Genomic DNA, 123005 nt, shown 5'->3' on the forward strand with positions numbered 1-123005 from the left:
AATCGTTTCCTGGAATGGGAAACAACTTCTCTACAAGCTGCTTAAGAACGAGTGCGCGTCCAGAAAAGACAAAATAATTGGCCCAGATTCGAGTGAGAGAGCAATTTACAATTGTACATCATCCTCAAACATCGACAACAATCTTCTCTATCTTATATCAGGTCAGCAAGTTTATTCTAGAGTTCTCTAGTAAACACATTCCATTAGATTTAGAGGAGTTTTTCACACTTTACACTGAAGAGTTGTTTCTAGCGTGTCAACAAGGACTTATCACTCTGCGTTCGACAGACTTTTAACCTCTCGCCCGTACTTACTTATTCCGCCACTCACTCGTGCTTGATCAACATGACCGCCTGATGAGAACCGTAGATTGGAGGAGTGAAAAATCGAACAAACAAACTTCTTTACTACGTGATAATGCAACTGTAAGCCTCGGCCCTTACATTCTCTCAGCTCACTAGCGATGCAGGTTTGCGAAAGGAATCGACATAAATAGGCTCCATAGCTTTACCGACATCCAACAAACACCTTCCCACCTTCCCACCAGAGCACCAGAGAATCTCGTCGTCAGCGGCGAGTCCACTTCTGCCCTTTCATGGCAATGGGTGGCTGCGTTAATCGTGTCAATTTCTGCGCAATGTGCCCAATCGACCCTCATTGCCTCTCCTTCCCGGTCGCACACCGCTTTGCAAAGGAAAGGGAGGTAAATTGCTAAAAAGGGGTGAAGAAAAATAAACACCCAACGCACCGACGGCGTCTTTCGCACCGGAACAGAAACATGCTGGTCAGCCTGACAGTGCAGACCGATGGTGGAGTGTGGTCTATGCTCGATTCGCTTCCTTCGCAAGCACTCGCCGAGGATTGCGTCTATTATTATCGAGTTTGCGAATTGCCGCCGCCTTTCGTACGTCGTTGGTGATTGAGTGCTTGGACTCACTTCTCTCTTGAAAGCAGCATTATCACGCACCCGTTTATCTCATTGGTGTTGATTATCCTGAATGTGTAATTCGATTTGTTGGTGTAAATATTAGGATTTTCCTTCTTTTGTCATTAGGGCGAGACGTGTAACGTCAGCTTGTGACGTGAACAAATGAGTTGGAGAGTTATCTTTCGAATGAATGTTTTAAACATTCCCAATCGTACGTAACCAGCAGAAAACAATCTGTTGAAGACTTGCAGTTCTTTTCATTACCAACATTAAAGTATGATTTAATTATCACTTCCAACCACAAACCAATAAATAATTAACCTGCGATCCTAAATTCTGCTAAAACTTTCAACGCAAAAACCCTCTTTTGTATTTCTCTACCCAAACATCTGGAATAGTTCAGAGCATGAGGAAACATCAATTATCTTAGAATCCGGAAAGAACTAAGTTTAAAAGCTCATCCACTAGCTGTGTTCGCTGAAACACGGCACGCTTTGTGGTGAACTCGCTCGACCGCCAACCGGTGGTCGGATGCTTAAAAGTCGATAATTAGCAGAATAACATAATTATAAATTCAGATTATTGTCGTAAAGAGCGGAAAGAACCCGCCTCGCCCGGGTCGGTCTGGGAGCCTTCAGAAGCCGCCAAACGGTATACGACGATCATAAAACAGTCCGGGACATAATTCGTTCGAGCACCCGCGGGTTGTCGAAAGCTCTGCTCGAAGGTGCTGGTTGATGTAAGGCTGCCATGGTTCGCCAAGAACAAAACAAAAACTCGGGGAAAATAACAGCAATAAGTAAAACAAAAGAACCCGAGAGACAAGCGGGGAATGTGTGCCAACAAATAAGAAACAAAATGTGCAGGAAGCCACGGGAGCCCGAAGGATGGGGATTCATGAGTGACTCGCGCATCACCGGCATGCCTTTTTGGCGAAGAAAATGGGAGGGAGGAAAATGAACCGAAAATTATGGTTAATTGATTCCGTTCTCCGACGCCACTGGATTCGTGGCCCGTGTCTTCACCTTCGGTTGGTAGCAGGGTTTGAAACTGGGGAGGACAGCATTCGCCTCGTGATGGGATGGATTGGAAGAAAGTGTTAGCTTCTGCACGGTCGCCGCGGAGGAAAATAAATAGAGCTGATTCATTCTGCGGGACTCCAACGGGATGCAGTGGGAATGAGCACATCAGCGAAACACACACACACAAGACAAAGCGGGGAGAAAACTCATCCCCGAAAAGTACGTGATGAAAAGACCATCAAACAATTGGTGCCAGGTTAGGAAGGTTACATACCAAGTGATTAGCGAGCAGCAAACTGCTACCAAACTGTTTGATTTGCTTCTTTCGTTCGTTTTAGGCTTAGGAAATAGGTCACCCGTTTAGGTAAGTGTGCCATTACAAAATAACATCGAACATTCACTTGCTGTGGTCTGTTTTTGGGGCCGTAAAACAAACTCTAATCACGAATCGATTCACTTTTTTCGGCACACGAGAAGATTCGAATCCAAGCGAACTGGTGCACCATTCGTCAGATCGATCCAATTTCCGCTCGAACGGCTCGTCGATTCGCTAAGGTTCCCGAAAGAGAGATACGTGCATCCGGCCCCCAAAACTACCGCCATTGTTCAATCTTGAGTCACTGCAAGGTGTAAGAAGGGTACCTTCGGTAGTTTCTTTTTCTTCGATCGCATGGTTCCCTTTATTACGAGTTACAAATAAAATAAAAAAGTCCGAGGTTCGTCGCTTGCTTTTTCATATGAGACTGATTGAAGTCTTTTGTTAGTGCGACGAAAGTGAAGTGACGCCGGGCGAATGCCAAATGCAAAAAACCGTACTCACACACCTTCGTGTCATGGTGCAGCGTGCACTTTGTTGCTGTTGGTCTTTTTATCCCCTTCCTCAAGCCTCTCCCATCGTGCCGCCTCTTGTTTAAAGTTATCCAACAGAAAATGACCGATCAAGGCTAGTGACATTCACGTTGCGCAAACGGTCATAATTCGCGACCTGCGTGAACGCCAAAATCAGAGCATGTCTGCGTTTTACGCACTGTGGATTCTACATTCAGAGATCGATTTCAGAAAGAAACGCATTTTTAAAAATATTGGGATATTTTTCGTTGGTTTAAGAATAATGTTTCTTCTCTCAGATCTTCAGCAGCTTACAAATTCGCCAATTTTAACTGCCATTTATAAGAAATTCGAAGCTAAATGTGGTACACAAATCAATCAATCGTCTCAAGGACTCAACAAACCCACGCCACGCCGATCGGAAATGAAATTAAAACAGATTCGCAGCTCAAAGTGGCGTCACCTTCCCATCCGTCCATCGTTCGATTCGAGATTTAAGTTTCATCGTCCATTTCGTCCATCGCAAGTTGGCGCTCGATGGCAGTCATAAATTGTTTCGAATTGTCGCTCGAATCAAAGAATTTACAAGCGAACATTAAAACGCGAAACGTATTGGTTCGTGTTCTTTGCGGTGGTCGCAGTAAAGTTCGGTTTTAAGTTCAAATAATTAAACGTGTGCTTTCTGTGTCGGGTTTCTGCTCGCTCAAGTGGTTTTATAAACATATTCTTGAATGTATTTCATATCCTTCTTTTAATTTTACAAGAAAACGCCGTACAACACATGAATGTTCAATTTATGAAGTAAGTTATTCAATCTCAAAGCCATTTGAGAAATATTAGTTTCTGGCTATCTTGTGTGTGCATTAATCATTAGTTCGACTTCACTCGTAATAATTTCACCAACAGCTGATGCGATATCTTCGATAGCACCATCATCGCCCCTTGCTAAAGCTGTCAGTAAGTTTCTGTTTTTTCCCATGCATTTTGGATTCCCGCCCTCGGCAGGTGGCTCATTATCAACCCACAAACGTTTCAATCGTTTCAAAAAAACAATCGTTTCAAACGATTCAGCACGAGGGAAGCTTGTTTTTAGGATTTCCCCCATGTTCGTTGGCTTTCCTTCTCTCACTCTTTCCTTTTTATACATCTTCCCCATGGTTCCTCTTATCTCATTTCCTCTTTCGTAGTTTTCTCTCCTGCTCGTTGCAGACTTCAGACATATCAACTGAACACGCGACAAACACACGCGCGGTTGCCGATAAAAAGTAAAAACTCCGCGTTGTCGCGATGACAGTTTCCTTTTCACTCCTTATCGGCCGTTTGCCTGCTCGGGAAATGACATTGGCAGCGGACGCGCCAACAGTCTCTACAGAAGCGGTGGCACCTCAAGCACGAAACGAGCAGTGGAACGTTCGATGGAAGCGAATGTTTTGCTTGTGGGAAAATGTTTCCCATCGTAGTCGAACAGTGGAAGAAAATGAAGTAGGTGTTCGTTTAATAAAATAATCTTCATTTCACCGCTGTCTGGCGTATCGAAGAGACGGCGCCGTCGAGGTAATATTAAACGGCAAGCTTTTCTCATCCGGCTTGACTTGGAAGCATGGGGAAATCGATCCAACTCCCAACTCTCCCTGGGGACCCTCGTTAGTTCTATCCCGGCCGGAAAACGCAATCGTCAATCTGATCCGGCGAAATGTCTTCCACGCCAGAAATTGTTACTTGTGTGATGATTAGCTGCCGAACCGGTTCCGAAGCAAACAGAGTTCCAAAGTCGTTACCATGCGATTCCCAATGACTCCATTTCCTCGACATTGTGGTCAATGAAATCGAAAACTTCTGTGGCGAGGTGATCCACGCGGATAGGAGTGTGTTTTTCCTATTTTCCTCCGGATATGCAGGGTTTCCCTTCCATTTTGTTGAGAGATGTATTTCCGCACGACGAGTTGTGTGTTCCGCACGACTCCGTCCATCTAGAACCGGTTCGACCGGAGATTCCATCGTCGACCATCCATCTTCGGCACGATCGGTGGATCGGTTTTCGATTTCACACAGAAAAGGCTAGAATTTCGAACGATTCCAGCTTCCCTCGGATCTAGCGTGGAGGTCGATCGCGTGAAGATCTCTCAAGGCTTCGCTACTGGATGCCGGTGTAACAGACATCTTCGATTGAATCGTTGCAATCTGTTACGCGCCCTCCCCTCCTGGAACATATCGTCTCCTTTATCACTACCATCAGCCGAGGTTTCATCGCTACAAATTATCGAAGCCCCAAAACCGGTAGTCGGTAATAAGAAACCTTTCGAGATGGAAAAATCCCTCTGGAAACCCCGTCCCAAACGCCCGACAGCTGACCGAGCAACCGGCATCGAAATCAATTACCCATTACCAATGGCAATTATTTCCGGTCGAGACGCAAGCTTCATTCATAGATGAAACATCGACCAACCCTCCAACATTCACTCTCCACTGGATTCGCCTTCGCTCATTTCATAAGGATCAGAATAAGAAGAATGGGCACTCAGAGGCTTTGACCGAGGGAAGATTTTAATCGATTTTGGTAGTTTGAAAGCGAACAAGAACGCTTCATCTAGGACTGAAGATGCTGGCAAACTTATTCTTTCGTTGAACATAAGTATTTCGGTAGCGAATGATCATTCAAATCTGTTCATCTCGAAATCATCAGTTCAGAAGGAAATGTGTTACTTCTTCTTCGTGTGTTCGAAAAGTAATTGATGCATCATTGGTTCAGCAGAAGAATGTTATTTAAGTGAAGGCAATGAAGTATAACTTATTTATAACACTTTGAGATAATTGCATTCTTCTAAGAATAGGATCCCGTTTTTCCTGAACTAGTGACTAGTACTATTGTTTGGTCTGATTTTCAGGTTTATGTTTATTGACAGATGAAATCATGTTCTTTATTTATCAGAGCAGAAAACACAGCTTCTCAATCCCAAACATTTCAAAGCCGTTATAGGATAAGTACAACCGGTGCAAAAATAAATTATTCACCCTATCCAATTCTGTGCAATTTCAATCAATTGCTGTGGCACAATGAATGTGTCGGAGCAAGAAACAGTACTTTCAAAAACCATTTACTTAACTGCTTAATAGAGGGACAAAAATTCTTCTTTCAATCACATCAAACTGTTTCAAAATAAAATGCAATTACTTTTCGCTCCGTCATATAAGACACAGCGTGGTTTTCTTTTTGATTTTCGCGACGAAATTATTGCGAATCACTTTTCAACGTAACACTGCAACACCTTCACACTTGAACGAGCCATGCAATTAACGTCAACCGCAACACAATCGTGACCCTGGCTCGAGCGAAAATTGTATCCTTTTCAAGCTTCTTCCGAGACGTAAGACACGCAGCCCAATGATTATTGCGTGGTCCGTTTCGTCAGCCCATTTCCACGTGCATGCTGGTATTGTCTCGTTGCAAAACATAAAAACAAGACAACGCGCAAAATGGCGCTAAACATTTATTGGATTATAATTTAAGGTTAAAATACTGCCCGCACAACCAGAACTTCAGGGTTCCTTTGCCAAGGCTGTGTTATACCTAAAGCATTCGATCCATCCAGAACCTTTCTGTTAGTATGGAGATGATGAGGGACGGCAAAACTATGCAGAAAGTCAAACCCCATCGAAGGCTCTTGAATTTCTGAGGATCAGAAAATGGTTCTGAAAGGTAATAATCATATTTTATCTATCTTCTTAAGGCAAGCCCTTTTCCTCGAGTGCGCAAGAGAGCTAAAGAATAGCATGAAACATTTCTGGTATTGAGTTGCTTTGCCGACGTCAGGCAGGACGAAGAGTACTCTTCCAGCGTCTCGCCAGGAATGCTCCATTATTGTATTATCAGAACTATTTTAAGTATTCACTTTGGTAAGGCTTTAATGGTTTTATCGCGCTGTCCGTGGAATGCTGATGCAAAATTACGAAAACGTGCTTCAAATGGTTCCTTTTGCTTCCCTTTCTCACCCTCTCTGTTTTCTTCTGTTGCATTAATGTCCCAGAAAGTGGAGGCAGAACGCTGGCAAGGGCGGAACCGCCTCAAAGGGAAGGATTTTATCAAACACCATTACAAGCAACATCGTCTTATAAAACCTTTTGAATAGAGAGGAAAAACAACGTACGGAACACCGTGGATTGATTGGCAAATCGCTAAGGGCTGAACATAAGAGAAAGGGTACATCCCGCTTTTCTTCGGCTCGGAGAATTCTTCGCGCTCGCGATCTAACTTTTCTGCCACATTCCACAGTGGACGGAAATCCCTCGGGCTTTCAACCGGACGGCTGGTCAATCATCCGGCAATCACTTGTCGGAATTCAATCGTTGGCAAAAAGCGAAACGACTTTGTGGCGGGCGGAAAAATGGCTGAAAAATGCCTACGAGGGTGAAACCAATAATAATATTGCTACGATCGAGCCGCGCCGTGCACGATGGTATTTTCGAGATATACCACCACCACCACCACCACCACCATCAGGGCCTGCATCAGGTTCGGACCCTTCGAAGAAGAATGGGCCGAAGATTATAGGCTTTCGTTTCAGCTTTGGCGAGGGTAAGTTTCGAAAAATGCGTTCCTGCCGGCGCATAAACGTTCGCGATACGATTGGCACTCAAGGCCAAGATCAAAATCGGCTCGATCGATTACGAAAAGGCTGCATGATTCCTTTTGCGAGAAAAGCGTGACTCGTTCAACATGGAATATTCCGCACTTCTCTTTTCGTCCCAATAGAGGCAAGCCGGTAAATGATAGTTTGGATCAAATTGATTAACGTGCGACCTAGGAAATGAGAGTTACATGTTGGATAAATTACACTCTAGATATCGAAACCAGATCGGGAACGACAATGTAGCTCGAGTGTTGCTACAAATTATCCCCCCGAGACTATGAAAGTTCTGAAGGAATGAAACAATGCATAAATATATGCTGGTAGGAGTATGATCTTGTTTTTGAAGTGTTAAAATGAATCACTCCATTAAAAAAATGGAGCTAGACCATACATTGTACAAGTGTACTACATTTTTCACTTTAGAATGCAGAACTCCATGAAACAAAGTGTCCCATTACGCTAATACGCGATATCTTATTCCAGTCATTTACCAAACCAGAACATATCGCATCCGAACGCGCACGCCATTTCTCTGCGAAGCTTCTCGGCATCGAAAAGAAACCGGAAAAATATTACCTATTTACAGCAAAACGCATCGACGAATCATTTGCATCACTTACCTTCATTAGCGTGATTTATCCCTTCTGCATCGTACAAAAACCGGCCGCCATCGCGTGATTTGGAAAGGAGCGTATATTTTCACTTACACCAGGATGCAATTACTTAATACACTCGGGTGTCTATTTTTCACCACCCTAATGAACGACAGACACCGGTACAAAACGGCACACTTCCTTCATCCGAGCTTCGACGCGGTCGTACTTTGCTCAGTTGTAATTGAAGCGCAAAACACTACACATGGAAGAAAAAACGAAATGGAAATATATAAACAAGATGCACGCGGGCAACATAACCTAAACAGCAACAACAGTAACAAAACAACTCATCGCAACCGGACGCACACGCACCAAAGAGCACATTTTTCACACTAATAGCATCATTAGTTAGGCGACGAAAACGCAACGAAACGCCACACTCACGAGGCGGGCATTTGTTTTTCCCGACCGCATCCTGGCGATCATAAACCGTAACCTCGTGTTTTGAAGCTCATGCTTATTTATATTCTTGTGAGTAGTATGACGGAAAACCCTCTCTCGGGTTGAGTGTAGGGAGGGTTTGGTGGGTTGTTTATGAGGAACTTTTTCAATTCCCTTAGGATATTGTTCTAGTTTTTATTACAGCCGTGGAAACATTACTGGAAATTTGTGTTGTTTCATAGGACAGCGATCTTTCATCGCCTCTTCATCCATACAGACATTGCAACATCGTGTTTATGTTTCGTTGTTTATTTTTAATTATTATAAACCGTTTATTCAACAAGGTTGTATCACTTTTTAAGAAATAAATAACCTATTTTGTCTTCTATGCATCAGCTTTTGACCCAAAGGAACCGCCCTTCTTTCCAAGGTAACGGTTTTTATCACTACATACATCACTTAAAATTACTAACAACGGCTGTATAATCATGACTGGCGGAAACTGTGACTCAATAAAACTTGTGACAAAATGTAAAGTATACAAAAAATCATAAAACGATTTAGATTATATCAACATTAACGATTCTGTTTAACGAAAGCCTGGTTCTCTATAAGTGTGGACAGTTCCGGACCACCTTAGATAAGGTGTGAAGTATTAATTACAGATTTATCTTCAAAACCAACAACGAGATGATCCAAATAAAACCTAGTGAAGCCAAACACATCTCACGAAGAAATTTATAGGCTGCATGCACGAATAAATCGGGTGTCGGAGCTGGATCCTTTCCGACAACTGCAGTTCCCCTCACTTTACTCGCCCGAAATTTCTTCATAATTCGTTGAAGAAGAGTTCCGAGAACCTCGGGGTGATATTTATAGTCACACGAAACGGACCGAAATCGGCCGTCCAAATCTAGAAAGAGATCGTGTTTGCCCTTCTCGGCGATACGCCTGGACCCGTAAAAGACGACAATGGCAGGAGCCATCGAAACAAGAAAGCCCCAAGCTATCAACTGTTTTGATGTATTGTCCCCGAAACGACGACAACCCGCGACTCATTCGTCAAGCTACATTCGTCCGTTCCACAAACTTCTGCTGGGTGGAAAACCGGCTTCCGAAAACGAAAAGCAATCGGAGTAACTGAACTGATCCGATCTTAGGAGAGCTAGTTCTTAAACCGTTTATCTGTGTGTATGCAGCTTCTGACCTTTGAAAAAAGGAGAAGGACGAAGGAGCAAAGAAGGTTGCACTGGAGCGTGTGCAGACCTCTGGCACATGTCACGCGTGGAACTGATTGATTATTCCCGGAATTCTTCATCCGACCTGAAGGCGGAGCCGAGTAACCCGAAACCGCGCCGACGGTTGAGAATTCTGAGAATGTGTCGCACGAGCCCTGTTTGGTGATACCCGTTTCCAAAACCACCGGACTTTGCTCAAAAACTTTTGCATCCACCTGTTGCGTTCAATATCAACAAACATGAATGCATTCTCACGACGCAACCATCGTCTACGAAGACTTCATTAGCTTTAGGTGAACAGTTTCGTCCTTTTTCGTTCAACTAATCCAGCTGTTAATCAACCATAACGAAGTTCCAGTGGGAAGAAAGTGAAACTGACCGGTTCCGTTTAATCCATTCGATGATGATTTGAATTTGGAGCAGGTATCAAAACCAGGTCTCCTAGTACCGGCTCTTCAGACCTGTCGAAAAGTTGTCCACAGAGACTTCAGTATAAAACAGAACGATCGTATGATGAATTCAGTTCGCGGTCCTTCCTCCGAATCGATCGAAGTTTCGACCCACGATCGTAACGATCCCTGTGTCTCGAATCAACATAAATCCGCTTAGCAGGCCTCTCTTTCCCGCCTCACCGTCACCCAGCCGTAACGAATTCATCGATTGACAGCCGGGTTCGTCTCCTACCGCCTCCCATTCATGGATCGATGATGGCTGGCTCGCAAACGCGTTTCGCGTACGTCAATGCGTTTACTGTCAGCTCTTATTAAATCTTATGACAGAACCGATGATAGAGGCAGCATTTTCCCGCGACCAAACGAACCGATGCGCGATAATAAAGCGTGACGAAGTATTCGTCGGCGGGTTCGAGCGTTACGGCGTTATCGACGAACCTTTGGGGCCTCGCTTGATTGCAAACCGGGTTCGCGGTGGGAAAGTCTTCCGTTCCGGGCATGATTAAGTTGTACCTCCAGGGATAATGTATATCGGGGAGCTCTTCATAGACAGTGGATGCCTTCATTTTCGATGAGAACATGGTAAGCAAGTGAAACAATTCGTTTGAGACTGCTTTCAAGTAACATAAACGTCTATTAAGAAACATATTCTTCTTCATTTTTCATCGATGTACGTAAAGTTATTTGTTTTTAAATGTCTCAAAACCTATCACCCTTATAGTACGCCCAATCTTATTTAAAATGCCCATTATTTATTCTAACATTCTCTATCAAATTCTTTGATGAAATTTATTGATATTGTTTTCAGTAAAATAAACAATATCATTTCTAATCATGACATTATTACCCACTTTCCAACTGCCATTCATAGAACATAATCACCACAGAGCCAACAGGAGTTCCCTGGAGAACTTTCGGTGATTTAAAGGACCTCGGACAACGGACCAAACTCTTCGGCAGTCATCACATCAAGTCGGATCCTTTGAAAACGCGGCTAATGTTTTCTCCACTGTGAGCCAAAACGAAACGTTTGCTCAATAAGCTGAAACAATTTATCGGGCGAGACTACGAAACTATGGATGGGTTTCTCATTTATGGCATCAACACAACATCGGGATGGTCTGAGAACGGTCAACATCTCGACCAATTAGTTTCCATCACACGACGGGTGGCGCAGGCTAGGACCGCTAGAACCAATCGCTTCTCGGTTCGGATAGCAGATAGGCATTCGAAATTGACCAACGGCCTCCTATGAAATGACATTTGGGCCGCGTATGGCGTCTCCGTGCTCAATCAGAAATGCCACACATTTTCTCTAGCATTCGTTAGACGGTAGGATGGAAATTCTTGAGACATCTTCACTGCCTCACCGGGTGCCAATTATGGCTATTTAGAAACCCGAACCCATCCTTTCGCGGCAAACGGAACCACGCGCTCGATTTAATCCCCATTTTCCGCTACTCATTTCAGCAAAAACCTATACGAAAGACTTGGTGCGCCAAAAGGCAAGCGACGAACCCGGTGAACGCGCAATCTTTGGGCGCGACGAGGCAAAAACGACTTGGTAAACCACTTCTGCAAGGCACCGGCTGCAAAGTGGTTTTTGCACTCGCCTTATCAAACTGCTCCGTCCCTCCGCACCACCGGTATCGCCATTAGAAATGACAGATTTGGTGCGTGATAGAATGAGCCCGCAAGGTGATTGATTATCGATCAATTTGCAGCCCGAGTTCCCACACTGCATTGGGGCGGTTTCTTGTTGCACTCTTTCAACGTTCCATCGCAAAAAGAGAATGATCGCACCATAATGAGTCCGAGCCGAGACTTTATGCTCCTGAGTCGAAGGGTGACCACTTTTTATCATCACTCAATTACCATTCAGATTAAATTATAATCATTTTTCAACACTTTATTGCTCCAAATCCTCCGATCGTTGCCTTCCCCAGGCTAATTGATTGTGAACTGTGTGCCGATCTCCTTTATTTTTCTTGCAGTCTCTTACATTGTGGCCCTTGGGGCTAACGTTCCGTTCCGTCTCCATCAACGATCCTCGCCACTGTAAAGGGATTTATGTCTCCGGGAATTTTTCTCCTGCGTGAGCAACCGGCAAGCAACTCAATTCCATTATGATTTATGTCCAACGCAGTTTCGCTTCACATCGATCGCCAAGGCGTCCTACCAATTTGGCGTAAGTCGGTCGGAAGCAGGAATGTGTGCAGCCAGAGCAAGAAATGGGCGATATGCGTTCAACATCGCTTGCGAAGCGACAGAGAGAGAGTTGAACGGAAAGCCTCCAAGTTCCGATGCGTTCGTTGTACGCCACAAGGGACGGAGGTGCGTTACAAATCGTCTGCCCGATCCTCTCAGACTCGTGGGATCCCGTCCCAGTGGGGTTGACTGGGAGAGATCAAACTATGCTTCGAATATCTGCACAAAAGTCTCCTCCTCCTTCCGACGGTCGTTCCCTTTGCGCGCAATGTTTGCAACTAACCACTTTGTAATTATTGATGCCCTAATGAATTAATAGATCATCAGTGGTGACCGAGGAGAAGAAACAAGAAGAACTGGAAGGAACGAAAGCAATCCTCCCCTTTCCTGTCCAGAAAACTGACTACTGCAATTAGCCTACTCTGTCCACATCCGCAAACGATGCAAGTGTGTGTATTTCTGCGATGGCGTGGCTTACGAGATAAGATTTATTGGAACGATCGAAAGGAGAAATCCATTACGCTAATCGGATCGGATGATTAGCGCAAGAAGCACGAATCTTACAGAGGAGGAAGCTTCGTTTGTCGTGGCAATTAATCTTCGAATCGTTTCAATTACATTATTGCATCATTTGTGTCATTATGTTGCCACAAGGTTGTTTTACACAAAGTCATGTTTATACAATTTAAACCATTTATTTATCTTGAGATCCACGTTCATCATTTAAGTGGAATAAAAATTCTCAATTGCTAGTTTAGTTTGTTTTAATTAATAACTAATAAACCTGTGAAAAGGTTTGGCTTATTTGTTGCTTGAATTGAATTTTTATTACATAAAACAACGATCATTTAAACTAAGTCAATGTATTTCAATTAACAATTCATTCGAGAATGCTTCTCCATTTTTCCAAGTACATTATAAAAGAAAAATATGTCGATGGCCCCTTAAGCCGTTTTTATAACACATCCCACGCAAACTCACAACCACATGTGTAATTTGCACCCAACTTCCATCTCTAGCGACGGAATTCCAACACGAAATAGCCACCACCGTAGCCTGCGGAATGCTGCTACGATACCGCTTATGCTCGCCTCACTTATGATTTATGTATGCCGGAGCGCGTTCACTTTCAGGTCAGGCTATCACGCGGTGGGAAATTTCGTTTGCCCCGAAGACACATCTTAGCGCATCTTGTTTGGCGTTTTCGGGGGAGGATAGCGGAAAATGTATGTGCCGTGCCGTATGGGGGCGTCTGATGGACCACGACTCCTTATGCAAGCAAACGGGATAGGAGGGTGGAAAGTAATTTCATTTATTATTTTCTCATCATAAATTAAGCACGGTGTGCGGATGCGACCTGGAGGCGTTTTGTGATCGATCATGCACCAGCAGCCTCGGGTTCGCCGTGTTGTTTTTCCTTCCCTTTCCCATGAGGAGAAGAGAAACAAAACCGGTGGATAAAGATAAGGCTCACACAAGTTGTGTGGAGATTTGCAACACAATAGAGAGAACGGGCAAGGCGAATAAAGCGGTTGTTCCCTCGAGTGTCCACGAGTCGTGTGGTCAACAGTCGTTTCCCTGATGTTGGTCCTATGTTGACCCCTATGGAGGATATATCTTGTTTGGGGGAGCCTTTAATTTTTCCTCCGTTCGTAAAGTTTGTGAAGGTGGAGGATTTTTATTTTATTTTATACCAATTGCGATTCTTTCCGGAGATATAAATGTGGAAAACGTAGGACCCAAGATCACCTTTTACATTTTTCTCAACAATTATGGGAAATGGACTAAGAGTAAATCCATAAATCACCATTCGCATCATGGTCCGGAATTGCATGCACGTGGTTAGCAAGGCATGGACGGTTATGATGGTATTGGAGGGCCTCGCGAAAGGATGCCAAAAGGCCGAGGAAGGTTTATGCTGCTCGCATCTTGATGTATGCTTCTTGTCTTTCCACGGGATCGTGAGCTGGGTTTTCAGGTCGGCTCAGTTATGTCTTATTTCTTCCCTGGCTACGTTTTGTATTCATCCGCATGGCACGAAATTTGAATTAAACGATCGACGTAAACACGAAACATTTCGGCTGCAGTATTTTGCGTGTTTCACATGAATTCCATTTTCTTGTGCCACACATTTCTACTCATACTCTCAACATTTAGGTTGGTAACAATTTCTGTATCGAAAATCGTGGTGTGTTCAGTTTTACTTCCAAACCCACGAGTTTAGCGACGTAAATTCGTAACTCTCTTTTAATTGGGATCAGTTTAAAGCACTGTTTGTCGTTGGAGCTTCATCATCATGTTGTGTGTTGAACACGAAGTTTGTTTATTATTTGATGGTTCACTCACTCAATTTGTGTCCAAAACAGGTAGAATCATGTATCCGCCAAAAGTACACTTTTTCTTTTAACAACTCTTGGCGTTCAACCTCTTTGTAAGAACGAAATTGATTCTACTTTGATTGGATTTGGTGTTACACTTTTCTCGTTTTTCTTTGGCTCTTCCTCACGACGCAATAATGCACTTGATAACCGGGGGCCCGGAGGGCGAGACGTAGCGAAACGTGATATTAAAATTTCATTTAGTATTTAACGGCATCACGATGCACTTCAACTTTATCCATAAATTTCGCCATTCTGCAATTATGTACTCTTCCGAACGGACACGTGCACTCTTTTTGCTTGCATCTTATTTTATCCACTCTGCCATCATGCGCTCATGCACTGCATCAGGTGATTTTGGTGCTTTATTTTGTATCCTTTTTAGGCACAATATATTTCAATGTAGAAATAACTCGAACTTATTTCGAACAGCATAAAACACAGCTGACTTACTAAGTTATCACTGTTTTTCTGAAATTATTTCTTCAGCCTTTATAAATAACTTTAACACTTCTCTCATATGACACGAGCTATTCCTGTTTAAACCCAACGTAAATTTTACGTAGCATCGAAGCGGAAAATCGAATAACATGCTTCTGATACAAGCTCAGCAACGATTCGAGTCGGACGACCATCTGCTACTACCAACAACTCGTGCCGGTCGCGGAACCGAGAGTTTTCCCAAACGAAGCACCTCTACATCTCTCGAGATCTTCCGCTCTATGCTCTCGCACTATATTTTTAAGTTTTGTTTCGTGTCTCACCTATGTTGATCTCACAACTCTCCATTCTCACGCAGAGAGTGAAGAATAATGAGCATAAACATAGAATCGAAAGAGAATAACACAGCATCCAAACAGCTGTTTGTAGGGAGCATAAACATGTCAGTTCTGTGGGTTAGACCAACACATTAATTTTATTTAAAAATCATTTTCATGTCCGCTTGTAAAATAAACTTGTGAAATGAATTAATAATAAAAGTTGAATTTGTAATTCACTATGCTACCGATTCCTTCAACTTTTTCTTGATTGATCATACAACGAATACCGCAGGTTTACGATTGCCTTTTGAGCCAACTAATATTCTTCTTAAGATATAAGCAATGTCATGATGATATCTACATTTTCCAATCACCGGTAGTAGCTCAACTGTCAGTCCACTGACAAACCGGTACTCTTGGGACTCATTTTCCATCGATCCAAAACCGGATGCCATGATCGGTAGAACTGTGGCCGATCAGAAAAGGTAAAAATTATGTAACCACTTTGTCGGAATGCTTGCGAAACAAATTATCAATCGTGTATGTGTCACGTGAAACGCATCATGACGACTACGGAAGCGCGCTGGATGATTCTTATCCTGATGAAATAACGGATATGAATAAGCGTAGGCTGATGTAGCATCCGTTTGATGTTCCGTTGGCAGGAAGTGCTTCAAAAACCTAATAAGATGGCATGATGACACTTAGGATTTACGATAAAGAAAAGCCATTCGTAGGCCTATATTTCTTAAGCATTTTAAACTAAACTAGCTGATCGTGGATTGTTTTACTTTTTTTTACAGTTTAGGACTTTTTAAACATTGTTCTATTCAAATTCCTTTATTTGCCACGTGAGGTAGCAGGTTAAAAATTTAAGCCACCAAATTCCGGCGTTGAACATCTCAAATCCCAGTGAAAAAAAAAACACACAGAACTCCTTTACTGTTCGTTAGTCGTCCAACGTCCTAAGATTAAGTGCTACTAAAACTGAATGGTAGCTTAAGGAACGAAAAAGACCTGAAGTTCCGAGTGAAGACGAATTATTTCGAAAGAAATGAATTAGGCTTGATAAAAACATGACAGCTCCGTTGATAAGTTTCCAAATAAGTTGCAAAGGCGGAAAGTGTACAAAATCCGAAGGAAGCGAGTTTGTTTGTGATATAAACGAATAAGAAATAAACAAATCGAATAAGAAATTGATAAACCCCACTCATACATGCTCATTTATATACGTGCCAAGGCCAAGTAGCATGACGGGCAAAAACATCAAAACAATCGAGTCCGGTTTTGTGCAAAGACACAAATGTTTCACCGGTGCGATTAAAACATTTTTTACAGTGCCTCTTAATCATTTCTCTTCAAAGCCTCTCCAACACAACCACGTTCGAAGCGCAGTATCATCGGGTATAATTTATTACCGAATTACGCACCTTATTATTGGTATAACGTATGCCGGGATGCATAAATGAGGTCTTCGAGACGCGAAACGTAAAGCCGTAATCCTCGAAATAAACCGGCCAGATTGTAAAGCTGTGAGCAAAAATGTTTGTCTTTCTGCACTTCAGCCTTGTCAAGGATGATTTAGAGTGATGCCGAACTATTTGGATTTCTGTTCGTGATCTTATCCGGAGAAGTTGCGATTCGATCCGACCGCTGTTGGTTGTGGAATAATCACACCGAAAAGGCTTCTATAAGGATTCTACTGAGCTTTAGCAATACGTCATCACATTTTATATTGCCCAATTGGTTTTTCCATTTTAAAATTTTTTTTTTTATAAAAATCTTGACATACTTTTCACATAATTTATCTTTCGTTTCGCACTTGCTCCATCATGAGAAATACCTTTATTGTCTAGAGACCTACTCCTACAGGTGATCGAACCGAGCTTAACTAATCGCATTAGTTCCATTCGTGCTCCCCGGAACATGTCGGATTCTATAGAACACAGATCGTGACCTGAGGACTTTCCGAAAGCCTTAACACGAGGCAGAAAGCGGAACAAGCGTGATCGTGAGCGCGTTGGCGATACTGAAGGAATTCTTGATTCTAGCCGAAACTCCAAAATTGTATTATCCGAGCATCAATGCTGAAATTTATGCACCTGTTTTTTTGGTCTTTTGAATGAGTTTTTCTTTTATTCCTTGTTTCTTACGTCTGAAAGATGACGGACTGCTTCAGGTAGGTACCGTACACCACACCGGCATGGAAGAAATCCCTAAGGAAAACAAACTGTCCACCGTCCACCCGAGACAAGGTGGCAAAGAAATAGCTCGTACTAACCACAAAACGGTTGCAGCATTTCACGGTTGATTTTTTCGACAACTCCCGACAACCGAACCGCTGATGGCTCCTAAATGATTGTTGGTTTTGTGCCGGATTTCAGGGGCGGCGGCTGCGTTCGGCTAGATTGAAAATAGAATTCACAATGGAAAACATAATTATGCCTCATTTTCCTAACGTACCTCCACCATCAACCAACTCTATGCGTCAGAGGAAGGCAGTGAAGGAAAAATGAAATTGTGGTTTCGAATGAAAAGTGCAAATCACTTACGGTAATAACAGCGCTCATTCTTTAGCCTGCACATGAGCCGGTTTGAGTTTCAGAACGGTAGTCGAAGCTTCTGACGATGGGTCCGAGGATGAGATTATCGGTTTTGATGCGTGTCAGACTTAACGCCCCACGAAACTGCGTTTTTCTTTTTGTTCAAAGATCCCGGAAGGTGTCAGTAGAGCAGTTGTTTGTTTGCCTCATGTGTACACTGAGAAATTTAAAACATAGGTTTTTGTACATAATAAATATACAGCATGAGTTTCATTTCTAGAGTATTTTTTACCTAAACAGTTCTAGAGCAATATAAAATTTCGTTGAATTGAGTTAAACTAATCCGATTTCTCGGACAGGAGCCTTTCTTAATAATAAATTCTGAAGAACAAACAACTTGTGAAGCACAATTTGTGTAGCTATTTTTAGTCAAATAATCTAATAATTAAATGTCTAAAAGTAAGTTTCCTTTAATGTGTATGTTAATAACTGAAAAACTCCATTACTTACTTCACGCTCACTTCAACCAACTTCACCTCCAGGAAGTCTCCTTTCCCTGGTGGATCAATCTGGATTTCTTCTTCCTCCAACCGACAGTCGCTTCAATAAAAGTGTTGATGGATGAGGTGATAACTGATCGCCCTAGCTCAATGCGCATCCACCTTCTTCTGCTTCCCTAACGAGTGTTTATTTCTTTATCAACTCCCCATGAACCTATAAACTCTTCACCACTCCGCTTCACGGCTCCACGGGGTTGCGCCATCTTCCTACCGTTACGTAGGCAACTCCCAGCGCACTAGAAGTGGTCGAACGAAAAAGGAAATTTAGATTCGCTGTGGAACAAATCGGAACCTGAGTGGATGCGCGAGAAACGCATTTCTGAACCGTGACACATATTTTTTTCAAATTTGCTTCACACACATCTAAAGCATGATCGTGAAACAGGTGTTAACATGATCTTCGCCTCGTTGTAACCCCTAATGTCTTACTACTTCCGGATCGGTGTGTGGTGAACATAAAGAATAAACATGCTTGGGAAGACAAGGCCTGCAGCTGGATGCAGTAACGACACGTTTAAAAAACGTACATCATACACACAGTCACATCCAATCGCCTCGAGGCGCTCGACCACGAAGTGCCACAGCAGAGCCATGTGTGAATATTTATTCCATGTAGATCGAACGACGATAATCGTAAACGTTGCATCCCGATGCCTCCTATGTGCTCCCTCTCCGACGGAACGCGAGATTCATTCATTCTTTCCTGAAGACACACGGAGGGACCGTTTTTGCATCGCGTTCAACGTATGTTTGCGAAGAAACGAACGACACCCGTGCCTTGGGTCATATGCAAAAAACTGCATATTCATTTCTTTCGCTTCACTTCTTTCGGATGTCATTTATGGCGATTGAAAATGCCTTACAACATCAACTGGTATCTGTTTCGAAGCATTTATTGAGCATTTGAGAATTGAGCACTTATAAAGATCAACAAAAAGTATGTTTCGAACAATTTAAAAATCTTTCAAATTAAAACAAATATTTATCGATACAGGTTTATAAAATGTGTGTTACTTTTAGATACTTTTCAATTCAAAATACTAACCTGCTGGTCCAAAAGGCAAAAACTATATGAAGAACTCATTATGCAAACTAAAACTAGAATGAATGAATATATGAATGAAATCCACACCAACATTCTCACCACTTTGCCTTATCCCTTGCTCTTCATCTAAATAACGTGTTTCAATGCTTTTAGTAAGGAAAAAACACCAATAGATGACATTTAGACAGAATCAAATGAAGAGGAGGAGTACACCGCAGTAATGTAAATGTTTGTCGCGGCATGGGAAATCGTGAAAGGTATTAACATACAAGGGCACCCCATTCGATCGGATTCGTACAGCAGTACGAGAATAGGAAGCTGACTACGGTAAGAAAAACAAATGCCAAATGACATTCAGTTCGCCTCGCAAAAGCGCGTGGCTTCGGTCGGATGAGTTGTTTCTATGGAAATAGAATTGTTTGCCAGTTGTCAACGCATGCCCTTTACTCGATGGGAACCATGAGGTTTTTATATCGCCATCATGGGTGGAAAGTTCTTCTCCAATCTACATCTAGTTATTGTTGAACAAATTGATTTAATGGTCGAATCTCTCCCGGACAGGCAGAAAAGGAAAAAGGCTACCATGATTATCGAACCGTTGCCCGCTTCGTGACATTAATGGCGTCCGATAAGCAAATAAGTAACATTTAACTGCCAATGATTTACTCGAAGCGTCAGTAAATCGTATGATCCTCAGTCTAGATAAGTTTTTACCAACGCACGCAACGATTTAATGTACAAAACTAAAAGTTATTTTCACTGATAAACCCATTGTTTTCAATCTACATCAATCTATGATTTTTAACCACTCTTCTCCGCCTAATAAAAACGTATGGATTTTCAAATAAAAAGACTTTCCGTTAATAATTCGAAAAAACAAATACATACAAATCCGCTAGGTGGCGCTTTCGATTGTGCGTAATAGCAGTGGTTCTCAAACTATTTTGGTTAAACTACATGATTTCTTCCTTAATGTGAACGTACTGATAAAAAGATTTCAAAACAAGGGAAACGACCAAAATGTTTACTATTATTCACTGTTTGGGGTGCAGTTGGTGGAGGAAATATGCATCAAACACGGTCATTTTCACCTTCATTATTCGCTTCTGTTAATGGAATCTATTCATATCTGCAGAAAAATCTCATAGTCAGGAACTTTAAACTAAAAAATCGTGGAGGATGCACAAAACTAAAATATGTTGCAGCCTGACAGTGAGTGACGAAACTAATGCTACCCCAGTATTTATTTTGTTGAAAATAATTATTCTTACTTATTACGATAACAAATACATATTTTTTGTACTCATTTATCAATTTGAACAATCTTTTGATCAATTCAATTGACACATGTTTGATCAGGAAAAAACAAGAAAACAGGTAAATTAAACGTGTTAAATATATGTTGCTTAGCTAATAGTCGATTTTTACGAATAGTATAAAACGAACAAACAACAATTTTTTAACGTTTTTTTTCAAATTTTGCTTATTAAATAAGTCTAATAAGTGGGTTTTGTTCGCTAGTTGGCGAATGAGGAAAAAATGAGAGCATGAAAAACACACACAAATTTACTAAACAAAAGATGCGGCAGGAGAACGATACAACATTTTGAAATCCCTCAGATGACAAGGTGTCAATGTTCTAAAAGTAAGTTGGTAATTAAGCACACTTGATTTAATTTCCGCCTTGAACGATTGTTGTAGAAGCAATAACACAATTTGCTGCAAATATTGCTTCATTAACAACATTAGTAAACATCAAACCGTTAAATTATCTTCGTAAGCCCCTTCACAGCTCCACGTCAGCGATGTACAAATCTTCGTCGGGATAGTATGGATCCGGTTTCTGTTTTCTAAAGAAGGCTCATTCGGGATCGAGCAAGTCGTGAGGAAAATCTGTTTACCATCCCGAAACATCCGTACCACTCTCTCGCTCGCGCTCCGCCCGTCGCAATGAACTCGTTATCATTTTCCACTTCTGTACACTTGCTCCCCCGGCGTTTGTCTTCCTCGCGTTTCCCCTGCTTCTTCATCAAATCGTTATGCTAGGACGCGCACTACATGCTCGAAAACAAATCAATTCCTGTTCTACTGTTCCGGTTTCGGTTGCTCCACTCGAGCGTCTGCACTTGCACCTAGTGTTTGTGTGTGCTGGCGTCCTTTCGCTTGCGATGTGAGTGAACACAAGCCTTACGATGGCTCCATTTCACATCCCTGATGTTGATGAGCTGATGATGTTGGTGGTCTCCATCGATCGTGTATTGGCGGACGGCATACCGACTGCCACAGTCACACGCCAGTCGTCAGCCAGACGACTACCAACACAACGACAGGGGAAGCAGTTTTCCATCGTTCGCATGGAAAATGATCCGACATCCGATTGTTATCGGTAAATGTGTGAATGCGCGCGCATTCCCCTGACAGATGTTGGGATGGGAAGGTGATTTCAGAGTTTGTAAGTATTGGAAATATTTCCGTTGGTGGTGGAAATACACGGGTGGAAATTTATATCAGTTCAATCTGGTGGTGAAATAAATAACCATTAAAATTGAGTTTAAAACTTTGTCTCGCATTTTTCTCAATCAGCAAATAATTCTCCATGTAACAAATAAATACATCGGGCATTTTCTTCATTTCACAAATGAAAATAAACAAACACCTCCGCTTCGCCCGAGACTCTCTGAAACAGTGACAACCAACCGTTAGGTAAAAATCTTGCTGGTGATGGAAAACCAGCCCCCCCGAGAGTGTGGTCAAGTGTTGGTGCCTGGATTCTTACGGAGCATTATTAGTAGTGGTGTCGCACGCATGTCTCCCGAACACGAGCGCAACCATTCGTCGCCGCTACCGAAGTGCAAAATTTTCCTTCCCAAAATCCGAACGACAGCACTCAGTTGAGGTGCGCTTTTCTTCGAAGCAACACACCCCGGTGTCCGGTCCGGTGCTGGAAAAACCTTGTGTGCGCGAACGTGAAAATCTTCCCTTACCTTTCTGCGGCCGCCTCCGCCGGCACAGCCCCTCCGAGCTCCCACCCTCCCATTCTTTTGCCCACATACCGGTTTTGCACAGGTGTGCGCATCCCTGGCCAGAACGAGTCGGAAGGTACGTGAAGTGAAGTGAGGGCTAGTTGGGAGTGAAAAACATAACACGAAACACGAGCGCGAGGCGAGAAAAAAAAGAAATAATCAAATTGGAAAAAAGTCATCGTCCGTGAATGTGATTTTCCACCAAAACCAGTGAGACAGTGACCGTGCAGTTCACGTTTGTGTGCCTGTTAGCGAGTTTGTGTGCACGTTGGAAGGGGATTCTAAAGGCAGAGCACTTATGCTTCTATGTTTCCTATTGAACGGGAGTGTTTATTGGCGATATTGTGTTTGATTCTGTACTAGTGTGCATTTTACGATTTTTCTGCAACCATTTCCACCTTCCGGACAGCTGAAAGTGGGGGGATTTTCATGGCTTTTTTATATCTTCCTTCACGTCCGACCCATTTTCCACCACCACCGGAAAGGAATCGCCACAAAGAATGGGCACTCCTTTGCTCCTATTGTCATGAATAAAACAAGCTCTTCCGACATAACAATCATTTATGGGCACATTCGCATTGTTTTGTGTGTTGGTTCCTTCTACCGGATGTTCAATTGTCTGCTTATGTGCATTGTAAGCGATTTTCCTTTGAGATGGTTTTTGTTCCCTGTTCCTTTTTCAAAGTAAACTCATAACCATTATCCTCAAGAAGGTTTTATGTCATCCCAAAATTGAGAATCAGATGACTTATGGATCATACAATCGCAAAGGAAAAAATTTACGTTGTGTTCACCATCAAAGAAATCCAGGAAACCCCACAAAATATTATTTGCAACTTTTTGAAATCGTTTTAAAAAAAAAGTTCAACATACTTTATGCTCCTAGTAAAATAATGAACAATATTAAACAAACAGTTTAAAAGCTCACAACAGGAGAAAGAAAAGAGCAGCAAAGCTTCTCAAATTGCTGAAATATGATGAAATATGTGAACGGAACATGTGCACAAACTCTTGCTCGTCGAGCAGGGGATAAGTTGCGTCCATAATTGACCATCTCTTGCCTGCTTCCTCTCCTCAATCTCAAACCTCTGTTTGATAAACAACCCACCATCCTTAAGACCACAAACTTCATCCGAACTTTGCCGCTGCGAGACTTTCTTTTCCTACGTTTTCCCTACCGTTTACTCTCCCCACCATCAGCACAAGACTGGCTCCCTTCCCGGGGCGGTGGAGAAAAGCGAGTTGGAAAAACCTTTTAACCGAGCGCCCACGGGCGATCGGAACATTTTCCCACCACAAAGCCAAAGCAGGCGACGGATGCAACTCGCGCGCGCGACGCGGTTTCAACGAAACGCTGCGAAAAGCGACATCTGATGAAGAGGATTTTCCATCCGAGCCCGTTTTCCGTGTCGGTTGGTGTAGGTGCGCTCGATTGGACGTTCCGCTGCGCCTGTATTGGAGCTGAAAGGAAGCGCGCGTGTGTGTGTGTTTTTTACTGAAGTGCTTAAATCAAAATCAATCTAGCGAAAAGTTTCTACTCCACGCCGGAAGGCATCGGTCGACCCCTTTTTCGGAAAGAAAACGATGACGACGACGTCGGCTTTGTGACGGTGTTAATTTTCCCCACCGGGACATTCGGGATAACAAACGCTCCAGGTAAAACCCATTGGCAGGGGGAAAATTTTCACAGGTGTAGCGTGATAAACGAAACATCCTCAGTTCAAAATGTTCGCTGAGTTTTGGTTTCGTCCTTTTTCAGCAAGTGTTAAACTGTTTAGAAGAAAGTTTTAGATTAATACAAGTAAATCATGTGGACCGGCTTTTGGATTAAATCATATAACATCCCTCGACATTGGGTGTGCAAATGAAAGGTAGGTTAAATTGATAGCCATTTCTTTTATTCATCTTACAATCAATTTCAAACGAAATTAATTCTGCAAGCATAAATTGTCTCCGGAAGGGCATCATTTATTTTGTCACAAACCATTACATCCCTCCAGTTGATGATGAAAAAGCATGAAAAAATGGAAAACATGCTTCCCGCAACCTTCCTTACTACCCAAGCTCATCATTTATGGCATATCGTCAACATTATCAACAAACTTTGATGAACTGCTATCGTGCGACCCGTAAAAGGCGACAGCAATCAAAGCACGCATTGTCAACGTCATTGGCTACCGGAGAAGATGATCTTTTTTGTCGCTTGCTGTGTTGGTCCTCGCTGACGCACGGCGCTGATTTTATGGTACACTAGGCGTGATTTTGGGTCTCATTGAAAGAGGGAAAAAAAGAACAACTTTGTCCCACAAGATCGATGCTTCTTTTATTTCTTGTTCGTACTACTTTTGCCGTTCGTCTTGGGGAATTTGACCTCTTTGAGAGGGAAGGAAAACTCCCGGCCACCAACAGCATATATCATATGCGGCCGCCAAGTGTTCCGTATAGGGGAAAAAGAAGAGGGTATAAGAGACTAGCAGAGAGACGAGAAAAAAAGCTTTTACCATCCATTAGAGTCGAGGTTTTCGTGGAACCCACATTCGTTAATGGCATCTCGTCTGATACTGCATCGGTGGCGGCGTTCGTTCGATGGTTTGGGAAATACATTTTTCTTTCTCACCTCGTTACACTCCAAAAGAGGACCGGAGCCGGATGCTGCCCCCGCCGCAGGGAAGCTGCTGACGCAGAATTCGATTGGCACAAGAGGCTCGGGCGATGAAAAGTGTTCTGTGACATGGCAGAAGCTTCGAGAAGCTTATCAACAATTTAACACCGAACCTAATGGGCTCGTGATTGAGTAAGTCCCCCGTAACACCCATTAGAGACAACCAGCCATCGTGCAACAAATTGAACATGTGTTTTTCCCGCGCACCAACTTGAGCAGATCGTTCGTTTTCCTCGCGAGCGCGCTCTCAGTTTAGTTCCGGAAGGTGTTTCCGACAAGATAAATTTAGATGCTATTCGTACAAGGAAAGGAAGCTGTAAACAAGAAAGTTGTGAAATATTTTATCAACTTGGTAATCGATTGGTGTCGTCAATTGTGTCTCGTGTCTTCTAATGTTATCTTTCGAATTGATTGTACTGTTTGTAGAGGATTCTGGATTCTAAAGTTTCAAAAAGTGTTGAGCATAATGCTACAAGAAAATGGAAACAACCCAATGCTCATTTTAAATAAAGAACAAACCAATTTTTACAGCAATTACGGAGAAAGTATCTGATCCAATAGCAAATCTTGTGATTTCTCTTTTTACATTCTCCCCCCAAACGTTTATCCGATACTGTATTAATCGAATGTCCCTACCTACGTTCGCTTCGTTCAGCTAATCCACTTCGATTCGTGTGCGTAATTGGGTCGGTATTATCGAGCTCTGCTGCTATAGTTTTGGATTTTCTTTTCCATCACCGAACGGATAAGGCTCGCTTGGCCGAAAACGTCAACTCCTTTTTCGCCTATCGCCGAAAACAAACGCGCTGCGGCCATCAGAACCGCCTAGCGGCCACCCATGAGGGCCTACCGACATTCGATTAGGAGTGTAAAAATAATCGATAGTCAATGTCCCTCGTGGTGCGGAAAGCGGGAGAGATCGGATTAATGAACAATAATCCACTTATTGCGCCGAGTGCGGATGGCAAGTGCACGCCCTGCTGCTCGGCCATTTCGTGCGCCAAAAGCAACGAACCTGGACCTGGCGGGACGTAAAGGAGCAAGTAACAGGGGGCAATGGACACGCTCACCCACACATAAATGAAGTGCCACAATAGTGAAAGGAGGGAGGAGCGAAAAGGCTTACAAGAGGAGGCTGGTCGAGTTACGAGGAATCAATATCTCGCAGGCTGCGCCTTTCCATCGGAAGCGATCTCGAGGTGCTGCTCTTACGAACAGTGGTCGGCAAACCCCAACGAGTTTGTGGTTGTCAAGTAACATGATTTAAAGAAACATTCCTGACATGAATGTTAAACATTTTTTTAAAAATACTGACAATGTTGGAGAGGTAATTTTTCTAACAAAATGCTGCTTCATGATTTTTTGTTTATAAACAAATATAATGAAGAGTCTAAGCAATAAACAAAGACAATAGATCTTGAACATTGACAATAAACATTATTTACAATATCAATGTAAAAATGAGACTTTAAGTAAAGTCGGAAAAAAGAAAGTGATGATGGAATCAGTTGAACTCTGTAGCTCAACAACGTTATCGTAAACATTCAACAAATAAATAATGCACACAAAATCCAAATAACACAACATTAACAAAGAATGAATGAAAGTGGCTAAGCTGTACTACTAAATCGGGTTACCGGACGCTGCATAGCACACGTACAAAGCCGTTGTCTTAGCGACCACCCCGTCGAGCGACAGAAATTAAAGTGTAGGCAGCACTCAAAGCCTCACGATCTCCTTTGGCACGTCCTTTGCACCTACGTTAACACTCGCCCACGGCCCACGACATCTTACACATACACACAGGCACACTCCATCTGCCCTACGAAGGGCCTTAGCTAATCATTCGATTCGATTCTCCGGTCGCACGTAAGACGGAGCCGTCTCCTGTCGTCGAGTGCTCAAGAGGATGCCGCTGTTCGGAAAATGGGATCCGCTTCCGATGGCGCATTCCCGCGTTTCGGCCATCTTCGACCGGTTGTCGTTGGCGTTGTTTTCGAGCCAAGTCACCACGGGAGACTAGCAATCACGGATTTAGGTATCGTCGTTCGAGGACACTCGTTCATATTTTGTTCCGGAGTGCACTTGATGGGGAATATTTTTCCTTCGTCTTTACATTGCTTTCCAAGGAATAGTCTGGCTTAGGGGTGCCTTACGGAGAGCAGCAAATTGAAAGCACTGTTTAGCGTCGGAAGGAAAGCATTTCACAACCATCCGAAATTAAATATATTGTTTTACAAAGCAAAACTTATATTTACAACAACTGTCATTTGTTTTGGTTATGTCCGTTTGATTATTAAACAGCAATTTTCTAGCATCTAAATACAAATAAGTTGGTTTATGACCAAAAAACATGAGCACAATGGGGAAATTCAAGAGCGTCAAAGTATACAAAAGCCATAACTTAGGATAACACTTCCCTCTGTAATACGTTCAATAGTAGGTTGCAAACTTAAATTAATCCTTTCTCTAAACTTCGACATTCGACCCTCCTCACCAAAGACCAACGTAAGCTGACAATTGATGAGCGAACTGCAAACGGACAAATTGAATGCCGTCCATTAGTGTAATCATTTCGTGAGCAAAAACGACAACGACACAATGGTTCCGACACATTAAAATAAACGCATTAGCATTATTTTTCCACGAAGACGGTACAATTAAATTTTAACGGTTCGCTGCGTCTCAGCCATCTTTACGCAACAAAGTGCGATGCCATACCATTTGGATCGATTCCATTTGGAAGTTTTCATTCGAGCTTCGTTAGGTGATTGGCAAATGATCGTTCAACTGTTTCTGTCCTTTCAAATCGATTATGCATGGTTCGAAATGGGAATGTTTCATCTAAAGTTGTTTATTGATGTTTGTTTTTAAAATCTTTCAATTATTGCAGCTAAGAAAAGTGCTTCCAATCCGAATGTTTAACGTTAAGTTCATTTAAAGTCTTCGAATAATCAACACACATAAAGTCGATTGCTCCCTTTTGGGGATTGTTCTCCCCCGATGCACTTCCGACGTGCTCTCGAAAGGGTATTCTCTAAATTAGAGCCCATTTGCGGGTACGCGTCGCGAAGCAGAGGGATGAAAGTACGTGTCCCGTAAAATCCCGCCGGCGCGACCGTTCGGCCGACGAAACTTACCGCAAACGCAATAATGCGATAAATTGCCACCGACAGATGTTCGTTGGCGCCGGCGCTTGTGCGTAGCATAAAATTATGCTCGACTGCTTGACGATGCACGTGACGGCGTGCGGCGATGGGAAAATGTTCGACATTTCCTCCTCCCCCCTGCTCAAAACAGACGAACCAAAGTCTTAACCACCCCCACCCCTTCAAACGGCGACCGAGAAAACTGTTATGACTTTATTTTATGACCATTCTTTCGCCACCCTCACCCGCCTTTGGGGTGCTCGCGAATGTTTGCCGATTAAGCAGCAGCCGAATCGATGGAAAATGGTACGCCCGTACGAAGCCCCATCCCCCTTTTCCATCGGATGGGAGGAGATGAGGCAACCGTGCGCGTTAAGTAGAAAAGTTTCGTGTTCTCGTTAACCGGCCCGAAGTGGATCGGTGACTTCCGTTTTAACGGTTGCCAGGCCTTGTTAGCTAGTTTGGCGTAAGCAGTAAGTGGCAGAGCACCAATGTTTGGCTGTTTGGCAAGGCTTGGTTTCCGAAGAGCTCATTCCAAATTTATGTATCTTTCTCGATTCGTTTTGGCTCTAATATCACCTTCTTCGGAAAATATTCGCCCATGAAACGCCGGAGTAAATTAAACGAAAAACTTCCGTATAACAAAGTAAAATATATTACTTCCAGGGAACAAAGCGAGAAATAATTCAATATTCTCTCGCTTTCGACGACGTGCGAATTACATCGACTCATTCATTACGGGAATGTTAAACGCCCGGAAAAGATTTGGTTTTTTCAACTGCAACCTAGGTAATCCACCGATTCTAGTTCACTTTTAATATAAAAGAGAAAATACATTAGGGAAAAACGGATGTGACAAAAGCTATCAGTTTTGTTTTAGAACTGAGAAAGATAGCATTCGCCTTTATTGTACTTCGTCAGCGATTCTTTTCCATGCAGTCCTAAACGTAATGAATGTTATTGCTCGTTACATTTGATGTGCCGTTTTTCATCGGCGACCCCAAGGGAATACGCCTTTTCCGAACTTTTTGTCGTAAGAAAATCTACCAAAAACTTTTTCCATTTCTTCCAACCGACTCCGACTTGCATTTCCTGTTCGTTTTCCACGCCCGACGGCGACAGGTTCAGGTAGTCATTAATTTGCCAAAATTCATTGCCCATAATTAGCTACCGCTTCGCGTTGTAATTATTCCTCCCGCTCTCCCTACTTGAAGGCACTCAGTGCAGTGCCCGAGTGTCCGTACCGATAACATTCCCAACACATCGGCCACATTTCCTGCGGAAGCGGAAGCGAAGGGCAAGCGTGACCTAGAAATGGAGTCGGGCCAAAGCCAGCTCAGGCGAATGGGCGTGATAATGAGCGCTTCGGGCAGCCGGACCGGTGTAGGACGAAAAACTGATTCCCACTTTCAGATAATTCCTCAATTTATTGCGACAACTTTACTGCCTCTACGGAAATCTACCTTCTGGCCAGAAGGTGAAAGGCGGCGTGCAAAAAAAAGGTAAAACTTAACAGAAAGGACACACTCAGCAGGAACCTCGAAAGCTCTAGCATGGAAATACCGTGATACGACCACCGTTTGCATGCAGACCAGAGGAGGCCATGGAACGGCCGTAAAATAGAACCACCAGGCGCCTCCATTTGCATAAATTCGGCATGAAACCCGATCCGGGAAGGTGCCAAAGCATCCCTTATGCTAGGAATTGGGTGGAAAATAAAATCAACTGCACCGTAACTTCTCCCTGCATCCCCTTTCGCCCTTCCCACAGGGTTGTCATTTATTTAGGCAGATAGTTTATCGCATAATGTTTCCCATCGTCCATTTATTTCTATCGTCCGACCAGAAACGTCCCATCCGGTGAGATTCGTAATGTTGGGCTGCGTTTTCCATGGCATCGTATATTTTTCCACGGTTCCATCGGTTCGCAACCCACCTCTCAACATCGGCCACAAAGCCACGCCACGTGTTCCCTTTCGATTACTTTATGTTATGTCTTTTTTTTTGTTTTGCACGAGTCCTTTCATGACAGGATTTTCTCTGATTGTTGCTTCGGAAAAGCCGACGGCAGACACCAGCTGAGATCGTGCTGGGGCGTGTTGGGTAGAAGATTCATGGGGATACACCACACGCACACGCCACGTTGTTGTGTGCGTTTATGTATTCGTGCGGCATAGCAGAGACATGTCGCTCGACGGATGGAAAATCACGCTTCCAGTGGTGTATCGATCTGGTTTTGTTCGAATCGGAAAATATGAAACCAAGCGAGCTACACGGCTGACTCAGCAGAACCCACGCGACGGGAACAACGGGGATGAGAAGGCCAAAGATGCGCGTGTAAGAGAATTGATTTGGTTTTTCGCGAACTGTCGACGTGACGTGGTGATGGTGTACAATGGAAATTTTCCTGTCACGAGGGATATCATCCAGGCGCCTTCCACCCGCTGACGGGTTTCCTCACGATCCTGCGTGTTTTATTTCCCTCTTCATTATACGCTTCCCAATGCGACGTTTGGAACCTAATTCTCGGTAACCTTTCTTTTTTTTACTGGGAACTTGTTATCGACACACGAGGCGTTTGACTTTTTATAACTGTTTATCATCGGTCTTTTCCCAAGAACGAAGAAAAACAAACCTTGCGTTCGTTGTTGAGCCGCAGACGAAAAAAAAAAGCAAAGGTCGGAAACATTACCCTCCCAGACTTATGGCCTAGCAACTGAAAACTGTTGCTCGAACCAAACGCAACCAGAAGCAACAGATGCGTTCTTCGATTCGGAGGGTTATTGGTGTTTTTTTCGCAATTTGTGTATCGAAAGCTTCCGGAAAATGTCAGGAAACATATTCCGATCTCACCGAGAATACCTTCCCCGCCATTCGCCCTTCAAGGACTATTCATATCCATCGGCTGGATTCCGCTGCACGATCCCTATTTATAGCAACGATTTGCTCTGTTGCATCGATCCCAAAGTCGACCACTTTACTATCCAGGCCGAGGAAAAGTCCCTGTACGCACTCACATACACACACACTCACTCATACACATAAAGGACAGGTTTGACGTTGACAGAGATAGTACAGAGCAAAGTGAACATGATGGAAAAGTAATTTGCACCGCTCGAGTGGAAAGCCGACAAGGTAGAGAGAAAAAGAAAGAAAAATAGAATAATGGTTCAGAAAAGGATAGGAAAATCTAGAGCGAAAGAGATATAAATAGAAAGAGAGAGAAATAGAGATAAATATAAATAGAGAGAGAGAGGGAGAGGGAGAAAGGAGAGTGAGAGAGAGAGTGAGTAGCACCGAGGTTACTGAAAACAAAAATAGTTCAAAGCAATGGGCTGAAAATCGATTGGAAATTATGGCCCCATGGGAGTCCGGCGTGCGTGCGTTTGAACCCTGTCCGATCCTCGGAGATCGGCTGGGGATTATGTTTTCCGTTTTTCAATCCCCTGCCCATGTTCCGCATCCTAATCCTTGCAATAAATTTTCATGAACGACCGAGGCACTTGCGTGTCTCCGGAACCGGAGAATAGAAAGGAAAAAAAATCCAGGAACTACATGTTATGTGCCGGCTTTTACTTTAATCTTTCACATCATTTGACACTAATTGTATCGGCAGGTTTAGGGCTGTGCCTCGAAAACGTTCCATTCTGTTGTGCGTATATGTATATGCGCCCTTTTGAACAGACCATTATTCACAAAGTTTTGTTCCACTTTTCTTTAAAATTAATCGACTGTTACACCAACTAAGATGTGTTTTTCTTCTTTTGCGTTATCTTTATTTTTAGACTATTTATGCATTGTTCTGGAGTTGTACTTTGACCTTCTCCAACAAAACTTCATTTGAAACACTTTCTTGAAACACCGGTCACCGGTTTTTTTATTAAACACTATAGAGATCTTTCATGTTTTTGTTGTTCGTATTAGTAAAACTGACTTTAAAACGTGCTTAAACTTAATGTGTGAACTGTTTCAGAAGTTTCGGTTTAGTGTTGGTCGAGTTTTTAGTGTACACAAAACTACATACAAAAAAAGCAAAAATATATAATAGATTAGCTTTACTCCTTGCCACAACATGCATCCAACTTTGCATCATTTAAGTATTATTTATTTTAACTTGATACATAAAAAAATATGTCCTTCCTATTAAAAAGCCATTAGTTTTAGTTACGCATGGCATATGTGCAGCCCATTAACATGCTCCTATTCGTGTGTTCGTTTCGGTATCACAACCCCAGCCAACCTTTCCCTTCGTAAAACAAGCAAAAGACCTTCCAAAATTGCAAATGATTTGATCACCGTTGGCCCTCAACGCACGAATGGCTAATTAATCTCAACGACCTGTTTTCACCACCCGTGTACGTCCCTGCGTTTTGCGTTCCATTGAATACTTCCCTGTTCGGTTCCTGTGTAAAAACTAACGTCACTTCAACCCGGCTCGACTAATTCCCATTGATAGTTTATTGCCTCCTTCATGGGGAAAAGGGCATCCTTATTACTAATAAACGATCGAACGAGGAGCATGTGACGTTGTGTCTGCTTGTTCCTAAACTGCTGGAATAGTTGCCCGGAGGCAATTATCGGACCGCAAAAGAGCTCGTCCAACATTCAAAATCAGCCTTTTGTCGTAAGGGAACATGGCCGACAGTATGCTAAGGCAAGCTATGAAATGTCTCGTCTGGTTTGGAAGGCAACGACAAAAGGCTTTCGTTTCTGGGACGATCAAAAACCCCATCCAATCGGCCCTTGGAGCCGAGGGAGGTCGTCCGTAAAACATCGGAGTTTCATGTTGGACCTTGCCGTTTATCGACTCATGATTTCAATGTGTCCCAAAGGGCTTAGTTGTGTACCGATTTTGTTTTTTCTTCTTTGGACACTATTTGTCATTTCTATCCTTCCATGGGTTCACACAAACGGAACGGATGATCCGCTTTAATTTTTAATTAGTAAATTTCATCCAATCTCCTTAGAAGACTGTTCCCACAAACAAATGACCATTTCAATCAATTGAACTGTTGAACCCTTTGCTCCATGAACACTATCGGACGAAATATCTAACACACAAACATAATCACCATCAGGCAGTTTTGCTTCCGCCAGAGGAAGGCCCAGATTTGGAATCCTTCTCACAGTGCTACGAAACCGTATCATCCGGGCTAAGCTCCAAAGGCATCGGGATAATTGACTTTGCTCCAGCATTATCGAATCAACCTGATAGAACGGACAGATTTTCTAGCCCGCACAAGTACAAAAAACCCCGGTAGGGCAAAGAGTACATGCCAAGGGAAAAAGGGAAAAGAGTGCAAGTTGGTACGGTATGACCACAAACGACACAACGACACTTCACTTTCCACCGCTTTGCGTCTGTGGCTGATCGAAGGGCAACAGGCAGCATCTTGAGATTGGCAGTTATCAAGATTCACGTCACTATCATTTACCCTCCCACGCAAGCTTTCTCTCAGCTTTGGTCGTCCCGACGTTGGCCGGTATTTTTGTTCGACCGACAAAAGCCAAAAAACAACCACCCCAAATCAACTTCAAACGCCGGGAGGGACGAAAACACTCTCGAACCTCGTCCCACGGGCGGTTCTGGTGTCGATGCTCGCGTAATAACAAAATCGACTCCGGGATATCGGGTCATACGTGTCGTCAACAAAGTAAGAGGATCGGGCACGACGAACAAAAACACATCAGGATTATCATCAGAGCGCTCACGCCGACTGATGGGTTCTCTATCAGGCATTTCTTTTTTCTTATTTGTGCTTCCATGTTTTACCGAATTCCTATTAGTTGTTGCTTTGTTCACAGCCATCTTTGACTTGCTCTGTCGTGCATTCGTGAAGAGGTCGGAAACGATACGATAGGAAAAATGGAAGTGGGAAATTCACGTACGCGAATTGCAGAATCATGCGGTGCGGTTCGGTTTCATTTTGCGTCCTACCGAAATGGAAACCTGAGGAAGGAAACTAGGGAGCACGGGATGAAGGAGCGACATCATCATGCATACGAAAAACGATGTCAATGTCCTCGCATGCGTCTTGAACATCGATGCTTTTATTATTCAAGAACGGTCGCGTGAAAAAGTGGAGAAAGTTCGGCAGACAGCCGTTATCGTGTCGGTTTTGGAACCATCATCACTGGCATCATCATCATCTTCGAGGAGGATGGTGCAATCCGAACGGGTAGAATTAGTGCTAACCTAGTGGGAGATATGGGGAGCCCCGAATCTGGGCCACTGTAGGTGCAATGAAATGATATGAAAATGTTTCACTTTATCGTTACGATAACGTTTGTAATCAGATGATGGTGGAGCAGTGTTGGAGCAGATGGGATGATTTCGGAAGTTTGGTTGCCTTTCACGTTAAAAAGGTATAAAAATGAACGTTTGCATATTTTTCAATCGCCATTGAATCTGTCATTTTATTTATTTAAATCAGGAGGAGAGTTAGTTGTTAGAACAGTTCGTAGTAAATAAAATCGTAGTGTAATGTGTAGCCACGCCATTCATGGAAAACATCCCAAATTTTCATAGATCGATTCTCTAAACTCTCTTGTACTGCCAATTATAATAAAACAACATAGAAACTGCTAATTTCTTGTCAAAACGAAGATTTTTCCACACATTATTTCTACACTTGTTATAGCTCAAACTATCGTTGAAAAATTTTAAATCATTTCAGGAAATATTTTTTTCCTGTTTTGACTATCAAATCTTATTACAGAACCGTGATTTACTTGGAATGACACGCAAATATACATACCATTTTACTTCAATTTGCACTACATAAGCCACACTTTCCCTTATGACATACCCAACGGTTTGCCTGTAATCTATGCCTGTGCCAATATGATGACGATTTGGATTCGACCGTTTTACGAATCTTAGTTTTTCTAATTTTGTTGCTTGGAAGTAAAGATATTTTAATTCCTTCAAAAATAGCGAGCAGCAAACGTTTTTGGCATACAAAATGTATAATCTGAGATATTTGAATCAAGTTTTCTGTTTTTATTTCGTTTCAGCTCAAATCTCTACACAAGTTTCACGAAAAGTGTGCATTGATTTACGCTAGAAAGTGTGTTTTCAATCACTGATGTCCGGAAAATAGTAAAGTGACGTGAGTGAAGCGAAACGTAAGAATAATATCGGACTCGCTTGCAGCAACATCCGGTTGCATCGTCAACGTCGGAACGAACCAGGAGAGTGACTTCAAAACTTGTTCACAACGCGTTGGTTTGATCGTTTGAAGGTTAATAAAACACACACGTTTGTCGACTCAAGCACGCGCTCGAGAGTCCAAGAAAAGAATCCCACAAAGTGGAAACACCCAGCGATCGTCCGGGGTGGCATTCATACAGTCGGCTCCAAAAAAACACCCCTTCAAAGTGACCATCGGACGAAAATAAATCAAATTCCGGTAACGATGCCGATGCCGCTGGACAGTGGACGCCTGGTGGTCGGCATGGTCGGTTCAACAAGTGGCTCGACCTTATCGTCGGATCGAGCGTGAAGAGGGTAAGTGGTTTTTTCCTCCCCCACAGTTCTCCCTCTTTCGAAGACTGTGTTTCACTTTAACGTTTCTTTCCCCGTTCCCCGTTCGCTCGGAAACCACACCGGGGGTGACGAGTGTTTGCTTTTTGCTGCATCTAATAAGCTTCAACGATTTTATTTATTGACCAACGGGACGCGATTTCCGGTGTAAAGATGTTCCAACCGGTTTTCGCTTGTTTTTGTTTTCTTTGCGCTGAGTGCACGGAAGTGAAAGAAACATCACACAGCTGACTTTGCTTATGATGCACATAAATAAAATACAGACGCAAGCAAACCTTTTAGTGGCTATGAGGAGACAAGCAATTTTTACTGTTGATATTTGTAATTTGAGGCAAAACCAAAATATTAAAAATCAAAGGTTCTCTTACGAAATGACATTCTTCTTAAACAATGCCTGAAAAAGAAGTGTTGCACAGAAAAATTGTACAATATGCTGATTGTAAGAATGTATGTACTTATTATATATAACTAATGCGCGTTAAAGGATTTGAAATACAATTTGTTATACTTCTATTGTGGTTTTAGATACATTTCAAACAAATCCTGCGAAACAATCAATCAAAGACGCGGAATTTTATGCTATGAAATTATGCAATTGCATATTAAAGGGAAATATAATTTATGGAGAGATGATCAGAGGAATCGTAACATCTTACTCAGAAATTCCACAACCCTCCGTTGGCCACCAAAAGGATGGATGGAAATATACCAACAATCTCTCATCCCTTCTGCCCATGGACCCCTGGGACCGCAGAGTGTCCGCGCATCAATTCGTAACGATTGCGATCGTTAAAAGTGTTCGCCTCACTAAACCAAAGCCAAACACCTAAACGTAGAGAGGGAGAGAGAGGGTGAGGGAAATGGAAAAACTGGAATCCTTTTACATCGCGTCCCATCAAAGGCCGAGCGATTTCGTTCGTTTAATTTTCTTTCTCCTCCGATACACCACGTCTGAAGTCCACTATCTTCTCTTCCATGGTGGTTCTTCTTCACTTGTTGGCAATGGTGCTCCCGCGGTGATGTTTATTTTGGCAATCGCTCAAATGAGATGCAACACGCGCTCGCGTTCAAGACGCCAACAACGACGCCGCCGACGACGACCCCATCCAGCCAACGCGCGGTGATCGGGTTGCTCGGGTTGCACGGGAAATTGCTTTTAATGAATCATAACGAAAGGTTTACGGTTCACGCCCGACGGGCTTACGATTTGTTTGCGCGAGTGTTTGGCGTAAACAGGGCGGAATTATTTTTATTACACGTCGCGATTGGCTCGCGTTCCGATGTTCGGTGCGGGACAATGAGAAAATGGTACCACGATTTCGTCAATCCTTTTCCATTCCTGTTGCGTGCTGCTTTGATTGCCCACTCCGATCTTATTTTCATATTCCCATTAACGCTTTCGATAATGTTAATGCAGGGCCGTAAACGCGCGCCAGTGGTATTGGTTTATGTTCGACCAAGTTTTCCGCGTCCAGCCGGTGACGGGCAGGAAAATCTAGGTCACGCTTGAGGGCGTTTATTCAGGCGACGCTTGGCAAAGTACTTGAAGCCGAGCACGTAAATTACGTTTATCTTAAAACCTACGAGCTCATCGTGGAGTACACTTGCTCAAATAGTAAAATAAATAAACGAATCATAAGCCAAACAAAACTGCACACCAGAACGTCGGGTTCGGTGGAACTTTGCTCGTGTTTTGATTTATCTAAAAAGTTGTCCATCCATGCTTGCGGGGCGTTGGTGTGAGTGGATACGCCCCGGTAAATCATCGGCACCAGTCGAAAGCTCCGCACGTAGGAGTGAAACCCATTGGAAACTCTTTTCAAGTAGTGGGATTTTCTCGGAATTAGCGAATAAAATACGCTTTACTGCCACCCGCCAGTACCGGGACAGCATGGGTGTGTGATAATGAAAGAGATCATTTTTCATACCCACCCCATTTCACAGTTGTTTTCCTTCCCAGGGGGTGGACTGGAGCAGCGGGCAGAAACCTACGAGGATACTTTTTCTAGTTTGTTCACCGTCCGGAAAAACTGATGACGCTCGCATATTCGTGTTCGTCCCGAACGGACGGATCGAGTGGAAACTGGGTGTGTGTGTATGTGTTGCCTTGTTACAAAAGGACGAAGATCCCTCTCTCCCAAACACCCATCAATCCCCGTAACACCGGGTCGTACCAAGCAAATACGCAAACAACCGTAAAAGCCGCAGATAATGTTGGAAAACAATACGAAATGGGTTGCGTCGGTTGCGTTGGTACGAGAAGTAAAAACAGTAAGTCCCACACAAGCCTCAGCCTCGAAATCATCAGTTCCCACACACCCCTCCCTCCACTCCCATTGCGCTAAAGGTCAGAATACTTTTGAACATAACAACGCGTGGCAGAAATGGCAAAACAAGGGCGCATACGCACATTCGGTTGGTTCGTTATGGAAATAAATTTCTTCCATAAAAAGAATGATAATGATGATGACGGTTTGAGGGCTTTCTGGCGGAAAACTTGACTGGAAGCAATCGAAAGCGGGGCAAGTCGTTGCGTCAAGCGAGTTTTCACCAGCACCAGTGATATGAAATATGGGAGTTTGAGGGGCTATGCATCAACATTAAATCCGATGCCAACAATTAACTGGTAACAGATTTACCATATTTTGTGCATTACGGGCAGATTTGTATTTTATGTCTGTTTATGGACCAACTGGAAGACTCCAACAAAATGCCGTAGAAACATAAATTTAAACATGTTTGCATTCGCTCATTTTTGACTCACAGCTAAATTAATCTTGTCTTCAAAATTCGTTAGTTTAAATTAATCCTTGAAACCAGGACAATCCAGATGTGACCTTATGGGAAACGATTTTATTTTCCAGGAAGCGAAAAGACGGTTAAACACATTCGAAGCAAGTTTGCTTCATCTCTATTTCAGAGCAGTTTTGAGGAAAATGATAATGAAAGCATGCCAATCGCTTCACATCCGTTTTACTACCCCCAAACACTTCCGTAGCGCGGAATTTCCGGCCACTCTGGCGCACATTTCCACCACTATCATCCAAAGAAAACCGGGACAGTCTTATGAATATGAATGAAGTCGCCGCGATCCGCACGTTCGCGAATTCATCCCATTGAAGAAGCGGACGGTTCCGTTCGAACGGGGAAGAGATTTGCCTGCATTCATCGGGTCCATCCATCCGGGGATGAATTACAATGCGACGAACGGCGAACTGGATTTTTCAACGCCACACTCCCAACGGAACGCCGAACTAGGACACGGCCAGTGACAGGAGAACCGCTTCCCACATTCGATCAACGTGTTTCTCATGGTGGAGTTCTCGAGTCTTCGTCGGAATTTTCGCAAGAAACTGTGGATCATGGTAGAGTTTGAGTTTGAATTTTAAAAACTATGTAAATGGGGCTCTTGCAGCGTTTGTGGAGCACGCCCTGAAAAGGTGGTGGAGGACCGTGAGAGAAGCAAGCTGCTCGTATTGTTCGATGTGTTCAACGAATTCGTTAACATTTCAGTGGATGTGCATAAATTTCTGCCAGACTAGCGCACTTGCCAATTTATATATCTTTCGCCGACACGATCGTTTAAATGCATGGCGATGACACATACACACACACACCCCATGCGTTAGAAGTGCGAGTAAATGAATTTATTAAACTCCTCCCAACGACTTCGATCGGAAGCTTGATATTGATGCTTTCTTTTCCTTCGTTTTGTTCGAATTTTATCCTCTCAGCGTCGGTACTGAAGATATCGGTAAGGAAAAGAAACAGCGAAACCCAAATTCACTTTTTTCATTTAATGCTACCCCGTGGCTCCATTTTGTCACGTACACGAGCCAGCGATTCCGATGCGAACGGAAATTTCCCCAAAATCCATCGCTTCAATCGCATTATGTCTCTTCGGTTATGGTTAATTTAAATAGAGCCCCATAAATTACACCTCCCGGGTTTTGCCATCGATGGAGCTTACCGGATCAAAGACAATTACTACCACGCCCCGACATTCCCCCGTCTCCTCCCCTGCAACCGTTTCGCTTTGATTTCGTGAAAAGTAATAAGATCGGTTCAAGGACATAGCTTTTGCCAGTCGTGAAATTTGTGTTTTGTTTTGTCTATTTATGTTTTCATGTTCTTGAAGCTTTTTTAAACGGTTGGTCAACGTATTATTAACAACCGCTGAGCAAAACAAATTGGCAGATAAAAACGTTGACCGTTGACCGTTTGCTGGCCAGTGCGTTTCGGGGGTTTCTTGGCTGGAGTATCGCCCTCAAGATGGGTAAATATTTTGTAACCTACCTGTCAGAGTGTACGCTCTTCGCTTGAATGGCTGCCTAATCCCGTCACCGGGACACGGGAGAACAATTTATCAAATATTTGCCCAAGGTACCAACGGTGCAGCCGTCCATGACTTCGGGTTTTCCATGGAGAAACAGGATGTGTTTCTTCAAGGACGACGTGCCCGACTGTTGCTTACCACTCTGTGGAATATGAAATGTAAGTCTTCACGATGTGACGGCGAAGCCAACCGTCATATCTGCTGACACCAGGGTGAGGGTTGAGATTAAAAGTTGTAATTACTGAACCATAGTCTCATCACTTTGGAGATGAAGGGTAAGTTGTCGCACAACGGTTGTCCCGGGGACGCATGTACTTTTTGAACCTCTCGCCTTTATTGCTTCTGCCAACAAAGTGGCACAGAAGAGCTCCTAGACACTCCGGGCTCGTTTAATGTTTGTTCCAAAGGTGAACGAGGTGCATGTGTTTTGCATCGTCCGGAGCTTTATATACATGTTTTATTACATGTTTAGTCTACCATTCTCTACCACTCTTGCCAGTTTGTTTCCGTATTCTGTACGAGTTGCAAGAAAATTTGAACAAGAAGTCTGTTTTATAATCAAATATCCCTATCGTTTAACATTTTCACGTTTAAATTTAAAATAACTGAAAAGTAGATAGAATCTGTAAGAAAAACTTATCATTTCTTCTTTTTAAATTTCAAATGAAAGCTTCGAAATCATTATTAGAATGGGAAGTCAAAAGGCTCATAAATATATATTTTGAATTTCTGAACAAAAAACAATTACATAATGAAAATAAAATCACCAATCACCACTAAGATTATAAAAATTAAACAACACGAAAGAAGCAAAATATAACAATCAGTTCACCCTGTGGTATTGCTCAAATCTTACTCGGTGCGTAATAAATCAATGAAATGATTAAATTTAATCTTTTCATATCCCTCGTGCTTCATCGTTCACCAAGCGGCATATAATCCGGTATGCCCTTAGGATTCACTTGCCTCTATCCAAAACAACCCCGCTCGGAAACACTGATTTATTACAACCCGTTGTCTTATTTGATTGTGTTTTATTTCCCTCGACAACGACCACCGGCAGAAACCATTCCACAGTATTTTTTCCTATTTCCCTCCGGGACGCGTAGCCTCACGCCGACGACATATCACCATTATTTGTGACAAGCAACAAAAGCAGCGAGCTCGCAAAACCACCAAAAGCATGACCGAAAACTCGTATCGTAGATAAAATTATTGAATTTCTTGCGGCTCGCTAGCGCTAGAGCTTTCGGATTGGATTTTCAATTTATTCATCACTTCATCCGTCCCAAAAAAGGGAAACGGTTGTCTCTCTTTCTCTTCGTTCGCCGGGGGTTCCTTCGTGCGCATGCTGTCCTTGACGCGTGATGCGTGCGATTTCCCGTGACGGATTGCTGCCTCATCCGATGATGGAGGAAGAAAACCTCATCCTTGCGAATGGCACCGGTGGAAATGGTCGATTGTTCTAGGTGCTTTCCATTTTCCCGTACGACGGCGCGGCGCTGAGCGTGGGTGATTGATTTTGTTTGTTCAAGATTTTTCATCACCTTTTTTTCCAAGCCTCAGCATAAATCGCTTGCAGCTTTCTTGTGCGACAAGATCAATCCTTTGCCAGAAGAAAAGATTCCTTCCGAGAGGCCACGAGGTGATAGGTGCGAACTGAAAAGAGTTTGTGTCTGTGTGTGTGTGTGTTTGTGGATGGAAGGGAATGGGTATAAAAATGAGATTTCATGTGCTTGCATAAAATGTTTCACCATAGCACATCGCAGCAAAGGCGATCCTCTTCACGTCCTCGAAACGAACGTCACACTCACACCAGAGCGTGATGCTCGAGTGACGAAAAATTGTGCACGCCAGCACTTTTCTGTCACCTTATGCTTAGGTTTTGTGTTTCTCCCTTCAAAGCTCCTTCCATTCCTCTTTCCATCGTGAAAATGAGGTAGAAGTCAAAGGAATCGACCCGCCGCGTATGACTGAACGTACACGTTTCGTGTGCGTTTATTTGTCTAAACTTTTCCAATTGCCGCGGGGTCGTTTTCCCACCACGCACCACGCATCGTATTGAATGTTTGATCGTGTTCAACCTAGGAACTCATATCGTTGCGTTTCCGTGGAGGTTTTATGTTACCGTTGACGGCACGAGTCTAATCTAAATCGAGGACTTAAGAAGAAGAATAATGCTCCTTTCAACACAATTTTCCTCATGACGTTCAATCCAGAATGAGGTGCAGGGGGGCAAAAAAACTTAAAACCATCATAAACGATTCGTTACGGCTCATGGACTCCAGTTTGCTTTTTTTTCGGCCAAGAGCGCTCGTTCTACGAAAGACACAACGCTTCTCGGTTTGGACCCTCGGAAGTCCCTTCACTTTATCTTTGTGGAATGTGAAATTGTTCGGGGAAACTTTGGAAAGCCCAACTAGGAATAAAAAATAAATCAACACACACACAGACACGACCAGGCAGCGGGAAAGTTCGGTCGGTTTGATAAATCCCCGTACACGGCTTGCGCAGAAGCCTCCCACCAGGTAGCGGGCATTCTGATGGAAATGATATTGCATGCCATATTTCGTTGCAAATTATGCTGTTTTCAGCGGTTTGGAACGTTCGTTTGCGGCTGCCACCATGTTTTCCTACGTGAGAGCCGACACGACAACAGGCCAAAAAAGTTCCACTCCAAAGAAGTGGAAACTGGATCTACTTTTATCGAGTTTTTATACCAGTCTCACTCCAGTTTGATTCGTCCGTGGTCGTAGCCTTTCTTGAGAAACTTTTTTTTTTAAATTTTTTGTTATCCGTGTGGGTTGGTTGTGAAACATTTGTGCACCTGAGGAGCAGCAGCAGCTCCAAAGAAAGGCACATCGTCATGGTAACACACGCAAATCCGGCTGCTGCGTTATCGGCCGTCTATTGGCGGCTTTGAAAGGATTTTATCCTTCATTGGGCATCCGCAACCTTTGGAAACCACACGCACCTGTCATGGATCCAGGTGAATCGATTCCAAGGATCACATCGTTGCGGATCAGCGCCAGATCCCAGATGTGGATTTCCGAGGGATTCTTGTGTGCCTTTGGACCTTGCGCCCACGTGAGAACGACGTATATAGATTGAGTAGTCATGTTCAGCAAAAATTGTTAGAAGCAACATTTTTCTGATTCACTTCTAACAGCTCAATGACATTTTGCACAAAGAGGATAATGAATAAAACTGCATTACAAATGCATCATGAACATCAGCAAATAAAAGAATTACTTGCTCAAAACTTTCTCGAAGCTTTTTAATATTTCCTAGTGAAGTTGATTTTCACTTCATAATAAGCACTTATTTAAGGAAAAAAGATCAGATCCCGAAACACAACAGCAAAATTAACAAAAAAACACAACCTCCATCCGTAAATCAAACAAAGCGCAAAAGATGGATGGATCGTGATGCCGAGCCAAAAAGTATTACCACCAAATGAAAAGCCGATTGTAATCGGCTCAGGATTTCAGAATTGATTCGCTCCGGACGTCGCTGGTGCTTCTGTGGCTACGATTAAAATCCATTCCGAGAAAGGAAACAATGGCGCAGTGTGTATGTGTGTCAACATAGTCTGGGACAATGAGAGAAAAAAGGGAACCTCACGATACCAATCTTATCGTGGCCTGACAGCCGTGGCCAAGGCCCGATCCGGACGTCGGCCGGGCGAATCCGATTGATGAGATAAATTGCGGGAATTGTCATTCCAGCTGGATTACATTTTTCCCGTCGGTCGTACGTTCGCGCAATGATTGATCCGAAGGTCGACAAAAAGGCGATCATAAGAGAGGGTGCAGACTCGAGGAGGGGGGAATGAAGATGGTGCATCCGCCCAATAAATGTCCTCAAATGAAAATCTATTTTCCCCGTCTCGTTTTCTCTCTTCTCGCTTTTTTGTCCCCTTATTTTTATTTCGTCCGTTCGTCCACGCTGGCAAGTGGAAAAGCCACTTCGGGGGTTGGGGCGAAATCGAGAGAACAATCCATCACTTTGGGAAGGATAAGCAATTTTATCCACCCGATTTGACACAACCGCACGGAAAAATCGAAACTTTTCAAATTAGAAAGCCACGCTCCTAGCCAACCAAAAACGGAAACCCATAAAGCAAATGGGTTTGTTTCTTTTTCCATCCGTTTCGGAACCTTTTTCCTCGATTCTGAAAATATTTCGTCTAATAGAAAACCTCCAACCTCGCCGCGGTTATTGTTTGGATGTTCGTCCAGATGTGGAAAGTCGAGATAGTGTACGCTTGTTGGAAAAAACAGCTAAAAACAAAGCTGTCCTCCACCGGAGCGTCTCGTGCCGAAAAGTAAAACAAAGAACATTCCACAAAACAGATCAACGTGATAATAGTCATTCGGGCTTTAGGTCCTTCGTTTCGGCATCTCTTATATGGCCCATAATATCTGTCACCGTCGGCCTGGTCAGCATTGTGGCAAAGGATTTTTGGAATCCGTTTGCAGCTAACCAACCGAACTCCACCTCACATTCCTTTACCCTACCGCCCAGAAACTTTATCGATAGTGTCCCGAGATCCGACGAATCTCCCTTGCTCGAAGTAGAAGCCCCTCGAGAAAGATGGAGAGAGCGAGAAAAAGGGAGTCCAACAAACGCACGTAGCAAAAAGCGCCACTAATTAAAGTGATAAAATTTTGAGCACTTTCCAACGGACCCCTTCCCCCCGAAACCCTTCGAGTTCGTGCTGGCCCGAGTGGTTACGTTTATGATGCGCACGCCAGCAGATGATTACGATAGTAGAATAATTAACACAAAGCGTTTTATAGTTCTCCAAACCCGCCAGAGGGCTTAGGGATCGACGGTATGGCATATGCCTGTATGGGCAAATTGTTTCGCATTCTGATCTATCGAGGAGGAAGCGATAGTGCGAGGCGGGTTCGTTAATTTTCCTACCCAATCGGGTGGGTGGAAATTAAGTTTACATTGTTGTGTTATGTCAGCAGGCTAAGTGATGCTGAAAGGGCATAATTTGTGTCAATATAGAGCATTTTTCTCCATCGTTACAGGACGTACGAATGGACGGAGGGTGTTTGTAGAAATTCAATTTCAAAAACTCTTTGAGTAATTGTTCGTGCATTATAAAATAAGTAATCAATTTCATTGTATTGTATAATGGAGTACCGCGGCTCTCAATTTAGATTCAAATTAATGACATAGAAATTCTAGATTAAATATTTAATTAACACGTCAAACAATTCCCAGTTCCACAACGCTTGACGACAGACGCGTTTGCATCAATCCCTTCGCGTTAGGGCTGCGTGTTTATACCCACTGTTTCTTTAGCTTGCGAATATGCTTACTTGAAGTTTGTTTACATGCCATTTGTTGTTTGTTTACATCCAATATGATGTGACGGGTGTCAGGAGACAGCATTGACCTTACACCAAAATGATGTGACGGCAAAGTACTAAGAAACTCTGGCTTTAGAAACAATAAGCGTAAGAATGCTGCACAAAACAAAATTGCAGAATAGTAATAGAGTTAGCTACATGACCATTTTTGTATCGCTTCACTGTAAACCACCGGGCGCCCCCATAATAACCGGTTTGGATTTCCGTCCCACCCAAAACCGGGCTTCTTTTGCTAACCATTGCCCGTGGAGTGCGTTTTCGAGTGCTTGCAACGCTCGTAACCACCGCAGCGTGGAGCTGAAATCATATTATAAAAGCAATTAAAACATTCAAATACTTGAGATATTTCGCAAGAGCCACTTCAAAACTTTTGCTCTTAATTAGCGCGGCTTGGTTGCCAGGGGCAACGTGTGCCCCGAGTGCACCGGGAGAAAACCCAAGTGGTTGGGCGGACGAGCACGCCGACGAGATTCGGTACGCCAAACAAGCGAGGTGGACACGGAAAGTCGCATCAGAGTCGCATGGAAACTGTTGGCCACCGACGGCAACCAGCACTCGGGTTGTGAAACCACTTGACGGCTTTAGAATACTGCAAGGTGACGGGAAGAACACCGATTTCACATAACACAGCATGTCGAAGAAACTCCACCCCAGGCGCATTCGTAACGGTGCACCCTTGCTTTTCCATCGCATAGGGGGAGGAAAATTGCACAGCTCGGGAATGAAGAGCCTTTTCAAGGTTGAGACTCGGGCTCCGTTGCCCAACGGCTAGTTACCTTTAAGTTGAGTTACCCTCAAGAGAAGAGAAACAGTAAAGAAATATGTAAAAAACTATCACGCACATTTTCACGTAGCATTAGAAAGAAAGAGAAGGAGGAATAAAAACATGCTAAACATTTTTTCGACGCCATCGACAGCGTCTTTGGTGGTACGGAACGTGTGAAAACGATTTGCTGCCTGAAGCAAGTGACTGTGAGTTATTTCCATGTGATATAATCACTGCTGCTAAAAAAGAAAAAACGTACTTCAACATCGCGAAATAACGAATAAAACACGATCAAAAATATCCAAACAAAATTAAACAGTAATCCAGTAAAATTAAACAGTAAACCACTCGTTACATTAATCTTTCGCGCTACTGCTATCAAACCGAATTTTCTACTGCTTGAAAATAGCATCCTTATCATCCAGAAATAATTGTTTGCAAGTACTTCAGAGCGCTTCGCTTCATAATAAACTGCAAATTAAACCTTCGCGCACAACACTAACATAAATCTTAATGGAACACTTCATTTGTAGGCGGGAATGAAACTCATTCCAACCCGCACACCATAATCCCATCTTTACGTGAAGGGGAGGAGAAACGGAGGGAAAGAGAAACGGGAAAAAAGCTCACCCGCTCAAGCCGTAGAGAAAATCAATTTTCATCTGTTCGTTCCGCTTTGGTCTGGTTGATTCGGTTGTTTTTTGTTTTCGTTTTCTACTTTCGCTGGAAAAATCCGAGTTTACGGAAAAACTAATTACGGAAATGGTTCATATTGAACGCGCACGCTTTTCGATTGCCGAGTGTTTCGCGGAAAAGGGACCGGAAAGAAAATGAAGTTTTGCAAAGTTCGCCCATTCCATCGGGTTCTGGGAACGCTCCGGTTTGTTTCTTCCACTCCCTTGAGGACGATTTCCGAGGCACATTTCCACCAGGGAGTTCTATTTAAACCGGGCCAATGGTCGGCCCCTCAACCCCCGGCGATCGGTGTCAGACATGATTCATCTCATTTCAAGTTTTCCAACTAACTCGATTAAGGTCGGGAAAATGTTAACCTCACGCTCCTCCGTTCCACACTTACACGCAAAAGTGTTTGGCCCCAAATCCGAACTCCCAATTGCGGAAAGGCAAAGAGTTTCCCTTCAGAGGCGACCATTTTTTCTTACCGACTGACCCCATTTTAACTCCCCTCGTGCGCTTTCGTTTTCCTATCACCCTTCACGAGATCCTTTGGTCATCCGTTTAAAGCGTGTCACTCGGGCAGTATGGAAGCCGCCAAACGTCCCGTCCTCGCCTGCCACAACGCACTCCCCCCCCGGGGTGGAAAATTGGCTTACATGAAACCCACAAGTTTTCGCTAGCTTCCGGAACGCCCGAGGATTCACTCCCACGGAGCCGATGAAAAAGGATACTCTTCCCTGCCCGGGAAAGCGGTGAGGTTACCCCACCATTTCCGGTAGATAGAATGCAAACACAAACCCTACCTACCCTCGGGGGGTTTTGTTTGACGGGTGCCATTGGTGCCGGTCAACGAAAAACCCCGCCTTCCGGGCAGACGGTTGAAGTGAAACACGAGAAGAGAAAAGTCGGTCGCTAAGAAATCGGTCAACCGGGAAAGTTTTGACCGCTCTAAGGCGGTGCGGTCGGCAGAAGGGAGGCGTCTGCTTACTTAGAGGCCTCCCGCGTAGCAGCAAAAGGTCCTTGCACCGGCTCGAATAAGGGATGACAAATGACAAGCCTGTCAACATGATGCATGATTAGGATGTATTTACTTCTCGAACGGTTCGTTACGAACTGCCCTGAAGAGCTGCAAGGCCCTTCGTGCGTGTGTGTGGGAGCGGAAGAATGTCGGATCGGAATGACCGGTCGAGATGGATGGATGCGAACCGCATTTTCAGCATAGTTGCTAGTGAACCCCTCTTCACGCTGCGCAGGAAAGCAGGAATGTTGAACTTTCCTCCACCCCCACCGAGGCAGTTCAATGTGTTCCCATGTGGTGCAAGGATCTTCAACTGCTGAGAGCCAGGCCTCGGGGTTTAACAAGTTAATCGATCCCGGGGCGTTGTCGTTTGATCAAGCTATTAAGCTAGCGTTCGATTATTTGATGAAGAAAAATTTACTCCAACTTTCGAGACGCCGTTTAATAACCACCCGGTCGCCTTAATCGTTTCGTCGGGCCGCTTGGCAATCTTCCAAATCCATCGGGGAGCGCTTAGTAATTCTTCCCCGGCCCCATATCGATGGCTGAGCGGACTGGGGCGCACTACCTTTCACACTGGTTTCACATTTCAACACCGAACGCCATTTAGCTAATCGCTCGCTCCCACGCAGCTCCGTTCTACGCTGTGAAATAATTAATGATGCGTTCGAACGACTGGGGACGACGTTCCGTTTTCACGCAAGTAATTACCCTTTCGGACCAGTTTAACGGATTTCCTCCCACACTCCCTGCCCTCCAAACCCGGCTCATTTACCGACCAATCAGGCAAAGAGACCAACCGGTAAGTCAATGGTTTCAACCGGGGGCTCCGATTTGGATATAAATCTTGCACGAGTTCCGCTGGGTCGTCTTTGCGAGCCCGGAGAAAAACACACCGTAGCACGCGGCAGAGTCATTAAGTTCGACTCGGAAACGCTTCGAAAGCCGATTGTGTGCGGGGCACAAAACGTCTCCCTCCAGATGGTGGCTTTAGGCTGGGGGTTGTACGGGTTTCCCTAAATCCGGTGTGCGATTTCGATTGAACTTTATCACCGTGCCATTCGAACGTGTACTTCGTACCGTACCGTACCGTTGCCTTGCTGACTTCGACCGCATCGAAGTGCGATTGGATCCGGTACGCAAACAGCTTTTCGGATTGCCAAAAAACCACCGAAGTCATTCATTTACAGCACAACTTCTCTTTCAGTGGCCAGCAGGTGGCGTTGGGAACGCCAGTCGTACGCAAAATTGTGTCACCTATCAAACGGTCACGGCCCGGTTCGGTCACGCAATCACGGTGCGAAACGATAAAACGCCTACCGTAATGAAGTACACGATCGTTAACGGAATCAATTCTTACTTCCAAGTTCGTGTTTCGACCGTAAGGAAACCTAACAGCAGGTGTTTGATTACTTGCTTACAACTCTACAGTAGTTTTAAACGTTTGACAAGAATATCAACAAGCGCATTTAATTTGGAACTGAGTTGTTTTTTCATCTAAATGTTTCAATTACGACGTTGGTTAAGAATAATATCCAATCATAAACTTTTGTTCATTTTGGATATCCAATAAATCTTCAATAGTCGATGCAAGCATCCAAATGGTCTTTAAAATTATTCTAAAAAATATCATTTGATTTACAACTCAAATTATATTTTGTTTTGGAAAGGCATATTAGCTGATAACTAATTTACTCCTTGGATGGTATTTAACGATACTCGGTTAAAGAGAAAAGTTTTGGCTGCACACTTGAATCGAATCGAATTTCGACTGTTTCTAAAGGCTATTTTGACCTAGATCTGTACTAATTTAATTATTCTACGTGTTTAAGGGACGTTACTTTTTTCTTGTCTTTGTATTTATGGAATTTAAAATCTATTTGAACTTACTCTACGTTGTTGTTAATTCTTTCAGTTGATATTTTAACCATTAATATGTATGTTAATTTTCTTCGTTTTCTTGTTAGAAAAACCTCAACAGTAATATTATTTTTCCCCGTTTACCACTTATTTTGTATTTTAAAAACTAATCGTTCTAAGTTTAAAAAACTATCTTGTTCATTTAATGTATCAAACTAACATTTTCCGTTTTCCGTTTTACATAAAAATACCTTGCTTTTTTAATCTACACTTTCTTTAAGGGCCCATGATATTTACGACCTACAGTATGCCAATTTATTTTATCTACTGCTAAGAAGAACCTGACAGTTGTTATGAATACCGCTCAGCAGTGGGGTTTATAAATTACCTTTCGCCTTATCGCTTCCGTGACAGCTCGCATAACTCACCGACCAATCTAACCCGATCGGGCCCGTACTTTCTTCCAGATGCTCATCGAAGCTGTCTATCGTCATATCCAGCTCAAGAAACACCGGTGATGGGTCATCGTCATTGTCATCATCATCATCGTCATCGGCACCACCGACACCCGGCTAGTGTTCAGCTCTCGCCCACGGAAGGGCCAACGTCGTCGTCTAAGTCGGTCTTTCAGCTTCCACCATGCTTCGCAATCCGCCCCAAACGCACCCCCCTCACCTGGTTGGCCCTCCTCACGCTAACCCTCCTGACCCGGACGGGCTTCAGTCTTGAGCAGCAATCGCTGTCGAACCCGCAAGAACCGGCCCAGGCTGACCAGCAAGTGGCCACCGTACCCACCGTAGCACCCACCCTTCCCCCCTGCGAGCAGCGCGCCCTCGAGGAGATCCCGCCGGATCCGTACTACGACTTTGCGGACATTACGATCGGGGCGGCCAAATCGTTCGCGGATTTTCTCGCGAGCCGTAAGATTGATGGAGCGACGCGCGACGAACGGAAGTTCGCGCTGGCGCGAGAGAAGGCGAACGAGCTGGCAAGCAGCGTGCTGAAGCAGGACGATGGGCTTCTGCTGGCCGTCGGTATCGCCTCCCCCCGGCTTCCGCTCGCCGTCGTGCAGTTCCGGGACCAGATCGACGCCTCGCACGTCAACCTGTCCGAGAGCAAGAGCTTCCTGTCGACGTACTGGCGCGAGCTGGGAGCCGCCTGGAACCAGAGCAACGGGGCCCAGTTCTGGGGCGCACCCTTCCGGGACTGCGGCCCGCTCTACGGACGCTGGCTTTGGCCGTTCAGCGTGACGGTCGAGTCCCAGGGCTACAAGTGAGTATTTTCTCCCCGTGTTTTTCCCAATTTCATTTCCAAAGGTGACACAAATTCACACCGAATTATAAATCATTTTGAAATTGGTTCCAATTACGTTGGGATTATTTGACAACTTGGAAGTCTTCTCTACTTTTTCTCCAACTCTAGTAGCATTCCAACGCTTCCAGCAAAGATTTATAACGTTCCATACTATGACTGTTATTTCACCGGCGTAAATAAAACGAAAAAGTTCACCCTTCAGCACCGAAACAGAATACCCTTTCGAGGACGATTCCTACAGCCTTGACTGCTATCAAGCCATTCGTTGGGATAATTATGACAGCCTGAATTTCCGTAGAACCTCTTCAACTTCATCCCGTCCCGACTGTCAGATGGAAAAAGGACCACAGCTGGCAGCGTTCGGATCTCACCGAAGCGTGGAAGTAATTTTGCGGGACACGAGGCACATTAATTAGGCCTGTTCGCTTTTGATGGGTCCAGTTGGCCCAAAGTTGCGCACTTTCCGTTTTTCGAGGAAGCTATCGAACCGCATCACGCTGACAAACACCCTCTAGCCAGTGATGCCCAGCTGGTGTTATAGGAAGACTTGTCTTTTTTATTGGTAAAACATGTCGCTGTAAGAATGGAATGAATAAAGTAATTTTTTTAAATAAAATTCAGTTAGTACACAAATACCTCAAACAAGCCCGCTTTACATTGAGTCCACCTACATTACAGTAAAATACTTTCCAAAACATCACTTAACAACCACTTTTCTTCTGTCTTGGTAGGTTCTTTTCGGCTAGGTAGACCGTTTTTCCCGAAAGTCACCGGGAATATCTGCACCTTCCCTAGCAAAACCGTTATGTAACGCTGCAGGGAACGAATTATCTCACAAAGGATACCGACGGCATTGCGCCACACGTTGACTTCCGTTGTGTCCCCAGTTGATCACTTCTTTGCCCTCTTTATTATCTTCTCTTGCCATCCTCAGACTGCACTCTATTTGCTGTCCCGCGCCGACTCGCTGGCCCCTGCAGGCCTCCAAAGTGGTCCCGGGGAGTTAATTAACATTATCATCGCACCCCTCTCAAGACAAAAGGCTCCGGCCCGCCTGGAGCGAAAACACCGGCAAAACGGGCAACAATTTCCAGGAAGGAAAAAAAACACAACCCTCCCAAGAAACAACTGCAACAGGGTCATGGCATTCCCAGAAACCACCCGGAGTGGAAAACGTGGATGCGAAGGATACGGAAAAAAACATGATTCGCTTCGCCTCGCGAACGCCGCGTGACCATTGACCTTCCGGGTGTGGGGTCTTCCCCGGTGCTTCCCGTGCCCCGAAAAACAACGCATTGTCGGGCAGCATTGGGTTGAATCCTTTTGGCCATCTTATTCGTTGATTAAATTAAACCAGGACTTGCCTGTGCTCCTTTCTGCTCTTCTGCATAATGTAAAAGTATTCCGCTTGGTCCTTGCCTTTGACCAGTTCCTGGAAGGATATTCGTCCGTCGGAGTCTGAAAGAAGTAAACCAACATTGTTTTGCCTAATTGTAGCGGCTTCAAAGAGCAATCCGGTAACGACGAAAGCAACCGGATAGGCGGCCGTTTGTCACGAGCAGTTAGACGGGCCGGGAAGATATTTACATTTCCTTTTTTTACTCACATTTTACGGACCGTACGCTGAGCAACGTTGGCGCACTTGGCTAGTCTGGCTTCTCTTAAGAAGATTGAAATCGTGTACTTTCCCTAATGGACCGCCAGTCGGCTCGAGCCGTTTGATGTTCCCCAATCCCCAGCGGAGACTGGAGTGATTTCACCTTTTTCTTTATTTTACTGTTTGGTCCATTGCTTCCTTTCATCATAACGATCGTACCGTCCCCACATTCATCTTCGTTCGTGTAATATTAAATGTTTAATTATGATCCTGTCTCGGGGAGCCCCGTCCAGTGAGGTCTCAAGTGTTCGCCGGAGCGCATAAAAATGTGCGTTATCGTGCCAACGCCCGCTGCGTTTCAAGCGTCGGTCAACCCTAGGTGCTTGGCTGGGGCAATCGTTTTTGGTCAGCCATTCAAACACGAAGAAGTCGCTTTCTTATCACTTCACCTTGGACACGGAAAAACATTGAGGGAAAAAAACCTTTCAAGATGAAGATAAATATTTATCTGCCACAACCTTACCTACAAACAACTCCCTACCGGAAAGCAAAGGGGTTTCTGCGGTTAGTTCAGTTCAGTTAGGGATACCGTTTCATTTATTATTTCCGTTTCATCCCTCTTGCAGCTCTTGGCGGGCGACTTTCATGTTCGTTTACGCCCGAAAGCTCCTCTTCGCCTCCGGGGTGTTGGTGGCGCATGGTTTGCTTTAGTTTTTCATTTACTCCCGCCCTTTGGGGTAAGAGGAATCGGTTTCAAGATTTACTTTGCACAAGTGTTCCTGAAACGCCACTAGGCTGGAAGGTATACAAAGTTTATGGCATGGCCGGGAAGTGCACTGGGAAGGGGAAAAAGATTTAGAGAAATACTGCTCCCGATTAAAGAAAATTAAGGAAAAGAGCTATCGAAATGGAGACGCCTGGTACTTTATGAAAAAGGGGTAAATTGTACCAGGAATTTTTCGTTACAATTATTATTCCACCTCAAACCCTTCATTGTTACTTTATATTTTTTCTCTCTTCAACATAACAGAATCGTAGCATCGGTGTTCATTGCGGCGGACGTGGACCAGTGTAACGATGCGCTCGAAGCGATCTTCGGTCGGCGACACGTGTGCGATCGCGAGTCCACCTTCTGTCTGCTGGCCGAGCTGGACGTCTCGAAGCCCCGGGGGAAGTACACGTGCGTCTGCCGGCCCGGCTACTACATTCCCAACGAATCGATACAGGGTTTCTCGTCCGAGAAGAATAACGATGGCAACGTGGGAAACTTTAGGTAAGATGTGGCCCAGTGTGGCCTCCCTATTGAAAGGTGGTGGAAAAACTTATTTGCTTCGCTGTTTTCCCAGCTGCATTCCGTGTCCGAGTGCGTGTGAGTGTGACTCGGCTGGTAGCTGCAGCAGCCCGGACGAGGATTTCAGCACCGAAACGCTGATGAAGGCCACGATCGGTGCTATCCTAGGAGCTTGCATGCTTTGTTGTTTAGTGTTAGCGTTAATTGTGTTCCGTCAGCGGAAGTGCAAGGTGAGTAATTTGCTAAATGAATAAGGAAGAAAACTGGAATAAACTTGTTTGTTTCGTGCCATTTCTCTTCTACTCCTCACCGCAGACCATTGCCACCGGGATGTGGACCATTTTAGAAACAATTTTATTCGGCATTTTACTACTATATTTAGCGGTGAGTAATTTACCACTTTTACCTAAATACTATTCTATATAAAAGAGCTTTGCAAAATACCCTTGACGAGGGGATAAATGGCAGGAAAATTAAAAGAACCTAAAAGCAGAGGCAAAATTTTAAATTGTCATCAATATTTCCAACCCTCGTTTTCGCTCATCTTTAACCGCTTTGAAGAAATTAATTTAAGAGCGTCACCCCCCCCCCCCCCCCTCCCCCTCCTCATCTTGCGCCATAATTTTTGTCGCTAACTCCCGAGAGGCGTCCCAATCTGTTATGCGCAAGATTTAACAAGGCACAAAAAGGATTAAATAGGCCACGGTAAAGTGAAACATCATCAAAAATGCAGGCTCTTGAGCTTGCTTGTTGTTTGTTGTTATGGAGACGAACGGGAAAGGGCGATCTACCGACGCCGGAGACGAAGCATAGAATGGAACAACAAAAAAAGATATCCAAAGCTCTCGATAGTCCTCGACAAACTGGCCCGTTTGGGTTGAGCGAGCGTGTTCTGCTCCATCGGATGGGTTTATAAAAATAGAGAACCAGCACCGTCACCCGACTGGAGGAAACTTTCTGCAGAGCCTTTAAAAAAAATCCACCCAACCTATCCTGCCTTCTCCATTGCTTTCTCACTGGTTTTTGTGTTCAAATTGAGTGAGTGGAAGCAGATGAAAATTAACCCCAAAAAAGCGACCCTCGTCATCGACGGTGCCATCCGTGTTTGGCCCGTAATGGTCTGGACAGAATACTTGCTGCTCCACTTTGCCTGCTCACTCTGGTCACGTGATCAACGACAACTTGCTCACCGACTGCATGGCGGCACCTTTATTGTTCCACAACAATTTTAATCAAAAGTTTCCGCTTATCATTAAAGTTGCAGAGCCAGTATGCCGCGTACCACCAAGCGTGTCACTGGAGTTGTATATTCTACATTACCTTTTTGTTTCGAATTTCATTCCGATAGTTTGTTTCCGGACCAACGGTTTTTTCGTCATGTTCGGTTCAACAACGTTCGGAGACGAAGTGTTAAAAAATGGTACATAGTTTCCCCTTCCCCGCAGCCCACCGTCGCGGGCAGCATTATTTATCCCCACGCCCAGTTCAACAGATTCGGATGAATTTCTGATGAGAAACTTCAGTGCAAGAGACAAATTTCCGTATTCATACCCGATACAGCATGTGGACGATATAAACAAATTAAAACTTTTCCCGTATGTGTGTGTAAAGCTAATTAGTATTCCGAGGGAAAACTTCCAAATGCTCGCATATTGCGTGAAGTGAATTTCATTGAATCAATATTAGCAGAGCGTTGAGGTAATGTTGAACCTTTTAAATTCTACCCAGCAGGTCCCTTTAAACATTGTTTGGAGCGGAAGTGGAATTATCATTGATTTGCAACAACACCAACACTGGGTTTCGATGTTAATTCCAGCGCATTCAACACTCGCTGTTTGATTAATTTACATGACTGCGTTTGTCAATAACAGTTGTGTACGTGTTGTTCGGTGGACCATGGACCATCAAAACCAATCGGCTTCAAAGGCCTGCTTCCTTCCACTGTCTACATAGGAAAATAAGTACATCCCGTTTGCGAACAGAACCAATGCGTCTGAACGAAAAAATATGCCAGTTGCCACGTCGTGCTAACGGGCACACGTGCAAATAGTCGACCTTAATTGAATGGTACAATTTATGGATCCCATGCTAATATTGACAATTTCAATCGATTTGTGCTTCCTTGCTGGCCCGTTCTATTCATCCCACCCCCCCTGACGGTCCCAGGTGAAATCGAATGAAAATGATGCCCGTTGGGCCGGTCTCGGTTCTGAGTTCGCTTCGAGGGACGTAGCGTATGCAAATCGTGCGAGAAATCGAAGACCACGGACTGCAGTTCTGCGAGTGAGAGCGAGGAAGGTTAAGGGTGATGAAAATGAATTTATGGCAGGATGATTAACATATTGGTCCGATAAACCGCAGCTAATCAGTGGGTTGGAAATCTCGCGGACACGTTGTCAATCGGCCAGATAAACTTGACAGGCAGCCCGATACTGGACCGAACGTGAGTCGGTGTTTGAAGATGCTAATCTGTGCTTTTCTTGACGATTAATCATTCCATCGTGTTGCGTACACACTCAAACACACAGTTCCCTCAACATGGATGAACACATCAAAACATTTTAACACTTCATCGACGATGCGAAAGCACTTAAGCAGTAAGGACGGAAAAGAATCCTCGCATGTGCTGTTGAAGACAATTATTAAGTGAGACGCACATTAGGTTGATTGAAATTTATTTTTATCTTGGTGGAATGAAATTGTGTATCTTAATTCGATGAAATTCCGCAATCAACTTAATGAAGTTTCAATGTTAGTTATAAAAAGAACCATAAAATAGACGCGTTTTGAACTGGAAACTGCCAGCGCACAATTTTAATTTATATCTAATTTCATACAAACGCAAATGCGAAATGCGAAATGAGACTCACAATAAAATAATCGTCGTGCTGGTACGCGTCCCCTCCATCATCATAATCAAATGATAGATAGGTCGCTATCAAATCGCACCGCCTTGCGCCGTCCATATGGTTCGCGTTTTGACAAATTACTGCACCACAACGAGCCAAAGGCATACGACAAAGCGATCGTTTCATGGAAGAAGAAAAAAACATGAAACTCCGTTTAATGGCGGCGGCACATGCCCAGTGCGGACGAACTGGGCTTTTTGGGAACGTGGCTGTGGGATCGCTGAGGGAACATCAATTTCATCTTCTCTTTGCCGTATCCTGCACGAAACGAGCCGATCAAACCGACACTTTTCTATCTACGAATGGATCGGTGTGTCGGGATTGTCTCATCATAAATCGACTGCCGAAATCGACAACCCGTCCCTCATCGGGAAAGAAATCCAACGTCAAATAGAGGATATTTTCCCTCCTGACACAAACTCCCAGGAACCCCGTTTACCGAAACCATACCGATGGCAAATTTTGCTTGGATCCACACGAGCCACACTTTTCTAGTGGTTTTCGTTCAAACAGACTCAAAACGAAAAACACACCCGAACGACGAAGGCCGCCCGGCGCTAGTTGAGTCTGGCGGAATTTTTGAAGAGTCATCCGCTTTTATGCCACACACAGAAAACTAGGCCTCATCCACTCATCCTCAAAGATGTATCCTCGAAATTTGGGGAAAAAAAGAACTAGCTTGTTAGCTGTAGGCTATAGCCAAACATTAGCGAAAACCCACCCGTGATGACTGAGAACGAATGAAACGGTGGAGGAAGAAGAAGGGAGAGGGGGGGGTGACAAAAATGATGGAGCCAAAAATAGAAAGAATAGCACCGGAAACATCATTTGAGCTGTATGTCAATAAATTTTAGTCAGCTATATCATGCCCGCACCGTAGATTTACTTTTATCGGGCAGCGGAAAACACACTCCCTCCAAAAGAGAGAAAGAGAGGAAAAAAGTATGAGCAAACCAAATGTTGACTTTGCTAGATTCCTTTTTTTTTAGCTGTCTGGTATTTTTCCCCGGTTCCCAACCCAAGTGGAGAGTTTTATTTTGTTCTTGTTATTTTACTTTGTTGCTATATCCGGTGAAGATGGAAGACTTTTCCACCACGCCTCCAATCAATAATGGGTTCCAGAGGGTCATTTAGACATTATCTACGTGCCGATGGGTTTTAATTTACAGCGATTTTTATTTTGTGTCTGGCTCCCTTTTTTCACTTCGTTGCGCTGATAAGCTATGATTTGAGCTTTTTCAATGTTGCTTTCGAAGTGTTGTTGTGCAGAGGTGCAAGAACACTTTAAGTTTGATAATGTGAAATTAAACATCTGATTACAGTCTTTTTTCATATTTCGTTTTAAAGTATTTCAAGTATTTCAAAAACCTTTTCCCTTCATATGTAGTAATCTTTAAGAACTCTTCATTAACGAGAATCATAACTTTCTAGTTGGGTCAAGCCACAAAAGGAAGGTCCCAACTCAGCAGATTTCTTTCCCGTACAAAACACAACCTGCCAACCTTTCCCGGCAGCCGACATTATCAACACAAGAAGGCGGCTTCCTAACGAATGGTGCAAAGTCACAGCGACCCAGCGAGACTCTAACCGCAAAAACCGATTAAATTTACGATTGATTTTTCACCCCTAAGCCCGTCTCCCCCACCCACTCACACCGTCTCTGACAAAAGCGGGCTCGGGGCAATGGCACCCCGGAAAAGGAGAGCAAATACCGGCAAGGAAACGTGGTGCGACGCGGCGCGATAATGATGTCACTGACGGAAAGCATAACGATGCGCTGACAGTGACGGTGCGGGGTGACAGAGAGGGAGGGTGGTTGGGTTCTTTTCGGTTGGAATGGACAGTTTTCCCGCCCGCCGGCGTAAAGGGAAAACGGGGAAAAAACCTCAACAGCGGACCATAACGACGTAGGCACGCGTCAACGATTCGAAATGCAAAAACCTGTCGTATACCGGCACCGCGAAACCACCCTTCGTCAGCCGTCACCACACGCTCGACATCCCCCCCCCCCCCCCTCACCCCTCCCCATGCCAGTCGTCTAATTCCATTTCATTTTATTGCTTCCCATTGGGGATGATTTATGGCGCGGTACACGGCCTGCGCCGCCGACTTTGACACAGTTATGCATTTCCGTATCGCCAACGCGGTTCCGTTCGCTTCAACTTCATGCCTCGACGTACGCCACCCGTTCTCCCGCTCCCCATACCTTTCGGTTCCGCCGGCGTCGCAGCGGTTGAAAAGGAAATTCTTTCTGCCACCCCGAGACCCCGAGACTGGCCGGCGTCGAAGCGGTGAGAGGCGGTTTCAGCCCGTGAAAGCGGAGTCCGTGTGCTGTTTTTATTTCCGTTCCGTTCCGAACCTTCCGCTGGATGGAGAGAGGCGGTGCGGAGGACTTTTTTGCGTTTATGAACTACCCACGAGCATCATTATGGCGATGGCAAATGGAAGTGTAATCAAAAAGAAAAAGAAAAACACTCACGAAAGTCCAGTCGGACTGAAACCGAGCCTTTTTCCACCCCACTGTGTGTAACGTTTTACGGAAAATAAATGCAAAAGTGTATTGTGGGCTCTTATTGCAAATGTAAATCATGCTTCAATGTGGATTGCTTTTTTGTAAGCTTCCTGGCAAACTTAAAGGGTTACAAATTGTGAACAGTTTGGAGTGAAAAGTGATTCAACATTGGCTGCAGTCTATTTCAACTTACTTTATTTCTACCTTTTGTGTTTGAAACTGATTTATTCAGCTTTCCTTACCATCTGTTCTATTGCTGTTCCACTTGAGCTTGTACGCCGTGCCAAGTGGATCCGACTTGGGCATTGACTTTTCTATACTTCAAAACGATCCTTGTACTTCAAAACGATGCGAACGATACACAAGTCAATTAGACGTCAGCGGATGTCCCACGATTGTCGTCTTTGTAATTTTCCCATTTTTTTCTCCAACAGGTTGCACTACACTTCCTGCAGGCGTCGACCGTGCGGTGCCTGCTGGAACCGTGGTGCCGCGAGCTGGGCTTCATCATCTGCTACGGTGCGATCGTGCTCAAGCTGTACCGGCACCTGGTGGAGTTCCGCACCAGAAAAGCTCATCGATGGGTTGTGAGAGATCTGGATCTGCTGCGCTACCTGTGCGCGATGATCGTCGCGGTGCTGTGCTACCTGGCCGCCTTCACCGCCACCAGTCTCGACTTTCTGCAGTACAGCGAGCTGGTGTGGCAGATGGACCAGCCGCAGTCGCTGGTGCCCGGCGAGCAGGTCGCGTCCAACATGTGCCGCCCGCTGCGCTGGGACTACGTCACCGAGGCCGGCGAGCTGCTCATACTCGGCTTCGGCCTGCAGCTCGCCATCGCCAGCCGCAACGCCAACACGCAGTTCCGGGTGAGTAACAAACGGAAATATTCTTTAATTCATTTAACACAGGCTCAGGCAAACGCTAAAGAACAGCTTCACAGAGTAACACTAACAAAGACTCAAAAACAATGCAAAAAATGAAGATAGTTGTGCAGAAAAAATCTGTAATATCGAATTACAAACATGGTGAATATTATATTCGGATACTCTTGTTCGTGCTAGTGTCAATGAAATATATAAAAATAAGGAAAATAAATCTTGTAAATGTTACAGAGTCAAAAAAACACCGACACACATTACATCATATAGTGATAGATATTTCTTACGGACCAAACCCTACGCAAAGAACAATCTTACGTAGAAATACGTAATGTTCAATAGAAATAAAGTGATGTTATTGCGGCATGCTGGTCAAGAATTCCCATTTTTCATACCACGGACTGTTTATTCAGGACCTAATTTACATCGCACAAAATGATCTGATTTGAGCTGCGTCCAGGAATCGATAAAGAAGTAAAAAAGGACACAGAATTTTATAAAACGGAAGTTTTAGAAAAATGTGTTCTCCAAAACAGATAACCCTGTAAGACGGTGCACTGGCACACACTACGTGCATTGTTTAAAGGCTGGACTAGAACGTGAAAATATGACAGGATTCCAAACGAACAGCCGAAAAACGCATGCAAGTGCTCTTGATTTGAATCCATATATTCTTTTCAGACTAAAACATTATACAATGGCAAATCTAGATCATTTCATGTTGTCCAGAAATTATAGGAGAGTATATCAGTGGAACCAGTATGTTGCACTGATAACAGTAACAGTAAAAGTAAAAGTGGGAATGATACCAAAACATTAACTGTAGTTATTCTGCAGAAGATACACCGACAAACTCGTTATATAGTTTTTTCATTAGTCTTATGCAATTAGAGTTCGGACCTATGGTTCACGTTGTATTTGGTAAATTTAATACACATTTTGTTATATTAACCTCTCAGAATGAAACTACTACAGTACTGAATTTGTTTCTATTCACTCTCCTTAATTGCTCGCCTTTCTCTCCCGTGTATCATTTTATCACCCCGATAGGAGCGGCAGTTCCTGGTAGCCTCGATACTGATCGAGTTTCTCGTCTCGTCCACCTTCTACATACTGCGCTTCTGGTATCTGGAGGAGTTCAATCCGTCTACACTGTTTTTGGCCCTGTTCGTGCGCTCGCAGCTGACCAACACCGTGACGCTGGGGCTGATCTTCCTGCCCAAGCTCTGGTACCAGCACAAGCAGGTAAATTCCGAAACGGGTCCCGCCTTCCCCGTCCCTCCCTTCCAACGCCGATATCCTCTCCACGAGTTCCCATCCCGCGTCCAAAGTATTTGGTCCGAGCAAACGAAATTTAAAGTCACCCCCAGCTCGATGCGCTAGTTTACGCGCTAGATGTAAAACATTGGCTACCCCAAAATAGTAAACAGGTGATCACACCAACTCTTTCCCTGCCGAATCCCGTTTTTGTCAAACCCGTTTTCCCGTTCCAAAACCATCATGGACCCTCCCATCGAGGGACATCGAGACGCTAGAACTCTTTAGCCTCAAATTGAACAGCATAGGAAAAACGTTGCTCCATAACGGGAGGTCCGCTTTGCAAAGCAACCAAAAGACCCCTTTTTTCGATATGGCAACATGTAAAACGAAAAACATCGTACCACCAGAGCAATATGTTCGCCATTCTGCCCAACCCTTTAACGTTTCATCAGCGCAGAGGACAGAAAATTGGCCCAAAATATCCTCCCATCCTCGGCATTACTACCACCACCATCACAACCACCACCACCAACACCATTTATGATTACAATCAACACACAGTAGCAATAATCAAAAAGTCAAGGGAACCAATCTGCGCAAGCACGCTCCGTAACTTTTTTGTTTTTTTTTTTATCGTTCTTTTCGTTCAACAAAATGTTGTATAAATTTCTGTAAAAATGTGCTACTTAACCAATGTGTCCATGTGTGCTTAGAGTGTCATGAAATTGTATGAGTTATGTGTACGTTTTCCATCGCACACATCGAAATGCATAGATCGCCGCGTCCCCCCTTTTTTTGTTTGTTTGTTTAGTGCCTTCTGTACATCCGTATGCCTCATCCAAAGCGTCACACACAAACGAAACACACATTTTATAAGCCATTTCATACTCACCTTCAACCCAACTGCCCATTCCCCATCACGATCCATCGGTCCTAGAATCCTTTCTGTCTGCCTTTTCCTTTTCAATTCATACGAAAACAGCGTCGCGCGTAGACACACGGCGTAAATATTTTCTTCAAATACGAGGCCACCAAGCAAATTCACCATTAAATGAGCATTTTAGCTAATCATTTTCCTTTCATCGCTCCTTGAGTTAGTCTGACGTTTTCCTTCTCCACTTTCACCTTCATTATGCTTCTGTCTACGGTACGATTAATTTACTCACATTGACATTGCATCGTCCCCGAGAGGGAGCTTCGGTTGCTAGGCCACCACCATCTTAGCTAATTATTTTAGCATTACGCTAGCAAATCGTCAGCATAATAAAACTACGTCAACACCATCCCACCGCTCTGTCAACCAAGCGTGCCCCCGTCCCGTGCGGGTGAGTGATAAAAATAATCACCATCTGAATGGTTCAGACATTTTCACTCAGCTTCTCGGGGCGGGACGCGGAGCAATGGAAAAGGAAATCATCTTTTACAGCTTAAGAAGTGAGCTAACGCGGGTCTCGCAGTGTTAATTCCCACATTTCCGTTGCCCTGGCGTACGATTTGTCACTAGGTTTTTCTTTTCCACTTCCGTGAAGATAATTCACTGCTTTTTTCGAACTTAGCTAGAGCTTACTTCGCCATCATTAAAAGCCTCCTTTGTTTTATCTGTTTTTCATCCGCCTAGAGAAGTGTGTCATGTTTTGCTCTCGGGTGCAATACAGTAACACAAATGTAAACCTTTTTCGTCGCGTTGAAATACCGTTTTTTCCTAATCCAGGAAGTTCTTTTTGTTTTGATAAACGAAAAAAAAACCAACTCACACCTCCGAAGAAAATGGCAAAACAAAACTTCTGGATGGAAAGCAACGGGCCGGGGAAGTGGTTGTTTACAGAAATAAAAAGCCCGATGTCAAAAGGCTGACTGTTGTTTTTGCACCATCAAGATCAAGCGCTTTTTTTTTTTGCGTGAACATAAACTCGTCGCAAGTCCAAACACACAAGAGGCAAGAAATTTCCTGCGCTCAGGATGAAATTTAAAACCCACCCAAACGTGGTATTAAAGAGTTCGTTTTTGTCGTGTTGTTTTTTTCCGTGCGTGAAGTAGACCTCTTCAAACATAAACGATCGTGATGTAAAACTCGTTTCGATTCGGGAACGCTAAGGATGCTCGCGAGCAGCCGCGTGGGAGCGCGTTTCGAGGAATCGGTGGCCAAACTTTGACAAATTTGCCTTCGAGAACACGCACGTGCTGCCCCGCTCGCCATGAGCCTGGGCAATCGGGGAAAATTGATTGCGTGTTTATCCGAGCGAAACAACGTAAACGCAACGGCTCGTAGCCCTTTGCTACGTAAGTCACTTTCGTGCGGTGGCTTTTCTTGGCGCCCAACGACGAACGACGAACGCGCGACGGTTGCGGATGTCGCTAGCGGCTACGTTTTCCCTGCGCCATTGGGGGGCGTACGCAGGGTTGGAGGAGTTTTGCCAGGGAGCATACAGTTCCGGTGGAACCGCTTCGATGGGCGCAGGTGAAAGGTGTTTGGTTTTAATTATATCGCTCAAACAACTGTTCGCTCACGCTAAAAGGGCTCACTTAATTACTCCACAAACTGTTTGCACAGTGCCTTTCCATAGCACGGCTAGTAGTCTTTGTAGCTACAGTTTAGCTAATATCTTCCAGGGTTTGAGAACACACTTAAATTTTCTTTCCTTTCGCCAACTGTGACATGAGAAATCGAGAAAAAGTACAACTCAATGCCACATGCGGTAATATGCAGGATCTATGAAACGAGGTATAAAAAATTGAACGAGAACAATCTAAAAATCGAATTTGCACCTAAAACTATATAACAGTGAGCCAAACTCGCACACGTAGAAAGTAACAAATATTTTTAAAACATTGTCAATCGCAAAATAAACCAAAATATCCTACACTACCTGCGCACTCTTAAAAACTTTCCCAAGATTCCATAACAAAGTTTTGAACGACAAAAAATTGCATATCGAAAGAATCATAGCATCGTGGAGTGGCAAAACTTGACGATACAACAAACTCCGATGATGCGATCGATAGTCAACCATCCGCTCCGCATCAGTAGTAGCCGAAAAGTTTCCCATTTTTCCCCAATATTTCGCTTTACCGTTTGTTTGTTTCTTTTTGAAGAGCACAACTTAGCTGAAAAGGGAAAAGAAATAAAACCATTATTATTTATCGATTGTGCAAGCTGCGCGTGGGCGCGCTTGCATACAAACAGGAAACAGGCTAGCGAAAAGTGTTCGAAAACAAACTCACTCGAAGGGAAAGGGCGAAAAGGGAATGCTTCGGGTCATGGGATTGAGGAGCGGAAAATCCGATGCGCTCACCAACGGAAACAGGAAGTTTTGCTTATGTCATTCTGAACGCCCGAACGCCTCTTCAACAGCGTTCTGGCAGAAATTGTCCCTTCCTAGGACACTTGCATTCGGCGCTCGCTACGTCGCTGCCGTTCCGAAATAGAACGTCTTACAACACATCTTGCAGTGACTCGCTGGGAGTGTCAGATTCGTGAACATCACCCGCCGGAAGTACGCTCTACTAAAGATTCCGGAATGCACCATTCGTTAGCTTGGCTGGAAAAAGGGATCGCAAAAGTTGGATCTTCCCAAATCCAAATGCTCCAATTTTCTGCGGGCACCAAAGAACGACTGACTTTCCACGCAGCAAACGCCCGCGTGTGTAGAGATAATCTTGGATAAATGTGTAATTTAACACTTTACACCGTGCTCGCATCGTGAACTTTCCACCAACTTTTACCGTGGACAAATCTCGCCCACGCTCCGAACGCGATGTAACTCAATCGTTCCCGCACCGGCCAGACGTGGTTGAAGTAGTTGGAACTTGACTTTTCCGAACACCACTTAGCCACCGACTACTGCTGCTGCGAAAAGTCTCTTTCCAACATGCTTCGGGGTAGGGGAGATGTGGAAAACCTCCCCTAACGAGCATCAACGGGTTTTATTAAATTACATAAATCATGAGAGCAAAATTGAATCGAAAGGACATCGCTCGGTTTCCGGTTGGCCAAGGTATCTCGGGTTTCCATCGGGTGCGTGGCGTGCGCCAGCGATTGAAAAGCTCGGGAAAAACAAAAGGTCCCACCGAAGGCTTAGCCGTAGTCGCCCGGCGCACCAGCAAGCGACTTCTCTGCCGAGAAAATGGGAAAACTTATTCTGGCGAATCCTAATCAAATTTTCATGACAATAAACTTCGACTCTCTGTTTCGCTTCCGGCGTACCGAGTGTGTCACGTCCGAGCACACGATGGCTAACGGTTGCGAAAAGAAGTAGTCACACGTGGAAAGGCAAGCCAAAAACAAAAAAGGGAAAACACCAAACGATGTGATTTTCTCCGACATTTGCCGGTAGGTTAGCTGAAGGTTGTAAAGGGAAAACGAATAAGTACAAGAAAGCCGTGCCTGTCACGTCGGTTGTCACCTGGTGCCGAATTTTCGATCATCCAGCTTGGCCCACCGGTAACTACTCTTTTCATTTTCCACCGACCGTTACCGGGTGAGGTAATGAAGATTTCCAACGCCAAGCTCCACTCGTCGGCAGCGTGAGAAAAATTATACCAAGGCCGATGGTGTCTCACGAAACAGTACAACTGCTGGGTTTTTCCCTCGATCGAGGCGTGAAAACATGCGGGCGTTCCTTTAGAGGTTTTTGTTATAGCCGCACCGCATGGCACGGGAAAACTCCCAGCACTTCCACTTTCAACCACTTTTCTCCGGAATCACTTTCCACGACGGTGCCACTCGCCATGTATTGTGCCATCGAACGAGCGGCAATGGATGTAAAATGTGGAGTGCATATAAAAAGGCATATTGCGTTTTCATTACACAAATTGATGCTAAGAAAGAGGAGCAGTTGGTTTCTGTTTCGTTGGTCGTTTTCGCACACGGCACATTATTATGGAATGGAATTTAAAACAGACGTCGTCGAGAACGCATTAACGCCCCCAAAGTAAAAGGGCAAAGGGAAAACTAAAGAGTGAGTTTTATAGAATGATAATACTTTCAATTTTAGATCCGTAATTATCTGCATGTTCCGTGGATAAAACGGTACCGTACAACTTCATTAACATTCAAGAAAAATTATCACCAAGAATGTAAGCAAAGGCACGTGTCTTTTATTCGATCTAATCGATGTCTTAATAGTTCAATACTTTTAGTTACCATTTTAATTGCTTTCCCAAATGCCGTACACAGAATGTTTGAACTAAACTTTCCAAAGTAAACACCGACGAATACGCTTTTCAACATACACGAAGCGATGGCAGCGATTCTCAGATTCACCAACGCAAGGGTAGAGGATTTGCCGACTCCTTTTAGACATGTTTTCTTTCCACCGTTTAATCCACTGTGCCTCGTGCATTAGCACGTTGTTGCGTATTTAGTGAGCTCGAGCCCGTATTTCAACCCTCATTTCCATTCTCATAGTTTGCATAATCGCACATAAACCCGTGCCGTCTTAGTTGGAGCTTTCGGTGGTTTTTTTATATTTATTTTTCTTTTCCTTCCCGGTGCCTACCGATTGTTTGCCGTTCGCGAACGCGCAAGGCAAGCAGAGCTATAAGCTAAACGTCTACCAAACCATCGCCGATTCGCCCAACGAACCATAACGAATCACCACCGGAACACAGCCAATTCACACTGCGCCCTAAGCCGCCGAGAAAGCATAAACATAACCCCACTCGCTCACACATACCAACACACACACGCATACACAATCTATGCAGAATCCTTAATGGAGTCAAGAAGAAATTAGCTAATTTTCCGAAACACAGAGCTTACGGCGCACCGGATTTGAATAGATAAATAGAGTTTTGTGTGCCGGGAAATGAATCCGATCAGCGTGTGTACCAAAGGAAAGCGCCTTGTTTGCTAGCCTTCGGTGGCTTCGATTTTTCTTGTTCTCTTCCAAAGATGTTATTCGAGCGAAATCTTGACCTTCGCTCCGTTGAGCCTGACACGGAATGAACATATCCGTCTGCAACTTCCTACGAGTCCCACGAGATTCATGCACATCCATCTCATCACACTTCCCGACCATGTATCAACATCCTCGTATCGTGCGCCTTGTAGAATCTGTTCTGTCTCATCTTCACCAAATTTTTTCCATACCATTTCCTGCTATGGTCTTTTACTCGGATCCGCGCTCGAACTCTAACGAGCAATGTGTTTGATAAACCTACCAACAATTGCATCAGCACGACCTCTTTTGCCAACTCTGATTCGGTGTCTGTTTAGTTACTTGATGGTTGTTACCCGATCGGTATATGTTTTCTTAAAGCTGTCCCTTTAAAGAAAAACGTTCTAAAGAAAACCGAGGAAGAGAAGTTCCAGTGTGTCTTCAGCGTAAAATAAACAACGGGTCGCCGAATGAAGGGTTTAACCTTCCTCTTCCGGGCGCGAATAGGATTGGCAAATATTGACCTACATTCTAGCTACATTCCCCACCACCATGTTGTCAAAAGCATCCCCATGTGGTGTTTCAAATTTGTTGCAAGCAAAAGCCTATTCCAGAGCGTTGCCTACAAGCAGCAAGGATCACTTCTCTTCCTGCTCTCTCTACCTCGATCCTGCTCGATCTCTTTCGACCTCTTTTCTGATTGTTACGAACCCGAAACGTATGTGACCGTTTTGCGAACGCTTGTTTGCTCGTTTGCCTGTGAGTTTTCTATGTTTGTTCCTATCGTACTCTACTACTACCCGTATGTTCAAGCTCATCAGCATCACTGTACCTTGATGTATGCCTTGGTTTTGGATCCTTTCCTCTTTCCCTTCTCCCCTTGACAATCTCTCTGTATCAGTCTCTTTCTCCCAAATCCTGTTTTGGGAAATTGGTGTTGTTAGTTGTTTTCTATTATGTTTTTGCTCGGGTAGCTATGGATCGCCGTTAGTTTTGTTTTCCTTGCTCTCGTTCTCTCTCTCTCCTTCATTTAATTCTGCTGTTTTCCCGTACATCTTCCTTCACCCCCTCCTCCCTTCCCCCTTTTTCCGAAAGGGGAAGGAGGGATGCTGTCCTCCCCTTCTTTCCGTTCTTCGTTTGTGTGTGTTTGTTTCTTTTTTGGATGTTTCGTGTGTGTTCTGTTGCATCGTCATAGCTTGCAGGTTCGTTCCCTTGCCCATGACGTATCATTCCGCTTACCTGTGGATGCTTTCAAGGGTGCACATGAGAGTACACACCATGGCGGAGCGCTCGGCACCTACGCCGGCATCTGCATGGGCGACCCGGAGGTCGGCGACGTCACGATATCGGAGATGAGTCCCGAGGACATCAGAGCCGAGCTGAAAAGGTAAGCGCGGGCGAAGGGCGAAGGGATGAGAGATGACCGGTTGGGTGCAAACAAGCTTAGCTGACCCACTTTTTTCCTTTTCTTCCAATGCAGACTGTACACACAACTAGAATATTTAAAAAATAAAACCCTCCGCCAAGACAATCCTCACATAAGCAAGCGAAGAGGAGGCAGAAAGGTGGCCCATCGGAGGTTCTCGCTCCAGGTAAGCCCGTGGTTGTGTGACTGTCCGCGTGTGAGTGTGTTTATGTGTGTGGAAGTATGTCTGAGCCATCTATATCAACCGTTGATCGTCCACCACTCTGCAGCGATGCGCTAATGAGGAAGTAACGAATTTTGGAAACGCTTTTAGTGCAAAACCCCAGAAACACACAAACACTACAGTAGCACGTTACGATCAACGGTTCGGTCGATAATGCACCTCCACCAGCTTTGCAGAACGCCACCAATGCAAAAGACAGCCTTTTAATTACGCACACTACCCTTTTACCGGATAAATTAGTTTTAGCAAGTCAACTAATGGAGACGCCTGGTTGTTCGTAACCTTTTTCGACCACCCAGCACTGGAAACGTTGTAAAACCAACTTAAACTTGTTGATGTGTACAGTCACATGCTGGGAAATTTGTCTCTTAATTTTCCCCGATCACTCTTCTTCTAGTTCGAGAAGGTAAATAAAGCATCTCAAAACGGTAGCGAAACACCACTCCGAGCGCTTACATCGACTATTTCACGTCCGCTCATTGATAATTCAAACGACTTTAACTAACAACACGCTCGAAATGAAGGCTGGCTCGGTGTGCCCCATTCATACACTGAAGTACCGTTTGACTGAGTTGCAGTTTTAGCGCCGTCGTAAATTGAAACAGCAACACGTCTGTCAAATCGTGGCAGTTGGCATCAGTTTGGGTGACGATCAGGGTATACAGCACCACCCACCCAGACAACCCCATCACAGTTTTCCAAACCGCCAGTTGCTGTGACCGAAACTAATAAAACTTTTAAAACAGCGACGCCCAACCAAAAACCCGACCGAGCACATCCTCCATTGGACGGTGTTGCATTTTGGGACGGATTTCCTTTGGCACTCAAACGAATTGATTTTGGAAATCACCACTCTGGTAACACCCTCCCCTCCAGCTGGGTAGGAAAAATCACGACCCATTTGCTGAATTGGTTTTTTTTTGTTTGTAATTGTCTCGCTCTCGGATATGTATTACCCCAGAAAAAAAGAACAGGGTTGGGGGCAAAATGGGCAATCCTGTGCAGACTTGTGTTTCATTTTCCCTTTTCTGTTTCCATTTGTTTTGACTATCAGGCTGATTGTTTTTCCATTTGTACATCGACCCTTACCTGGTTCATGGTTCTGTGTTGTGTTGATTTTCCGTTCACTTCCGTGAACTTTGGTTCCATTCATTTTCACGACCGCTCGGAAAACAGCCGGCCACCATCCCTGCTGTTTGCCTTCCGCCTCGTTCTGGTAGTTTAAAGATTGTTTCGAACCCCCGACTTTGAATGTGTTATCCTCCCCTCGAATGTAAATAACGGCTCCCAATCCGATTCGATGTGCATCCCGAAGCTTTCCAAAACCGTGTACTTCCCCTGTATTGTGCAACTGTAGCGTGGAATGGCGACGGTGAAGACGATAACGACACTGACAACGATGGAGGTAGTGGATTGATCCGTTGCCATTACGGGTCCGTGCGCCCGTCTACTCAACGGTTTGAGTAGTTTTTTCTCCTACTTTTGATTTCTACGCCAGCAAGTAGTTCGTAGTGGAACATGATTTTGAGTTTTTGCATACTTTTTAATGGACTTGGTTTTTTTTTCTATCCTCTCGAATGAATTGTATGCGTAAGACTAGACTTTGTCGGTCGATTTTTGCATTGTGTTTGTAAATTTTACACTAGAGTTTTTGTTTTTTTATTACATTGGTGAATCGAAAGTGTCGTTAATTGGGATCCGAAGCAGTCACAGTTGACTCGTTTTACGATAAATTGAAGGACACTTTCGATTCCCTTCAGCTCGTTATTAGAACGAGTTTCGTACAGTATTTGTATCTCCCTCTCTCAACAAGTAGTGTTGGCAAAACCATATTTCCAACTAACCGAACCAAATCAAGCTCATATAACTGGATGTTTTTGTATCTCTTTTCTCTCTTTTTTCTCTTTTCTCTCTTTCTCTTTCTTCTCTCTTTTCTCTCTACTTCAACGTTTCCGTCGTGTTGTTACTTGTTCGAAACGTGCCCTTAAACTACCTTTAAATTTTAAACCGATAAAAAACCTACCAAACCCGAACCGCTCAATCTCTATCCCGTTCTACTCGTTCCTCATTCGAACTATCGATCGTATCCTGGTATTTGTATCTTTTCCTCCATTTTACGGTGATGTGTTCGTTCCCGATTCCTTCCTGGGACATCTGCCGTACTTTCCTGCCCCATATTCCAATGAACACCTAAACCAAAAATGCTCAACAATATACAATTACTAAAAAAAACCATGTAATCAACACTGCGACAACGGACGTATTTAACGAAATTCAATGGAACTTTCACGCACACGTTGAACATTTGTTTGTGCAACATACACCGTACAACATAAATTGAAAAATTTTACAAACATCCTCCGATGAAACCGAACCGCTTTCATACTCAAAACCATTCCTACCTACACTTCAGAAAAAAGGAAGCCGAGAAAAGGTAAATGTTAATCCATTCTACTGTACCAAAAGTTGGTTTCTTCATTCGTTCATTTATTTATTTTCTCTGGGGCTATTTTGGCGAATAATGTTAACGCACGTACTAAATTAGGTGTTTGCGTTAAACGTAGAAGGAGTTTTTGTATCAAAAATATACCACACTATCCAAACCCGAAAAAAAACATTTAAATCGTTTGCCTGAGCGAAAGCACTCGGAAACGGGGATTAGGGGAACCAATGCTTACACTATCGTAGCCATAGGCCAACATACACGCATCGAGGTCAAACGGAAATGTCAGAGCAATGGAAATCGAGCCCGACTCGATAGGTCACAATCGTCTCGCTTTGCATATAGATTGGAAAATTCATGTGAATATTTTGTCGTTGTCTGTTTATTTTCATTTTTTTTCCTCTTTATAAATGTTTTGTTGCCGTGATCCTCTCGTTCGCCCGTCTGTGCCAGAGTGCGTTCTTCTTCAATCCCTCTGTGCACCATAATCGTTCTATAAACATTTGTTTGTTTTCACTTTCTATCTAACGAACAAGCCTGCTTGTCCATCGCTTATCGCTACCACGAGTCTGTCGTGTATGTTATTGTTCAATTTTCTAAAGTATCTTTTCAGAATATAGAAAAAAAGATAAAATGAAGAGAAGAAAAAAGATATGACTTTAAACAATGACTACTCTACTATATTTTAACCCTTGCAAAAGTTCGCCAGCAGATGAATTCCGGAGTACAGGCTGTCGTATCAAATGCCTTGAAGCATGCCTTTTACTTCTTCTGGTCAGCCTTCGTTTTTCGAATGTACCAAAGGCGGACAGAAACCGCTCCCGGGTTGCGCCCGCTCCCGGCTTGGTTGGCAGGATGATGAATTTATTTATTTTTTATTCCTTCTATCACACTGGAGCGACCCCTGCGCACTTCTTCAACTGCTCCAAACAATGTGCCATCACTCTCAATCTGCGAATCTGTCCTACGCAAGAAAACCACACTGCATCGCATCACCCTGCGTCCATTGGCGAAACGTTGGGTGTATCCCACTAGTTTTACTTTATTTTCTACTCTTTAATTTATGTCCCACTAGCCAACGAAGAAACTCGCCCCCCGGCAGTCAGTTGTGGTTGTGACACCCAGCTGAGCGTTCCTTTCTTCCTTCCATCCTTATGAAGGAAGTAAATAGGGAATGAGCACGATGTCAATGGGACGGTCTGTGTCGGTGGAAAATGTTTCACATTCCAATCATTCCCCAAACCGTAACGCACGATGGCCCGAGCTAACGCAACGCTGCTGGAATTAATATTGACAACCTTATCGACTGGAATTACTCCATCTTCTTCTTGCTGCCCTCCCACTAACAACCTCCGGTTCGTTTTTCATTGCGTACTTCACGATGATAGAGATAGAGAGCTTTTCTGTGATGGGATGAAACGGGTAGTTTTATGTTTCTTGCTGGTGAACTGTAGAAATAATCATCTGACAATCACCATTCGAAGCTGCCCTAGGAGGTGATGGAAACTCGGTTCAAATACCCCACAAACACTTGTCCTCTCGCCAACTAACGCACGCCGCAGAGACTCCGTGGGATGGAAAATCCTTTGTCGTTGTGCTCGTGCTCGCAATTGACAATTAGTAGTGCGTGGCTGTACCGAGCACGACGACATGCCCGGGCGCGACCACTATCAGGTACCTACCCGAACCGACCGACGACCACCGGAATGCGCATCTGCTTTACCGGAAAACTTTGCGAGTGCGAGCCATTTTTCATCGATGCTCGAGCACGTCCCTTGTGATGGGCAAACGCCACCTAACAGCCCAACAGCGACTTCATGCGGAGGCTGCGGCATGTGGCGGTACTTTATCACTCACCAGCCCTTCACCGCTCCCTGCTTCCCGACTTCTCCCACACAGTTTCGGGGCGCTTCTTCACAATTGCGAAAGATCGATTGATGCTGTTTTGCCCGTCTTGTGGTTCCGAAGGATGCGCTCGGTAAAATTTATAGGCATTCCTTTGTTGACCTCAATTATTTATACATCTCTTGACTTCTGTTTTTTTGGCCTGGGTTTCGAGGGGTGTTCGGCACCGGTCACGCATGGGACGGGATAAGAGCGTTTGACCGGAAGATGGTTTAGGTCGGCTTACTTGTGGTGAGAAATCGATCCAAGTTTCGCTGCACGTTAACCTTACTCTGGCGTGCCATCCGTCACCGCCACACGAGGGAGATCGAATCCTTGGGAGGGAAAGTTACCGTTTCCGTTTTTCGAACGCTCATTACGATCCATAATGTCGAGTCAATTAATTTGCCAGCGTTAAAGGGAGCATCGACATGATCTTGTTCAATTTTATTTCGGAGAGATAACCAATACTGCTAGTACGAGCTAGCCATTACCCATTCATTTCTTTAAACGAAATTTTCCGACATAAAAGTATGCAACCTTTTTAAATATGAATTTTTGGCCTCTAGCACACACTTTTTTTCATTATATTGAGCTAAGGAAATTATAGACAGGTGTACAAATGTACTAAACACCACATTTACAGATTAGAAATATGTTTAGAAATATCGATGTTGTAGCATTTTCCGAAGGACCGTGCAAATTGACCACGCCAAAGCATAACGGCATAGTAAAAACATATTTTTTCAATGCAGTATTACATTTTGAAAATAATTGCTAAATGCATTGAAAAAATATTCAGCCGTTTTCGAGACGTTTTATAAAATCGACCTTTTTTGACTTCAAGGTAACGGGAACAACGAGAGCATTTTTCACTAACTTAAGATAGTTTATTACTGCCATTAATGTGTAAGTACACGCTTTTAACAGTATGGCCTGTTTATTGACTTTTTAACGTTGCTTAAAATTTGTATTTCTTGTTTGTGCAATCGTGTGCGTTGAGCGATCATCAGAAACCAAGCAAGCATTTCGATCTTAGTCCTTTGCTTGCACGTTCGTTCTACAGCCTGGACAAGCAGTTGGTGAATATGTTTTAGTAGTACCCGGATTTCTTAAGGTTTTGCTTTGTCATGCTTAATTAACTTATGCTACAGGAATTGAAAAATTTCGAGAGGAAAGAAAATGACTTTGGGAATGGTTCTTATTATTTCTTTTTCGTTAACTTAATGCCGTATACCGCTTCCTTTTAATATACGTCCCATTTTCCGCAGGCACTGAGCGCGAAGCACCGCAACAATCGTCCAGCGGTGAGCGAAGTCGAGGTGACCGAAGCCGAACCGTCCCGTACGCCCGAGGACAGCGTGTGCAGTGTCGAGGGCCCGACCGACACCGGAACCGGAACCGGCGAGATATCCGGCATCTCCAGCACCAAATAGCCATCAGTGTCCGGAGTGGCGCAGCCGGACGGGCAGCTGGGGAGCGGTAGCAACGGAGGGACCGCCAGCCGATCGCGCTACAAGGAGTACAACTTTTGAGTGGTAGGAGTTTAAATCCGGAGGGGAGTTCCATCCGTGTCCGGATGTCATCAGAAGCGATAGGATGTCTCCGACAGTGTCGCTGGCAAATGAAATGAATCTCCAATCCGGATGCCAAACCTCAAGATCCGGCATTCGGCGGTGGTCGGGTTTGTTGGACGTTGTTTCCGAAAGTTTGGTTGCGAACAAAATACAGATAAAGTTGGGGGAGGGTAGTAGTATTACGAGAGGAAGAGGAAATCAATTGTTGCGCACACTGTTGAACACGTATAAACTGTAGAGAAACGTATTGCCACATGTAGGAAACATATAATACCGCCTGATTTTAACTGATTCCAAAGCGAATACAGAGGGGCAATCGGTTCAACGATGTTTTAGATGCGTTTCAAGCAAAACTACCACTCTTCCAACCAACTGCATCAGCCGAAAATTGTAACTCAATAATACTGATATTATTACAACAGACACATACACATGATGTATGTCAAATTTGAACGAATATAGAGATTCACTCAAAGAGTGCAATCATTAAATGTGAACACTTGAAATACGTGAAACGTGGCGAACAGAAATCTGTTTTCTTTTATTTGTTCTATTCTCACACTGTGACGCAAAATATCAAGTTAAGTAGGTAAGCCAGTTGATATAGTTTTAACTTATTTATGCTTAAATTAGAGTATCCTTTTTTGGTACTTGCGGATTGCTAAGTTTGCATTAGCATATCTATTCAATTTCAAGCGGAACCAGATAAATTTGATTATTGTTTCATAATCCTTTTTTGTATTGGTAAATGTTTCAACTGGGAACAATCACAAGTAACATTGCATTTGTAATGCCCCTATCAAGTTCGAATTGAAATTAGGGGAATCAACCAACATATAGTACCAACTAACCCGTACAGTAGTAGAAAAATTAACCCAAACCCCGAATGCCGAATAATGTATGTACATAAGGAGGAAAAACCCGAAACTTATATACAAAACCAGACCTAGCCGTTTTAACATGAAACCGCAGCATTTAGGCAAAATCCAAAATGACAATTGTTACGACAGTCGTGCATAAATATTTAAGAACATTATAACAATATTCGAGCGAGATAGTCGGTGACATCACCTTGGGTGATAACGGGAACCCAACGGGCTTCTGTGGAAACGTGAGAAGTAAAACCTTAGACAAATATCCTTCCATTAAGCAAAAAACAAGCTAACTGCAAAACGCGAAGCGAAACGAAATCTAGTACAGACCCCTCAAGCAAGCGCGTCACAAATTGGCAGTACCAAGCCGCAACCAAAGGTGAAGATGGGCTCTTTCCATGCTTATGCGTCTCCGTTGGGAAGCCCATGCTAGCGGGGCCGGACCTGACACATTTGTATCATACCATTACCATTAGGTAAAGAAAAACTATTTATAATGATTACGAAAATTAACAAACTAACACCGCTTATCATGAGCTTAATCAAATATTTATTCCAAGAAAAAAACAAACGAACACATTGAACCTTCGCGTGAACCAAAATACTTTCGCAAAGATATTCTATTGGCATATTCTATGTAAGGTGTATGAAGTGATATGGCTGCCAGAAGTTTTCGAACGAAACATAAACGCCGTAAGCGTGAGACCATGTTCAATGTTAATTCCAGCCGACCGGAATATCGAAACCCCATAGTAAGCGGGAAGCAACAGTGTGCATATGACAAAAAAAACAAATCCAAATTAGCCGATAAAGCGGATTACGTAGGCAAGATAGAAAAGATGATTAGAAACATGTAATGATAATAAGTTCGTTCATTAGTAACTGACTAAGGACGACGTGTGTTTCTTTGCTTTAGCTCTTTACTTTCACAACTACTTCGAAACGTTTGTCATTTTTAATTCGTTTCTTTATCATTTCAACAATTCAAAATTCCTCGTTGGCCCCCGTCGAATAGCGCGCATTCCCTGCTTCAGGGAGTGTTGTGTACGACGAGCCACGCAAACGAGGAATCGTGTAACCAAACGCCAACGCCGAAAGATGTACCGGACGATGCGAATGGCGGGCGGTGGTGTGCCCAGACCGTTTGTCATCCTGACTGGTAACAACGCCAGTGGCCACGGGCCAGCATCGCGTAGCCATCGAAACTCGGTGGTCGATTAGGGAAGGGAAAGTAAATAGAAGCTGTATATGTGTATATGAGCAAACATATATGCGCGATTAGTTCGTTCAACTCACACGACATATATCTTATACTATCGTTAAGTGGAGCTACTACTATAACTGTCATTATAAGAAATATTATAAAATGTTTAACAAAGGTGTCTATAGGAACCGACAGAAAGAGCAGTAAACAATGGAATGCGGGGTAAAAAGGGATATAGTTTAACAGGAAAGATAATAAATGACTGGGTGCGCAGAAAAAAAAGATGTTAACTCAAGAATGAAGAAGAGAGGCTCGAAGAGAAGATAGTGGAAAATGGCAGATAGAGGGAAGGTTCACGTACGGAAAAAGCACAAATATGACGAAATGAAACTATCCACCTAATAATTTACAGTACCTAGTTCGTAGAAGCGGAGACGCAAAGACAACAATAAAACCAAATCGAGTAGAAATTTTACACAAACCACTAAATCCGCTCAATCGGGTTAAAACATGGAAGAGACAAAACAAAATCAACGCACTATCAACCAAACATTGCTAGAAAATAGTGATCCGGAGAAGGAGAAAATATACTGTAGCACAAGTGAGGATAGAACTGTTAAACTGCTAGCAAACTACTTCCGGTATACCATTCACTCCAAAATTTTGAAAGTTTATCCTATCGATATCACAACCATTACCTACTTTCCCTCGTACATACTTAGTTAGTTTGAGATGGAAAGTGAGAGAAGAGCGGCTGAAATAAAACTCGCCGTAGACAGCAGTCTGATGATCGGTTGATAGGTTGGTTCAAACGGAAGCAGCGAAAGTAGGACAGGATATGGAATAAAAGAAATCGAAAAATAGGAACCCAACCTGATACTAGTGAAGTTATAGAGTACGAAGATGTGGGCAGCGGCAAGAGGATAAGACAACATAAAAAGGAGAAATAAAAAATCCCCAATCACGAGAAAGGATAAATGTATGAAAAATGGACTTGACTTGAGACTTTGTTCGATGTTCGTTCGAAAGAAAATGTGATGTTAAGAAGCCAATCGGAGGTAATATAATCAAATCCAATGTATCATCTTATATTAATATGTTAACCTTTATTTAGTACATCGTTTGTCTTTCGTATTCAATTGCCACGCACTCTTGAAGAACAGTAATAAAAAGGTTGCGTGCTATTTAACTATTCTCCTGCAGAGACTTTGTTATCGATTTATTTGCAGTTTTTTTTTTCTATCTATGCATGCCATTTTTTCTCATTTTGGTATATTTCACCCTTTGCTTCAGCTACCGGAAGACGGCGGCATCAACGTTTCCTTTCGTCGCTAAGTTCATCCAGATTAATTTTGTTCAACACCTCAGCCTTGCCGAATGGATGGGTCATTTAAGAAATATAAACCAACAAACTAGTGTACTGACCACCGTCCACCGAAATAGCTTCGAAGCGCTTTTGGTGTTCTAGGTACATAGATCCGATATAAATAAATATTTACAAAATAGTTTGAAATATAATTGCTCTGATAATGCTACCCTCATTTCCCGTCTCGTGCTTCGCTTGCGCGGTCAAAAACTAGTTAACTTGAGCTACCCTTGCATTTTCCTTGCAGCAGTTTAATTGCTGTATCGGGCTCCACAATGGGGCACGAGAATGTTTAAATGTTTTCCTAATACGGATCACTTTGAAATCGTCACAAAGGGGGTGAAAAGAAACACTCGAAGAAAGGATTCCGACTTGGTCAGGAAGGTGGGGCATGACCTATGGTTTAGGAAGAGTTCATCTCTGTCGGCCAATTCGCTGGCGAGAACGTAAAGAACTGCAGCAGTGGTGACAGAGACAACCCCGACTCCTAGAAAGTCGGTGCGGAAAGGATGAACAAACTGTTCTCCTCCTTCTTGATCCACTTTAACAGCTTGTTGACGAGGCTGATGACTTCACTTTTTTCCACCGTCGGCTCGAATGTCACAAACAGTTCGTACGCTTGTGTTACCTGTAGTGATTTTGGTGGACCCGTAAAACGGTACAAAACATTTAAATATATTTGAATTCTGCACCGTCGTTTAAACAACGATCGGTATTGTGGAAATTGTGTACTAGTACTTACCCAGGCAAGAAGAACTTCTTTTTCCTTCATTTGATAAATCAGCTTTACCGGGCGACCAGAGTTATGGACCCGATGGTGTAGCTGGAAGTACATACCTTCCAGGCGCTTGAACTGTTCCGTACTCGAATACGGCACGGTCAGCTCAGAGCAGAGCAGCTGCGCATTCGATTTGCTCTTGTAAAGAAAGTGCCGTATCTCCGGAATACCAATATTGAGCAGTTTGATCCCCTTGTTGTTGATAGCATCGTTGATCGCCTCGAGACAGTTACTTCGGCGTAATTTCTAATGTCAATTATAGAAGGTCATTTTCTACCGGTAGATTTTGTTTGCTGATAATGCGATTCTTACCTCTGTAATTTTGCGTTTTGCTTCGGAAAGCGTGTAGAAAACGTCCCGCTCGATGGAAAGTAGCAGCAGACACGCCTGACAGTCCTCGGCAAGATAGGAAACGTGCGCATGCAAAAACCCGGTCGAATCAAACTTGGGTAAGCACAGTGGGGTCCAGCTTTCGGCCGATTTAAAGCTCTCCGAGCACTCAATCAGGTTGAAGATCAATCGTAGGTCGGCCGGATGGATAAAATACTTTTTCATGCGTACGAGTGCTATCAGCTTGTTGTTGGCAATTAATACTGCAAACACTAAGTTCTTGATCTTCGCACAGTTGCTCTGGATGGCGGATACGATCGTTTCCCGCACGGAAGGCTGCAGCGGAAGGATACGCACCGAGTGCGTCATAAAGCTGAACGGATTGTTAGACACCAATTTCTGATCACATTTGTCACTGACCAACAAGTGATCGATTAGACGCTCGCTGCCGGCCAGCAACCTGCGGAGGTCGAAATTTTTCCGCTTCTCAAACGTTTTGATCATGTGACTGAGCGTGAGCGTAGAGAGTATCTGATTGTACACGTCACTGGAATGGAGAACGGGGATAATTAAATGGAACAGATTACAGTCGCATCGTCTCCCAAACTTACGTCAGCTGCAGTTGTATCTGTTGTACACTGTGCGATGTCCTTGAAACTGCCACCAGTATGAGGGGCGACTTGACCAGAAAAACAAACTTGACTCCGGCGGCATGGATCGATTTTATCGTATCATTGCCGCTCTGAATGAAACTAACTAGCGCCTGCATCACCCCAAACAGTGTGGCCAATTTATCTTCATTGCCGTGCATCGAGTAGATGGGCTTCCCGGCCGTGCTTAAGATAAATACATGCCGTTTTCTTCCCAGAAACGCCTCATCGTGTAGATAGTCACCGCTCTCCAGGTCCGCGCCGAGCGCCATCCCGGAACCACCCGCCTGCTCCGGATCCGCGAGACTTGTCGTTGACGCATCAAACTCCCTACTTTTGGCGCTACTGAATGAACTCGATTTGCTCATCGCCCCCTCTGCCGGATGATCACTTTGTAGTCCATCCTGTATCTGCGTTATGCTGGCAGCAGCACCGGTCTCCTCTAAGCGCTTATCATCCACTAGAGCATCCGTCGTTTCAACGATGTCAGGACTTCCAATGCTATCCGGTACGGCAGGAAGGCTGTTAATTTCGTGGGAAAATTCTTCGAACGAGTCGGTGGTTATCAATGAGCTCTCCTCACACGCGCCCGGCTCGCACAGTGCATCCACCCGCGGATCGCTCATGTTTCTTCCGACTGTGCTTCCGATGCTACACAATGGTCGACCGATAACCGAGAAACGAAGATTCACTAGTGTTCACCAGTTATTGATCATCACAAACGAAGTAAGTAGCGTGTCGTTGGACCCTATCGCTGAAAAAGGAAAACACGGAAGAAAAACAATCCGTGATGTGATTGATCCAGTCCACCGTCTGAATTATTTTTTTCTTTTGGAATTCCGTTTGACGTTTGATGGTAAACAAGTTTTTAGCACTATACAAGTGCTGTACTAAATCGGCATAGCAATTCGCCGTGCTTGATGTAAAAAAGAAATTTTCGTTTCATAAATTGCTTCACACGAGAAAACAATGTTTGTTCTATAGTAAACGGTATAACATGATTCTCACAAGCTGCTTTCAATGTTTATGGATTCAAATGTTGCATAAATTTCGGCCATGCTTTTTAATTTCAAGCCAATCTTGCAGGCAAATGTCAATTTGTGCTAAAACCTGAAAAAAACAGAATAAGCAAACATAAAAATCAGACAAATTAAAAAGAAAACATCAGAATCAGAAGTGCAACTTTCCTGGACCTTTGTTTGCCTAAATTAGTTACAAAATTTGCAGTTAACACGACCATCGTTTGACTATCGTGTGTATTGCTTTCCACCCCAGTTGTGGTTTGCAGAAGAAAAGCTCCAGCGTCGCGTTCATTGCGTGTAAAGAAACACAATAGGATGCCTTCGAGTAGCAATCGAAATTGGCCGTAGTCGCCCTGTTTGTGTGTGTATACACTTCCATCGGAAGTTTGGTAAAATTGTTCGTTTGTGCTGCCCCGTGCACACAGAAATTGGGAGGTAGTGATGATAGTAAGACTGGGAATAGCAGAACAACCTGCTCTGAGAACCGTGCGGCACCATTGGATGTCGTTTCAGCCAACTACTAGGAGCCTACGACAGAATGCATGCGATGTGGATGGTAGCGCCTAAACACTAACTAGTGCCCCCCCCTTTTTCTAGCCTTTCTACTATCGACATCCACTGATAATAGTCCAGGCGAGGTGCGGATTGATAATAATTCAGAATGTTTCAATTGGTTTGGTTGCTATCAAAAACGGGCTAATCTTGAACGGTGTATTGCAGGTGTCTGTTGTTTTCGATGTTTCAACCTGCCGCCTAGCAAAGAAAGAAAATCGCAACTGTACGAGGTCGCATCGATTGCCACAGGACGACATGGGTTGCATCAATTCGAAGAAGGATATCAAGGACGTCCATTCGAACATATTTCACGTAATCAACATCGACAACGATGGGACGGAGCTGTGGAGCGGTAAGCTGGAAGTAACCCGCCTCGAACTAACACTCTTTCGAAAGGGCAAAGAACCGACTAAGTGGCCGCTGAAGTGTTTGCGGCGCTATGGCTACAACGTCGACCAATTTAGCTTCGAAGCTGGTCGGCGATGTACGACTGGCGAAGGAATCTACGCCTTCCGGTGCCGTCGTGCCGAGGCCCTCTTCTACACTGTGCAGGCCTACATCCAGGGACGAATCTATAGCGATGAGAATACGAATCCCAACGACCCGTACCCAATACCAGTGGCCTCGAATGGACCTTCGGTAGCGGCTCGAAGTGTGTCGCAGAATAACACCGCAACGCGGAGTGGTACCGGCCAGGGCCAGAGCCAGGGCCAGATGCAATGCACGTTCATTATGAGTCGCACCGGCATAGCGACGAGCCAATCGCTTAGTCCGAACGGAACGATTCACTCGAATTCAAACCAAAGCCGTAGCACGGACACACTCCCGATGGAGGGGAACTATCTTGAACCGACTCCTAACCGATCGACAACCGGAATCGCGGTACAACCACACACGATAACGACCCGTTTCCAGCAAGGGCTGAGGTTGAGCTCGGTGAGCAGTGGACCGATCTCCCCGGATATTACTTCCCCCGGTTCACCGAATAGCATGACAAACATACTAGAGGTGACTACACTGAATCCGCTCCCTACGTCACACAACACCGGTGCCGGTAGTGTTCACCATCAGGGCGTCAGCAACGTGTACCAAGAGTTTCCAATGAAAGATTCAACTATGACCTCATTGCTGCACCATACGCATCATCAACATCTTCTCCATCACGTTCACCAACCGAGCTCAGCCATTGTTGCTCCCCTTGGAGGATTGGTACGTACCTCAATGGATGTGCCTCCGCAGGAGCTGGCTCCCGGTACTACCCCATCATCCGAGCAAGCCTCATCTATCGTCACCGCTCCTATCGATCAGGCCCCCGGGACAGCTTGCATCGGAGAGTGTGAACAAGTTGAACCATCCACGCCAGATCAGGTCGATCCAGCACGGATGTATATGAATGTAAATATCAGCGCCACGGACGGTGGTTCCCTGTCGGCTGCCGGAAAGGTGAAGAAACCAGCTACATTCAGCAGCAAGAGCAACTCTAGTCTCATTTCGATTACTAACTTCAACAACAACAATAGCCACAATAGCACGGGATCGTTTGACGAGTGTCAGTACCAGAACGTGCGCACTCCCACCTCTTCCGGGGCCGCTGTGGGCGGTGTTGGTGCCGCCGTTCCCCTTCTCCAACAAAACATCGTAGGTGGTAACATGTTTGCACAATTTCAACGGCTAAACAGTGGTGGTCCAAATCAGTTCTCGATGGATCCGGGACGGTTTTACGAAAATCTTGAGCCTGCAGAACTGAAAGCGGTTCTCCTGCGAGGCCGTTGCTCAAAGCCAGACATTTTCAGCAACGTCGATCTACCGTTGGACCACTCGGAACCATGTACTCCGACGGCAACGGCCGCTGCAAATTGCCAGCAGCGTAAAGTGAATTACATCGTACTCGACCTCGATCAGTCCAACTCGTTGCACAACATCAGCAACAATGTGAACGGAACGGGAGGAGTGCTTTCGCCAACTGGATCAGCTCCTGGTGCAGCCGGTGGGGCTACGTTTAATGGGAACACAATTGCGAACGGTGGTACCACCAACGGCTCAACGGTTGGAACCAGTTTTAATAACAATAACAACAACAGCACGACGGTTAATCTGAACAACGGCATCGTTGCAACCGGTGGGATGAGCAGCTCCATCAGTGGTGGACTGACGCTGGGTCCGATCGTGAATACCAGTACGGATCGTGCCTCAACAGCGGCAACGACGCCTGGTAGCAACGGAAACTGTCTTACCGGTCTGTGTGGACCTTCCGGCACTAACGGCAGCGTTCTAACTCCTGCCAGTGTCGGCCTGCTGCCTCCAGAGAGTCCCAAAAAGGCATCGCTCGGTTATGCGACGATCGATTTCAACAAAACCGTCGCGCTGAGCAACTCAACCACGCCTTCCTCGGAGTTGGATAGCGAAGGTTCGCGTAAGACCCGACACAACTCAACGGTCACACCGCTTGCGAGACAAAGTAATTCCGTCAGCGATTGAAGGAATTGTTCGGAAGTAGCATATTGCATTGTCACTGCACCCACGATTCGATGGGGTAAGTTTCGGCGAGAGTTAATGAGAGGCGCATAAAGCAGAAGGTACAAGACATTAGTCAAAAAATGCAACAACGTCGATGATAGTAACGTCTTTTTCCTTTCTATTGTAAGTATTCACACTGTACTCTCTAGTTGTACGAGTATGTTTTAAAAGCGCAATCATAGTCATGTGAATGTTCCCAAAGGATATTTTAGTAGCTCTTAAGCAATCCCTTACCACAAAAAAATTTGTTTTATCTTGCAATACAATAACATGGTATACAAGGTAAGGTTTATTTTTCATTGCACATTTTTGTGTAAGTTTTGGAAAAATAGGAAACTTTTCTGAGATATTTAAACAATTGTCGCATACTGTTCTTTACCCAGATTGCCTAAATTCAGATTTCTACACTGTGTTTTATCTTCCTTCATGCCACTTTTGTGCATCTTTTTCTACACAAGTCGAGGCACAAGTAATTCTAGCAAATTTGTTTGAAAACCTATAGAGATTGTGAAAATTTTTATATTTAGTTTCTTATAAAAGAAAACCATCACAAATGTCGCACATATACCACCCTGAAGTCACAAAATTTGCTATCGCTCCTCAATGTACTCTCTTCCAAAAATGCTGCCTTTTTTTCTAACACATTATTTGTTACTTTATAAACATGGTTTGTTATAACTACGATATAATCAATCCGTTAGGCAGCTGCACTTTGGAGGTGCAATTTGTGCTGTCCTATTTGCCCCACACACAGAAAAAACGCTCTTGATCAACGTGATAGAAAGGATTATACATCTCGGTGTAACCTTTCACCTAATTAGTTTTAAGTGAACAATAATAATAAGTTTGTCTATTGCAAAACGGTTAAAGAATCGGTTAACATTTACAAAAAAAAGAATTGAAAATTGTTCGCAAAAAAGTTTCCCTTTTTAAATTATAAACATTTTTATTTTGGTTGCCCTCTACTTCGTTGCCCCTGTGTTTGTAATATAATAGTTTAATTGAAGTACAATCAAAGGCTACATCAACATACATATATATATACAACCTAAAAAAACCCAAAGTTGCGCCAAATCATGCTCCTGTCGAAGGATATTGAATGATGGAAAAATGACCTATAAACCACCAAATGTAATGTTAAATGTCGGACGCTTTAAGGTGAGCCGTTAGTGTTAAGTGTGCAGCAAAACGTGCAGTGGATTATTAAAGCTAACCCAATGAGGAGAAGATAGTGCAAGATGATCACAGCAGTTTACATTTAATTATTCGTAGTGAAATGTTCCGTTAAACTGTACCAAGGTTCTTGGTGTAAATGTAACACGCTGTATAACGTAAACAATTTATATAAAAGTGGGAAACATAATTGAACCCTTGTTAAATGAGAAAGACGACTCTAAATATATGATAATGTTCATGAAAAACATTGGAAACCAGTCAGTAACAAGCTCATCTCTAAGATATGCGAAAACAGGTGATAAGCACCCGATTGAAAAAGACCGAACTAAATGGAAACCCCAGCAAGCAGCACTAGAAATAAATTAAACAGCCGATAGTAAACTATTTAATTTAAGAAAATAGTGAAAATGTTGTGTACACTGAAACAATTTACTAGCCGAATGAAACAGAGTGGTTTGAAATGAAATAAAATATAACAACAAACAGTGATCCGTATTTTTCCGTATTATTATTTTTTTTTTTTCATTTGAATTGAAACAATATGTAAAAGTGCTATTTTACGATCGTCTGTTAAGATTTAGTAAAAGATAAATCAGGTGATAGAATGTACCGTATACTGTTGCAAGATTCCAGGTTATAGCTGACACTACCCAAAAAGGTCAAACATATGTTTGCCTCAAGTCAAATGCGTACAATGAAACCAATAAAACGATTTAATTTACTTTAAAAATATACACTTGTATTAACTGGTTTGGGTATTTTATTTTATGTTTATTGGTTATTTTATTTTATGTACATATTTATTCTTTGCTTAGTTTGACTTGATATATGAAATAGGATATATCCTGTCAATCCCCAGCTGATTTGAATCACTTTGTATAATATTTTTCTTTTTATCAATATCCTTAACAGAAGCCAATAAATACTAAAAAATCCTCGAGACGATGACGTTTTGTGCTGTTAATTACCCGCCAATAGAATTGACCGCCTGTTTTGAGTTAGCATCGAACTCAAAGGCTATCAAAACGCACCACGCTAGTGAGGAATGAAATTTCAAAGCTAAAACTAAGCTGCTCCACAAAATCATGAGATGTATTTTGTATAATTAATTTGTTTTAATGTTGTAAAAATGTATTCAAATTCAAATTTAATATATCTAGGTTCAACCGTTCTAATATTGAGAAATGTGGGTTCGCCTTAGCTTATCGATGTTTATCAACCTTGTTCTGGTAGAGTGCCGCCTCTTTTGTACACAATTAATTTTCTTAAAAAAAAGCAAACTTTGTTGCACAAAGTTGTGTGTCTTGAAAAGACTTTTGTTTTCTCATGTCCAAATCGGTTTAGCGATCATCAAGTTATTAACAAATTTGTTATTTCAGCTGAAAATACCAACCAAGGTTTCTGTATCCACCGCCTTTTCAAATATTTATTTCATAAACTAAGAATTGAGTTAGAATTTTTATTGTTTTAAGTGGTTTGCCTTCAAGCGATCTTTCATTTGAGGGGTCTGTTGCCAAAATTGACCAAAGCACAAAAAAGTTATTAACAAAATAGCTATTTCAGCCATTATTTCTATTTGTGGCCAAGGCTTTTGAAATTTGTTAATGCCAGTTTGGCGCGCTGCTGATTCGTTCTAGTGGTGGGTAAATCGAATCCTCAAATCCGATTCCCATTCCATCAAACAGTCGTGTGACGGTCTGGAAATCGTTTATCCTAATCTGAACACCCCATCAAATCACAACTGATAATTCACGTCCTGGATTGAATCATTGTCACTCCGTGGGTGAAATTTAATGTTAGAACACCTCAGATAATGGGGTCTAGGGTCAAATCTTTAGACTCCGTCAACTGGGATTCGATTCTTTACAATCCGTCGTGGGATCTTCCGAATCCCGATTATGCCAACACTACAGCACACGGCAAACACTATCAGCAGCACAAAATTTCAGAGTGCTTAAAGTGTGACAGGAATCGGGTGCTGCGATGTGTGAGTGAATGGGATCTTGTTGACTTTGTCGCGAGAATTGGAAAACGTAAGAAATTCTCATCGAATTTACTGTATCTTGACGATAAAATGTTCTCGAAAATGTGTTAGAAGTAGCCTCGAAGATATTCAACTGCGTATCAAGCTAACTACGGCAAGCGCGTTGACGCAAAGTGCTTGCCGTTCGCAACTCGCCTTCTGGGGATTACCGCACAATGGTAGATGATGAAAGGCGAAGAAAAAATGTGACCCCTCAATCTTTTGACCCGTTTGCTACATGGTGCTTTGATTACGGTCGTGTGTTGTCGGTAAAACCTTTCATTCTTCGTCATCGAAAAGTTGTGCTGAAATGATTTGTGATAATATGCGAAATGCCTTGGAATGTCTCCCGTAACACTGAACATACCGCGTCGAATTTTGCGATTAAGGTTTTCCATGTGCGTGCATGTATGCACAGGAAGGGAACATCGCCGTTCCTGGTCGTGAAGTATGTCCAGTTCATCGAGACGGATATCCAAATGGCCCGAGGACGAAGAACATGGCTGCCTATGAGCAGTGGTAGCAACGAGGGGGCAAAGAATGGAAATTTCCATTCACCATCCTCCTGCACCATCTCATTCGCTGGCCACGCGATTCAATGCGTCGCAGTTGCGTCCTTCTGTAAAACTTCACCTGGTGTGCGAAACCATACTTTCGTTCGCTGGAAACGGGACTCCATATTTTTCTACGACTTTAATCTATGGTTGCTCTTATGCGTGTACCATTCTGCTAGGATCGGACTGCCATTTGCTATATCATGAAAAAGTCCAAAATTTGGCGCAACTGTCAGTAGTGGCTGAAAAATAAATGCGGTCCCTCTTACCACTCTCATCGTGTGGTTGCCGTTATATTATAGGTTAGGGTTTCCATCGCCGCGACGGGCGACAACGCGAGACAAGCGCGATGGAACAAAGATGAAAATGACGACGTTCGTTCGACATCGCCAACGACGAACGGGAAACGGTATGGGAAAGCAGCTTCAACAACAATCCTGTGAAAAGCGATGGTTGTTGGTGTTACAGTCACTTTTTTTGTCCATGGATGGGCATGCGAACAGCAGCAGTAGCAGGCATACCGTCGTCGTTCCGTCATTTTGCGTTTTGGCGAAGTGAAAAATGTTCCGTCGGTTCCCCGGTGCAAAGGTGTATGCGTGAACGTGATCGAGCATACATGTGTGTGTATGTGTGTGGGAGTCGTTGCGCTTGAATGTTTAATAGAAACATGGAAACAGCGGAATAACAGATCGATGAGATTCTCGACCAACAAAAAAAACACAACTGGCGGTAATACGAACAACAAGAAGACTCTATGCAAGGGGTGGTGGATCACGTTCCAGAGCTGTGGGAAGTGGTGGATCCCTAAAATGGCCGTCACATACGGACGACGTACGGTGCTGTCCGTTCAGTATGTTTTCCTTGAAACGTAACACTCGGCATTTCTCCCGGCGGAAGTGTCTTTCAAATGCAATCCGCGGTCGCAAATTCGACAGCAAAATGGCAAAACGGTTGGCGGGTGGCATTAAGTGTTCTTCCAGGAAGCGAAAGAGCTCTGAACGTCGCGTTGTGTACATGTGTGTGCAGGAATAGTTTTTGGAAGATGGAAGAAGCGCAAATACGATGGAAAGCTACCCCGCACGGCGGTGGACAAGCGAGAAAGAATGACGTCAAAGTTGAGAAACAGAGAAGGACGCTAGACTCCGTCGCAACCGTCGCTATGCATGCAACTAAATTCTTCTCGTGGTGTCTGTGCCTTTGAGTGGATGAAAGAACCGTTCTACGGTGAACTGAGTGTTCCATGTGCTTTGTTGGATAGAAAGAGAAAGCCGAGTGATAGCTACTAGTGGATTAGTGGTAGAACACACATAGTCGTATCATAGCACCAGCCCGCATAGGATATAGCAGCATACCACCGTGCATAATGAAGTGAAGATGCACCAACAAACAATGCACTTACGAGGTTCACATTTCAATGTGAGCTTAGTGCATCGAGTGTTCTGTTTCAAAAACGTTTCGTCAACATGTTGTTCTGCTTACTACGGGTCTCTTACCTATCAAAAATCATACGGAAACACCATATATGGCTTTAAACGTGCTGTAAAGCAGCGGAAAATTTCGACAAAAAGCAAGCGTCCTCCTTGCTGCCAGCTCTCCTTCTCATGCTGAAGCGCGCAATTTTTGCGCTTATGCTGCGGTGTGTCGTCATATGAACCGTGGGGTGGTGTGTGTTGCGCTGTGTGTCGATTGCCCTTTGCCTTCCCTCTCCTACATTCCATGTGCTCTCGAAGGGGTTTTTTCCGATACATTTTTCGCCGTTGGAGGTCCAGGCGATTCTTCGCGCGCGGTACTGAAACCCGCGTTTGTGGATGCTGCTGGCGATAAACATACAAGTGCCGCCAGGAACGAACTGTACCTCCATTTTTTTCTTTTTCTTTGTACTTGCTTTCGTCTTTGCTTTTCTCATGTTCTTCCCATACGCGGGTTTATGCGATGGAATTTTCCGTTGCCATCTGCATTGGGTTTTTGTTTGTTTGTTTGTTTTTTTTTGTCTATACTATTCTTCCATAGCGTACACGCACGGTACGGTAGAGACTTTTTTTTTTGGACTGGCACGAATGTTAAAGGTTTATCATGTATAAACGGGCAGTCCCGTAAGGCGCTATTACCTTGCATTGATTCTTTTCTCTATATTCAAAATAAAAAAATGGATCTTACAATGGGTGAATTTAAAATGCTTCCAACAAAATTATTCTTGGAACACTCCTCTATCTCTAATCATCCATCAACCCGTTTGAAGATGAGTCTCATGAGTCAAGGCAAAATAATACCTCCAAGGAAATGCAGCTTTCCCACAAGCAGTCGAACCAACTTGAAAGTAACGGTGTTGCTCAAGATCAAATTTGCTTCCTTCATTGCCCTGCTGCCGTTCACCCTTTGTAGAGTAGAGCAGTCTAATGCATGGTGTACAGCAACGAAAAACTTTCATTTTTCCATTGAGCCCATGATGCCTAAATGTCCACCGATCTCCGCAAACACATGTTTCCTCGGTGTTCGGCGAATGACGCTGGATGTGCGTGTCTTTAGGTGCGTTATTTGTATGGCTGTTCATTTTGTAGCCAATCCGCACGCTCGAATCCACTCCCGCCACTCCATTTTACCCGTGTTCAAATGTGTACTGCATTACTTCATCTCTGCTACAACAAAAAACTCAGAAAGGAATTAAACTGCGATTTGGTTGCGTGGGTGGGTGGAGGTAGGAAAAGCAAAATCGAGGGGATGAAGAGCAGCTTCTGTTTTCTGATTTTCCCGTTTCGGTAAATTGGATATCTCGCTACATTTGTACCGCTAGAGTGTTGGTTTTTTCGACATCCAACGTACCTTTCCTTTACTCACCGTCCGGGGTTAGCTTGTCTTTGTTTTTTCGCCGTTCTCATGGGTTGCTGCGATGGTGGGCACATAATTGGGTTTAACGTTTTGCCAAAACAGTGCTGCTCAACGCACAGCATCAAACTTTCATATGCAGCTTTCCACACTCTGTCAGCTGCTAACGACCATGGCGGGAACTGTGTGTTTTTGTGGATGCTCTAATCGTCATTGAAAATGATGCCGTAAAAAAGCGCCATGACCTTTTTGGCTAGAGTAGTCTTCTGAGCGCCTGTCTCCGGCCGTATAATGCTAGCCATTCTTCCCCTTGTTTTCGTTCTTAAGGTACTAACGTGATGCATCATTTACGGTAGGCTACCTTTTCAAGGGACTTACTAAACCTACTACACTACGTCTTGCACGACACTTGTCCGAAAGCTGCCAAAGCCTGTTGACCGAAAGGTTGTACTTTGTCAGCCCGCCTACGTCCAATCCACAGATGAATTTGTTTTGCGTTATTTATCGATGACGTCAGTTAGCCACACGGCGTTTTACGACCATCTGAAACGGTTAGCAAGAAACGTGGGGCGGCAACGAACGTAGCCCCGATTAACACGATGTTGGTTAGTGCCGGTACGGTTATTTTCGATGGTGTTGGGATAGTGTGAGAGGCAAATTTGATTCTAGATAGCGTATCTGCTGATAGAACTAGAACTAGAAACTATCCGCTGAACAAACTATAGGTAAATGTTTAACGTACCTAATGTAATGTTTTCAAGGAAAATTCAAATATATCCTGGTTTGAGACATCGCTGCTTGATCTATTACTATTTTCTTGTTTGATCATCTCACCAGGCCAGTTTCGTTCCGTATCTTGTGACTAGCTTTTTTCATTGCCCCCTACAGACTTACAGGCTGCAATAACTAACGTTAAAGCGACCTAAAAGGGCTGCTACCTACAGCAAAGTAAACTCTTAATAAGCTGTCAGTAACCACTAAATTTTGGTGTGTCTCCAAGGTGATCTTTGATGGCATTTAGGATTCTGTGCAATTGTTGCGTCACAATTAGTTGAGCACAGCAGCTGCATGTCGAGAGTCAATTTGTCATGACCACAGCATGCGTGTTTTTCGGCATTTTCGTCCATAATTAACTTATCATTCACTTTCGTGTATTATATCCTTTTACGGAAAACAAAACCTCTTGTTGGTTACTTCAAATACTAATTTCGAGCTACATTGGTAGAAAGTTATTGTTGCCAACCTTATGAATTGTACTTTAATGTTTGCTTTCCTTCTCTTTTAGGAATGTTGAATGTGGATACGTTTTTGAGTTAATCGAAGAACCAACGAAACGAATCAAAAGGAGCGAATAGCATACTTGATCTGTCAGGTAAACCGCAACATACTGCACGGAACAAAACCGCTGGACGACGAGCGCAACCACCGACAACAGTGGACAAAGTCTCCAACAAATCTTCCCCAGCCAGTATAAGCCAAACCGGACGCAGAAGGGCTACACCGCGCCTTTTGGAGTATACAAATCCAGGCACTTTGCTTGCCCCATCGCGTCGCCCCTGACGGGTTCGCTTCGAGAGTATAAACGGCAAGCAAGCCACACCAAAAGAGACGGTTAGCATCATTCATCCATGCGCTATTCGGCGTCGTCGGTTACTTCGTGGACCACGTCTTATCCACGTCAACGGCATTTGAAATAGACACCACAGCGCGCGAGGAAGCTAGCGTCGCTAGACGAACCGAAGGTGGTCTCCTCCCTCACCGCTTTCGCTCGTCGGACTGCAAACTGTGCCGTTGAACTCGCTCTGTGCGTGTGTCTTTGTATGCTTGTGTGTTTGAACGAGTGTGTTGAGTGTGCGCGCGCGTCTGCAGCACCCATAAATGCGCGGTATGTTTTGATCGTAAGAAGGATGCGAGTCATAGTAGTTTAAAGTAGCGGTATGTTTGTGCGAATGTGTGCTAATCCCCGAGAGAACGAGAACGCAATTGTGCCGTGTATGTCCTGTGCGGAGCCTATAAGTACAACATAAGAGTAAGAAGTAACAAAGGGCGAACCTTCCAAATGACCTCTGTCGTCTACTACCACTACTATTTTCCAAAAACTAAAAGATTCTATTGAAGGAAGGATAGCTGCAACCGAGAGCACAAGACTGAAAATCATCGACTCAACTACTCCTACCTACCTATCTACTTCTGCCACTTCCTGATCTGATCCTTGATCGAAAAAGAAGGATTAAGGATAAAAGAAAAAGAGCGAAAGAGAGAGAGAGAGTGTGCGCATGAGTTTGGAACGAAAAAAGAACGAAAGAGGCGTTGCGAGAGTGAGTTATTTAGTAGTTAAGTTATGTTACGCATTACTTTGTTGAAATATTGTACTCATACTATGAAAGCAACGGTCTGTTCTTCCCAAACAATTATAAAAAATATTAAAAATTAGCACATCCCACCCCACTGTGGCCACAGCTGATGGTCTTCCAAACAAATACAATGTGGTACTTACTATCCGTTTCTCGATGCATGTGTAAGCATGCTTCGGTTCTTCTATTTTCCACATTTGACTCAGTATACTTGTAGGGGCAACAACGGACTGTCCTTCCCTCCGTTGCTCCCTGCACTGTGATTCCGATAGAGACTCCCAATTCTACATCCTTTCTGCCACCACAAGCGACCTGCAACCACCACTACTGTATCGTACGACCATCCTGGGGGGAGCTTTTTGAGTGAAGGATGATAAATGCGTAACCAACGGCGACAGCAAATCAACAGTCTTGATTGACTCTGGAATGTGTGAGTGTGAAAGCGTTGCCTGCTACGCTTGCAAAGAAACGAAAGAGTTTGATTAGAGCAGGGGTTGGCAAACATTTCTTGACCCTCTCGAATGTTAGTAAAGTGTCCTACCCATAGACCATAACATCGCAAATTGTGTTTGCGTATGTGAAAACATTCACATATTATAATATATTATCGAGTCTTGGACATATGGCTGTCACAGTCGGTCCTACAGCACGAGCCTCTGCATAGGAGCTCGTGACAGAGTCGGTATGCCTCTGAATACGAGTAAGGGAACAAACGTTCGACTTAACGTAGGAGGATATACCCCGACTCGCATAGTGAAAGAAGAAGAAGAGTCTTCGAACCGGGAAATTAGTATTTGTCTCTATTTTCCAATAAGTTGATCAGAGTATTTTTTTAGTATTTACTTGATAAAACTTTCCTTATTAAAGAATACTATCTATTGGTTAATAATTATTAAGTGGCTAAAACCTCTCATTGTACCGTCTAGAGGATGACATTTTGGCACAAATTGAGCTTTGCCGACCCCTGGATCTAAAGGATGATTTTGTTGCGAGCGTTTTGTGTGTGGGTTTGTGTATGTGCGTATGCTGTGTGTGCGTGCTTGAGTTTTTAAAATAATCATTAAAAATTATGATCCTCGATCATCCATTTTCTATGGTATTATTAAAACCTTTTTATTCTTTCTATCCCTTCGCAATGCCATTGCTCTATGACGATGGATTACAGCCGTTCAAAACTGGTTGGAGGTGCGATCTTGTCGACGTCTCGTCCTTGTTCAACGACCCGTGGATTTGCAGTTTAAATCGTTCCGAGGAGTGAACCTACAAAGCAATCATTGACTTTTTGAGGACACGATCAAGTTTTACTACGAAAAGGGCGCTACTAATCGCGATACAAAGCCCTTGCACACCAACAACAAGCAACGAAGTGGTCGTGTATGTGTACAAAAGCGAATATAGCGTGTGTGCGTGTGAGTCGAGTGTTTGTCGTGCGTGTGTGCTGTGCGTCCTGTGAGTGGTGAAGCATAAATCGGAGCAGAAGAAGTTCCCCACTCCCTACCCCAGTGTTTTACATCGAGGTCTGTGATCAGTGAAAGCAAAGAAAAAAGGGATAAGCGATGGCGCTTCCGATGATCCGCCTGGAGGAGGCGAACCAGCTGCTAGACTTCTCCAAGAAACTCGACATCGATCTCTTGGACAATGTCGTGTCCTGCCTGTACAACAGCACCGGTGAGCAGCTGCGGTTGGCACAAACCGTCCTGACGACACTGAAGGAACATCCGGACGCGTGGACTCGTGTGGACAGCATTCTCGAGTACTCGCAGAACCAGCAAACCAAGTTCTACGCCCTGCAGATCCTGGAAGAGGTGATCAAGACACGCTGGAAAATCCTACCCCGCAACCAGTGCGAGGGAATCAAGAAGTACGTGGTCGGGCTGATCATCAAGACGTCGCAGGATCCGGCGATGATGGAGGCGAACAAGGTGTACCTGAACAAGCTGAACATCATTCTGGTTCAGATCCTGAAGCGCGAGTGGCCCAACAACTGGGAGACGTTCATCAGCGACATCGTCGGTGCATCGAAGACGAACGAAACGCTTTGCCAGAACAACATGATCATCCTGAAGCTGCTGAGCGAGGAGGTGTTCGACTTCTGCTCCGGGCAGATTACGCAGACCAAGGCGAAGCACCTGAAGGACACGATGTGCTCGGAGTTCGCCCAGGTGTTCACGCTGTGCCAGTTCGTGCTAGAGAACTCGCTAAATGCCCCGCTCATTTCGGCCACGCTCGAGACGCTGCTAAAGTTTCTCAACTGGATCCCGCTTGGGTACATCTTCGAGACGAAGCTGATCGATATGCTTGTATGTCGGTTCCTCACGATACCGATGTTCCGCAACATCACGATCAAGTGTCTGTCGGAGATCGCGGGCCTGCAGCTGCCGAACTACGATCACGTGTTTGTTGCCTTATTCAAACAAACTATGGAGCAATTCGACACGATGATCCCGCCCCACACCAACATGAACCAGATCTACATGAATGGGTCTGACGACGAGCAGTGCTTCGTGCAGAATCTGGCCATGTTTCTCTGCACCTTCCTGCGGGTGCACGCAACGCTCGTGGAGAAGCGCGACACGATGGAGGTAGTGCTGAAGGCACTCGAGTATCTGGTGATGATCTCCGAAGTCGAGGATGTGGAGATTTTCAAGATCTGTCTCGAGTACTGGAACAGCCTAACCAGCGAGTTGTACAAGGAAGCGTACACCTCCAGCCAGCGGCGCACGTTCTATCACAAGATTCTGTCGAAGGTGCGCTACATCATGATCTCGCGAATGGCCAAGCCGGAGGAGGTACTGGTGGTGGAGAACGAGAACGGTGAGGTGGTGCGCGAGTTCATGAAGGACACGAATAGTATTAACCTGTACAAGAATATGCGCGAAACTTTGGTCTACCTGACGCATCTGGACTACGCTGATACTGAGCGTATCATGACCGATAAGCTGAACAACCAGGTGAACGGTACGGAGTTTTCCTGGAAGAACCTCAACACGCTTTGCTGGGCGATCGGCTCCATCTCCGGGGCGTTCTTCGAGGACGACGAGAAGCGGTTCCTGGTCACCGTCATCAAGGAGCTGCTGGGACTGTGTGAGCACAAGAAAGGTAAGTTCCGTCGAATTGCTTAGGTTTTCATATTAAGGTATAAAGCTAATTTATTGCTTATGTGCTGTGGCTTATTTTGTTGTGTTTTATTTTTCATAGTAATATACATTTAAAGAGAAATTATTATATAATTATATATGATATGACGATGAGTCTTCTAATTTGGAGGATTTAAGCGAAGAAAAAGATTTGATATTTTATTGATACAGTAGAACATAAGGATCATTAGGAAGCAAATCATTAAAATATATCATGATCATAGCTACAAGAACTCGTTACAACATAAACAGTAGATAAAACTGTAATCACTCCAACGTGGTTTGATTGGTTGTTAATCGATATGAGGTTTACACGCCTTACGGCGAGCCCGGACCACACGGCTTTAATAGAGCGAATTCGTCTTCTGGGCCCCGGCAAGCTGTTAATACAAAAAATCACAACCGATACTCATACGATAAATCTTGGCTCTTAACAGGCAAGGACAACAAAGCGATCATTGCGTCCAACATCATGTACGTCGTCGGACAGTATCCTCGTTTTCTGCGGGCCCACTGGAAGTTCCTCAAGACGGTCGTGAACAAGCTGTTTGAGTTTATGCACGAAACACACGACGGCGTGCAGGACATGGCCTGTGATACGTTCATCAAGATAGCGCTCAAGTGTCGCCGCCATTTCGTGCAGCTGCAACCGAATGAGTCGTGTACATTCATCGAAGAGATCCTGGCTACGATGAGCAGCATCATTTGTGATCTTCAACCGCAGCAGGTTTGTTATTGCGGATATGGGTCACCATAACAGCGGGTGCTCATTGTATGATCTTTCCTCGTTCCTCCCAGGTGCACACCTTCTACGAAGCAGTCGGTTACATGATATCCGCCCAGGCAGACCAGGTGCAGCAAGATATTCTGATCGAAAAGTATATGATGCTGCCCAATCAGGTATGAGGAGAATATAACAACCTCGTCCACTCAGGGCTATAAATGATCACCCGTTTTGTATTTTTTACCATCAAGGTGTGGGACGACATAATTTCACAAGCGACCAAGAACGTGGACATACTGAAGGAGATGGGCGCGGTGAAGCAGCTTGGCAGCATACTTAAGACGAACGTGCGCGCCTGTAAAGCCCTCGGCCACTCGTACGTGTCCCAACTCGGGCGCATCTATCTGGACATGCTGAACGTGTACAAAATCATGTCGGAGAACATTACGCAGGCCATTTCGGTGAACGGTCTACTGATCAACAATCAGCCGCTCATCAAGGCGATGCACGTCGTGAAGAAGGAAACGCTGACGCTGATCTCTGAGTGGATCTGGAAGTCGAACGACCCGCAAATGGCAATGGACAACTTCATTCCACCGCTCATGGACGCCGTGTTGTATGATTATCTGGTAAGTGGTTGTCTTGTTGTTTCTGGATGCCTGTTGAATTACAAATCTTTGCTCCATTCTATCTCGTTCGAACAGCGTACGAAGGTGCCAAACGCACGGGAACCGCTGGTACTGAGCACGATAGCGTCTATCGTGAACCGGCTTCAGGGTGTGTTCACCCCAGAAATACCGACCATCTTTGACACCCTGTTCGGCTGCACGCTGGACATGATAAACAAGAACTTCGAGGACTATCCGCAACACCGCACGAACTTCTATGAACTGCTCCAGGCGATCAACATGCACTGCTTCAAAGCGTTCCTCAACATTCCGCCCGATCAGTTCAAGCTGGTGTTCGACTCGATTGTGTGGGCCTTCAAGCACACGATGCGGAATGTGGCGGACACCGGTTTGAACATTCTCATGCAGGTAGGTTTCGCGAGCGGGTGATAAATTTGGCGAATGTTTACTAACCGCGTTTCCTCCTTCCGTCCACTCTAGATGCTCCAAAATCTCGAACAGCATCCCCAGGCGGCGCAAAGCTTCTACCAGACGTACTATACCGACATTCTGATGCAGGTGTTCTCGGTGGTGACGGATACGTCGCACACGGCCAGCCTGCAGAACCACGCGACCATCCTGGCGTACATGTTCTCGCTGGTCGAGGCCGGCCGGATCACGGTGAAGCTCGGCCCGTCGGACGACAACGTGCTCAACATCCAGGAGTACGTCGCGACGCTGCTGAAGTCCGCCTTCAGCCACCTGACCGACAACCAGATCAAGATTTTCGTCACGGGACTGTTCAACCTCGATCAGGATGTGCACGCATTTAAGGAGCATTTACGGGATTTCCTCATCCAAATCAAGGTAAAATTGTACCCCTCATTGTATGAATATTCATATTGCAAAGGTTAAAACATCCTTTACTCACACCCCGACCGATCATTTCGCTGTTTCCCCCTGTTGCAGGAAGTGACCGGAGAAGATGATTCCGATTTGTACCTGGAGGAACGAGAAAATGAACTGAAAAAGATACAGGAGGAAAAGCGGCGCATGCTGATGACGGTGCCTGGAATGCTGAACCCGCACGAAATGCCCGAAGATATGCAGGACGAGTAAAGTGAACGAGAGCAGAAGAATAAGAAAAGGAGGGAGGAGTGCTACGTGACCGTCGACTAGCCATCACCAATTCTGAAAACACCTTTGTTCCCCTCGGAACACACCTACTTTTTCTCCTTTCCTTTGTTCCTGCCCAGCAAACTCTATTACAACCTTTCCCCCCCTAATCCCTAAAAAAGTATAATGCTACGGCTCAAAGGGACGACGACAAGCACACCTTTAACACTTTGCCAATAGTAGTAGTACACACGATCCGGGGGGCGGGCGGATCAAAAGAATGGCGCGAATTCGACGGCAACGACGAAACAGAATATGATGATCATGATCGTAAATGATCTTGAAGACGTGGACGGGCGAAGTACGGCTTTCGAAGGACGAGAACAGGGATGATGTGTGCGCGTAGTTTTTTAATTAACTTCTTATCATTATTATTATTTTTTTTTGAAATGCATGAAATCATCCAATTCACGCAAGGATCTTTTTGCAACGAGTGTGTGCGAGTATGTGTGTGTGTGTGGTGTTTGTACGTGCGCGATCATTAGTACGTAACGATGTTTATGATACAATATTGAAGATAATAAAAGCGTAAACGGGAGTGGGAGAAGAGGAGCTTAGGGATACGATTGCCGTGGCGCCGCAGTATCAATGTGGCCGTTGTGTGTGTATGTGTGTATGTGTGGTTGTGGGGATGTATGTGCGCGAGTGCATCAAAGTTGTATGGAGAGGAGGGAAACTTCATGAAATAGCCGTAGACTAAAGAAATGCTGTACGCTAGCTACTACTTCTACCACTACTACTACTACTATAAAAATACAACACCACAGGATAATGAACTGTACTAGGAACTCTACTATCAACTATACTTTCTATACACAAGCAACCAGAATTACTTGACCCGGAACACCGACCACCAGCCTCCAGAGGTGAGCGAGTGATTAGCCAGAAGTACGAAACTTAGCTAGGCATACACACATACACCTACGCACACATACCCACTTAGAAGCGGAATGAATCCTGGAGGGAAGAAGGAAAAAGTTAGTTACTTGTTTACATTTGTTCGAAGAGGTCACAGGAATGTGATAGAAATAAAAAAGAAGGAGCAAATAAAACACAAAGTATAGTAGTATGGATTAAAGAAGGAGTCCTCTTGCGACACCCTAGGCTCTAGTGAAAGGAAGCGAGTGGTTTTGAAAGTGTCGCGATCCATTGATGCTACCGACCAACGCAAATATGATGCGTTTCGGGAATGATAATTCATCTCGTTTGCTTTTGCTTTTTCTATTCCCCACTGACTTTGTTACATTCGAAAGGAAAATGGAATGGTAAACGAAGATTAACTTTTTACTACTATCATAGATGCTACCGAGCCTTTATCGTCTCGCTCCGATCTGGAAATTTAAAGAGCCAGAGAGAATGAATGCATTACAATAATTTCATGTTACGCTTGTGTTGTTTTTCGTTCTTTTTTTTTTAATAATCCTTGCACTTTGTTCTGTGTGTTCCGTAGATCGAGATGCAGCAGTAATGTGCTCTTAGCACCAGTCGACGGCAAAAGAGCTGTGCATTTTTAGCAATTAGTAGACTTATGTGTAAACTCACTAACTTGCATTAGAACATAGTGGTTAATCGCCGAGCACACCTGCGCATTTGTGCCCTCCGTGGGCCAATAATATCTTGTTAACGCTTCACCAGGGGCACTTCTTGGTTTGAGTACCTTTTACTTCTTACCGACACACAAACGTGGAGCAACAGACGATCGGCTCAAAACATGCGACACGCCGAGATGAAAATAAAAGAGGTAACACAAAAATTCGTGTTCGAAAATTCAACACAAAAAAGGCCAGACGAAATGAGGATCCTTGTTTTTCTTTTCGAAAAATTGTCGAGTGTGTTTCCACTTGTCTAAAGAATTTGTCCGTTAACCAAATCCCTGATTTGGGAAAGGAAGTGAAATGAGCATTTGGAAGCATCATCATGGGCCTTTTGAAAGTGGCAACGTTTTCACTTGGTAGTTTTTATCATGTTTAGTAGGCTTGGCGGATGATGTAAACAATAACACCCCAAACAATCGTCGCGTTTCTGTGTGCGTGTGTGCGTGTGTATGTTTGCAAACATCGGGGAGCATGTGTGAGGAATACTGCGGCGGGGGGGTGTCCTGTCTATTTGTGGTTGGAAAAAGTTTTCAACTTTTTTTTTCCTATTGTTAAAATAAGGGAAACAAGCAGAATGAAATGTTGCGTGAATGTGTTTTTTCTTTCCGTGTGCAAGTGCGACATGCTGTAAAATGGATCATCAAAAACAAATATACATTTAAAACATACCACAGCAAAGATCACAACGGTTCGTAAATAGAGGAAACATCATAGCAACGTAACGTTGAAAATACAAAAAACATACGGGAAAGGAGCAAGAAGCAAAAACAAAGAGCAACAAAATTACAAATAGGACAAAACGCTGCAGAATAAAAGCGATGAAGTGAAACAGTGACAACAGACGAGTTATATTATTTCCGTGGGAAGGGTAGGGTGGGGACTCATGTTTACGGAGGGATATTTATACAGCATCATCGATCTTTCCCTTGCGACCATTCATACCCTGCACCATACATTCGTTCCGAAACTTTCAATACTAAGGGTTTTCATCGGTTTCATCTAAGCTTAAACAGTACTTTTGTTACTCTTGATTATCCAATAGATTTCCCATTCGGAGTATCGAAATCGTTCTTTCAAAACTAAAATTACTTGGAAAGTGCATGTAATGCAAATTTTTATTAAAAACTAAAAGGTTATACATGTGCATACATTTCTACTAGGCTTGCAATTCTCCCCTGTATCATGAGTTTAGCGGGGTTAGTTCTTAGTTCAATCGTCAATTAACTCTTTTGCCCTGTTCCACACACCTCTATCACGAAAAAAGAACTATTCCGCGTAATTCACATCTCACGATAATTGATTAGGAAGGGGTATTAATAAATCTTATAGGTTCTACTATAATGTCATCCCCTTGGGGCTTCGTAACAGTGAACCCGCGGGTGGAAAATACGGTATGTAAAATTTTGTGAAAAAAGGACTCATCTATTTTAGGATAGGTTCTGCATCAGCATATCCAGTGCCCGCTGAATGTCACCATTCAGGGCCTCGAGCAACCGTGTCAGATGTCCATCGTTGTTGCTGAATCCCATCGTCATCATGGTATGGATGGCTTGGTTCACGTGCGGTCGCGGGCTGTAAATTTTGCTGGATGCATTGGGTGTCTTCGGAGCAGAGGTTGAAGGCAAAGGCGTTGCGGGTGAAAATGCACGAGCTGTTGTTGAAGCTTGAGGCGCGGACTTCTTGTCCTTCGCCGACTGCTGCAAAACGGGAGCTTCGGTTTGCCGTTCGTTTTGCTCCTTCATTTTGACTTCCAGCAAATGTTTCTGGAGCTCCTTGGCCGCTTTCTCCAGATGGGCCTTGTAGCGATCATCCTGGGCATGTTTGTTCTTCTCGGTCTGGGAACGCTCGATCATTTCTGATACTTTCTGTTCTGCGCCACTCGGATCGACCGTCAATTGCTTGATCAGATCAATCATCGTTTTGAAAGTATTTGCATAGAATTCCTCCTCCTCTGGTTGTTCTTTAGGAGAGGTTTCTTCTGGTGTTTGCTTATCATCGACTTTTTCGGGAGACGAGGCAGGTGTACCGGATGCAACCGGTACCGAAGACGTTGTGTTGATTACAGTCTGTTTTACCTCTTCCTCGCGATCGTCCGGAAGATCGACCAAAATCCATGGTGCCTTCGGCTGGCTAGACGACGCTTGCGGTGATGCGTTCTGCTCTGAAACTTGCACCGCGTCGACGACGTCGTCATCGTCGTCAGTCAGCATCGAGGCGGAGGATGTGTCTACTGAGCAATCAATATTTTCCGTTATCTGTCCTTTTTCCTCCTCGGTAAGCTTTCCATCATCATGCGAGGAACTAGCGACGACGTGATCAGTTTCCAGCAAAGGTTGCTTGGCTTCGGATGAAACTACCGACGGTTTATTGGCAGCGACCTTTTCCTGTTTCTGCTCTTTTCCGGAATTCATCGAACTCGATAGGGAATCCTTTTCCTTATCAGATGCATTCTGCTCAGCTTCCTTCTTGGCCGAGCTCGACGATGTTGACGATTCTCCGGTGAACTCTATGCCTAAGCTGCTAAGCATGTTTGACAGTTTCTCGCTCAAACGATTGATCTCATCCTCGGAGGGCATAAACTCCTTCAATTCTGGCGGTGTGTGTTTCAATACGTCATCCACCAGACCAGCAACTACCGAGCCGTTCGATGAGGACGGTGTAGCAGCATTGGTTGCAGTTGGCGATGGCTGTTTCGGAGTGGTATTTTGAGTTCCGGGTGGAACAAACATACCGGCACATCCCATGAACGTGTTCCACGAAGCCGTCGCTGCGGCAGAAGCAACCTTTGCGGCATCGGACGCGATCTTTAGCGATCGTTGTGCCTCGGTTAGCACTTCCTCATGTGCTGTCGTCGAGGGGGAAGGAGCTGCATCAGCCGATGAAGCGGCGGGGCCACTGATATTAGCCGGATCGATATAGCGAGACAATACCTCCCGGAACCTGGCTTGCGCACGATCCTGCGCCATCGCCGATGCTGCTGCATTAGCTGTGCGCATCGCTGCGAAATTTCCTCTTCCCATACGTTGACAGAATGTTGGTTGACGGCGGTGCCCATTACTGTTTTTAAGCAAATATAAAATTACAGCAAAACGGTCACATCTAGTTTCATTCACTGGCATCACAAAGTCAAACACTTACCCTTGCGGATTAGTCCGCTCTTCGCTTTTCTCCGCAGTAGGAGGAGTACCAGAAACACCATCGTCAACCAGTGGTACCTGCGATGGATTTTCTTCTTCTAGTTTCAGCAGTCCCGCATAAAACTCCATCTTCTCAAACACCGAGTGCATCTGCCGGCTATCTGTCGCGCGTGGAATTCGTAGCATAATATGATCCTTGTGCCGATACTTCGACTCGCAAGTCATGCACAGATCATAATCGTGGCACATAAGACATCGGTATCGGTGGCCAACAATCATTTGGTCGCAAACATCGCAGACAACGTTGGTGTGCTGCGGACGACTGCCATAAACGTCGGGTGCCGATGCACTTTGTACCTGCGGATGCGATGCATCTCGCTCCGTCATTTCATTTCCTTCGACGTACAGACGACCTTTCTCAGTTTCCTCCGCGAGCATGAAGCTCGAATAATCGCCATCAGTTACCACGCATATCTCATCAAAGTCTTGATCTAACCGTTCGGAAAAAAAGGAAACATCGCAACATCAGGATAAACGTTGGAAATTTTCAAGCACCTGTCAAATGCAGCTAATTACGTCGTGGTTCGATCTCTACTTACCGATCCAGAACATCCGTAGATTTTTATCATGTTCCAAATGCGGAAACCGGGAAAAGCAGAACTGCTTCACCTCGTTGATGGTTTTGCAAACTTCTTCACCGTGTAACAGGAAAATATTCTGTAGCGTTCCAACGCGAATGATAATCTTTAGCGATCTCATTTTGGCTTGGCCTGACTTCCTTTGAATAACAGGGAAAATATATGTAACCTTCCGTAAAGTTCTTCAACACTGCACGAGAAAATGAAATTTCCACTTCGAGGAATCGATGCTTCGGACACTCGCTACGACTGGTTGGACACGAATGGCTAACTACTGGTTGGTTCCTCAATATATAGTCGCCGATTCACCACACACTCCCAGCAAATTACATCAGCTTCCTTCCTTTACTAGTCGCTAGTAAAGTGATGAGCCTGCATTAATTTCGGTTCTATTTCTTCAAGTCACGTTCGCGAAATGGCCGCACTTGCTTCTAGTTTGTTCGGTTGATGGCGACGAAATGAATCACGGTCAACCAGGTACACTATTTGGTGGCTGCTGCTTTGTTTATGCTGGAGCGATCGCTTTCCAAACTAAATAAACAGCTTTTGAAACCAGATTGAAAACACGTTAGCTTCAAACGGTGACGAACGATTAAGTGCAACGTAGAAGAGAGGGTTTCAACACTTTTACAGCCATCTTAGCAAAGTTAAATCAAATCAAAAGTAACTGGCCACTGTATATGTACATATTTGTTCAATCATGAGTCCTAGAGGGTATTTTTTACCTTAATTATAAATATTATATGAACTTTCGTTTGGGTAGTGAGTAGGCCTTTTCTTCTCTGGTGCTGGTCTTTTTTGAAATTAAAATACAAATAAGTATGAAACATATTGATTTTAATCACTATTTGTAAAGATTTCGAGAATTATCTAGAAAAAACACGGTATGCCGAAAACTTAACACCTGAAACAAATCTTAAAGCTACCATTGTAAACTACCATCTCCTGGAGTTTGTTTGTACACAAACTCGGGGTCCACACTGCAGCGCGACGTCCCGTTTCAAAAGTAGCCCAGTTTCGGCAGAACAATCGCGCAAGCCAAGCGCGACAGAGGTAGAGGAGTATGTGGAAATATGTATCTCATTGGGGCGCAAACTCGGCTAAATTTTTTTATTGAATTTTGAGGTAGTTATGCATTATATTTGTTTAGCTACGTATTTTATGCACCCTGAGTAAGTTTGGCGCTTCCACATTTGAAATTCACTGAGAAAACAAACTTAAACAAACAACGACGATATTTTGCCCCGCCGTAGGAAGTATATATTTCCACATCATCTCCTACTTGTTGAAGAGCAGTTTGTTTACGTTTCGGCACCCGAGAAAACTTTGGTAAAAATATCAATTAAAACTGAGTTTCATAACTGAATTACATTTGTGAAGTCTAAAAATAAGTAGTACAGTCTGTTCTCGAGTTACGCGGTTCTCGACTTACGCGGATTCGGAGATACGCGGTTTTCAAAATTTGACAGTAGATTGGGTTTATTACATCGATTTAAATTCCTGAGATGTACAACCACACGAATATATATGTAAATTACACATTTGCATAACTTACGCTTTTTATTTCGTTTGTTGCAATTTATGTTGTTTGAATACGCTTGCATTGCATTCATATTAATGGACAAAGAAATTTTTGAATATTCTATGATACATGTACACAAGAGCTCGATCTCTTAACTCCTAGTATAAACTATCTGTCAAGCAATATTCGAGATACGCGGAAATTCGAGATACGCGGATTTCTCTGGTCCCCATTATCCGCGTAAGTCGGAAACTGACTGTACAACGAAAAATCCGATGTTTCGTGGATAATATTCTTCTTCTTCTTCTTTCGCTATGCGAGTCGGGGTATATCCTCCTACGCTAAGTCGAACGTTTGTTCCCTTACTCGGAATCAGAGGCGTACCGACTCTGTCCGAACTCCTATGAAGGGGCTCGTCCTTTAGGACCGGCTATAAAAGCCATATGTCCACCCGCCGTCCACGGGAGGGATAATTCCTTCCGTTGTCAGGACACAAGAACTCGTGGTCCGCTTGATTGACTCAAACAGCACGAGATGTGCGGCAGCTAGGATTTTTCTGACCTGAGCTCCAGCTCGGCGTGACCACGCGGTCGTGCCGTAACCTTACTTTTCCGCTAACCCTTTCAGGAAACTTGTGCACTGCTAACCTCCGCTCTGATTCACTACCGAACTGGAACTGGTGGATAATATTGCTCGTTCTTCTTCTTCTTCTTTCGCTATGCGAGTCGGGGTATATCCTCCTACGCTAAGTCGAACGTTTGTTCCCTTACTCGTAATCAGAGGCGTACCGACTCTGTCCGAACTCCTATGAAGGGGTTCGTCCTTTAGGACCGGCTAATAATAGCCATATGTCCACCCGCCGGCCTCGGGAGGGATAATTCCTTCCGTTGTCAGGACACAAGAACTCGTGGTCCGCTTGATTGACTCAAACAGAACGAGATGTGCGGCAGCTAGGATTTTTCTGACCTGAGCTCCAGCTCGCGGTGACCACGCGGTCGTGCCGTAACCTTACTTTTCCGCTAACCCTTTCAGGAAACTTGTGCACTGCTAACATCCGCTCTGATGCACTACCGAACTGGAACTCAAAATATTGCTCGTTTTGTTCGCGTTTGTGATTCGGTTCGTTTACGTTTTGTCCAGCTGTAGGTTTGTTTACGTTTCGAATTGACATTTGACAAGAGCTAGCGTGACGTCGCGTTTTTCGCTGCTTCTACACTAGCGCGATTTGTGCGACATTTTTTTTTTGTATGGAGTTCGGCCGTCTGTCAGGCGACGTCGCGTTTCGTGACGGGACGTCGCGCTGTAGTGTGGACCCCGAGAAACTGGGCTACTTTTGAAACGGGATGTCGCGTTGCAGTGTGGACCCCGAGTCAAGGAAAAACAACCGTTCATTCTGGTGTCAGCAGCCGAACCAACCAGAAGCAAGTTCTGTGTAAAATTCGTCCAGACGTGACTAGAAGAAATAGAACAAAAAATTGTGCTCGTTCATCGTTTTCGTCCGATTACTCATCATCGTAGGGTGATGCAAGTTTCTTAATAGTGTGCTGGAACCGAAATATCGTCCCAATTTCGCAGGCATACACTAAACATGTCGATGAAAATTACCATCACCGTTGGTGGGCGGCAGAGTAATTTTTTACTCCTCGGCGACGATGTTTGCAAGAATCTGGCTGAGGTAAAGGAGTTCTGCTCCAGCCGCTTCCAACAGTTGGAAAATGAAAATGGCATCAAGATCTTCTGGAAAGGTATGTAGAAATAGTCACAACTGACTCATTATTTCGTGGGGGCAAGTTTTGCGACAAAAAACATGAAACTATCCGTTCACCGCTACGGCGTAATAATGGCGTCGTATGCAACGAACGTGTTTGGAAAATGCATACAGCATCTTTCTAAAATCGCACCCACACTATGACACAAAACTCCCCCCACGGAGGTGCACCGCACTGAACCTGCTGCGATGTATCTATTTTTAACTCTCTTTCTTAACTCCTACTTCTGCTGTTTTCTTTTAAACTCCAACGTCTGGAAAAATGGTTAGATCAAGATGGCGATGAGATAAGCGTCGTAAAAGAGGTTGACTTTCGTAGCTTCATGCTTGCAACGGAAAATGAAAAAGTCCGTCTGTATGTTGAAGCAACTGATGAGACAGCGGTAGATCCCGGCGCGGAACACCCCGGTATCCAATGTGATGAGTGTGAGCAGGGTATTGTGGGCCATCGGTACAAATGCCTTATGTGCGACGATTATGACCTGTGCATGACTTGCGAGTCGAAGCATCGCCACAAGGACCATATGATGGTTCGCTTCCCGCGGTCGACGAAGACCACGCAGAGCCGTGGTGATGCCATCAGGGTTTCGGCTTGGATTGAGAGGATGGGACGTTACGCGAAAAAAATTGATCTTCTTATATCAGGCACAAACGATACCGAAGCAAACGGCAATGGCAACGGGGTGGAGATTGACAAAGATGATGAGTAAGTGTTTTTCTACTTGATATTTTAATTTTATTACATATTTTACTCTATTTCTTATGCAGTAAAATCCATGGCTGGGGTCCACGCGAACTGACTTTCAAAGTAACGCGCTCGATGACTGCCAAAGAATCCCATTTGGCTCATGGAAAACCAAAACTACAAAGCCATGGTCAAGGAAAGCATAAGCAACAATCAATGAGTAAGGCTGATGTCGGAGCATCCTCCAAAATGCGCGACCAACCGAAGCGCCCCAGGGAAAAACAAGTTTCATCCGCTCGCAGTAACATCGCTGGGTTTTTAAAACATGGTGCACAAAGTAAGCAATCAGGCAATACCCCAACAACGGTGTATTGCCCGGAACATAACACCTATCATGTTAAACGTCCTATCGAGAAACCATTCACAACGAAAGAGCCCAAAGAATCAACGTCGGCTGTCAACACTGCAACTGGAGGGACACAGCAGCAGAGTTCTTCTAAACCTACATCCCCAACCGGGTCGGTAGTTACCGGACTGGTAGATGGTGTTCTCAAGCACACACCACCGGAATGGAATAAGTTCCTACCCACCGAGGAGGAAATGAATCGCTTGAGCTCAAAAGTCTCGGGCCTACTGAGTGTTCTGGGTTTGGAGGTAACCATGCCTCCTACTGGAGCTGAAGTAGCGTCAAAATCTTCGGGCTCCTCATACAAGGAAACTGAGCGCAAGACTTCGGAGGAGGAAAAGGATCCCCAATCGGATTCCAAGAATTCTGCAAAAGAGGAGGAGCCGGAGAAGGTCGCTACAAATAATCCGCCTGAGATTACTTCTGTAACCAAGAAGGCTTTGCAGGAAACTGATAATGTCGTAGTTAATGCCTCGCAGGATGCTGTCCCGGAGGAAGAAGAAGTTAAAGAGCAGGCCACAGAGAGCGACGATTGTTCGGCGGATACATCCTCCGCCTCGATGTTGACTGACGACGATGAGGACGTCATTGAAGCAGCCCAAGTGGCTGAACAGAACGCATCACCGCAAGCGTCGTCTAGCCGTCTGGAGATACCATGGATTATGGTCGATCTTCCGGACGATCGCGAGGAAGAGGTAAAACAGGCTGTAATCAACACAACGTCTTCGGTACCGGTTGCATCCGGTACACCTGCCTCGTCTCCCGAAAAAGTTGATGACAAGCAAACTCCAAAAGAAACCTCTCCTAAGGAACAACCAGAGGTGGAGGAATTCTATGCAAATACTTTCCAAAACATGGTCGACCTGGTCAAGCAATTGACGGTCGATCCAAATGGCGCTGAAAAGAAGGTTTCGGAACTGATCGAGGGTTCCCAGAAGGAGAAGAACAAACTTGTTCAGGATGATCGCTACAAGGCCCATCTGGAGAAAGCAGCCAAGGAGCTCGAGAAGCATCTATTGGAAATTAAACAGAAGGAAGAGACCGAACGACAACAGCAACAGCAAAAAGAAGCCTCCGAGGCCAAGGACAAGGGAATTCAAGCCAGCTCTACTTCGGTACCTTCGTCCACAACATCACCAGCTAGGCTTAATTCCATGGCGGATGCGTTTACAATGTCACGGACCCGGGCGGTACCTCTTCGAATGTACAGCCGACGTCCGCATGTGAATCACGCCATCCAAACTATGATGACGATGGGTTTTAGCAACCACGACGGACGCCTGACGCATCTGCTCGAGACACTGAACGGCGACATCCCGCGTGCGCTTGATAGGCTGATGCAGAACATGTCCTAAAACGATAGGGAGATATCGTTTCATACATTTAGTATTACAGAAATTGGGCATTGGTGGGGGAACACAGACCAGATGGTCGAGCAAAACATGATGAATACAATTTTTAACATTTTTTTTAAATTCTATAAGACAGCTAAGGTTGTTACTCGAATGGACAAATCCTAACTATTGACGTTCATCATGTTGGGTTGCTGCGGCCTTCAATAACTTTTATTTTTTTTATGATTTAAGGGTATTTTGAAGTTCCAGATACAGTATGCGCTAGTCATTGAGCATATTTTGCATACGCACGGCTTAAGCAAGGTGTGTTTAATGACTGACTGACACTGTAATTATTCAGTTTTATTATTCAACTAACCTACATGTATTCACTTTACTCATCCACTCGGTATGAATAAGAGAAGAATAAAAAAAAATAAATATCCGGTTTGCGGACTAAAATAAAGAAGTTTGCATGTTAAGTTGATCTCCGAAATGATTTTTGCTGGGAAGGTGTTAGATTTGCTACTAGCCAAACATGCTATCGCTATTTTTGTTAAACATATACGTAAAAACTTCAAAGTGAAAGTAGACCTAAATCTAGTTTGCTGGTGCATTTGATTGAAAGGCGCACTCAAAGACGATTTCCTTTATTCGTTGGATCTGGTTCTACTGGTTTGCTTGCAAGAACTCTAGCGTTTTCGTATACCCATGGATATGCTTCGAAAAACTGTTTTTCAGGAATGATTTTTTTTTCAATGTTTAACACATTCTTCTCTTGCTCCCCCTGTTCATAGAACGTTCCTTACCAAAACAAGTTGGAAGTGCAGGGCTTGGTTATGCAGTTTGTTTACATTTTTCTTGATTGCTGTGCATGATTCCAGTTGACACCAACCTTAACCGCTGTTTAAACTTGCCTGGAATTCCCGGTGGCGGGAACGGGAAAAAGTAGCCCAGATTCGACAAAATATCCAGCGGGAACGAGCTTATTCGTCCGATCTGTCAAAGTGAAGCTTTGTTTACGTTTTAGTTTGTTTACGTGATCTAAATTGGCGGCAGGTAAAAGTGGAATTGTGAGTCATTATCAAATATAAAGTTTATGGTGTTGTTGAGTTCCTCCTCCAAAATTTTGCGTCGAAGACTACTCGCATTTTGGTTTCTCTCCAACAACATCGGCCGCATCCATATACGTTGCCCATACCGACGTTGTTGTAGCAAGCGAATGAAACTTTTCATGAAACGTTTCAATTAAGCAAATGCGTCCGTTCCCGCCGGGTCGTAGTTTCGCGTTTTTTAAACATAGCGGGAACGAAATCCGTTTTTTTCATATGGAGTTTCCCGTCGTCCAGCGGGATTCCCGCTGGACGGCGGGAATATTCGTGCGAATACCGCTGTGTCTAGCCGTCGCTTTAGGTTGAGTGGTTTTATCTTCCGACCGATGTGTGTTTATCTCGAACATTAGAGAGATTGTGTGCCGGGGCTGATGGTTTTGCGTGTTTCAATCCAAGGTTACATTGAAATCTAACTGTGGTGCGGTGTAAAGATGCGTAAATACGCAAAACATTGGCGTGACTCTGCCTCGTTGATAGTTGCGGCACGCAACGAGGGGAATGCAAGAGACGCCGATGGATTCAACTATAAGGTGAGAAAAGTTTTCATCCTTTTCTTTTCATTATAAAATGTATCTTGCCATTGTTGCAGGTTCTGGTGTTCAAGCGGACCGAAAGAACCAGTTACCTACCAAACCACATCGTTTTCCCGGGTGGTGCTTTCGATCCGCAGGATGACTCCCCGCAATGGTTGTCACTTCTTGCGCAACAGCACGTCCCCGAGGCTGCAGTACGTTCCGTAGCTACCGTTTCCGGTTGCCGTCCGTACATTTTGCAAACCACTAGCGATGACACGCTCGATCGTAATCTTTCCGTTCGGCTGTGCGCGCTGCGGGAGTGTTTTGAGGAGTTGGGAGTGCTTCTGGTGGCTAACAAAAACGAACTGGTGTCGGCTACTGGTTCCGGCTTCAGTCGCGCAAGGGAAGGTTTCGATGTGGTGTCCTGGCAAAAGGACGTACACGATGGGCGCAAGTCGTTTCTGGAGCTGTACAGTGAGTTGCGGGAAACGCCGGAGCTCTGGGGTTTGTACGAATGGTCGACGTGGATCACTCCGACCTATTTCCCGCAGAGACGGTTCGAAACGGCATTTTTTCTAGCAGCGCTGGACGAGATTCCATCGGTTTTTCCCGAAAAGTTTGAGGTGGAAGAATACATGGTCAGTGATTTGGTTACTTAAACGGTTGTGGGCACAGTTCATCCAGTTCTATTTGCACATTTTCCAGTGGGCATCACCTCGTACCCTGCTCGAAGCACACACCGAAGGCAACTTGTGGCTAGCGCCCCCTCAGGCCTATGAACTGGAACGTTTAAGTTACGTGCACGATATCGATGTGCTGGTAGAGTTTGCTACCAAACGCAAGTTCCATGGAACGACACCGTTCTGTCCTGTGATGTACAATACTTCAGACGGTTCCGTCGGTACACTTCCGGGGGACGATATGTATCCAAAAGATTTCGATTTCCTAACCGACAACGCCGACGTCAACAAATACGTACACCTTTCGACCCAGGAGTTTGCGGATCTGGCACAAAATTTGCATCGCGTCGAGCACCGAGGCATCAATAGTCAAACGTACCTGCAAAACGGTCAACCGGTGGACGGTCATCTACATTTGTGCGGGAAAAATACCGGACTCTCGAAGCTGTGATCTTAGGGGATAATTGTTTTTTTATGGGTATCGTTTTAATAAACAAGGTGTGGAATCGGTTTTTGGAGGGACATTTTCATGCTCCTAGTTTCATTTTAATACCAAATACCCTATAGCTTTAACAACCTAACACCCATGGGGGAAAACCCCCTTCAAAGCCCGACCAAGTGACCATTGTCTCCCGTCAAGTTGAGATGCCCATCGAGAGGCATTTGGTTGAGAAAGTACTCCTGATGATGCAAACCCAGATGTTCCACACGGTGTAACCTCTTCGCTTTCGAACGCAATTCTTCTCGTGTAATTTCACTGTACTTGTCCACGTCGGAATGCTTGCTAATGAAGTCGTAGTTTGCCGGGTAAAGGTCATCACCGGGTAGCACGAACACAACCCCATCGGACACAGTGTACTGTACCGGGCAGAGCACAGTCGAGCCTTTCCGGTTGCGTTCGATCGCGAACCGTACGATCTGATCGATGTCGTACAGGTGGCTGAGACGGGTCAGCTCATACATTTGTGGCGGCGCTAGCCAAAGCTTTTCCGCCCTGTGTGCTTCCAGTAGGGCCGCTGGTGTGTCCCACTATAGGAAAAGGGATTGGGTAAATGCGCGGTCATAAATTCGTAAAGCCATTTAGAGTGTGAGTTTGTTTTTTCAACGTACGAGATACTCCGCCACCTCGTGCTCTTCCGGGTGTACGGACGGAATTTCATTCAATACCGCCAGATAGAACGCCGTCTCAAAGCGTCGCTTGCGAAACATGGTAGGCGTTAGCCAGCAAGACCACTCGTACAGACTGAATATATCCGGAACAACTCCCAGTTCGCTGTGAAGTTCACGAAACGAAGCGGCTCCATCGTGTATTCGTCGCTGCCAACTGGGCACGTCCAACGACTTCAAGCACTGACTGTAACCGTCTGTCCTGGCATCCAGCTCGTCAACCGGTCCGGCCAGCAAAATACCAAGCTCTTCGAATGCTTCCCTAAGCGCACACAACCGGAGCGAAATGTTTCGGTCGACTTGATCGTCGCTTTCTGTTTGGAAGATGTACGGTCGCGGGCCGGTCACCTGCGTGAGACTTTTAAGCCGATCGGTGTTAACGCCACGCTGTTCGAAGAAGTTTGTCCATTCTAGTGCCCCATCCTGCCGATCGAAACCACCGCCGGGAAAGACGACACTGCTCGGCATGAAGGAAGTTTTTTCCGTGCGCTTAAACGTAAGCACCTACAGGGAACGTGTTGGAACCACCATTAAATTCGCTCCTGGTACGTAGCGAAAGGAAGTACTTTACCTTATAGTTATATTTTTCATTAGTTGTCGCTGGTTTGTTGCGTGCCAATACGACTAAGGTGGCCGAATCACGCCAGTATTTCGCAAATTTACGCATCATTTTCGTACGCCGCAATGTTGTTTACATCCATCCACTGTGTATGACTTACATCATCGCTGGCTGCGCCGAAAGTGACGTGCGTGAACATCAACAAACTTAACGTGGTTCATCCGTTGCCATGCGGAGCACATCACCCTACTACCAATTTTGAATGAACTCAGGCCTATCCCCGTGGATCGGAGCGAGACGAAGCGACTGACTTATGCTCCGTCGCATTCGCGCTGCAGCGCCGAAATTTTTCAACCCGCTCTTGAGTGAAACTTTGCATGAAAAATGAAATAAAGCGACGGATGCAAAGCATAAACCGTTACAGTTTGAACGGAAAGTTTATTTACCGGCACCAGCGCTGCCACCAACGGTAGAACATTTTCCAATGTAAACAACATTGACGCTTTCAAATCTATTATCGATGCACAATAAAGAGAAGAAATAAAACAAAATTGCTCCTTAATGGTTATTTCTAGCCAAGTGCATCATTCAGACAAAAGATAGTTCCACTAAATACCTATGCAATAATATTTATATCATCTCAATCGCCTCAGAAATGATTGTGTTTTAGATGATCCAAAATGTATGATTTCAAAAGCATTCGAAGCATTCTCGTGCGGTCTCTTCAAAGCAACACTCGATAGAATAAAGAATCCTTCGACAGAATTTCTATATGTTGGTATGTTTTCATTTACGTTATTACAAATTCGTATAAGTGTTACATACCTATAATGACAACGAGAAAATAGACAAATATTATTCAATTTATTGATGATATTTATCTGTTAGCTCGGAACGATCTGTTTGCGCATGCACATGCACATGCATGTCAGCAATTACAGCGTTGGAAAAACAAATTACAAGTTTGCTAGTTGCTGGCTCAAGTTATGTTCTAAGAAGGGTGGATGCGATATTTTTTTCTCCCGCAATCAATTTTTAATCTTCTCCCGCAGTTGCTACCATTGCTACCGCTGCACGTTTTACACCTGTGAATAAACGAATGCATATCAAACTAACATATGATCGGCTATTCATAAAGTGTGTCCATTATATTTAAAACATCAAAAATATATCCCAGCGATACATTGATCATTTGAATCAATGATCTCGAACGCCAACTATTGCGAGGTGTTTGATGCTAAGGATTCATGTTCGCCATTTGATATTTGAAATATAGAATTCTTTTTCGAGTTTTATCTTCGGGCGTGAAAGAGGTCCAACATAATCGACATAGACTGTCCTTATACCGATTAAATCTTGATTAGTGACGAACGTTTGCATTTCGGGAATATTACAATAACGTTGGCATTTAAAATATGAGACAAATTTTAACCAATGAAAAAACGGAACACGTTAGCAACTTTCTGTTAAAAGGAAATTAAAGAGTAGCATTTCGTTTAAATTTAAAACAAGTTTGACAACAACCATCTACGTTTGATTGTGTGTTAAACATCCTGCTTAATAGCGGACCACGTGACCAACGATTATTTAAAACCAGATGGCGACAAGTGGTAAAAAAGCCTAGTATTTTATATTACTGTTGAAGCTTGTTACAGTATTTTTAAAGCGATTTTTTTTTTTTTTTTTAAATATAATAAATTTTAAAAGTGAAAATCAGCGAGAAGGATTTGCCCAAAGTCGCTGTTCTTCCTGTCAAGACTTCCAGCGTATGGAGAAGTGTACAGTGTGCAGTGTCTTCCGGAATAAATCCACTTTATCAGAAAACACGATAAAGACGATTCAGTGGTTTGGACATACCTAGCCACAGTAAATCATGCGTAAAGAGGATCGGAGGAGTTGAATGGGTCAAATATAATTGAAATATCCCACACTGCTCACCTTGCTCATGCCTATCAACTACAACCAATCGAAAAAAACATTTACAGCAACTGAAAACATTCCTACATGGTTGGTTTGGTTGGCTAAGCCAAAGTTTCGGCTAAGGCCAACTGGCCGTCGGAAGTTATTTTGAAAGTACTAAAATCTTAATCTTACAATAAAATTTACTTTATTCAATATACTGGGTTGACTTTTTTCTTATCGCCGACGAAATTTGTCTATTTTTTAATGCAAACGTTAAGGCCGTGTTTCTCAGTTCAAAGGTTAATTACAAAGTAACGGTAATCTTTGTCCGGTAGTGGTTAATTTTCTATCCACCTGAGCAGTTGCTACACGAGTTTATGTATTTATATTAGGGTTACCAGCATTAAACAACGAATGCATTTTGACTAAGGAGTGCCATTAACCTGCTCTCTTTTAAACTGTCAATACATGATTTCACCTTATGCTGAGAAACGATTATGTTTCCGGCGGAAGAAGATGTTGGAGCGCATTTTGCACACAAAAGTCGCTTTTGATAAGAGCTAGATTTTTATCCGTTGCTTCCGAATGCTGTCTCCAATTGGTTTATAGATCTGTGTGTAGATCTTTACTAGTTTCCAAAAGACGTAATCTCATGAAACAATCAAACGCTAAGCAATGAAAAATGCGATGCGACATCTAAATCTGAAAAAAATCATTGCAACTTGCAGTTGGATGTAGTGGATGTGGGTAAGCTGTGCAATTATTTTTAACCAGATTTTGGCATGGCCTATCTTTGTAAAAGTAATTTTTTATCTGTAACATATTGCAAGCTAGGTATGAACCAAAGTTCGTGGAGGAAAAAGTACATCTTTGATCATTCGTATTGTTCTTTGCTCCGTTCTTTCGTTTTGCATGTTCTTAACGTATAAAGCACATGTTACACAAAAAACATGCAACTTAGTCGCTTGGTCAATGTTAATGACGAAGGCAGTACACTGCGCCTAGCGCCAGTTTGTATTGAAATTTAAATCAAACATTTTGCGGTCATATTTTAGTACCTTTTACAGCGTTTTACAGTTCACCTAGCAACCGGGGCAGTGTATGTAGAACATCAAGAATGATAGCCTACTGCAGAGTATTTGATGTAGAATAGCAAAACCCACAAGTGGCAACACAAACCGGTAAGTAGAATATCCATCACTTTCTAGGATCTACCAGAATGAAAGTTGTCGCGTGGATGTTTGTAGTAGGCACGACCAGTTGAGGGGTGCAGGTAAAAGTAGGGGAAAATCGCTTTCCGGTCGAAAACATACTTTTGCGAGGATTGTTGTGATTCGCGCTCGTTTTCTGATGCGAAAAAGCGATCATAGCCTACCTTATCCTGTACCTTTCAACTGGTCGTCTCTACTTCAAACATCCATGCGTCAACTTTCATTCTGGTAGATCCTAGAAAGTGATGATTTTTCTACTAACCCGTTTGTGTTGCCACTTGTGGGTTTTGCTATTCTACATCAAATACTCTGCAGTAGGCTATCATTCTTGATGTTCTACATACACTGCCCCGGTTGCTAGGTGAGCTGTAAAACGCTGTATTACATGTTAAAAATGTGACGAACAACTGTAATGATAACACAAAGAAATTCCATGCGCATATGTTTATTTAATGTTGCGCGAAAATATCACAAACATAATCATACGGTGCGATCGGTTGTCGCCACACCAGTGTGGCAAAACAAGAATCAGCTGGTTCTTGTTAGCGGTTCTATTTACAAGGTCAACGCGCGTGCGTTATACACACGTTGATACACAAGCGACGCGTGCGTGTACTGTCACGCAAACACCAAAGCGGTCAAAGAAAACCCTAGTTAAACCCGAGGGTGTACAAGATTCTCGGTGGACTACTGGAACAATTCGAGATTAACACCCCACACGCTTCGGACTGGCAGAATCAAATGGTAAGTAAAAACTTTAATAACAAAGACAAATATATACATCTTTCACCCTCAGGCAACATATCAACTCCCAAAGCCGAAGGAACGGCGGAACACCTGCTACCAGGCGAGCAGAACACATCAGGAGGTTACAATAGGACCGCAGAGGGGAGCGAGGCAGCAGAACGAGAAAGGCAGAACAGAACAGAAGAAAGAGAAACAAACGGAACAAGAGTTGTGAAATGTTTTTTGAATTTTTTCACATTTTTTTGCAAAGGTTCAAAACAATGCTTAAATTTGTTGAATTATTTCATTAATTATTTCATACGCTTCAATTATTTCATGAACTCCGGTGCTGCATCAGAAATGAACGGAGCTGCTTTAATAGGAAAAGTAGCCGAACACTTCACAGAAAAGCAGCGGTCATTTTCCATAGCGAAATGTTGGTGGGGCAGCTGATCGAATGAACTTCGAAGGTAAACAATCGAAAAAGGGGTCGGCTCTAATCCAGGGGTCGGCAACTTTATACATCCAGTGTCGCGGACAAGTGCTCTATCGACGAGCTTTTCTTTCAGGTTCCTATAACAGATCAATTGCCGAGGTACCGGCGAAAGCTTCGTAATTTTTTCAAACTTTTCGGAGAAAAATCTTATAAGAAACCAACACATCTATTCTCTCTGCCTACCGTTTGTCAACGTAGCCGTTGTGCACGCTTCATCTCGTAACCTTCTGATGACTCATCTGGAACCCTGAAAAGTTAAAAGGTAAACTTATTTTTTGTCATTTAATTATCATTCATTGATCAGCATCAGAATTCCAGATGTACATGTTTGTGGGTGGATTACAAATTCAAAATCAGTGCCTTTTAGTGAACATATTTTGATTGCGTGAAAAGCACGAAGATATAAGTAACGTAGAAGCAACTAGCAAAAAAGGACAGTAGGTCAGGAGTTTCGTTCGGAGAGGACTTTGACGCCGTCTGTGAACACCCTTAAACACTTAAAGCTAATTTTCCTTCGAAAAACAGACACCTTACGCAGACAAAATATACAGCGTAAATTTTCAATGCAAGATGGTCATGCATTATTTTTTCTTGAATACACAATTTTTAAGTTTGCAATCTTCGACAAAGTTGTAAATTTAATTATAAGTTATCTTTTATGTTAAAAATTCTGCCTTTTTTAATCAATTAAAATGTTTCAAATAATTTTGCAAATGTCTATATAATTACTTTTCTTGTTTGAATGCAAATTTTGATAAAAAATAGGTCCAAAGGTAAAAATTAAGCACTTAAGCTCACACCAACGAGCTGAGTTAGAAAAATTTCAACAATTTATTGAGCTATCGAGTCGATTTGTTCAGGGTTCACAATGTTTGTATGCATCCATACTAGTGCCCAGTATACTACTCCATACTACTACAAGGGTGAGACGTGAACAACACGAGTACATTGGAGAACATTTTCAGTGTATTGCTTTCCCATGTTCGATTCTCTCGTTCCATCGATTCCCCGTTGACAGAACCTCGCTCAAAGAGCGAATTCACTCAAATTCAGAATTCGTCACGTCTTCCCTTTCGAACATTCTACAAACATTTTTCTTTCTCCTTTTTTTGGGAGTTAGTATCTGTACGATCGAAATTTCGAGTATCGCGGTCCGTTTCGCTCAAAGTGCCCTCTCGCCTGTTAGTGAACTATGAGCGAGTCTGTGACAGTTGCCTATCTACTATCATGCTATCTGCATGTTGGATTGCAAATTGTGTAAGCAATACGAAGAGTTTATACGAAGTTGTTGCTGCTATCAAAGTCGTTATTCAACCTAACTATCTTGAAATGTGTAATTTTGGAAACTTGAAAGTGTACTCAAGCGATGAAGTGCTAAAGTAATGTTATTAAGGTATAAGCTGGCGCAGACAACAGGTGAGGGAGGAATTACATCAAGATAAAGAAGCGACCTTGCAGCATATTAAAGACAAACTCTTACGATCAGAGATGGAGATGCGTAATCTTGATCGAGGTAGAGCTGAAGGATAAGTAGTTAAATAATATTATGAGTGCAATACTGTATACACTGGTGTATGATACACTTTGAATAAATTATCGTAGCGATTTTTTAAAAACACGCGCTTTTATTTGACTAGAATGAAATTAAAGGTTCGTGACAGCCGGGTGGTAGCGTCGGTTAGACAATCGGCCAATGAACGCTGGAGAACACCACTCTGACGATGTGGGCTCGAATCCCAACCGGGACCGGACCCTCCCCTGTGCGAGAGAACTGGCTACCCACCTACACAAAGTGAACAAGTCTAGTAAACCCTTAACGGACACACAAGACGGTCGTTACGCTAAGAAGAAAAAAAATGAGGGTAGAAGAACAAACGGCAGTGGGGAAGTGAGGCGTGAAAGAGAAAGAGTAGAAAGCCTGTGACGTCACAGAAGGACTCGGGAGTGAACCGAGTTAAAGTCGTTTTATTTATATGGACTTCGCTCACAAGTGTTCTACATGATCAACGCTCTCGGGGAATGGGGGTACAACCTGCGTGGGTGAGAAAGCGACAGAAGATACCGATAGCACGGTTCAGTGTTACTTTCGTGGTCGAACCCATTACTTCCTCTGCCAGGGTATCCCATCTGTTAGCTGGGGAAGGTACTTCTTCAGCATATCTATTGGACGAGGGATGCGTAACATAACGTGGTCCTTATGGCGGTACTGCGCCTCGCACGTCATGCACAGGTCATAATCGGGGCAAATAAGGCATTTGTACCGGTGACCTACAACCATTTGATCGCAAACATCACAGCTAACAGTCGTGTGCTGTGGAAGATCTTCATTATCAGGCGCCTTTCCTTCGACGAATAGATGACCTATTGTGTTGTCCGCCGCGCGCACGAAGGCAGAATAATCGCTGTCAGTTATCAAGCATATCTCATCGTTGTGTTGATCTGATCGATCGGAAAATGGAAACATAAAATTGTAATATCAAGGTAAGCATTGGGGTAATATCAAGCAACTTTTGAATCCAAGCATTTCTACTTACCGATCCAGAACATCCTTAGATTTTTATCATGTACCAAAAGCGGGAACCGGTAAAAGCAAAACTGCTTCACCCCGTTGATGTTGTTGCAAACTTCTTCACCATCCAATAGGAAATTTTTGTCTTGATTTCCAAAGCGGATGCTAATCTTTAATGATTTCAGTTTTGCTGATTTTGGCATGATGTGAATTGTTGACGAAATATGTGAGATTCTGTAAAAACACTGCACGAAAAAACTTCACTAACTACCGACACTTTGGACCCTACTACACCACACAGTCCCAGCAAATAATAACAGCTTCCTTTCAGGAAATCAGGTTGGTATCAGAGATCGTCGTATGCGATGATCTCGAGATTGTGATTTTTACTTTTTCTTAGTTTTAAAAATAGCAGAAATACTAGTGAACGATAATATCGCATGCGTCAGAATACTGCCACCAACCTCACTACCCGACCAACAAAATTTCTCTCATCAGGGCCCTGATCATGGTAAACTACGACAAATCGTTTTGCATACCCCGCGATATACAAAGTGCCCTACCCTAAATTCTATGAACAGAGCTCTGTTGATCACTCTGATGGAATCTATGAACAGAGCATAACGTCGCGTGCAAAATAGGCATGATCAACTTGCCTATTATGTAAGTGTGCGACCAATCTGATCAGAGCAATTTTGTTAGTCGGGTAATGGTGAACAACGCGGGAAAATGTGCGATATTTCCCATACATATACACTCTCCTCATTTAATGTACTTGCAAGTAGCAACGTAACGCGGGGCATGTTTTTGTCTTGGTCGTAGATTTCGTCAGGGAGGTCATCGGGTGTTTTGTTTGTCGAGAACCCAACTAAAAATGATCAGCGCGCGGATCCCTCGCTCTAATTTTTGTATTCGGTCTTGCTTCTACTCGTGCGGAGGAAGACATCACGCGGCGTGTATTTCCAACGCAATGAACTAGCACCGCGATCCACACACATGTTGCGTCTCTGCGTCCATAAGCGAATGTTATATTTGTTTTTTACTTTTAAGCAGATCTTAGGAGGACATAAGGGTATTAGATAGTGTTGTGCTTAATGAATCTTTTGGCGAGATTCATTCATATGAATCTTTTACCTAAGATTCATTCAGATGGATTCATGAATCTTTGCGGATTCGAATATTCAAAGCTTAATGAATTTTTCGAAACCTTAATGAATCTTCATGAATCTTTCATGGTTCTGTCATGAATCTCCCCGATTCTGTCATAGGCGTGGACAATGAGACCAAAAAAAAAAAAAAAAAAAGGTGGTCCCTCAACCGACTTTTGGTTGGTGACTTTACATCATTTGGTGTGTCTTGCCGTAGAAGTAAGTAAATTGCGTATTGTTACGAACTAACATTTTGTTCAAAATCCGAAGCTTCAACGGGATTTGGAAGAAGAATAAAAGTGGTGAAAAACTGTTGGAAGAGAAATGCAAATAAGCGTAACACGAGCTCTACATTGACATGAAGCGAGACCAGCGGCTTTACTACTTATTTCTACACTTCACAAATGTAATTCATATCCGTCGTTCATATGTATTCATATCAAACTCCGTCATTATCGATTATTATTTCAAACGCTTTTTCTGTTGCCGAAACATAAACAAACGGCATTTCGTCAAGGAGATGGCGGAGAATCATATACCTTCTATAGTGGGGCAAAATATCGTTGTCGTTGACTGTTTTTTTTTTTTTTTGTTGTTTGCTACCTGCAAGTAAGCTCAACGCAGACCTTTTGCACTCGATTTTACGCTCTGTTCAAAATGTTGTTTCATTCCATCAGGGTGATCATCAGTGCCTTGATGATAACATTTGTGTTCGTAGGGTGGGATCATTATCACCTGCGGCGAAAGTGACGTGCGTGAACATCAACAAAAATAACGAGGT

General features: G+C 44.0%; 8 protein-coding genes across 8 annotated transcripts; 5 read left to right on the forward strand and 3 right to left on the reverse strand.

Annotated features, from left to right (window-relative positions):
- The first annotated feature begins 50569 nt into the window (after positions 1-50569).
- LOC131293119 (probable G-protein coupled receptor 158) lies at positions 50570-75104 on the forward strand. The gene is made up of 10 exons (XM_058321196.1): positions 50570-51324; positions 53994-54236; positions 54310-54484; positions 54570-54638; positions 60110-60541; positions 61604-61798; positions 68895-69079; positions 69173-69284; positions 71755-71775; positions 74940-75104. Exons 1-10 carry the CDS (start codon positions 50570-50572, stop codon positions 75102-75104), a joined length of 2352 nt encoding a protein of 783 aa, XP_058177179.1.
- Positions 75105-78373: 3269 nt separating this feature from the next.
- LOC131285960 (vacuolar fusion protein MON1 homolog A) lies at positions 78374-81113 on the reverse strand. The gene is made up of 4 exons (XM_058314817.1): positions 80407-81113; positions 79778-80342; positions 79430-79711; positions 78374-79315 (listed from the first exon to the last, which is right to left on the reverse strand). The coding sequence occupies exons 1-4, from the start codon at positions 81069-81071 to the stop codon at positions 79175-79177; spliced, it is 1653 nt and encodes a 550-aa protein (XP_058170800.1). The 5' UTR covers positions 81072-81113; the 3' UTR covers positions 78374-79174.
- A 1095-nt stretch (positions 81114-82208) lies between these two features.
- On the forward strand, positions 82209-84808 carry LOC131280933 (mucin-5AC). The gene has a single exon (XM_058310178.1). The coding sequence runs from the start codon at positions 82278-82280 to the stop codon at positions 84498-84500; it is 2223 nt and encodes a 740-aa protein (XP_058166161.1). The 5' UTR covers positions 82209-82277; the 3' UTR covers positions 84501-84808.
- A 10180-nt stretch (positions 84809-94988) lies between these two features.
- Positions 94989-99212, forward strand: LOC131289244 (exportin-1). The gene is made up of 7 exons (XM_058318461.1): positions 94989-96568; positions 97044-97333; positions 97405-97506; positions 97582-97959; positions 98035-98367; positions 98440-98805; positions 98908-99212. Exons 1-7 carry the CDS (start codon positions 95026-95028, stop codon positions 99055-99057), a joined length of 3162 nt encoding a protein of 1053 aa, XP_058174444.1. The 5' UTR covers positions 94989-95025; the 3' UTR covers positions 99058-99212.
- Positions 99213-102091: 2879 nt separating this feature from the next.
- LOC131293120 (protein ref(2)P-like) lies at positions 102092-104605 on the reverse strand. Its single transcript, XM_058321197.1, has 3 exons — positions 104446-104605; positions 103848-104337; positions 102092-103766 (listed from the first exon to the last, which is right to left on the reverse strand). Exons 1-3 carry the CDS (start codon positions 104603-104605, stop codon positions 102137-102139), a joined length of 2280 nt encoding a protein of 759 aa, XP_058177180.1. The 3' UTR covers positions 102092-102136.
- A 2989-nt stretch (positions 104606-107594) lies between these two features.
- Positions 107595-110220, forward strand: LOC131293121 (protein ref(2)P-like). The gene is made up of 3 exons (XM_058321199.1): positions 107595-107751; positions 108045-108480; positions 108543-110220. Exons 1-3 carry the CDS (start codon positions 107595-107597, stop codon positions 110218-110220), a joined length of 2271 nt encoding a protein of 756 aa, XP_058177182.1.
- Positions 110221-111641: 1421 nt separating this feature from the next.
- On the forward strand, positions 111642-112973 carry LOC131281871 (acyl-coenzyme A diphosphatase NUDT19-like). The gene is made up of 3 exons (XM_058311231.1): positions 111642-111841; positions 111901-112464; positions 112532-112973. The coding sequence occupies exons 1-3, from the start codon at positions 111743-111745 to the stop codon at positions 112955-112957; spliced, it is 1089 nt and encodes a 362-aa protein (XP_058167214.1). The 5' UTR covers positions 111642-111742; the 3' UTR covers positions 112958-112973.
- A 136-nt stretch (positions 112974-113109) lies between these two features.
- On the reverse strand, positions 113110-114343 carry LOC131281872 (acyl-coenzyme A diphosphatase NUDT19-like). The gene is made up of 3 exons (XM_058311232.1): positions 114245-114343; positions 113617-114177; positions 113110-113535 (listed from the first exon to the last, which is right to left on the reverse strand). The coding sequence occupies exons 1-3, from the start codon at positions 114341-114343 to the stop codon at positions 113110-113112; spliced, it is 1086 nt and encodes a 361-aa protein (XP_058167215.1).
- Positions 114344-123005: the final 8662 nt, after the last annotated feature.

This window comes from Anopheles ziemanni, chromosome 2 (assembly GCF_943734765.1).
Source record: "Anopheles ziemanni chromosome 2, idAnoZiCoDA_A2_x.2, whole genome shotgun sequence".
Lineage (NCBI taxonomy): Eukaryota > Metazoa > Arthropoda > Insecta > Diptera > Culicidae > Anopheles > Anopheles ziemanni.

Bases quoted from the DNA above. Each gene is read 5' to 3' on its own strand.
- LOC131281872 (XM_058311232.1), bottom strand. From the start codon at position 114,343: ATGATGCGTAAATTTGCGAAATACTGGCGTGATTCGGCCACCTTAGTC. The intron at 114,178-114,244 runs GTAAAGTACTTC...CGTTCCCTGTAG, and splicing joins ATGAAAAATATAACTATAAG to GTGCTTACGTTTAAGCGCAC. The intron at 113,536-113,616 runs GTACGTTGAAAA...CTTTTCCTATAG, and splicing joins ACGAGGTGGCGGAGTATCTC to TGGGACACACCAGCGGCCCT.
- LOC131289244 (XM_058318461.1), top strand. From the start codon at position 95,026: ATGGCGCTTCCGATGATCCGCCTGGAGGAGGCGAACCAGCTGCTAGAC. The intron at 97,334-97,404 runs GTTTGTTATTGC...CGTTCCTCCCAG, and splicing joins GTGATCTTCAACCGCAGCAG to GTGCACACCTTCTACGAAGC. The intron at 98,806-98,907 runs GTAAAATTGTAC...CCCCTGTTGCAG, and splicing joins ATTTCCTCATCCAAATCAAG to GAAGTGACCGGAGAAGATGA.
- LOC131280933 (XM_058310178.1), top strand. From the start codon at position 82,278: ATGGGTTGCATCAATTCGAAGAAGGATATCAAGGACGTCCATTCGAAC.
- LOC131285960 (XM_058314817.1), bottom strand. From the start codon at position 81,071: ATGAGCGATCCGCGGGTGGATGCACTGTGCGAGCCGGGCGCGTGTGAG. The intron at 79,712-79,777 runs GTAAGAATCGCA...AATTGACATTAG, and splicing joins CAAAACGCAAAATTACAGAG to AAATTACGCCGAAGTAACTG. The intron at 79,316-79,429 runs GTAAGTACTAGT...AAATCACTACAG, and splicing joins AAGAAGTTCTTCTTGCCTGG to GTAACACAAGCGTACGAACT.
- LOC131281871 (XM_058311231.1), top strand. From the start codon at position 111,743: ATGCGTAAATACGCAAAACATTGGCGTGACTCTGCCTCGTTGATAGTT. The intron at 111,842-111,900 runs GTGAGAAAAGTT...CCATTGTTGCAG, and splicing joins CCGATGGATTCAACTATAAG to GTTCTGGTGTTCAAGCGGAC. The intron at 112,465-112,531 runs GTCAGTGATTTG...CACATTTTCCAG, and splicing joins TTGAGGTGGAAGAATACATG to TGGGCATCACCTCGTACCCT.
- LOC131293120 (XM_058321197.1), bottom strand. From the start codon at position 104,605: ATGAGATCGCTAAAGATTATCATTCGCGTTGGAACGCTACAGAATATT. The intron at 104,338-104,445 runs GTAAGTAGAGAT...CCGAACGGTTAG, and splicing joins TCTACGGATGTTCTGGATCG to ATCAAGACTTTGATGAGATA. The intron at 103,767-103,847 runs GTAAGTGTTTGA...GCTTAAAAACAG, and splicing joins GAGCGGACTAATCCGCAAGG to TAATGGGCACCGCCGTCAAC.
- LOC131293121 (XM_058321199.1), top strand. From the start codon at position 107,595: ATGTCGATGAAAATTACCATCACCGTTGGTGGGCGGCAGAGTAATTTT. The intron at 107,752-108,044 runs GTATGTAGAAAT...AAAAATGGTTAG, and splicing joins CATCAAGATCTTCTGGAAAG to ATCAAGATGGCGATGAGATA. The intron at 108,481-108,542 runs GTAAGTGTTTTT...TTTCTTATGCAG, and splicing joins GAGATTGACAAAGATGATGA to TAAAATCCATGGCTGGGGTC.
- LOC131293119 (XM_058321196.1), top strand. From the start codon at position 50,570: ATGGGTCATCGTCATTGTCATCATCATCATCGTCATCGGCACCACCGA. The intron at 51,325-53,993 runs GTGAGTATTTTC...TCAACATAACAG, and splicing joins GTCGAGTCCCAGGGCTACAA to AATCGTAGCATCGGTGTTCA. The intron at 54,639-60,109 runs GTGAGTAATTTA...TTTCTCCAACAG, and splicing joins TTTTACTACTATATTTAGCG to GTTGCACTACACTTCCTGCA.